Genomic DNA, 144,179 nt, shown 5'->3' on the forward strand with positions numbered 1-144,179 from the left:
GGGCTGTTGTTTGCTGTTAAATTGTTTGTTTGTGTTGGTAGCTCGTTGATTGGGCTATTGTTTACTTCTTGTTGGTCTAATGTTAATCTTGATGTCTTCCACAGATAGCCACCCCAGTCCTGCATATACAGGTAAAACCATGACTACAGTATAATCCCATATTCCCCAAATCTAGTGCATCCCAAAGATGTTGAATTTTCCAAATTTCCAAACTTTGAAATGGCTGGCTAGGAATTTTGAAGGTGGTCTAACACAACTGGTTGGAGAAAGCAAACATTATAATTTTTACTTTTTGGGTTGAGGGAAAGGTGTCATTATAATCAGTAGAGCCTACTCTATGGACATTAAAATACCTTCAATGTATTACACTAGAATTCTATGTTGGTCTTTGCTTTAAAACAGGAATTGGTCTTTTTTGTGTGAAGGGCCCTGTAACATTTGCTCATTATCTTCCTTCACTCATCTTTTTTCTAAGTTTATCTCCACCCTCTTGCTCTCTAAACAGCAGGCTGCTCTTAAGAAAAACTAAACTTATTCCCCCCCACCTATAAAGTCTCAACAGGCTGCACTGAAATTAGGCTAGAACCAAAACTGAGCCCAATTATTAGAATAAAAAATAGAGAATTCTGCCTAGTTTGCAGGTAACATTTCTAGGAGTTGCTATGAAGTTATTTTAAAAAGTCCACAAGTTTGACTCTTTTTTTCTCTTTAGCAATTGAACTCAAACTTGAATTTATCTAATCATAGGCCTATATCTATGTTAGCCTTCAAGTAAATCTCTGCAAATATGACGCATGTAAAGCTTGTTTCCATTATTTAGTATTTCTTGTAAGAAGTATTCTTCAAAAATGACTGATTAATATATTAATTTTGGTAAAATTTTAAATGCTACCAAAAACTTACAAAACCCTAAAAGTGACATAAATTATATTTAAATGTGAAATAACATTTCAAAAAGCAGAAAAAAAGCATAACAGAAATAAAATCTTTACAATGTTTTTTTTAATGCAGTTAAAGTTTATATTGTAGTTTTTGAGTAAAACTACTCAATTGTAGTTTTAATAAACTAAGTATTCCACAGATTAGCATGTACTAATAGAGCAAAGCCTTTATTAGTACTGAAAAAACAACCAGTTTTGAAATCAGGCATTCTCTCAGGGGACAGGTGCTCTGAATTCAGGACAAGGCTGCTGAGAAAGCCTCTCTGAGATTGCCATCTGTCTGACATTAAAAGGAGAAGGACCTCTGGCAAGGCTTAACAGCACACATCAACACTCTGAATTGTGCTGAGAAATTGACAAATGGCCAGGCTCATTTTGATCCTGACTTACCACATAAAAAAGCTAGTTTTAGTCCCATTAAAGTTAATACGATATATTAGTTACATTTTGCATATGTGGCCCTGGTCTCAATGGATTGAAATCTTAGCCTTAGTATTCAAATCTTAGTTTGAATACTATACACTACAGCAGGGGTGTCAAACTCAAGGCCTGGGGGCCAGATCCAACCCGCGGGGTGCTGAGATTTGGCCCACAGGACCACCCTGGAAAAAGCAAAGAACTGACCCGTGGTGCCTCTGCCAGCAAAAACAGAGCTCAGGAGGGCTTCAAGCTGTCCTCCCGAGGTCCGTTTTCGCTGGAGGAGAGTTACAGGAAGCCATCGCAGCCGAAAATGGAACTTGGGAACCCATTTTCACTGGCAGAGTGCTTGGGCCACCACAGGCACCCCTGACACAAGTGACATTGAGCTGGCCACGCCTCCCCCTCCCCCTGCCGTCAAACACAACACTGATGCAGCCTTCAATGAAATAGAGTTTGACACCCCTGCTCTACAGTTATGTTCTGATCTAACATTGGCTATGCACCCTTAGTCTTGGTTACTTTAATTTGCAGGATGTAATTGGAAAAGGTTGGAAGTACTTACTCTAATGCAGATAGGTTTGTTTTCTTAACATCGTGGGGAAGGTGGAATGTATAGACCAGTGATGGCAAATCTTTTTGGCACCGAGTGCTGAAAAGGTTGCATGGAAACGTCACACGCACACACCAGTGGTGAAATCTGAACTGGTTTACTACCAGTTCACTGGTTGCACATGCGTGCTGGGTGCGCATGTGCAGTGCACACTATGCACCAAATGCGCCAAAAGGAGGCATGGGGTAGGTAGAACAGCACGCGGGGGGTTGATCAGCTTTGGCGCGCGATCTTTTTTTTACCTTTTAAAAGCATTTTTTTTTACAACTATTCAGGCAGCTCAGCTGGGATAGTCAGAGCCTTTTTTAACCTTTTAAAAGCATTTTTTACAACCTATTCGGCTGAATAGGTTGTAGAAAAATGCTTTTAAAAGGTAAAAAAAGGCTCTGACGATCAGGCAACAAAGCTGGGATCATCAGAGCCTTTTTGTACCTTTTAAAAGCATTTTTTAAAAGAAGCGGCAAGTGGGCGACTGGACAATTGGGTGGGCATGGGGGCAGGGATTTTTGCTACTACTTCTCTGAACCACGCATCGCTACCGGATCAGAACCAGGAGCATTTCACACATGCTCCTGGTTCTTGCGCACATGTCAGGGTCACGCTCTGGAAAAGCCGAACTTCTGGGTTTTAGTATGCATGCGCACCCAACTATCAGCTGGCCGGCACACATGCACAGGCTGGTTTTCAGCACTGCCACACACACAAAGAAATCGCACTCTAGGAAAGCCGAACTTCTGGGTTCTAGCGCGCATGAGTGCCAATCAGCTGGCCAGTGTGCGTGCGAGCAAAAGATAGCTGATCAGCGCGTGTGCATGCGTGCCAGAAATTTGGAAGACAAACAGACAAGGCCGCACATATTGGGTCACATGGCTTCACGTGCCACTTTGGGTACATGTGCCATAGGTTCGCCATCACAGGTATAGACTATATCTGTGCATCACTAAACCACAAGATGATTTGTTTGGGCTTAACCTTATCATAATATGGAGCTTTCTTTCAGTTTTTCTATCATGGCTTCTCACCATCTGTATCATAGATTCAGATGCATAGAAGTCCATTATCAGAGGTTGGCCAGCTAATTCCTCCATAAGTTTTGATTTCAACTCCTTGCTAGCAAGATCAATAACAAGGCTTTTAGAAACTTTATTTCAACATTTGGAAAACATTGAATTGTCTATTCCAGTCTATCTATGTAGCACAGAGCAGCCCATGGGTAAGTAAATTGTCCAATCATAATATTTTACTTCTTTTTCTTTATGTGAAGTTAATAGCTAGACAATATTTGATTAGAGAATCTATAGTCCAATGGATATGTACTGCAACTTCTATCACCCTGAACTATAGATCTTGGATTCTTTGTGCTAGGAAAGGATTAAAAAACAGCATGTGATAGTTAAAGAAGTAATAATTATGGAACTGTTCACATTCATTTTAAGCAGTTTTAAGTCTCTACATACAACATGCTGAGTAGTTTTTTTTAACTGAGTATAGAAATGTCACAGCAAAACAGCTCATTTCAACGAATTGTTCATCGTTTTAGAAAATGGAACATATAAGGGGAAACTTCATTTCTAATGAAGAATTATATTCTCATTTCTAGTGAAGAATTATATTCTTTATTCACTGGAAATAGTTTTATGGATAAACTGTGGATGCAGAAATAACCTGCATGATCTTTTATTAAAATAAAAATATCAAATTATGTCTTTCTTTTAAACACATTGCAAGATTCTATTACTAAATAAGTTCCTTTCTGTGAAAATATCTCAAGTTTCATTCAAAATTTAAACTGCTTTCCATTGAAATACATACACTTTTCTTTCTCCAAAAAGGAATTGAACATTGATTTAGTAGACATGTTGAAGAAATGTAAATACATAAAATATGAAAGGTACACAAAACATTTTTTTCATAATAGCAAAACAATGCTATTACATGGTTAGTCAAAAATCCAAAATGGTTATTAAACTGTGCTCAGTAAATATGATTCTCACCTGTAGTTTATATTTTATTTAAATATTACTATGTAATTTATTTTTTATTTAAGCACACACACCAGAGTTGTCAAACTCAATTTCATTGAGGGCCGCATCAGGGCTGTTGTTGACCTCAGGAGGCTGAGTGGGCTTGGCCAACGGGGTAGGTGTGGCCAACTGGGTGAGTATGACCAATTGCGTCGGCATGGCCAGCTTGACACCACTCCCCAAACTGCTGGCATGTTTCCTCTTCGCTCTGGGTAGACCGGGCTGAAGTGAGGCTGGCCCCGTTTCCTCTTTGCATTGGATAGACCGGGCCAAAGCAACACAGGCCTGATGTTTCCTCTTTACATTAGGTAGACTGGGCCAAAGCAATGCAAGCCGGCTCCTTACATTTTCCAGGACAGCCCCAAGGGATGGATCCAACCCCATTGCAGGCTGGATGCAGCCCACAGGCCTCGTCTTTGACATCCCTGACATACACAAACATGTACATACACACTAAATATTAAAATACAAACTTCTCAGGGTCTTCTTCCCCTCAATGCTTGCCATATTTCATGTTCTACTTTAAACAAAACCTTTTCATCAACATCCAAATAATCTTTCATAGACTTGGCAATTTCATCTGTAAGGATATGATCAAGAACTCTTCTTAGATACTTATAAATTTGCTTTGAAAAGTGTATTGTTTTCCCAGTGTTTTTAATCATTTTCGGTATATTATAGGTTGATTTGTTCTGTTTTAGGTTATTCTGTTTTATTGTGTCCGATCGTTTTACTTTTCACATCGTTGTATATATTTCTTGTAATAATTGATAATAAGTAGCCCTGTTAGAACTCAAAAGTTCTATATTATATTATAATTATTATAATATTATAATTATAATTAATATTATAATATTAATATTATATTAATATTATAATATTATAATTCTGAAAATAAATAAGCAACCATATACATCTTTTGAAATGCTTGATGATATATCGCAATGGATAAATATCTGAAATTTTAGTTGTCTCCACCAGTTTCATTCTCTGGATATTGGCTATTTATGTAGATAGTAATATAAATCAAGTGCGCCAACCTGGCATTTTTATAAGACTGGGTTTATGAGATTTGTAGTCCCAATATAACAAAAAATGCCATATTAGAGATATCTATTTTAAAGTGTGCCTCTTCCCCCAGATTAATGTTATTTTCTTCTCTTTGTTTCTGAAAAGTGGATTGTGTATGCATGTGATTCTAACAAGTATCTAATCATGAATTAAAGTGTCATTTGAAATTCTTAATTTTTTCAGACTTGACTTTGCAATGAACATGTATTCCCATTTTAAAAGTTTATTTTAGCAACTAATAATTATCATCTTTGGCATAGATAAATGCATGAAAACAAAATACCAACAGAAAGCACAAGGCAGTGTAAAAAATAAGTGAGGTGTTTTTCTGTGGGGGTGATTTCACAAAGAAATAGAAACAGGATATTAACAATCAGAGTTAACATTTAAAAGAAAAAACTCCCTGAAGGGAGAAGGTCCTTTTCTCATGACTTCTCTGTTTATTGATTCAGAGAAAGGAGATTGAATCCACACTGAGTTTGTTTATTAATTAGAACAGTGTTCAGAAATTTACAGTTTAAGCATTTAACGCTAGAGAAACAAATCTATTGTTCAGGTTTCTTGTTTAGTCTACCTTGAATGCCTTAGAAGTTCCCTAACAAAGTTGGAAAACAGATGGAAACATGCAACATTCTGTTTTTCCCAATCTTATTTATTCAAGTTTATGCTGTTTTATTTCTTTGTTTATTTATTCATGTAATTTATATGCTGCACACCTCACCTAGAGGTGACTCCAGGTGCTTAACAATCATTAAAAACCAATAAAAAGCATTACAATTAACACCATTAATTTAAAATGGATAAAAATGTGAAGAAGAGATCAAGATACATACAAGGAGAGAGGTAGGGTCCTCTCTAGCCTGCTAACTACTTTCAGAATAACATCCCCCACAGAACATTTGGCAAGGCCAAGCTTCAGGATTTTTCAAAAGACCAAAAAGGTGGGTGTGTTTTCCACCTCAGAGGGGCACGATGTTCCAAACAGCACGTATATGTTATGTACACAAATAATCTAACTTCTTTGTTTTAATTAGCTCTAAAATATATTTTCAGCACACACTTTAAAAACTACGGTTTTGAATAATCAATTGCCTATTCTAATTGTAGCGTGTCACTGCAAACCTATTTAACACAATAACAGAGTTGGAAGGGACTTTGGAGATCTTCTAGTCCTGCCCCCTGCTCAAAGAGGATACCATATATCATTATGAACAAATGGCTGTGTACAATCTCTTCTTAAAAACCTCCAGTGATGAAGTATCCATAACCTCTGGAGGCAAACCGTTCCCACTGGTTCATTGTTCTGTCAAAAAATCTCTCCTTAGTTCTAGGTTGGTTCTCTCCAACCTAGAGTTTGTCTTTCAAATGTAGGTCATTGTTTTGAAGATAGCAAAGGTCACATTTTGGACATAGAGAACCGCTGGTTTGAAAGGGGTCAAAGAGGTAATCTACATTAAGATTGAACAGCCCTCCCTCATCAAACATCTATTTCTTATTTACAACACAGTCCTTTCAGCAGTTTCAAGATGGTTCCTTACTCATTTGCACTATTAAGGTGATCCTGAGAGCACAGATAAATCTCCAAAGAGCCTCAACAACTTTCAGAAAGAGTGCTAACAACCAGATGACTACAAGAAATATAAATCCTTCCATTCTCCACCATTCCTTCAGAGTTTCTTAGATGAGAAGCAAAATGTCTTAAAGCAAAAACAAGAAGTTCAGTTGCCTTTTGAAAATGCATGTTTGGGACAAGCATGATCTGGATGACCTAAAGAATCTCCTTAGACAGTTACCATTTTTCATTTCTCTCACAATACTTTTAAGTGCTTGTTTATTTATAATAACTTAATTCTACTATTATTTTAACTCACTTAAACTTTAGTTATGTTATTAGCTAGAGAGTACAATCCTGTATAACATGCTGTCCAGTGTGTGATTCCTGATTGGGTGGAGATCATTTTTGTGACTAAATGTGCAATATATATCTGCATTCACTCTACTTGGCAGGGAATGTTGAGTACTATGAAGGGGGAACCAAGAAAGGGTGCATGAAAATGCAGTATTCTGACGTTTTAAGATTGAGACAGAAACAGATAGAAACTGTTTCTATCTGGAGAATACAATATGGAGATTGAAAACTAAGTTATAAATACTCAGATTAAAGGAATGCATATGTATAGCCTTAAGAAAAACATGTTCTGAAAGCATGTCTCTTAGAATAATACCATGATCTTTCATGATATTTCCAACATGAAAGACACAGATGGTTTTAAGGTACAATTGCAAATTCATACTGAACATTTTCTACACATCTTGTAGACAATAAGGATAGTTCCACAGTGGAATACTTAAGGAGTTGGTATATTCCCAATTGCTGGATGTGTTTAGGCAGAGGTTGGACAACAATCTGTTGGGAAAGTTTTTAATTCCAGCATTGAGTAGTGAGTGGGTTTCAGAGTCCTAAATAGCTGTTTACAATTCTAAGTATAGGATTAGGAGGTAACTCCTGTAATTCAGTGAGAAATACTTTTGATCAAAATATGTTAAGGATGCAGTTGAATAGGGCAGGTTTAATTAATTACAAAAAAGCAATGGCTACCAATCCTGTTCACAGCAAAAGTCCTGGGTGTTGAAACCGCCTACATGAGTCAAGAAGCCACACTTGAGGGCCTTGGTAGTACAGTGGTCTAAAGCACCCTGTTATTAAGAACAGCTGCCTGCAATTACTGCAGTTCGAATCTCGCCAAGGCTCAAGGTTGACTCAGCCTTCCATCCTTTCTAAGGTAAGTGAAATGAGGATCCAGTTTGTGGGGGCAATAAGCTGACTTTGTATAAATATACAAAAGGATGAAGGCTATTGCTTAGCACATTGTAAGCTGCCCTGAGTCTCCGGAGAAGGGCGGCATATAAATCAAATTAAATTAAAAAATTAAATTAAAATTGAATAACAAAATAACAGAGTTGAAAAGGATCTTTGAGATCTTCTAGTCCAATCCCCTGCTCAAGCAGGAACCTATACCATTTCAGACAGATGGTTGTCCAATCTCTTCTTAAAAAGGTTCCAGTGTTGGAGCATCCACAACTTCTGGAGGCAAGTCGTCCCATTGATTATTTGCTTTAACTGTTAGGAAATTTCTCCTTAGTTCTAGGTTGATTCTCTCTTTGATTAGTTTCCACCCATTGGTTCTTATTCTGCCTTCAAGTGCTTTGGAGAATAGATTGACTCACTTTTCTTTGTGCAACACTTGGAAGAGTCGCAATGAATTGAAATTTTACATTATCAGTAATATTCTTTAATTAGATATTGTGTTTTTTAACTGAAGGTAAAACTGGTTGCTAAGCAAAAGAGGCAATTTTATTATGTGAAATAAAAACGCTTTAGTTTCACTTACACTGCTATATTAATTAGAAAGAAGTCAGTTATTTACTAAGTACAGTACTAGAATTTGAAACTGCGTATCTATTCATTTATTTCAGTTCTATCTGTGGATTTAGGATTTATTTATTTTTTTTGCCTGACTTGTTCCTACAGCTGATTGAAGCAACCCCACTGCCTCATTGCTCTTAGTGTCCATTTCAGAGGAGAGAGCAGATGTGTTTGAGGTGCACACCATCGATCACTGAAACTAATGGGAAGAATAATTGGTTTCAGTTGGCTTTACACCAGACCCTTGGCTCTCCAGTACAGCATTGTGCTCTCTCATCTAAAACTTACTTCCAAAAGAAACATATTTCAATTTATGTATTAGTCTTTTATTAAAGGAGACAGGTGGATGAGTAACAACTGCCAACCTGCTCCCCACAGAAAATAAAGTTTTAATGAATAGTTCTGTTACAGGGCATAGCAAGAGGATAAATTGTTCTAAGACATGTTAAGAATCAAGAAGACTAAGTCAAAATTAGACATTTGGGGTTGGGGGGAGAATTAATCCTGGAAAAAATCAGAATATTACTCACCACCTTGTTACCTTCATTGTATTGTGATTACACCATCAAATAACTCAGCATGCTACAGAAATGGTTCTCAAGAGGGTATCCTCAAATTACTTTTGCCATATTTTTGGACAAATGGCCTTAATTGGAAACTGTATGTGCTGCAGCCCAATACACTCATAGGACAGTTTAGGGAAAGTTATAATATTAAATTAATTCTCAAATTCTGTTATAATTTTAAATGATCGCAGAAATTATCCTAATTGATAGGAATCCTTTAGCCATTAAAAATTAATTCTCAAATCCTTTAATAATTTGAAATGGTCACATAAAATAATTCTGGGGATTTAGGGTTCCTTGGCCATTATATATATATATTTAAAAATCCTCAACCATTAATCTGTCTGGAGATAGATATAATTTATCTAAAGTAGATTGACGTTGTTGTGGGCCAGTGTCCCATTTAGATTAAGTTTTGGACACTTACAGTAAATCATTGCCTATTCCTATTGTATCTAACACACTGAGTATGACCTGTAATAAAACACCTATTTTACTACTGGTGTCAGAAGAGGAACATATTATTGTTCTCCCGTCCAATACTCTTTACCAACTTGGAAAAGGTGTATCCCAGGTCAAGTTTTTCAACTGAAAACAAAGTCAGGTGGAACAGGAGCCTGGATGGTTTATAAGGAAGGCTATATTGGTGCCCATAAGTATCAGGTTGCATACTTCTGATCTGAGTGCCATATTTCTGAATTCTAGTTTATGACTTATATGCTATTTCACTATCCACATGGTGCTTAGAAAACAACCTGCACCTGAACATCGCAAGACAAAGGAGATGGTGCTGGACTTCCAGAAGAAGAGAGAGAAACCTGCCCCATTTTACATCGAGGGGGGCTGTGTGGAGATAGTCCCCTCCTTCCAATTCCTGGGAGTTCATCTTAGTGAAGATCTCACCTGGAGAAACAACAAAATCCAGGTGGCCAGGAAGGCCAAACGGAGACTCCTTAGGGAGAAGACCTTAGGGTCTTGCAGAAGAACAAGGTGGAAAAAACAACTGATGACCTCCTTTTACCAGTCCACAATAGAAAGCGTCCTCACTTATTGCATCACGATATGGTATGCTGGCTTGACAACCGCAGAGAGAAAGACATTAAAGACGGTGATGAGCACAGCACAAAACATTATGGGCTCTCCCCTGACATCTCTAGATGAAATCGCTAGGACTCGCTTAGAAAAGTGAGGAAAATCCTCAGGGTCAACTCACACCCTGGTCAGAACTTCTTTACTCTGCTACCATCAGGTAGGAGATATAGAAGCATAGCCAGTCGTATGAACAGGCTGAAGAACAGCTTTTATCCATGGGCTGTCAAGACTCCTGAATGCAACATAACATCATAAGCATGTAGTATGATAGACTTGCAGGGCCGGTACAACATGTCCATTTTGGTGCAATATATGTATTATAATGCAATGTTATGCATATATATAGAGAGAGGATTGTGTGTTGTTAGTATGATTTATTGGGTTAGGGATTTTCTTTCTCCCATTGTGAGTTATTGATATGTTGGGGGGGGGGGTGCACAAAGGGAGGCTCAGCCAATCTCATTGTGCATGTGTTGTGCATTGACAATAAAGGTTGAATTGAGATTGAATTCAATTCTTTCAGAGATTATATGCTATTAACATCTTTTCAAGCTATTTTTACAAACAACTCAATATTCACTGAAATCCCAACAGTATATGCAAGTAGTTCTTGACTTACAACCAGAACTGAGCCCAAAATTTCTGTTGCTAAGTGAAACATTTGTTAAGTGATTTTTGCCCCATTTTGTGATCTTTCTTGCCACAGTTGTTAAGCGATTTATTGTAGTTGTTAAGTTAGTAACATAGAGGGGTGAAATCCAAAAATTTTCCCTACCGGTTCTGTGGGGCTGGCTTGGTGGGTGTGGCAGAGAAAGGATATTGCAAAAATCTCCATTCCCACCCCATTCTAGGGGAAGAATACTGGAAAATCTCCATTCCCACCCCACTCTGGGGCCAGCCAGAGGTGGTATTTGCCGGATCTCTTAACTACTCAAAATTTCCGCTACAGGTTCTCCAGAACCGGCTAGAACCTGCTAGATTTCACCCCTGGTAACACGGTTGTACTTATTTATCTTAATAGATACCTAACAGTACCATAACCACCATACATTTTCAAGTTATCCTGTTTTTCAAGCAGACAAAACTACAAAGAATTCATTTACCTCCTATTGAAAGTATTTGTTTTTCTTACTGGAAGTTACCTGGTCCAATAGTTCTAAGCAATCACGGATAAGCACTAGCATCCTAATTTTCATTTTTGCTTTGTTAAGGTTTTCCTTTCATATGATCTTGTTTTTGTTCAATACACTAAAATTTCCATTATACTATGCAGTTGTGGATCAATAAATCCTGGTATAAAGAAATGGAAAGAAGCATATAAGATTTTATAGCAAGTTATAGAACTTTAATTTAGAACAAACTGGTCTTGCCAAGAGTTGTCTCCAAGAGATGTTTACTGAAAAGCAGTATCTATTTCCTGTTCTTAGAGCCTCTTCTCCAGAGATTCCTGTACTTGGACACAAACTTTTGAAAATAACATTTTTATTCCTCTATTGGTGTTGCAATTTTAGAAACTAGTACTGACATTATGGTTGTCCCAAAAATTGTTGTGAAAGCAGCTGAATAGACCTATACCTTTCTCTCACCTAAGCCCCTTTGACAGTGCTGACAGTAGTATACTACTTCTGGCTCCTGGTTGGCAGCTATTATTTTCATTTCCCAAAGTGGTGCCTGCATGACCCATGGAACATCACTCTCCAAATGAATGACACACTATAATGCCATAATGCTATTCCTGGAGTACTGGAATACTCTCTATTCAATTTCTACCACCTTTAAAAGCACAGGATACCTCTGACAAACATAAATCCCAAAAGTGCTACCACTAAACATTCCAATGTTCCAAATAAATGATGTTATATTTATTTAGTGATCATTAATGGCATTCAGGCAGGTGCATGGAATTCCCTAGAGATTACAGCAATGGTGAAATCCAATTTTTTTTATTACCAGTTCTGTGGGCGTGGCTTGGTGGGCGTGGTATGGTGTGGTATGGCTTGGTAGGCGTGGTGTGGCTTGGTGGGCATGTGGTGGGCATGGCAAGAGAAGGATACTGCAAAATCCTCATTCCCTTCTCACTCTGGGGTCAGCCAGAGGTGGTATTTGCCAGTTCTCCGATTCTGCTACCGGCTCTTCAGAACCTGTCAGAACCTGCTGGATTTCACCCCTCGATTACAGGTAGTTATTGAATTACAACCACAATTTATACCAGAATTTTGATAACTAAGCAAGAAGGTTATTAAATACATCACACTCAAGTTTACCCTTTTTTTCTCATAGTTGTTAAACAAATCACTACAGTTAAGTGAATCATATGGTTGTTAAGCAAGTTTGGCTTCCCCCATTGACTTTGCTGGCTGGAAGCCAGCTGGGAAGGTCACAAATAGCAATCACACGCCTTCAGGATGCTGTAACCATCATAAATACATGCTGTTGCCAAGCACTCAGATTTTGATCATGGGGATGCTGTAACTGTCATAAGCGTGAGGAACAATTGTAGGTCACTTTTTCAAGTGCTGTTGTAACTTCAAATGGTCAGGAAACCAATAGTTGTAAATCGATAACTATTTGTATGAGAAAAAAAGTCAGTTGCTACAATAGAAAAAGCACATGTAGAATAGAAATTATGCTCCCATCAGTTTTCTCCTTATTCCCCAGGTGATAAATACCTGGGTTATTTGTGAGCCTCATCTTAAAGACAGCTGTTTAGGAGCACACTTAATTTTTAATCCATACATTTTTAAATATAGAATTAATGACTAAGTTTTCATAAAGTGACTCACCTTCTAACCATAGTGATTCAGTGACAGACAGTCAGCCCTGTCCTGAGTTATGACTTGAGCCACTGCCTCTACTGCTAAGAAAGAGCTCTGGCAGCTTCCAATGCAAGGCTGGCAATTTGACAAACAGTTTGAGAAACTGCATCACAGAAGGTGATATGTCTACCATGGAGGATGCAATCTTTATCAATCTGGATAAGGGAGGCTGATGGAGTGTCAATCACCTGCCAGGGAGGCAATAGGTGGGGCATATTCATTATAATTTGCTGTATAATAATAACATAATACAACAGAGAGAGACATGTACACATACTATTGAGAAGCAACAGATACATTAATTTGAAAAATTGTAACAAAATTAGTCTATGTGTGAATTTTCAGACTGTAAAAATTACTTTCCAAAATTATTTTATGTATTGTTAGCAAACTATGATTATGTGACAGAATTCCCAACCAAATCCAAGAAGATAATTCTATAATGAATAATTCTGAGTAAATATTTTCTGAAATATTTTAGAACTATTAAGTAAAACAATTTTATCACTTGAGCCAATGGTTAAATAAATCATGGGCTAAGAAATGGATAGAGGCAACAAACATTGCTTCTGACAATATTAAATAACTTTAAATTGACTGGCCATTCCAACCTACTTTGGGGGGAAAATATATTTTGCTCAATATTTTCTAATTCTCCAACTGTTAAAAGAAAAACAAACAACCCAGATTATTCTTTTTTGAGAAACAGCAGTTCATCTGAGTGTTGGGTTTTTTCCCTATATTCATGCTAGATTAATCAAATCACTTACTAAACTGAAACTCAATGTAGTATCCCAAGCAAGCTTGCTCATCATTTAATAGTCTTAACCCATTTCAGATATGCACTTAAATGAAATATCACCATAATGTAATGTAACCACTTCCTACAGATGTTCATATATAAAAACTAAATAAAAAAACTCTCCTAGATGGCAGCAGAAATGGAGAAAATTGAAGCTCAAATTTGGTAGCCCCACAGCAGATGTGTGCATCACTGCCCACATTAATTAGATCTTATAGAGATTATCATCTAAAGCATTCAGAGGGATTCAGACACTTTATACCTGATAAACAGAACATGGCCCTTAGACAAGATTCCTAAGAGATGCCCATACAAAGCTTCTCCAAGCTTAAAGAGGGTGAGAAAGCCTGGAAGCTAGGCTGGCTTTAAGAGAACAATATATAATTAATTTACAGTGTTAGAACACAGAACAAGCTTTTCAGTAATTGGCTTCAGTCAATAGTTTTGCCACAGCAACTGAATCTGGTGCAAGATGGAACCAAATGCTCGAAAGCTTTAGCAATATTTATTTCAAGAATCCTAATGAGGAGATGAAAGGTCAGTTTCCATCCTGTGCATATTTACATGGAAGTAAACCCAACTGAACTTTTAATATGTAAACATATATAGGATTACATACCGTAGCCTACCTTACAAAGCAGCAATTCGTTTTTTATTCTATTCATCTATTGACTTCAGAGGCAAATAAGCTGCTGATGTTCTGATCTGATTGCCTTGTTTGCTGAGAAGAAAAACAAGTGATTATTTTCATAGTCTTGACCAAAAACTTCTTTTGATCCCACTTGTGGCAAAAAGGCAGGTTAGAAATCTGTTTGATAACTAAAACAAATGAACAGTTTCTTTCTAAGAAAGTAAAACAGTTGTTCCTTATTTCAGAAATATTGAATTGTCTCTTTTGAAAATGCTGGATGAAATAGTAGTAAATTACTGTTAGATTTCCCCAGCAGTAATTGAATACCCTATTGTCACAGGATGACAAACTAAAAAGAAAAAAAAAGATTATCAGTTAAAAGCTGTTCTACATGTAGTCCTTGACTTATGACAATTGGGATCAGAATTTCCATTGCTAAGCAAGGTGGTTGTTAAATTAGTGGTGTCTGATCTTATGACTTTTGCCATGGTTGTTAAGTGAATCACATGATTAAGCAAATCTAGCTTCCACCATTGACTTTGCTCATCAGAAGCTGATTGGAAAAGTAACAAATGAAGATCATATGACCCTGGGATGCTGCAATCATTGTAAATATATGACATTGGCTAAGTGCCTGAATTTTGATCATGTGACTATGGGGGCGAGGTCACATGATCAAAATTTTGACTCCTGGCAACTGGCACTTAAAACAGTTGTAAGTGTGAGAATTTAGGCCATTGTAACTTTGAACAGTCATTAAATGAATGATTGTAAATCAAGGACTACCTATAAATTACTAACATTTCACCCATTGATTCAGACAGGTTTCTCAATTTTATTGTTGCATTCAGACCTTGGAGATAAAACATTTATATTTTAAAAATACACAGAGATAATAATACACATGGACTCTTTTTAAAAAGCATTTTTAAAAGCATTTTAAAAGTGAGCATTTTCAAGCCAATTTCCTGAATTAGACATCTAGTAATTTCTATCCTTGGAACTTTTCCTAGGCAACTCAATTTAATAGTCATAAACAAGGAGTCAATAACCGTAATGAGAAGAGTTTTTATTTAACTGAGCTCTCACAATATGCCATACCACAGTTAACCATGGTCTTTTGAATAAACCATATGGTTTATAGTTGGTCAAAACTCATGATTTCTAAACCTTAGTAGCTAGGGTACCACAATACAGTAACCCAAAGTCAAATAACCCAAAGGATATGGCATAATGTACACATTTAGCCATTCTTTTCATTGTTCTCACTACTTGAAAAGAATGATTATTTTACTGTATTGGTTTTTTATTTATTTTTATTTTATTTTATTTTATTTTTATACCGCCCTTCTCCTGCGGGACTCAGGGTGGTGTACAGCCGAGATAAAACATAGCATATAAAATTTAAAAACAGTTTAAAAAACAATTAAATAATTTCGGCCCAAAATTTAAAGCAACCCAATTAAAACCAAATTCAATTAAAACTGAGAGGATGGGATCAAGCCAGCCCGGCTAGATGGAATAAGTGTGTTTTCAGGGCCCGACGAAAAGTCCGGAGGTCTGATATCGTGCGAATCTCAGGGGTGGGTCATTCCAGAGGGCAGGTGCTGCCACAGAGAAGGCTCTCCCCCTGGGGGTCACCAGCCAGCACTGTCTGGCCGATGGCGCCCTGAGGAGGCCCTCTCTGTGCGAGCGAACCGGTCGGTGGGAGGCTATTGGCGGCAGAAGGCGGTCTCGCAGATACCCCGGCCCTAAGCCATGGAGCGCTTTAAAGGTGGTCACCAACACCTTGAAGCTCACCCGGAAGACCACAGGAAGCCAGTGTAGCTCGCGCAGGAGAGGTGTCATATGTGAGCGCCCCGTCGCTCCCATAATCCCCCACGCGACCGCATTCTGGACTAACTGCAGCCTCTGGGTGCACCCCAAGGGGAACCCCATGTAGAGAGCATTGCAGTAATCCAGGCGGGAAGTGACGAGTGCTTGAGTGACCGTACGTAGGGAGTCCCGATCCAGAAAGGGGCGCAACTGGCGTATCAGGCGAACCTGATAAAAAGCCCCCCTGGCCACGGCCATCATATGCTCTTCTAAAGACAGCCGTGCATCCAGGAGGACACCTAAGTTGCGAGCCCTCTCCATGGGGGCCAGTGATTCACACCAATAGCCAGCGATGGCTATATCGGGACGCCGGAAGCCACAGCCACTCGGAGCCTGTTTCTCCCCATCCAGCCCTGCACGGCCTCCAGGCACTGGGACATCACTTCAAGGGCATCGTTGGGGTGGCCTGGGGTGGAGATGTACAGCTGTACAAATGAACAGTTAAAGATATACCACCCATGTTTATATAGGATGATAGTGGGAATGGGAATGAGATGGTTCAGTGGAATCTATATAAGCAAGGGTTTGCACTTAATCACAGGCTTTAGAGCTAGACTGCTATATAGTTCAAAACTGATGGTTCAAAAAAAATTGAAAGTTCTGTTCTGTTCTGTACTATTCTGTTCCAGTCCATTCCATTCCATTTCGGCATGAAAGTGGATTGCTATCTTCTAAGAAGTACTTCCTAGAAGTACATTTGAGGCTCTGAAAATCCAAAATACTTTTGCAGTGTAAAACAGAAGAGACAAATTGACTAGAACAGATGAATGACATCTTCAGTGACATGTGGTTACAATAAAACTATAAACATGAAAAAGAATCCTGTTTGCTAAAATAATTAGAGAAATCTTGTTAAAGAGTTACAGAACGGAGTGAGCCAGCTGTATAGAGACTGTTACTAAGAGAAAAATCTCCAAATGAACACAAAATGAACAAGAACAAAATATTCAGGGAAAGCATAAAGTGTACAAGAGTAAACTTTAAAAAGCACATATACTACCGAAGGCAACAAAATACACCATATGGAAGAAAACAGCCATTCTCAAGAAATTAGTGCTTAATAACAAGGAAATAGCAATCAGAGCAAACAAAAAAACAAACAAAAACATTGGTTATGCATCAGGAAACCTATTTGGAAAATAATTTGTCTCAGGCGTATTAAGGTATTTGTTATAATATACAGTTTTAATCCATGAGAAGGCTTACTTTGAGGTATGGGACATCAGATGCTCTTTTGCACTGTGGAAAAATAAAACCAAGAAGGCTGGAAGGGAAACATTATTTTCATTCCTAAACTATGATACATTAAAGACTCATTATTTTCTTCTGGCATGATTTTTTTGTAGGCAAAACCCTATTTCAGAGCTGAACAATCTGCATTCCCACGGCTCCAGAATTCCAACATAAATTCTACAGACACAGAAGCAACACTGATAGTGTTCTTGGCAGAAGTAAATGCTGAACCAGGGTGCAATGAGGGTAAAGAGGATGGCTGGAGCAATCCTGGACTCAAAACCATTCTACTTTTCCTATAACCTTCCGGATGGTCTTTCTCATTTAAATCAGCCTGGAACTCAGATTGTTTATTACCGAGTTCACACATGGCACTACGTTGTATCTGATTTGTTTGCTTTAGACTGGTCATCATCAGCTGTGGTTTAACATAATGAACCAGATCATTTCCTCTCTCATTCAATTAAAATAGAAGGGAAAGAAGAAGAAAAAAACTCTGCTGGGGCCCTGGATCTTTATAGTTGCTCTACTATTTCCCTAGTTGCAATCCTCCATGGACTCCCATAGTTTACTTTTCACTGAACTAAATGGGGATACCTTAGTAGGTATGTATGGATCACATTGTATATATAAAATTTAAAATGTTCTTCAAGTTATTTTTGGCACTTGTATTTTTAGAATAGAGAAAGATGGTAGGAATCTGGGAGCAGGACACACACAGCACGAAGTATTTGATACCAATTCTACTTTCTCGTTCCCAGTATCATCCCTGCTGCAAAGTCACCAGATCTTCAGTAGCCTTTGTCTCCAGCTGGTGTTGTCAAATGACACGTTGTTTTGTAGCAAGACAAAGATCCATGATCTTATTATGGATGAGACAGTCAACCTGGCAAGTGTTATTGAGACTCATCCATATATGCACACCTGGATTCTGTTCATCAGCTAAAATTTCAGGACAAGAGAACGTGTTGGCAGTTGTCATCTGGGAAGCCTTAGCAGGTTCCTGAAAACCAGATGTGAGACAATATGGTTAAAGTTGGGCTCTAAGGAGTAGTTGATCTATGTATAAGCTGACCAATTCCATCATATAGCTGGTAGTGAAGTCTCCAAAACTGATTTTGGAAGTCATCTAGTCAACCCCCCCTCCTTGCAGGAGACCCTACATCATTTCTGACAAATGGCACTCCAATCTTTTTTTGAAAGTCTTAAGTGATGAAGCTCCCACAACTTCCGAAGGCAAGCTGTTCCATTGGTTGATTGTTCTCAGTGTCAGAAAGTTCCTCCTCATTTCTAGGTTGAATCTCCCAGATAGTTCTGGGAGAGTTAAAATTGCCTTTATATGGTGTAAAGCGTTGTGGGGCTCAGAAGATCACAACCATCATGTCAAGTGTCAGACCTACTAGTTAGACCAGATCAGGAGAACAACTCTGTATCTCCATCAAAGTAATATTCTTTACTCTCAACATCAGGAATGGATCTGACCCAGATTATTGAAGATCCAATACATATGGCATCAGATCTGTTTTAGATCTGATGATCTTTTTAATCTCAGGGAGGTTGAAATATGAACTAAAGGCAGAGGACATTACCATTATTTGTTAGTCACACTGGTTGCTTTTTGGCTTGTTAACACTATCTTTGTATCCCCCCACCCCAACAGTTAGGTCCTATTTGATCAATCTGCTGTAGCACCTAATGAATTTCAGAGAGAGTTTGAGGTTTTTCTTGGGGTCTGGTAAACATTTGACAGCAATCCCTGCCTGGAATGAGTGCATAATCAGATTCCCCCTATGCAGCCTCTTTTGTTCATTGATCCCATGCAGGATTCTGATTTTTCATGGCACTTCAGAAGATGAAACAACAAAAATACACCATTGGAGAAATACAAACAGCCAATTCAACCAAGCACAGGTAAGAGTCCATGTTAAAGATTGTATTGTGGCAACAGGAACAGCTAAACATAGCTGCTCATCCACTCTTATCACATACACAAATAGCCAGCAGCCCTGTTTAAAGTGATCCATTCCCAAACTGGGGAGGGATAGGTCACAAGAATACAGGGCTGCTATGAATAATACTATAGGAATCTTGATTTAATTTATTGTTAAAGTTTTTAATAGCTTTGACATTTTTATTATTAATTGTAGACTGCTCAGAATCACATTTAGTGAAATGAGCAGCCACGTATCTTTGTTAAATAAAAAATAAAATAAATCTGATGAATCAACTTATTTAGATCACCTTTAAATTAGAGCAGATACATGTTGAATCAGCTGGATAAATGTTTGATCCTCTAACTCCTGAGAAAATGGACAGGCTCCTTATATAAGTCAGTTACTTGCTCATTAGATTCATGTATCTATAGGTGAACTGTGGAAAATCCATCTGGTGGATTTTCACTCCACTCAAGGTAAATTCATCTTTGAGCGGAGATAGGTCTGCCTGTCTGGAAGGAGGTGGTAGTACAGCCTCTGCTTGTGAAATCATTGCTGAACCCAACAATTCTGGGCAATGTTTATCTAGTTTTCAACCTTCTCCTTCAGAATATATTTACTGACAGCTCCAGCAGACCTCAGAAGAAGCAAATCATCTGGGTACCTTTAGTACTGTTTCATGTGAGGTTGCAGTATACAAAGAATCCTGTTTATACTTATGTATATTTCTGTCCTTTGCAGAATCAGGATATGGCTCATGAAATTGTCCTGGTTCTTCTTGCTTTCAGTATCATTGATTATGATATCCTTCTGGACTGTCTGCAGGATTTGGGAGGGGTTCTCTTCACGTTCAGCTTTAGCCAATGTTGGCAAATGAGAAGCCCATACCAAAAACCCCAGTTTGAAGAGTGTCTCACAAAGCTGCTGCCAAAGTCTGGTCCCTGTGCTTGGACACTGTTTGTATCTAAATGTAGAGGATCAGGCTTAAACTCAGTCCTGATCAGATCAAGTCACTATGCAGTCATGGTTCTCTATCTCTGGTTTTTATGGGATGGCACTTATCCATGCAGTATTTTGTAGTTTTGCCAGTGGGGGTGGAGTCCTTCTTGATTACAGCTTCTGTCTGAAGAACAAGCAACTTTAACCAAGAAGGCCTTTGCACAGATTTATTTAATGCACCAATTGCTCTCATTTCAGGACTATCTCTCTAAGTTACTCATACCTTAGTTGCCTTGAGTGAGGATAATTGCAATGTGCTCTGTATGGTGTCAAGCCTGAAGAACACTCAGAATGCAGTGACACAAACTGAAATGGCCACACTTTAGTATACCCATGTAACCCATCTGCTATATGAGATGTACCGATTACCAGAAATTTAAGGTGCTGATTATCATCTATGAAACAATTTGTGGCAAAAGGGCTGAAGGATTGCCTCTTTCCATTATCTCTGCCTACCCCCAGAAGATCAAACAGAGTTGGCATACCTCATGCCCTACCCATTAAGCTAGATCATTGTCCCTGCTTGAAAGGATACAATCCCAATGTCTAAGGACAATCTATCAAGCACCCTTCTGCATCTCTAACATGGTGATGTGTCATGAAGCCAGTTTACCTAAAACTGGCATATATTATTGAATACATTTTTTTCCTACTGGGCAAAATTACTATTCTTTCCAGCCAGTCTGGCTTCTCTAATTCTGGTGGAAAACTAATTCTTTTTGAAGTCAGTTATTTTACAAGAAGTTACAAATCGTCAGCTTTTTGAGGGCTGCAGTCTCTTGGATGGGCTATGAATACTCATTAGTTGCTATCAACTAGCATGCCTTGCCTAGAAACATTTTCTTGAGTACCACATAAGAACACAGTGTCCTACTGGATCGGATCCTGGCCCATCAATTCCACTAGTCTATATTTGCAGTGGCCAACTAATGGCACAAGAAGTCCATTAGTTTCCAAGGAAATGCTCTTCAGAGGCAGTCATACTGTTGTCAAGACTAACAGCTATTGATCCCCATGACTTCCATGAATTGATTCAAACCTTGTTTGAAGAAGCTCTTAGCTCTTCTCTCCCATTTCAGTCAGCAAGGTATATCAACCAAAATGTAAAAGGGCGTTAGGTCTGGATAGACTTAACACCTCCCAACACCTGTTACTGAGGGGAGATATCAATTCCCTCTGTGTGTGTGTGTGTTGTGTATGTGTGCGCATCATGTGACCCGACTTTTTGGACATTTTTTTGTAGAAATAGTTAAATTAATCAATTTTCTCTATGAGCTATTTGTTTTGTGCCAGAAACTGGAAACTGGCAAAAAAGTCAGAAATCATGGTCATGTGACCGCAAGACACCACAAATGGCCATAAAAGATCCAGTTGCTAAGTGCCCAAAATGCAATCACATGACTGCAGGGGTGTATGCAGCTGTTATAAAATGGATATTTTATAATTTAAAATATTTTATTAACAATTAAAATACTTGTACATTTTGTACCCTTGTACTGAGCTGTGGTGGGCAGTGGTTAGAATGCAGTACTGCAGGCTACTTCTGCTGACTGCCGGCTGACTGCAGTTTGGCAGTTTGATTCTGACTGGCTCAAGTCTGACTCAGCCTTCCATCCTGGGTAAAATGAGGACCCAGATTGTTGGGGGCAATTGTTGCTGACTCTGTAAATGGCTTAGAGAGGGCTGTAAAGCACTGTGAAGTGGCCTATGGTGTCTATGGAGAGTCTCAGTCATCCAGGTCATGGTTGTCCCAAAGGTGCTTTTTCAAGAGGCAACTGGACTTTCTGGTTTTTCTTTGAAGACATTTTGCTTTTTGTCCAAGAAGCTTCTTGGATGAGAAGCAAAAAGTCATCAAAGAAAACAGAAAGTCCAGTTGCCTTTTGAAAAAAGCATGTTTAGGATAAGTCTAAGTGCTAATGCTACATTTTGTTTTTAACTTTGCTTTATGCCATCCAGAATCACTTGTCTATAAGATGAATTGCTATATAAATATGACAAGTAAATGTAATTAATTTTTTAAAAAATCTGTAAGTAGAGATAATGTCCTTGCAGTGGAGGGGCTGCTCATAATATGTTGACATTTAGCAAGAGATGCTCTCTCCATTTCTAGCTAAAATTTGGTTGTTCTAACTCCTATCTTAAGTTCTGTTATCAGATCAATCTGACCATATTTCAGAGAATGTTGCTAAATATTACTCTAAAAAGATGCTGTAAAATAAAACCTATCAACTTTTATAAATCTATTATATAAAAGATTTATATAATAGATTTATAAATCTATTATATAGATATAGATATAGATATAGATATAGATATAGATATAGATATGTTTGTGTACCAATTTTATATTTCACTGATAAAGAAATAAAGGTCTATTTCAAGCTATTTAGGTCTCATCAGCTAGCCATACCCTTACTTGGATTCGAACTTGGGCTGCCTGCATGTAACATACAACATACTGTCACATACAACAGTAAAACTTATTTACTTCCTCTTTTACCACTTTTGGGTGTTGAGTAAAACTGCTATAACTAAAGTCTAGGATAGTACTTAAAATTATGTTATATATTAAACTATTTAAAGTTTCAGAATGACATTTGTGAATGTTGTTCATTTACCACACAATGTAACCCACACAAATAAAATTCATGAGCTAAGAAAATGTTTCTCTATTTAAGTCTTTTAAAATGAAGGGGAGGAAACAAACAATATTTCAAGCAATTTTTTCTTCATTCATTTTTTCATTATTTTCATTAAAATGTTAATTTGACATACATTTACAGACATATCTATTTACTAAAATACAAGAAAGATTCCATACTCCTCTGATGCCTATAAAGTTAAATTTCAATTTTGCACTGAATGAAAGTAGGCTGAACAAGGAAAACTAAGGCCACTGTTGTTGCCAAAGGAGAGTTATATTTAACATACAAAATAATATTTTAATAGTTCTTTTTTCACTTAGTTCTATTAACGAATTATCTGGGTGGTGCATGATCAGGATAGGACCAAATGATTATTATATTAATTCCCTGCTATTGTAGGGATACAATAGCTACATAAGTTTCTTAATTAGCTTCAAAATTCCACATCATCTACTACTCCTGAGCCACTTACTAAGTAGAAGAAGTAATCTAAAATTGGCCAAGCCCTATTTATTGGTAAGTATGTTTCATGAAAGTATATGTTTCTTTTTTGTTTGTATTACTCTTTTAAATTACCATGTACACATTCTCTTAGCACAACTCATCTGACAGGATAGCTGTTATGGGGATAATAGGAGGAAGAAGTAGTAAGTATGTTTATTATCTTGAGTTACTTATAAAAAGAATAAAGGTGGGATATAAATAAATAAGTGTAAAACACTAATGCTATTCATGCTTTATCTATCTTTAGGGACCTATTTAAATTAAACTATATATTAAAACATTAAACAATTCCAAGAGTATAAGTGTAGGTATGCCTAAGGCATTAATTTTACATTTGGACCAATGTAATTTACATTTTATTTCACATGTATTGCTTTTCACAAAGAATATTCCTACACATATTTTTGTGTTCATTGCACTTGTGTATATTAAAGCCCAGAGCCTGCTCCTTTCTTAGGTTGTAAAGCACATTTTAGAAAATGCATTCGAATTTAATCCAGCTAATGCACAAGATGAGCATCAGATTTCATTTACATCGGCTCTATTAACTTCTAAAAACATGGGATAGACAGATTGACCTCTAGCTTTTTCTAAGATAACATGTGAAGAGACAAGGTGTCTTATAAAGATCTATAATGACTTTTCCAACTTCAAAATTTCCTTGAAAAGAGGCAGAGCTTATTTTCAGTAGAAAGAGAAGCAGAAGAGAAGACAATAGTCCTTGCTGTTTTCAAGAAATAACAATAACATGAAGCTGTGGCATATGCCATTTCCAAAGTTAAGTATTCACAGGCACTTCCAAGTTGCAATTGTATCATCCCCAAATTTACTAAAAGCAATTTGAAAATCATTCATAATCATCTTCACTTCTCCCAACTTTGAAATACAAAGAACAGGAAATACAGAATATCATGAAATCATTGTCTAAGCTGCCATTGGTCCTAGAATTAAAAAAAAGAAAGAACCACCTTAACTCCTTCAACATGAAAAAAGAAAATAAATTACTTGCACTTTCATGTCCTCACTTAATGTTATGTGCATTTTTCTGATCAGATGCAAAAAAGAAAGTTTCCTGAATCATAAGAAACTGTGAGGCTCTTAACTCACTTTAGGGAGTCTATAGCTCAGGAGGTGGAAGTCATAGAGAAGCAAAAATTATTCCAAACAGGGAAGTCACGAGTTTCAGACTAGTTTTTCTGCACTCTATTGCAGCTGAGCCAAAAATAAATCAATTCAGTTGCCAAATAGAAGAGATGACAGTGTAAGATCATACAGACAGAACTGATTCAGGAGCAGTACAGTGATTCAGAGTACACGGGGGATCGTGTAGCACCTGCTGACAACTACTTAAACCAGTAGGACCTTTGCTTGAGATTACATGGTTACCCTCTGCAGCTATTGCTCTCTAGAAAAGACTCATATGATTTAAGGAGATATTGACAGGTGCGTCATGGGTTGCCTATGCATGCTCAAAGTACTGCACAGCCCACAAAATAACCCTTTGGCAACACTTACAGCATCTATCGTATAATATAGTAGGAATATTTTGCAGTCTTGTCTAATCCAAAAATTGTGGATTTTTACTTGTGTTGCCATAATTTGTAGTATTTATGTCATCTCTACATGCTATATTTATATTATTAACAGATTATTTTTAAGATGTGGTTTCAAATATTATACATATATTAGCCTTACCATTTTAACAAATCTACATAGCAGTATTCTGTAATCTCACGCAATACCATTTTATGTGTATTCTTACAATGGCAAAAATATTTTACCTGTAGTGTACCACAGATGGGATTAATTTAGTTTGCGTTATAAACAAGTGTATTTGTTATCTAGTATTCTCAAACTCCCAAATGGTACTTGTAATTTTTTAAAAGTCTTAATCAAAAGGCTAATCTAGCCTTTTATTCAACTGAACAAAACGCTTCATGTATAGAATTTTTTTATCTTTTGTTCAATCATGTTTGATTCTCAAAGGCAAAGTTTGGACAAAGCTTTTCAGAAGTGGTTTGCCACTGTCTTCTTCCTAGGCCCGTGATGGCTAACCTATGGCACGCAGAGCCCTCTCTGCTGGCATGCATGCCATTGCCCCATGTCAGATCTCTGTGGCATTTCTTTTGTGAGCTTCTGTTTCCCTGCAAACAACAAAACAGAAGCTCACTAAAGAAAAAGATCTTATCTCTTGCTGTGCTACTAGTGTTGCTCCACCTCCTGCCGGCCAGCTGGTCTTTGGGTCTCTGCTGCACATGGACACATGTCCACGCATGCACATGTGCATGTCTGAGTATGCACACATCTGCACATGTCCACACATCTGCATGTCCGTGCATGTACATGCATGTGTGTGCGCTCACCTTTCAGTTTGGGCGTGCACGTGTCTAAAAGGACACCATCAGTGTCCTGGGCTATAAAAAAGTGACCAGCCCAAAATCATTCAGTTGACTTTGTGCCCAAGGCAGGACCAGAACTCACAATCCCTGGTTTGTAGCCTGATACTTTAACCACTATACCAAACTGACTTTCAACCAGGATATAGTGTACTTTAAAAGCAGCAAACATTATTCAAGGGCTTTGAATTTATTTATTTATTTCATGTATTTTCTATTATTTTTCAACTGTGAAGTGTAACCTTTAGATAGTGTCCACTGTAGAAGTTTTCCAACAGATTGCTACTACTATTTTGTCAGGAGCCATGACTGTTGACTGGGAATTATAGAAAATCACACACTTAACACATCTGATGGCAAAAAATGTTGAGAAAGATGGTTCTATAACTTATATTAAAATCCTCTATTCATTCACCTGGGAATAAGTTTAGTAAACTTGTGTTCAGAGTATACTATATAAGCATATGGCTGCATTTGACTTATGGTAGAATATTTTGTAGAATTTTTTCAAATTTGAAGTCAAATTTAACCTATACTCCTATACTTTTTTTTAAAAAAAAAATACAGAATTAATATTTCACTGTATTTAAAATGTCTAAGGTTAGTTACAGTATCTGTATAAGAGGAGGAAGTGATAACAGCATGATCTACATGTCTTATACATCTCTCAACAATTACACCAGTCAGCAGTTTATCCATTTAGGTAAACGACATAACATCCATTCCAAAATAATATATTTTTAAAAACTATCTAAAGAAAACTAAATACATATATATTATAAGTGAGGTTCTGAAGTAAATAAAATATTTTATATATCAAGTTTTTCTGTGTGTGTGTGTGTGTCTAACATACCTGTAGTTTTCATTTAGTGACTTCACACTTATGATGGTGATGAAAAAGTAACTTTGCAATGAATCCTCACATGGGCTGTACAATCTCTGCAGGTCTATAAAGCCAAGGAAAGCTGAAGATAGTAAGAACAGTCATAGGTTCACTTAGTGACTACTTTACTTAATGACCAAGTTGCTAGTTACATATGAGATTGCCAAACCCAATTTGGTTTGTCAATATGTAATAAACATTAGATAAATAGATAAAGAATATGTATACTATGTGAAGCAAATGTATGATGAAATTGCAGTCAGATTGCATTTTAAGAGGAATTTGGTAAATTTGTACTGTATTTCCAATATGTAAAACAAAATTCAACTATCTTTTTAAAATCTGAAATTCAGATGTAACTCCTCACAAATAAACAATTATGCTTATCAGAAAGTTTACATAAAAATGCTTATGTCAATCAAGTTTTAAAAATATATTACATTGGGAGAAAGCATATAAATATTTTATTATAACTTTTTTCCCTATGGAACATGTATGAGAATAGTTATGTGAAAATGGTAACAGTTATTTATATCGTCTATAGCTTCTTTGAAATGAAATTCCCTCAAGATTTGAATGGCTCCCAATCTAGAGTACTAATGTTTGAACAGCCTGGGGTCCTTTTGCCCAGGCCTAAATAAATCCTCTTTAGATTGTATGTGTTGTTTTCTTTATTCTTACCCTGATTTCTCATCTGTACTTTATTTTATTTTCTTGTTTTATTTATTTATTTATTTTATTTTATTTTATTTTATTTTATTTTATTTTATTTCTATACTGCCCTTCTCCCGCAGGACTCAGGGCGGTGCACAGCCAAAATAAAACATTGTATACAAAATTTAAAAAACAATTTAAAAACAATTAAATAATTTTGGCCCAAATAATTTAAAACATCCCAAATTAAAACCGAATCAATTAAAACTGAGAGGACGGGATCAAGCCAGCCCAGCTAGATGGAATAAGTGTGTTTTTAGGGCCCGATGAAAAGTCCGGAGGTCTGATATCGTGCGTATGTGAGGGGGTAGGTCGTTCCAGAGGGCTGGTGCCGCCACAGAGAAGGCTCTCCCCCTGGGAGTCGCCAGCCGGCACTGTCTGGCCGATAGCACCCTGAGGAGGCCCTCTCTGTGCGAGCGAACCGGTCGGTGGGAGGCTATTGGCGGCAGAAGGCGGTCTCGCAAATACCCCGGCCCTAAGCCATGGAGCGCTTTAAAGGTGATCACCAACACCTTGAAGCGCACCCGGAAGACCACAGGAAGCCAGTGCAGCTTGCGCAGGAGAGGTGTCACATGGGAGCGCCATCGCTCCCAAAATCCCCCGCGCGGCCACATTCTGGACCAACTGCAGCCTCCGGGTGCACCCCAAGGGGAGCCCCATGTAGAGAGCATTGCAGTAGTCCAGGCGGGAAGTGACGAGTGCTTGAGTGACCATGCGTAGGGAGTCCCGATCCAGAAAGGGACACAACTGGCGTATCAGGCGAACCTGATAGAAAGCCCCCCCTGACCATGGCCGTCATATGCTCTTCTAAAGACAGCCGTGCATCTAGGAGGATGCCTAAGTTGCGAGCCCTCTCCGTGGGGGCCAATGATTCGCCCCCAATAGCCAGCGATGGCACCAGCTGGCTATATCGGGACGCCGGAAGCCACAGCCACTCGGTCTTGGAAGGGTTGAGTCGGAGTCTGTTTCTCCCCATCCAGGCCCGCACGGCCTCCAGGCACTGGGACATCACTTCAAGGGCATCGTTGGGGTGGCCTGGGGTGGAGATATACAGCTGAGTGTCATCAACGTACTGATAGAACTCCACCCCAAAGCCACGGATGATCTCGCCCAGCAGCTTCACATAAATGTTGAACAGAAGGGGCGAGAGGACCGACCCTTGTGGCACCCCACAAGCAAGGTGCCTCGGGGTTGACCGCTGCCCCGTCAACACAGATTGCAACCGGTCAGAGAGGTAGGAGGAGAACCACCGCAGAACGGTGCCCCCACCCCCAGCCCCTTCAACCGGTGCAACATGATACCATGGTCAATGGTATCAAAAGCCGCTGAGAGATCTAACAGGACCAGGATAGAGGAGCAACCCCTATCCCGAGCCCTCCAGAGATCATCCACCAACGCAACCAATGCCGTTTCCGTGCTGTGCCCAGGCCGGAAGCCGGACTGGAGCGGGTCCAGATAGACAGCTTCATCCAGGTACCGGGGAAACTGCCACGCCACCACACTCTCAACAACCTTCGCAACGAAGCGAAGGTTGGAGACTGGACGATAGTTAGCCAAAACAGCCGGATCCAGAGAGGGATTCTTGAGGAGGGGCCTCACCACCGCTTCTTTCAAAGCAGCCGGCAAGACACCCTCACCCACAGAGGCGTTAACAATCCTCTGGAGCCAACCTCGTGTAACCTCCCGGGAAGCCAGCACCAACCAGGAGGGACACGGGTCCAATAAACATGTGGTTGCGTTCAGCCATCCCAGGATCCTGTCCACGTCCTCGGGAGCCAAACTCCTCCCAGATAACATTCTCAAGACCTGCCTCAGTCATCCCGTCTGGACTTACCCAGTCAGAGACCAGGCCTTCCCGAAGCGAAGGCCTGGCGATCTGAGCGATCTTGTCATGCAGATACTGCACAAAGTCCTCAGCTCGACCCTGCAAGGGATCATCCCGCGCTTCCAGATGGAGGAGGGAGTGGGTCACCCTAAACAGGGCGGCTGGGCGATTATCTGATGATGCGATAACGGCGGCAAAATAGCTAGATTTCGCCGCTTTTATCGCCACTAGGTAGATCTTAATATGAGACCTCACCAGTGTTCGGTCGGATTCAGAGCGGCTGGTCCTCCAACTACTCTCCAGGCATCTTTTCCGGTGCTTCATCTCCCTCAGCTCCTCGGAGAACCAAGGAGCTAGGTGAGTTCAGTGCCGGGTCAGAGGCCGCAAAGGCACGACGCAGTCCAAAGCCCCGGCGGCCGCACTGTCCCAGGCGGCCACTAGGTCTTCAGCCGAGTCATGAGCCAGAGTCTCAGGAAATGGCCCAAGCTCCATCTGGAACCTATCAGGATCCATCAGGCACCTGGGGCGGAACCACGTAATCGGTCCCGCCTCCCTGCAGCGGGGTGCAGCGGTTAGAAAGTCTAGTCGAAGGAGCGAGTGGTCAGACCATGACAAGGGTTCGATGACTATATCCCCTGTATTAAGGCCACTCGACCACTGACCAGAGACAAAAACTAAATCCAGAGTGTGTCCACCCGTGTGAGTAGGGTCATGAATTAACTGAGTAAGGTCCATGGCCGTCATGGAAGCCATGAACTCTCGAGCCACCTCAGATGTTTCGCCGACGGATGGCAGGTTGAAATCCCCCATGACTAGAAGTCTGGGGGTACCAACCGCCACCTCAGCTATGACATTGAGCAGCTCGAGCAGGGCCGTTGCCACGCGGCAGAGAGCCAGGTACGTGATCAACAAGCCCAACTGTACTCCACGGCCCCACTTCACAAAAAGGAACTCACATCCGGCTATCTGTGGCACAGTGGTCTCCCTAGGATCAAGACCTTCCTTTATAATAACCGCTACGCCCCCCCCCCGCTTTTGTATTTTATATTATAAACTAAGAAAAAGGATAAAAAAGAAAAAACAGGCAGAATCCTGAGCTCCACTGTCTATAGTAACCACTTATATCATCTATTACTTATGCATTAGTCTCTACCACCTTCCTAAGATGTGCATCCCTTTATTATGTCAGGATCTCTCTCAATATTCTTTGGAGAGAGTTCCACCAGCACATGCTGTCTAATATATTCTGCAGTATGCCATGATTATTGGTTTTGAGTCCTATGTTTGATTACACAATACGCTAAAGTATGCTTACTGAGATTGGCTACAACCATTGACTTTTGCAAATCTGATTGTGCTCTACCTCCTCCTCCTACTTCAGAGAATTAGGGAAGGACTAAGCTGTTTTTAAATGTTATCTTGCTGTTCAGGATTCAAAATGCTTTAGTAATGGTTCCTGCATATTTCCATGAAGGTCATCTTTCCCATTCTCTACAATCATTGCATTAGGGTTAGGGTTGCAATTAGATGGATGGTCGTTTAAATTATTTTAATGAATAAAATGTCTTTGTGACCCAAACTCTGCTTCTTACATCTGACCCAAAAACAAGAGTTCAGAGCTCATATCATCAAATGACATTTGTTTTGAAAAACAATTGCGTTGTTTCGACATAATCAAGGTTAATTGTCTATGAGTCTGGAAAATAATGAATAATCAGATTTACTAAAGACACAGAAATATGTAAAATGATAAGCACTAGGGGAAAGAACACTCTTTTAAAAAAATTGAAGGACATGGACTTAAATGTACATGAGCTTTTATATTCAGCTACCAACAATATTCTAATTAATTGTAAAACTCTTGTAGGGTGATAATTAGTACTGACTATGTAAATTATTCTATGGTTTAATTTATTTTTAAGTACAGTACAACCTCTGGCCACAAATGCTTCTGACCACAACCAAATTGGGTTCCGACCAAAAATTCACCATTTTTTTTTCATTGCCAATTTCCCTTTCCACGCCATTTTTTTTGTAAGCATCAAATTTCCAAAATTAGGTTCAAGGCACGACCAAATCAGGTTGCAACCAAAGTTATGGTCATGACCAGAGGTTCTACTGTACATGAAAAATAAATTGTTGTCACTAATCTGTAGAGGGGCTGGAGCTAACTATTAGACAAAATGAAGATGTAAAGTATTACAGATCTGGAAGAAGAATGGCACTCTAATACACAGCTTTTTGATCAGAAGAACTCTATTATCATTCTTGTAAATAGATGAAATTCAATACCCTTGTACATTCTAATTTTATACCAGTTTATTCCAAATTACTTCAGTAGAATTTAAATTTTTAAAGTGTGTTTAAGATCTCAAATGCCTTTCTGGGTATTCCAAAATTCCAGGTAATCTAGCAACCATAATTTTCAATACCATTCAAGCATGAAAACAGTGGCTGTCTCTGTTGGTAAAGATATACTTACATTGTGTTTGGGAAATCTCTAATAATAGATGCCCTAGACAGAAGTATGCCAGCTTTTTTTTTTTTAATTCCAAGATTTTGGTAATCTCTGAAAATGTTCTCCATTTTCTTTTCTTGGACCCAAAGACTCTCACTGTAAAAAAAGATTACTTTTCACTACTAAGAACTTAATAGTTTTCTTTAACATTAAGATTATTATCATATTCAATATTATGTTGGCATTATATTGGTCACTGCAAATAAAGAAAAAGGAGAAATAACTTCATACAAGTTCAAATTAGTTGTCCTTTTGTGTGTGTGTGTGTTTGTGTTTGTTTGTGTGCATGTGTGTTTGCATCTTAACATTCATCTTGAAAAATAGCTTAAAAAGCAAACCATTCCACTTTCACCTAGAATATCTGACATACTACTTCCTGTATCAATCGAGCCATAGTTTGGGATCCATTCCAGAGAATTTTTGTGAATAGAAAAGAAACCAAGAAACTGGTTGACAGGGAAAGATCTTTTCAGTATATTTTCCTGATTGCAAACTTTTCTCATTCAAGAGATTAAAGCTGACCATTTCTTTCTTTAGTTTTAGATAATTTAGAAGGCTTTTAAAAAATTTATTCTATTTATAGTGAATTTTACCTGGTTTAATTCTGTCATGTCTTTAACTGCGATCAAATTGTAATTTTAAATTACTATTGTTATTAAAATGTATTGTAGATGCCCGTTCCCATAGACTCTGGGCACTTTATAACAATAATACAATACAATAATAATAAAAGTAGTTAAAATTATTTTAAATTTAGATACATTTAATATTTGTATATTTGCATAAAACTTATACCACTTTTAATTTATAGGAACTCATTTCTGGGATGGAGGTTGATTGACAAACAAGTTGATTATAAATACATGTAATAATGTTTTACAATATTCATAATAGTTGCAGAATTTGTTCAACTGCAACTAGTCCTAGTTATTACCACAATAGAGCCCAAAATTTCTGTTGCTATGTGAGACAGTTGTTAAGTGAAGTTTGCCCTATTTTATTACCTTTCCTGCCACAACTGTTAAGTAAATCACTGCAGTTGTTAAGTTAGTAACATGGTTGTTAAATGAATCTGGTTCCTCCATTGACTTTGTCAGGTCATAAAGGGGGATCACATGACCCTGGGATACTGCAACCATCATAAATATGAACCAGTTGTCAAGCATCTGAATTCTGATCACATGACCATGGGGATGCTGTAACGGTCATGTGAATAACAGTCATAAGTTACTTTTTTCAGTGCTCCTGTAACTTTAAACCATCACTAAATGAATGGTTGTTATGACTACTTGTATTATCCATATTAATTAGAATTAAAACCCATTAATTCAGAAAGGTTTTCTTCTAAGTTTCTATGTGTTATCAGAAAATAAATGAAGAAATTGACCAATCCTTTAAAATTATGATCGTATATACCAGGGCATTGACTGAATTTGCACACAGGTGAGAATGACAGTTGTTATTATATTTACTGATTCTTGGTGTTTTCACTGATATTTTATTATTACTGATAATTACTTTAGAATTGTTATATGCTGTGGAATGTTTGTTCACCCAAATGTACAGCAAGTGGAATATAGTGCTTGTTGCCCCATCTAATCTTCCATATTTATTCAAGAGTGATAAATCAAATTATCAATTTGTTCCCAATTCCATTGGCCTTTCAAAAGACATGCCATAGCCATTTCATTGCAAGAAAAATTAGAAGTCTTATTTATTTTATTTATTTATTGGTTCGATTTATATGCCGCCCTTCTCCGGAGACTCAGGGCGGCTTACAATGCGTTAAGCAATAGCCTTCATACTTTTGTATATTTATACAAAGTCAGCTTATTGCCCCCACAAACTGGGTCCTCAAAGTCTTTCTTTGTCTGTATTTGTCATGGCATTATCTTTTAGGGACTTGAATCCAGGTGGTGTCTGGGAAGTGTATTCTATTTACCTGCAGGCAATGCTGTTTTCCCTTTCCTTTATCATTTCAAACACCAGAATCCACTCTGTTGTTAACATAACAAAAGAAACAGATAAAAGTTGCACATGTGTTTTTTTGCTTTCTTCAAGGTCTTCTTTTGGAAGGGGACTTAGTACCCCACTCCGTACCTTTTTTTACTAATATATAGTACTTAGTATACTATACTAATATAGGGGAGCCGTAGTGATGTTTTTGAGGGACGGTAGAAGTAATGCACCCCATCCATGGCTGGAAGTTGTGGCGTAGGGTAGTTCGTGCCGTTATAATCGTGCCGGTTCGCAAGAGCGCTTTTAGAATGTGTTCCTTTTTATGGTTGCCTTCCTTTTAACTTTTTCCTCGCGCACTAGAGCTCCGTTTTATTTATTTATTTATTTTTAAAAAACGAAAATAAAGTGAGAAAAGAAGGAAAACTTCGCTAACGGAGTTCGGGTGGCCGTCTGCCGCCTCCCCCCACGTCCGTCCGTCCGTCCTTCTCGGCGGCAACTCCATACGGGCCATTCCCGCGCGGAGCCTGGCTTGGTGCGCCTGAGGAGATTCTCCGCTCCTCGCCCCTCCCCTTGGGTATCCCTCCTGTGAAAGGAAACTCCTCTGTGTCCCTTCGATCCCACCCCGCTCCCTTAGGGGTGTCCCGCCCCCGTCCCCCCCCCCCCGCAATAAACAGTACCTGCCTACTGGCGAGCTGAGAGAAACTTTTCCCTCCTGCCGGTTCAAACGCGCTGCCGTAAAGCGTCTCCCCTGGCAACAAGGTTCCGGCGGCCGAGCACTAGGTGTAGGAAGGTGATGTAAAAAAGTAAAAAAAAAAAAAAAAAAGCACCACGCGCGCACACACACACATACAGACACACTCTCACCAAACCTCCCAGTGTCGTAAACCAGGTCCGGGCGGGGGCTGAAAGGGGGGGGGAAGAGCAGGGGGAGGGGGGAGGAGGTGACTGGAGCATTTAGACACAAGCGAGAGGATCATGGCGGATGGCCCCAGGTGTAAGCGCAGGAAACAGGCGAACCCGAGGCGCAATAACGGTCAGTCAGCTTCGCCGGGCAGCGGCCCGAGCTTGGCTGGGGCCACTCAAGGCGCCGGGCTGGATCGGGCTGAGCTGGGGTGGAAGGGAGAAGAAGGGGGAAGGAGGCGAGAAGTAGAAAGTAATTGCCCGGGAGCTCGTCCCTTGGAGCCCGGTCCCTCTGCACCGTTAGATCCGCTACCTGCTGCCTGCCCGACCGCTTGCCTCTCTCGCCCGTTCTGCGCTCCCTCCCTGCTTGGCTGCTGCTTCTCCTCCTAGCGGTGCCTCCTCGTTCAGCCGGCTTCTGCTGCCCGGATGCCTCTCTCCTGCCCGGGGACCGTTACTCGCCGTCCGCAGCCACCTTGTCTCCCCCCTTCCTCTGCTTCGCCAGCGGCCGCCGATTCCCCTCGCCCCGTTTTCCCTCTCCGGTGGGAGAACTGAAGGGGTGGCTGGGTAGCTTCGATCTCCCACGAGGAGCTGCCGAGGCCGCTGCTTCTCCTCTCGGCCACCTCCGCAGCCCCAAACTTGCAAACTTATTACCTGGGCTGAGGCGGGTCCCGGCGGTTCTCGAAAGGGGGAGGCCGCATCGCCCCGCTCCCCAAACTTTTCTGGGCGAGGGCTGCTGAAGGAAAAGGGGGGCTCGCGCCCGTCTCTTCCTCTCATCCCAGGGAAATCGGGGGGGAGACGCAGTGCTTTGTGGAGTGGTGGGGGAGGGAACCCCCGCTTTAGCGCTGCTCTTGCTCTCCCTCCCTCCCTCCCTCCCCCACCCCCTCTTCCCTTCACATTTGGGGTGCTTGGGAGGGGAAGGGGAGGATCGGTGGGGTTTGAGCACTTTTTAGCGGAAGGTGGGAAGGAGTGCGCGCTAACTAAGCAAAAACTCTTCGGGCAGCGAAACGTCGAGGCAGGAGGACTGTAATGGGGACTCGGGTGTCCCGGAGGGTGGCGTGTTTTGGCCCCGACGGAGGAGGAGGAGGAGATGGAAGCACTGTTGCTTGCTGCAGTGTGTATCGATTTGATTTTATTTTTCTTTGCAAGGGAAACGCGCCACATGCGCACCCCTGACATCGCCTTGAAAGGGACCCCCCCCCTTCCTTCGCTCTCACTTTCCTCCCCTCCCTCTTCTGCTTTCCCCCCCCCCCCACTCTTTCGCCTCCGCCTCTTTTAGTGCCTGCAGTGCATGTTGATTTATCTCCGTAGCCATTGAACATATTGTTTCTCCTCTTACACCCCGCCAACCTCCAAGATCTTGGCAGAACTATTAGAAGTGGGCTCCCCCTCCCCCTTCCCCCTCCTTCCTTTTCTCCTTTTTGCCTAATATCTTCTCTCCTTTATCAACGCGATGGGAAAGAAAAGCTCTCTTCGCTGTGGGTTAGGGAGGGAGCGTGAATCAGCCAAGTTTCTCTTTCTCTCGCCCTCTTCTTGGATTTCGAGGTACCTGTTTGTATAATAATCATAATAATGGGTGGTAACGATCTGGCCGATGCGCCCCCCTCCCTTTCTCCTTCCCCCGCTTCTTCGCAATGAACTGTTAACAGCCTATATAAGGAATGGGGCTTACTTCTCCCATTTGTCTCTTTTTGTTTCTTTTCTTTTCTTTTTTCTTTTTTAAGAAACGACTTGAAAAAGGGGGAAATAAACACACCGAAGTTCCGTGTTGTTGGATTCACTCCGTTATTTCTTCCAGAAAATAACGGGAAACCTGGTGATTTCATAGGATGTCAAACGGGAGGTTTTGTAACCTTTCTTGGCAGTTTTTTTTTTTTTTTTTTTTTGTGTTCGTCTGGCATTTCCTGTATACGGTTATGGATAGGAAGGTTTTTAGCGGTTGGTCCAAGATCATGACGTTTTGCATGGGGTTTTGATATCCCGGGGAAGGAATTATCGTTCCCTGGGCGGGAGGGCGCCATTGGTTATGAATCTTTACGTGCGAAATGCACATATAAACATCGGCCTTCTAACCGACTAGCAAGTTGACCTGGTGTTGATTCTGAAGTAGTAGTTTCTTGCTCTGTTGTGGGTGGGTTTATTTATAGCACAAGTGTGTGTATGTGTGCGTGTAGTTATTTTCCTGTTTTAGACCTGTGTATATTTCATGTTGAGTCTATATTATAGGTAAGTTTGGAAAGAGCCGCTCTGTTGTTACCGTACCTTATTTAAAATGTTAATGATAGAGAAAAGGGGGCTTTTCTTGCTGACGACATGCGTGTGACATGCAAGTCTGAACCACCCAGTCTCTGGGCAGGATCTGTAAACATGTTTACCTGAGCAGGAGAGAAAATGCATTTTCTATTAAAAATACTCTTCTTGGAATACTATATTTGTAAAGCTTATCAACAGATGCCTTGAGAAGTGCCTGAATATTTTGCTTTTGAGACCAGCTGAGAAAAAACGATTCTGAGGGCTGCAGCAAATGGCAACTTGTGCAGGTAGAAAAAAAATGGTGTGTGAGGTTTCTCTTGCATGCATGTCAGCCCTCTTCTGTCTGCTGCTTTCATTCTCAAGGGAGGGATTTATTTACCATGCTTGTTGTCAGTGTTTTTCCTTTGTGCTTAATACTAGAAAACCAGATTTGAGATTGTTTAGCACAAATGATTTGTCTGCAGCATGCATGATTTGTAGAAAACAAAAGGTGTGTAGGATATGTGCTATTCCAGGTATTTTAAATGTGATTTTTGATTGAAAATATCTCACCTGGTGTTCAGGAGCAAAACCTTTGTTGCTTCTAATTATATTTTAAAATAAATAACTTCTATACATTAATCATCACTGGAAAAGACGAGATAATAGATGCTGGATACTAGAGATTTCTCAGCAGTAGAATCCTGTTTGACTTGCAAATGTTTACTGATCAAAATTACTGGGAGAGTTAACCCTTAATCCTTTCTTGCAAATAGACAGTTGAAATTATTTCCATTCTTTATGTCTTCTATAAAGATGCCATTAATGGGTATTTTGTCTATTGCTAATCTTGTGTTTTAATTCTCTTTCATTAGTCTTAAGGCATACAGACTTACCAAAGTACATTTATTAGCTGCATCACAGATTAAAAACGATAATTGTTTAATGGACTAGAATATTATTTTAAAGATGATGTTCATCTTTGCCTCTATTGATGGTAAATTGATACCTCAACTTTTTTTTTACTCCTTCCTTGACAGTTAAAAGAGTATACCCTTTTGTGCATTAACTTAAGTATATATTCACTATCTTCCATTTTAATTTCTAAATATAATTGCTGTGATATTCTCTTCTTTATTGGTATGTAGAGCATGTTAATAAAAATACTTTAATATCACCAGAGGCCAATAAAAAGTGTCTGATATTTTTTATCAAAGTAAATTCATTCCATATTCTTAATAAAAATATAACTCCATATAGTTATAATCAAACCATAACTATATGCAACATAGAAAGTTCTTAACCAAACTTGTTTTGAAAGTCATAAATTTAATTCAGATGGAAGAAATTCTGTAGAAGTTTCATGAAAATTTAACAATACAAATTTGCTTGCTTGAATTTCTCCCACATTGTAGTTTGATGTGTTGTTTAGTAGAATATGTACTTGTAGTTGTATATTTTATAGAATATATATAAGAATGGAAAAAATCTTTAGATATTGCTGACTAACTGAAAGTTGCTTCATGTAATTTTTTCTAACAACATAGTGTATGCATAACTAAAGAAAAAGACCTGAAATTGCTGAACCAAATTTGTTATCTACATATTTCTTTAAAATTCCAAATACTCATGAATAGTAGTCTTAAATATGAACACTGGAAATGTGACCACTTGAATTAGAAAATGTGCATAATCTGAGAAGTATTTTTCATATTAAAGTTTATGTGTACTCAGACAAAATAAAAATAGCATCAAAGTATGACTTTTTAATTCATTTTATAAGAAAGTCACTTTTTATAAAATGTTGTTAAACTTTATCTCCTGTTGAGTCCTTGATCTTTCTAATAGGGATGAACTGGAATAACTTTATTCATTTAGTACAATTTCAAATACCATAATCTATGTTGTTATTATGGTAATTAAAGTTCCAAATATAGCTATATTGCTCTTGTCCCCAAGGGAGCTGTCTAATGTCTACAGAGGTTTTAGTCAGACTGTCTTGGCCTTGGTAATGGAGCAAGGCATGTCCTCCTTTTAGACTTATCTCACTTTTCTCAGCCAAATTTAGTACTAGAACTGATGCAGTGTTTAAATTTGTACTACTTCTAATGGAAAGTTCTTTCTATGGATAGTCAGCTTGATAGCATTTATTTATTTTATTATATTTTTATCCTGCCTTTATTACTTTCTAAGTAACCCAAGTGATGAACATATATGTCTGCATATATGTTTATTAATAATAGAAATCTAAATAATAACTTTAGCCATAATATCAGGCCTGAGATCACAATATAGTTTATATAAACCATCTGGAGTATTTGAGTACTTCATTTGCATATACTAGGCCTACATAGAAGAGAAGTCATAGAAGAGGAAGTCTTGGGGCTTCAACAAGACTTTAGGAGACTTCCTAGGCCAAAGAAGAAAGAACTATATATTTCTTTGCATGTAGGTTAGTATTATTTTTTACTCTAGCTGACCTCCCTCAAATGACTACTTGCCTATCTCAACTGCATTTTGATATGCTGCCATATTATGTTGTATGAAATTTACATAACAGTACAGAAGAATTCTGTACCATATATTCTGTATCTAATCTCAAGCAAATCACAATTCACTCTAATTCCTCTTATCTGAATTTGGCCCAAGGGGAATTTTAGTTTGACTCAGTTTATAAGGAAATAATATTAACAAATACGTTAATAATAATCCGGTATAACTGAATATACAAAAATGAGTGCTTTAATTTGAGCAACTATGACATTAACACCTCACAGCTAAGTAGTCAAATGGAAGAATGTCATGAGCCTAAAAACAAATGACAAGGAGTCAAGAACTTCTTTCCAAAACACATCCTACTGAAAATCTTTGCCTTTTATCTTCATCTATCTCTCTATTAATTGCTACAAGGCTCCAAGGAAGAATCTTAAGATTTTGACTACGTTTATTATGAGAAAGTGTTTTAAAGACTGAGGCTGAAGTCACAGGAACCAGCTGTTCTCAGGTTGTTAAAGGCTTTTATATAAGTATGTTGCAACAGCCTGACTTCAAGGCCACCAAGTACTGTATCAATTATAGTTAATTTGAAAGTATGGGAGGAAAACCTCATGAGTTTAAATCCTTGCAAAATATATAGAAGTTTCTGATATCATTGCATTACAATGGAGTGCCAGTCTGTAGTTTTATTCTTGTCGGCAATAGTGATTCTAATCTAACCAGGATGTGTCTGAATCTTTTGCCAGGACAAGCTGAGATGTTGAGCTAAGGATGAACTGTTAGGAGATTGGTCTTTTATTGTCAAGCCCATTTGTACAATGTGACAGGCAACCTTGACAGCATAGGGTATTAGGCAAATGGGGAAAATATCAAAATGATATTTGGTACGATTGACTGTATTACCTAAATAATGTTTGCTGGTTAAATTCTTTAACTATTATTAATATACATTATTTAATATGTTACAGTTTGCTTATATGTAAAATTTTGGAGGCATTCAGTTGTTCTGTGGATATAGTCTAATATGCATATACAATAATACCGCATATAGGGAGATCATTAGAATTTGGGATTGACTCTCTGTGGTTATGTTCACCCCTCACATTACATCATTGTATATGGAAACACATTATGATTTATAAGTCATGGTTTATGGCTTAGTGCTGCAAATTCTGGCAACAATATCTTGTTAGAGAAACCAAAGCTTAGCACATTATTTGGAATCAGGCAGATTTATGGAAATGGACTGTTATTTGAGAGCTTTGAACAGCTGGGTTGCTAAACCACACTAATAATTATAATTGTCCTTCAAAACTTAAATTGATAACTTTTAATGGGATAGTAATTTCTTAGGTAGTAATTTTCTAGGCAGATAAATGATGACACTCTTAGGAATTCCTGTCATTTTAATTTTAATTTTTTAATTTTTTAAAAAATTTAAAAAATCAGTACATGTAGTCTTTGACTTACAACATTTCATTTAGTGACCTTTTGAAGTTACAACAGCACTGGAAAAAGTGACAAGCCCATTTTTCACACTTACAACTATTGCAGCAACACCCTGGTCATGTGATCAAAATTCAGACACTTGGCAATTGGCATGTATTTATGTGGGGTCATGTGATCAGCTTTTGCAACCTTCTGATAAGAAAAGTAATGGGGAAACCAGATTCATTTAACAATTGTGTTACTAAACAACTGCAGTGATTCACTTAACAATTGTGGCAAGAATGGTCGTAAAATTAGGCAAAACTCATTTAACAACTGTCTTGTTTAGTAACAGAAATTTTGGGCTCAGTTGTAGTTGTAAATTGAGGACTACCTTTATTATTATCTTTGTAGAAAAGGAGCATGCAAACTTTTTCATGGTACCCCGCAAATGGACAAGCCCGGGGGGGAAATTAAATTATATTATAATCATATTTTGACCATACATGAACCTCATTCTATCATAAATATTTATAATTTCATAGTGGCTTTTAGACAAGATTAGGAAAGTGGAGGTTATAGTTCCCTTGTGTAGAATGTGGAAAAACAGATTGTAGAGTTACATATACACATCATAACACAAATGTTGATTTTCCATAATTTTAGATTTCTGTATTAATTTGATAAACAAGTGGATAATTGGCAGTTTCTAATACTGCTTGGCATATAGATTTGTCATATTTCCTGCTCCAGTTTTCATTTCATTAGAAAACATATGGTTAGTAATAAGACATTCTAAATGCACAGCTTGTCTGTAGTTGCATTGTACTGAATTCAGTGACATCCTTCAAGTTAGTATTTTAATGTTTCACTGAAAATCTCTATACTATTTTAAAATTTCTTAGGTGTATCATGAAGGAAATACAATTAATAGTCTCAAAGTAGTCAATTATCCACTCCTAATTCTTTCATTGGTGCACTCTGAATATTTAGGTGCCAATCTGAAATAATTAGTTCTGGGAATTCAGTCAAAAGAAATTTAAATTGCCCCCATCATTCCAACTACATTCCAATAGCAGTATCCATAGAATACTCTAGATAAATTGCTTGAGTTATTTTCAAACATTTAAAACAGTGCAAAGTTTACCGTTAGCAAAACAAACCCAAGATTATATTGTTGTAGTTACACAGGCTGATGTTTCCCTTCACTAGATAAAACAGGTAGAAAGTTATTAAACATAAATGAACACCTGTGCAATATATTAGCACATAGGAAATCTATATATGATACATAGTACTGACCATGAAGTGTGTGAACTATGACCCTAATATTTTATTGATAGTTTTAGGGCTTATATAACTCCATTCAGTATTTAGTAGCCCACCATACATATTATATTCTTCCTGGAAGTTTTTTATTCCACATCTCTAGTCTTTCCAGAAGGAAGGGCCATGTTCCATCCAAGCTTTGTGCAGGTGCATATAGATACAGATAATGAACCCAATATCCACATAAAAGATAGGGTTCCCAAAAGATAAAATATTACACAATGGTAGTAATTTTACCTTAATTCAAAAATACACCTAAAATACCACCAAATGATTTGCATCTTCACATTCCAGCATGCTTGCACTGTAAAAGAAATCCATCTAATACAGTTTTTTCCTTTCCAATGTTCCTTATATTTGGGCACATTCTTCTTACCAATCAATAGTTTTTTTGGCTCTTGTTTTTGGTGGAACTGATTGGCTAGTCAGATTGGAAGGAGGCAAGTAGATTCACGGCAGAAATGTTTTGCTGTAGCTAGTTTATTATTGTTGCTGTTTCAAAAATATATCTGACCTAGCTTGAATATTTTTTCTTCCATGCAGTAAATAGAACAAGATCAAAAGGGAAAACCTTGGTTAAAACTCTTCTAGATATGAGCTTTCAAGAAAAAGAAATAGATACTAATTTTATAGTTACATTCATAAACACCCATCTGCAGATGTGTTAACAGAGGATGAAGTTCAGGAATTGAATGCAGCAGTAACAATGTCATACCAGTTTTGGAATTGAACAGATCAATATTCTATGTTAAAAATGCAAAGACATTCTTACTGAAAATAAACTATAATCGATCAGGTTGACTATTGCATCAAGTTTGCAATTAAGTGAAAAAAGATCAAAAAGAAAATTGTCTCAAATTATATGGTTTGGTGATATTCACACATCAGATAGAACAGTTTCAAGATTTGCCAGAGTGGATTTTGGAAGAACATCTTTAGAATCTAGTGTACATTATGAGCATTGCTTCAGCTTAATGAATACTCTAAAAATTACAAATTTATTTATCACTAGATCATTTGGACCTGGTGATGTGGCTTAAGACTTTTCAACTTAATGAAGGATTACTAGGTCTGGATAGAGTTTATTCTGCATGAGCAGATGCTAAATATCATAGGGAAAAGCTATAATATTTTTCTTTTTCACACAGGACCACGAAATAGGCTCTATAAAAGTTTAGCGTATAAGTATGTATTTTGTTAGCTTGACATTGTAAAATTATTTCCAGTTCAAATAACATTTTAAAAATCTATAAAGTGTATATAATAATTGCATTATACTTGTTACTATACACTTACCTCACAGCATGCAGATTAAAACTCTGTTTCCAAAATATTTCACAAAATATATTTGGTGAGCACGCAGACCATCAAAACTTAGAGGAAACATTGGAAGAAGTATGGTTGTGTATGATTGTTTAAAAAGAGTAATTCTTATTAGCTCTATATAATATTTGTTCCTTTTTTTTGCTTACTCTCCTACATATTATATAAGTAAAATTGCATGTATTCTTTGAATATTTTTCATGCATTTCAATCCAGTGTTATGACTCTTACCCTTTGGTCCTTTTACTTACGACCATTGTAGCATCCACAGGGCAGTGTGATCAACATTCAAGTACTTGGCAACTGGCATGCATTTACAATAGTTGCAGCATTTTAGGCTCATATGATCGCCATTTGCTATCTTCACAGCCAGCTTTTGACAAGCAAAGTCAATGGGGAAGTCGGATTCACTTAATGACTATGTGATTCATTCAACAATTGCAGTTATTCACTTAACAACTGTGGCAAAAAAGTTATAAAATCAGGCACAACTCACTTAACTGCTTTCCTTAGAATCAGGCATTCTGGTTCCAGTTGTGATTGTAAGCGAAGGACCACCTGTAGCCAGCTCTCTAGTACAGGGGTCACCAAACTTTCAGACCTCAGGGCCCACTAAATTCATAATTTTAAATCCCGCAGACCACTAATATGAATCCAGCGCACTGCTTGCTGAAGTGCCTGGACTCCCAGTGACGGGATGGGGTCCTTCAGGGCAGTTTCCTAAATGACATCAGACTGGAAACCATCCAGACCTTTGGGGAGCGGGGGGACACACCATTCCAGAGGACAGGTGCCACAACAGAAGATCTGCTTCTTGGATCCTGTTGGATGAAAATGCTTGCTCAATGGAATGAACACCAGTCAGCACAACTCCACTATCAGATTGAAAGGGAAATTATCTATTTATTATTTTATTAATTATACACATGAAATTTGTTGTCATAATAAAAATGTAAAATGGTAGAATATTACTCAGATGTAGAGATTCTTGTTCACAAAGGTACTGTTTGAATAGATCAATAAAAGCAAAGTTTGATTTTGATGTAAGTTTTATTGTCTTTAACAAAAGGGTATTACACCTTTAACGTGATAAAAGAAAGTGGAAAATATTTCCAAGCAATAGAAACTGTGATGACCACAGCTATAACTTGCCCTGAAATGGTTCACTCTGCATTGAACTGGAGAGTGGAGTGATATATGAAAGCTGTTACCTGATTGATCTCGAGGGTCTGAAGAGCTTGCAATTGGCTCCCTGAAGTTTTTTGTCTATCCACTGACCTTTTAACCAAAAGAAATTTTACCTTAATATTAACTTAAAATTAAGATTTTGCATATATTTATATAATTATGGGCCTAACCCCAAGGGACAATTACTATTGTTTCCCTTACATCTTCATTCTTCTTCCCACAAATGACTTATATTCTCCATGAATTTGGAAAAGTAGACTGACTTGAGATACATTATGATGCCCATTATTTTCTTTGAAAAAATGCTAGTAGAAAAAACTAATTGGCAGGACTTTCCCAGTATCTCTTACATAATAATAAACATCCTTTATCCTTTCACTACTCAAAATGCTATTTAGATCCTAAATCCACTTATCTAAATTATGACAGCTACTTTAAGGAAAAGAAACCGATTCACATTGTAAATAGTGGCACTTGTAAGTTAATTAATCAGTGAAAAACAACAACAAAAATGAATGTGGAATTTACAATGTTTACCAGTAGTGACTTAATTTTAATTATTTCTTTTTTAAAAGCAACTAGATACCGACTTGCAAAAAGCTGCTACTTGTTGGGCTCTTGCTTAGCTGAAGATGGTAACTAAGGAAGAATGCAACTGCTTGCCAGGATTTGGGATTATATAAACTATCACCATGCTTTTCTGATTTCAAATTGTCAATACTGTGGTATAAAAATTTTTAGGGTATTCTCTTTTGCTCATATTAGGGAGAAATTTTTTGTCAAGGTAATTCATTTGTTCAACTACCGTGTTTCCCCGAAAATAAGCCCTCCCCAGATAATAAGCCCTCCCTGAAAATATTTAAACGCATGCACAGCCGGTCCCCGCCATTTCCTTAGGGTTAGGGAGACAGAGCTGGAAATCAGGTAAGACGGCAAGAAGATCCCCGTCTTAGTCCACGCGCCCCAAAATAATAAGACCTCCCCGAAAATAAGGCCAAGCGCTTATTTCGGGGTTCAAAAAAAAAATATAAGACGGTCTTATTTTTGGGAAAACATGGTAATTTTTTTTTTAGGTAGCAGTGTCTTTTACATTTGCTTTTTAATGTAGGCATCTTTTTCTTCATTTAATAAAATCCCTGATGTTTAACAAGGCTACAGTTAGCCTCAGCATGTCAGTAAGCTTAAGTATATGTGATTACTTGTAGGATGAGTATGCAATACAATAATAGGTATATAGCTGTGGATATATCGGAACTATCTATAACTATTAGTAGTTACACTATTTGAGATATGGCTTAGCTGCTATGGTACTCCAAAAGCTTATTTCTGTCATCAATAATTTTAAGATTTGAGAGAGTGGTCTACTTTCTAGCACTAGGCTAGAAAGTAGGACACTATACGTTCTGATGCCGCCTTAGACATGAAAACCAGCTGGGTGACTTGAGCCAATAACTCCTCCCAGGGTGGTTGTGAGGAAAATAAGAGGAAGGAGAAGTAGCTACATTCATCATCATGAATTATTTATAAAAATAGTAAAGATGGATTTTTTAAAAAATCTTTATAAAAGATCTATATCTTATTAAGGCAAAAAGATAAGTTGTTTAAATATCCATGTTACATCTACTTTGAGGAGTTTGTGAAATCTATTGAATGAGGAGATATGCTCAATATTAGAAATAGTTAAGAAAATATCTGAGGTTGTACTTACTTTAATACAGGTGTACCATTTTTTTTTCCAGCTGAAAGATGCGCATGGATTTTATATGGGACTAGGACAAAAAAGGAACCTGGCCAAAATAAAAACTTAACACTGAGCTTATATCCAAAGCTTTTGCAAATTTCATATTGCTTTTTGGTTTCTGGTTCTGTATTCCTGCTTAAGAGGTGTGCTAAACTACCGGTATTTATGAGTTAATGGGATAATTAGGAATATATTACGAAAAGCTGTAGCCCTAGAAAAATCACTATGTGTTAGAATCTTTTGCTGCTCCTTAAATAGAACAAATTAACAAGAAAGATTTGAGCTGGTTACCTTACTTTTCTCCATTTGAACTATGGAAAATAATAGAAAAGCTTTGAGAAGTAGTCTTTACATGATGGAATTATATTGGTTTATTTGAACATTAAGTTATAACTGCATTTGCACATTGACAAATCCATTAAAATTAAATATAAAAACCACATTTAGGACTAAGATCAGTAAAGTAAGTTAGTTTATCATAACACCTAACTAAACTGTGGCTTTCACTTGCTCTCAAATGTGATGATTGCTACTAATATTAAACATTTTAAAGAAAACTGGACAAACGTATGTGGCTATCAGTGGCTACTAATCTTGATTAGCTCTTGAATTGCAAGTAGCACACATTAAGTACCAGACCCCTGTTATGCTGCCTCATTATGGCTGGGAAGAGGGAGGAGCAAAGAAAACAGGGAATGCTCTTGGCAAAAGTATATAGTCTCAACATAACCACCCAAGGTGTTGATAATCTCAAATGCTCAACTAAAGCAAGCAGGCGCTATATTGGGTAGAGCAATAGAGGAAGATGAACATTTTAGTGACTATGGCAAAGACACCATTTTATACTGTGCAGGAAAAGGCGATAAGCCCCTCCTGCATTTTTACCAAGAAAATCACATGAATAGATAGTATAAAATGATACAAGATATAATGCTAGATGATGGGTCCCTCAGGTTATACGGCACTCAACATGCTATTAAGGAAGAGCTCAGTATCTTTGCAGTACTAATGGTATTTATAACTTGGCTGAATTAAAGCCTTTAGGATGTCCTTTCCTGTTGCTATGCAGAAAAAGAAAATACAAAACTGCAAAGACATAATTATAATGGGAACTTGGAATGTAAGAAGTTGAGTTAAGTGAAAAATGAAATGACATTGACATCTTAGGCATCAGTAAATTGAAATAGACTGGAACTGGAGATTTGTCCAGAGCCATAAGAACATATTGTTTAATATTCAGGACAAGAAAAACAAAGAATGAAGGGTGATGCTTTCATACCAAGGAGTATATTTGGTATAGACCAGTGATGGCTAACCTTTTTGCCATTGTGTGCCAAAAGCGGGGGGAGTGACGGGGTCGTGCCTGCAAGTGACCACACCCATAATTATATGCCCCCCTGCTCTCTCCCCGCTTTTGGCACTCAATGGCCCGGTGGGCCTGGTCGGCCTGTTTTTTGCTCTCCCCAGGCTCCAGAGCCTCTCTAGGAGCCTGGAGAGGGTGAAAATGGCCTCCCGCCCCCAGAGGCCCTCCAGAGGCCATAAATGACCCGTTGGCCAATTTCTGGTGGGACCCAGAAGGCCCAAAAAGCAGTTGGCTGGCGCGTGCATGTGCGCCTGAGCTGAGCTCGCATGCCCACCAATATGGCTCTGCGTGCCACCTATGGCATAGGTGCCATAGGTTCGCCATCACGGGTATAGACTATCCTTTAATATGACAATTACCCAAGTTTATGCTCCAGCAGTGGATGCAGAAAAAGAGAACAGTAATGGGTTTTATAGTCAGGTTTAACCTGAAACCAACAATACATGTAAGTAAGGTAGACTGCTTGTGATTGGAGACTAGAATACCAAAGCCAGAAATATTAAGGAAAACAGTTGGACTGTTTGGCCTAGGAATCTGGTAGGAAGAAAGAAAATCGTTTTTTGCCAATTCAATTATTTTTCACACTTTGTGCATATAACTGCCATTTCAAGGAAAGCATCAGGAATCACATTTGACTCCTGAACCACATTTATAAGGAATCAGAGGTATTATTGAAGTTGCTCAGGGTGAATCTAAAAAAGGCAGCCAAAAATCGAAACAACCAAAAAAAGCCAACTGAATCTCAGAACAAACAGTGGAAATTGCCAAGAAGAGAAAAGAAGCCAAAGCCAAGAAAGATCTTGGAAGCAATATCGAGATTTCAGAGAACTGTTAGAAGAAGCAGTATTACAACATCTGTAAAGGGCCTGTAGATAGAAAGAAACTGAAGATAGAAAAAAAAAGAAAATGCCTTTCAAAGCATTTCTGAATTCAGAGTGAGGTTCCAACCTCAAATTAATATGCTAAAGGATGTCAATGGACAGATAGTAATTGATTGAAAAAAGATCAAACAGAAATATAAGGAATATCCATGTCAACATCCAAGAGCCTTAAAAAATATTTACTAAGTACAAGAACTTCCAGTATTAGAAGTTAAATCAACACTCCAGTCCAAGCCTGACATTAGAATAATTTATGATACATCTACACAAATATTGTAAGCAACAGAGGAATCTATAAATATATTAATTTATAAATTATGTGATCAAATGTGCAGTATGACCTAGTAGCCAACAGATCAGAAGAAATGAGTTTGCATAACAATATCAAAAGAAAAAAGACTTAACTGAGTAAGCAAGCTATTGTACAATAGCCTTAATTTTGTATATTATTATGCCAGTAAATAACGTTTAGAATTATCCCATGCAGGTTAGAACCATACATGGAAAAGGAGATGGCTTTGGAAAAAGCTGGGGAACAACTCGGAATATCAAAAGAAAATCATCTGATTCAATGGGTGTAGATAAGTGTCTATATGACAAACTGTAGAATGTGCTTATGAAAATGGAAATCCCAGAATATTTCATTGTCCTCATTCAAAACCTATACACAGCTCTAGAAGTATAATTCACATGCAATTGTGTGAAATAAATAATAAAAAGACTGGAGCCCGGACTGCAAAGAAATGAATCAAGTCTGTATATTCTTATTTATTCAATTTATATCAGAATATATACTGAAGAAAGTTAGATTGGAAAGAGATAAAATTGGAGGAAAAAACATTAAACCTGAGCTATGCTGATAACACTACTATGACAGTCGAAAATGATTTGGAAACTGGTAGTGAAAATCAAAGAGTACAGTGAAAAAGTGGGGCTAAGACTAAATATAAAGATTAAATTAATAATGATAAATACAGCAACAAATCTAAGATTAACAGAGCTTCTGCCTTTTAGGATCAACTGTCAACATTAACGAAATCAACAGTCAAGAAATATGTTGCAGAGTAGCATTTGTTAGAGTAGCAAATAAATTATTAGAAAAGATATTGAGATGCAAGGATGTGTCTATTCCTACCAAGATCAAAATTGTGCAGGCAGTTGTTTTCTTTGTAACATCCTGCAGAAACAAACAAACAAACAAAAAGGGACTTTGAAGAAGCAACATAGAAAGAGTATTTATGCTTTTGAATTTTGGTGTTGAAGAAAATGTCTGAGAATACTATGGATAGCCCAGAAAACAAACAAATCCTAGAACAAGCAGTCCAGAATTTTTATTCAAGGTACAAATGTTCAGGTTTTAATTATATTTAATATATTATAATTATATTTAATTATAATTTGGACACATTATGGAAAGGCCTAATTCTCTTTTAATAGTCGAACTGGGAAAGATGGAAGAAAGAGAAAAGGAGAACAACAGCAAGGTACATCATTTACATTTGCGTTTGCAATGGGTGCAGTGTTACAAGCACTTTATCAATCTGGACAAAAATTTGATGGCATATAATCATCATCCATCAAGGAAAAATAGTGAAGGAAGAGATCTATCACCTTCCTAAGTTTGTAAAGTTCTTGTATCTCTCTGTTGTCCACTGTGAATAGAATACTAAACTAAATGGACCGTTGGTCTAATCCAATGTAACCATATTATTGTAATTATTATTTATATTAATTTAATAACCACGGTAGTGCCATATAACATTTTAAATCAAACAAATAAAATTTATTTTGATTCATTGTGATATCTAAGCCCAAAATGTCTTGTCTGTGGCTATTAAACATGAAATTAATTGCATAGTTTGCTCTTAGGAATATAGTATATTGATAATAGTCAGAAAAGTAACACCATTCTAATTAAAAGAAAAACACTTTTTAATCTTGCAGAAGTAGGGAGGGTTTTTTTAAACATTTCTGCTACTTGCTATATTTCAGATCTGATATGCACACTTATATAGCTGATGTGATCATGGATAGATAAGTTTCCTTATTAAAAAAGAGGGAGGAAATCACATATATGCAAGAGATTTCCTATTACAAAATACTGAAATCTACCTATTTACTTATCTATCTATCTACCTGTTTGTCTTTCTTTCTGTCTAGCTTATTCTCATTTGCAGGAGAAACTGATGACTTTGGTGTAAGTTTCTTATGAACTACTATTGCCACATAATATATAAATCAGGGTAAATAAAATGTTAGTTTATTAATCCATATTGAAATAAGAGAGCGCAAATGTAATAATGGATTCAATGCATCCATGCCATGGAGGATACATTATCAATGACCTCTGGGTCACAAAATCTTAAATTTTAATATAGCTTGCTTGGTTGTGACTTACATGACCTTAGTTATTATATAAATCAGGTAAGTCAATTATAGCATAATATGTTGTATGAATACAGCTACTATGCAATTAGGTACATTATAATTTACAATAGAGGCGCACACAAAATGGAAAAAGTTTTTTATTTCAAATTCAAAAACAAACCAATGCCTCTCAAAAGTTCTGTTGAGCCATTTCAGCCTGGCTGAGGTTTGGCAGAAAGAAAACCTGAAATAATTTACCAATTAAATGTTGCAGTAGAAATAAATACCTAAACAATTCAGATATTTTGGTCATGGGAAATAGGATTCAGAATAAGTTCTTACATTACATGTGTATGAACAAACACCAGATGGCAGTAAAGAGATAGAGAAAATTTAAATTTTTTATTGCCATCCAATGAACATGTGTATTTTTGCAGCCAGATTTTTCATAGCTTCCCTAGAATTTGAGACCATTATAAGAGTAAGCACCAATCCTGAGTTGAAGCCAATAGTCCCTCAGAGCAATTGCTTCTTCTGTTGTTCACTTTGTAGTCATTTTATCTTCAGCTAGGTGCAGAACGGTTTCCTCTGTGTCAGACAACATCCCAATTGCAAGAATTTCCAATCATAGCAGCTAAAACAGAATGGAACACCTGAAACACTTGTACCCAGATAATCACAGATCAAAAAATAAATCAGGCCACATTTCAGTCCATGTCTGGAACAGACCATCCAAAACACACATATTTCTGTTTGGCTATGGACCATTTGAAATCTTTTGTTCCATGCAAATGAATGTGCATTCATCAAACATTTTGGACATTCTTAACTTCTACTATTAGAATGCTGAAGAAAATATGCAGGGGAATGCTATTGCACCTTTGTTCTCAGCTTGATATAAGCATTTGGGTGGCAGTGCAGGCAATACAATGATGGGCTAAATTTTCTTCTAATGTATATAAGTTCTTATTTGCCTTAATGAGTAGTTACTTAAAATGGTGTGAGATTATTTGTGTAGTAGAAAACGTAAGTGGTTCTCACACATTGCTTTCATCCAATGAAACATAAGCATTAGTATACATACTCTATATATAAAGAATCCAATATACATTCCTTGTTTTGTAACTGACACAGAGCTCAAAACTATTAATCCACTGGGATATGAACTGAAATAAAGACTTGCTCATAGACATTCTTCTCTGTAATCTCTACCTATCACAGTGAACTTAAACTTAAATATCTTGCTTATGCACTTATCTTCTAAGATTACTATTATTTCTTTTTAGTATGCTTTTGGGCCACAATACATCCTTGATATAAATATTATATAAAAGAGGCAAAGAAACAATTATTGAACAGTACCAATCTATCTCTCTATCACAACACTATTAAGCCAATAGGCTGAAATCTGCTATAGTTAAATAACCAATAAAATATATTAGATGCAGTAGTGAAATCCAATTTTTTTTACTACTGGTTCTGTGGGCATGGCTTGGTGGGCATGATGTGGCTTGGTGGGCATGGCAGGGGAAGGATACTGTAAAGTCTCCATTCTCACCCCACTCTGGGGCCAGCCACAGTTGGTATTTGCCAGTTCTCTGAACTACTCAAAATTTCCGCTACCAGTTCTCTGAACTGTTCAAAATTTCTGCTATTGGTTCTCCAGAACCTGCCAGAATCTGCTGGATTTCACCCCTGATTTGATGTCAAAGACATAACATTTCTCTCTTATACAAGTCTATCTTGACTACCCTAGTCCAGTACTATATGGCCGACTTGATATAATTGAGTATGATGTATGTGGTAGATGGGGAGTTCTCCATCGTGGTGGAAATAGCATCCAGGAATGGGTTGACCATCTGTTACCCGATTGGACTGAGTCTGTCAGAGCTGTGAGGAGACACCTCTGTTGCTAATGCTCCCCAGCTTTTGACTCAGTCCCTCAGCTAGGACAGACATGTCAAAAATTCCTCCGTTCCTTGAGATACCCATCCATTCTTGGATGCCTTGGGTAGAAAGGGGTTTTTTCTGGACATTTACGTAAGTTGTCGTCTGGTTGATTCCCTATTCGACGGTAGAGTCATTGGACCTCCCTCAGTAGTAAGAGCTTCGGCTCGAGCCACTGAGGGCCTCTTCCAGCTTTCAAGGAGACCATAGGAGGTTTCGCACTCCTTAATTATAGACAGCACAATGGCCTTTAAGAGGCGTTAGGAGCTCCCACACTCCTTCATTGGTGGAAAGGCACTGCAGCTGTCACAGGAGCTTTACACTCTGTATATTTGACAACGGGTAGCATGACTAAGCCTGGCTCCACACCGTGACCCCAAGGGCTCAGCCTCGATTGGGAGTTGTAGTGCTACATTTTAAAAAGCACAGGCAGGCCAGGCTTGATAGGACCTTCACACTCCAGAGCAATTCAAACAATTGCAGGCAGCATAAGAGAGCCTCAGCTCCATGCCGCTAGACCCGGGGACTCAAAGGACACACTTGAGCCCAGGCAGCTTGACCCTGAGAGGAGTTTCACGTTCCCAAATATTCAATGATTGCGGGACCTGCAAAGGGGTCTCAGCTCCATGCCGCTAATCCCAAGGGCTCAAAAACAAAAGGAGCTTTTGTGCTCCAATTTAAACAGTCCAGGCAGCCTGACCCTGAGATGAGCTTCCCGCTCCCAAATATTCAGTGATTGTGGGACGTGCAAAGGGGTCTCGGCTCCATGCCGCTAGTCCCCAGAGCTCAAAAAATGAAAGGAGCTTTCATGCTCCAATTTAAACAGTCCAGTTGCCCGGCATGAGTACTGCCTGAGGGCAGGAAGCCATCCAAGGCCTTAGGGAAGGGCGCCAAAGGGCGCAAAAAGTTTGAAAGCAATGGCGGATGGAACGAAGGCTGGTGAGGCAACAGTGCTACCAATAACCTCTACAGCCACAGCGACAAATAGTTCAACAGGAGTGATAATAAAACACAGCTCCAAGGCTGCAGAGAAGGCTGGAGTGGCTCGCACTCCGAAGCAGCCCAGAAGGATGAGCACAGGAAGCAAAAGGCCCTTGAAAAACTGTGCGCTAGAACTGACAGTAAAAAGAGCCAACTGTCAGAAACGCAAGGCGAGCCAAGCCGTTCCAATACGCTGTACTCATTGGGCCTGTTCTCCAGGGGGAGCTGGAGAGCAGTTTTCTCCTCAAAGCTCCTTTTTGCCTGTCAGCAATTCAGATGATGACGGCCTATGACCTGACCAGCCTGCCTTTATTGGACTATTCCAAGCTAGTCTCTAAGTCGCTCCTCCTTAAGGCAAGAAATTCAGCCCAACTTGGGGCTCATGCTACAAAGCCAGAATTAGAGGGCCTGGCTAATCTAACCGACCCACTCTTCTTTGAGCTGACTACAGAGGCGGAGGTCATCCCCTTGCCGACCTTGCTATTTATTGATATGGTCCAGGGGCAGTGGGCCTCTCCTGGGGCAGGCCCAAATCCATCATCATCTGATAGGAGATTTTATAATGTGGGCCCAGATCTGGCACAGGCGCTCCAACTGCCAACAGTGGATGCCCCGGTGGCGGCCTTGCAAACCTCTTCCAGCATACCTGGTGAACTTGAAGAGAACCTAAAGCCAGAAGATAGAAGGACAGAACAGACACTGCAAAAGATCCCTCAGGCAGCTGCATGCACAGTGCGTGCATCAACGACCACCTCTTTTTTCAACAAGGCCTCCTTGCTCTTGCTCTGCCAGATGCAAGAAAGGATCCCAGCACAGAAGTGAAAACACACCAGGACATTAAAATCCTCATGGAGGTTTTTTCATCAGGTTCGCCTGATCCGCCAGTTGCGTCCCTTTCTAGATTGGGACTCCTTACGCACGGTCACTCACGCCCTCGTCACCTCCCCTCTGGACTATTGTAACGCTCTCTACATGGGGCTCCCCTTGAGGAGCACTCGGAGGCTCCAACTGGCGCAGAGTGCGGCCACGTGGGTGGTGATGGGAGCGACGTGGCGCCCCCATGTAACACCTCTCCTGCACGAGCTGCACTGGCTCCCAGTGGTCTTCTGAGTGCGCTTCAAGGTTTTGGTTATCACCTTTAGAGCGCTCCATGGCTTAGGACCTAGCTATTTATGGGACCGCCTGCTACCACCAATAGCCTCCCACCGACCAGTACGCTCCCATAGAGAGGGACTCCTCTGGGTGCCGTCAGCCAAACAATGTCGACTGGCAGCCCCCAGGGGGAGAGCCTTCTCTGTGGGGGCACCTACTATCTGGAACAAGCTCCCCCCCCCGGAGATATGGAGGATCCCGGATCTGCGTGCCTTCCGTCGCGCGCTCAAGACTTTCTTGTTTCATCAGGCTGGCCTGACCTAAGTCTTTCCCCTTTTTAAATGGAAATCTTAAATTTGGTTTTAAAGTATTGGGGTTTTAAATTTGTTCAGCCAAATTATTTAATTTGTTATATTCTATTTTAAATTTTGTATTTACATTGTTTTATTTTATGGCTGTTCACTGCCCTGAGTCCTTCAGGAGTAGGGCGGTATACAAATTCAATAAAAATATAAAAAAATATAAATATAAATGGCAAAAGACCAATTCTCAGACGCCATGCTGAACGTGGCTTTGCCTCAAAAACCATTGCTTCTTCTATAGCGGCTGGCCACTTACTCTGGCTGTACCAATGGCAACCGGACACCCACCATATGTGTCAGCTTGCCTCAGCCCCCTTCAAAGGGGAGAAACTGTTTGGAGAGGTTCTGTACCCTATATTGGTGGAGTCCAGAGATAAAAGGTAGGTCTTGCCATCCTTATATAGACGAGGCGATCTTTGCCTCTCACCGTACTTTCGCCATCCCTCCTTTTGGGCTATGGACACAAGTGCGGGATTCCCCCGTTCCCAAGGGAACTACATCCTGAGGCAGAGACAACATCAAGATAGATCAGCTAGGGGCAGACAATTTCAATCAAAGCAGCCCTTTTGTGGCGGAGGTGGTCGGTCCTTTCGTCGCCCCAAGTAACTGCAACCCTCCATCGGGGGTCGCCTGGCCCTTTTGGCTGATTGGTAGGAGATTACAGGGAGTCAGGAAGACGGTGAGGTCAGGCCTCTCCCTTGAATTCTTTTCCACCACCACTCCAAGGTTCTTTATCCACTGCCCAGTCTCTATGGACTTTTCAAAGAAGACCTGATGAAATCTGCAATATAGCGCCTGCTGGACATTCAGGTGATCCAGCAGGTCCCAGAGAGCCAGCAAGAGCATTCAATTCTTTTTGTGATTCCCAAGACCTCGGGGGTGGAGAGCTATTCTGGACCTCAAGAGACTGAACCACTATCTTGTATACCGGCAGTTCAGGATGCAGTCACTATAATCTATCCTGGGAGCGTTTGGGAGGGCCACTTGTTCACATCAATTGATTTGACTGAGACCTATCTACATGTACCCATTTTGCCATTACACCGGCAATACCTCTGATTTCAGTATGCAGGCCGCCATTACCAATATACAGCCCTGCCATTCAGCCTTTCGTCAGTGCCAAGGGCGTTCATGAAACTACTGGCTACGTTGGTGGCTCATTTTAGGGCCCTGCCTGTGCATGTCCAGTGTTACCTGGACGATATTCTGATCCAGTCTTCTGGCCTACAGGTCACTATCCAGGTAATGCAACACCACGGGTTCTCCATAAATATAGAAAAGAGCCAATTGTTGCCTACAAACCACCTGCTCTATCTGGGAGCAATCATGGATACTGTGGCATGCAGGTTTACCTTTCACAGGAGCGACAGACCAATCTCAAAGACTTGGCAGGTTGGGTCAAGAGAGAGCAAATGGTACCTTTGGTCCTGCTCTCACAGCTCCTGGACAAGATGGTGTCCACTATTTCCATCATCCCATGGGCACGCCTGCATGCCAGAAAGCTGCAATGGTTTCTTTTACCTTTCCAGAGGTCAGGCAAGAGCAGCTCACCGGTCCCTAATCTGGTGGATGTCCCCGTCCATCACCAAGGGCTGCCAGTTCAAGGAGCAAGAACGCCTCACTGTCACAACAGATGCCACCCTCTTCAGTTGGGGGACTCACCTCCAATCACAATGGCTCAAGGGCAGTGGACCCAGATGGACTGGACCCAAAATATAACTACCTGGAACTCAGGACAGTCCACCTGGCCCTCCGTCACTTCCAGCAGTCGGTCTCGGGCAGACACATACTGGTGTTAACTGAATGTGGCCGCAAAGGCACACATCAATTGCCAAGGGGGTACCCGCTCCAGGTCCCTTATGTAGGAGGCCAGCCGTCAAACATGCAGGCATACTGACTCAGCAGAGCCTCAATCGACCATGCGGAGTGGCGCCTGCACCCATCCCTATTTTGGGAACTGACGGATCATTTCGGCCTCCTGGTGGCGGATCTGTTTGCCACCCCAGACAGTTCTCAGCTACCATGTTTTATGCCAGGTTTCCGCACCAAGGGTGGAAAGGGTCAATGCTCTCCACAGTCCATGGCCCCTGGGACTACCGTACGTCTTCTCTCCTCTTCCCCTTATTCCAAGGGTGATCAGGAAGGTCCTGGCAGAGAAGGCGGAGGTCCTATTCCTGGCTCCCCACTGGCCCAGAAGACCATGGTTTGCCGACCTGATAAATCTATCAGTAGCTTGGCCTTGGAGGATCCCTCAGAACAAGATTTTATTTTTTTATTTTATTTCAAATTTATATACCGCACCTTCTCCCAAGGGACTCAGGACTCAGCCAAGGAGCCTTGGTCCATCTGGAACCACAGTGGCTCCAACTGACCATCTGGCACTTGAGTAGAGGGTTCTGAGGGGGGACAATTTTTCCTCCAGAGTCATCAAGACAATACAAGCCTCTAGGAGACCTTCCACTAAACACATACACAACGCTACTTGGAAAGCCTTTTGTATCTGATGTGCCAGGGCAGGTATTCCTCCCATGGAGGTGACAGTAGCCCAGATCCTGGAGTTCCTCCAGGATGGACTAGATAAAGGGCTATCGCCCAATACCATCCAGAGGCAGGTGGCGGCCCTGTCCTCGGTATTGATGTGCGAAACACTGGAGTCTATCGCACAGCATCCCATGGTCTGCAGGTTCATCAGGGGCGCAACTAACTTGTGTCCTCTAGTGGTGCACAGGTACCCTACATGGGACCTGTCCAAGGTCTTAAACTCCCTCACCTGGGCCCCATATGAGCCATTAAGATTGGCCAGCCTGCGTTTCCTTACATGTAAGGTAGCATTCCTTGTGGCCATTACATTGGCCATGAGGGTGTCTGAACTGGTGGCTCTGTCAGTGAGGAAGGACCTGTGTGTTTTCCACCCAGATAGAGTGATTTTGCGGTTGGAGCCCTCCTTCGTTCCCAAGGTGAACACCTGGTTCCACAGGGCACAGGAACTTCTTAGACGGACTTCTGATCTATGGAAAGCAGTCCCTGTTTGTTTCGTTCCAGCGGTCAAGTTGGGTAACAGGGTCACCCTTTTGACTGTGGGACGATGGCTTAGATCAAGGGAGAAGTGAGATTATAGCTGTACAAGTTAAAACTTTTTCATGATTTGCATATTGATAGTAAAATATTGCTTAAATAACTAACATTTAAATAGCAAAAATATTGATCTTTCTGTATTACATGTGTTTGTTTTCCATAGTATATTCCTCCTGGTTGCGGACAGTTTTTGAAAGCAGAATTTGTTTGGGAAATACATGAATTATAAATAGGGAAATTTATATTTATTGGCTTGATATAGACTGATATTATAGTAGATGTGACTGGGCAATACTAATCTAGGTATACTTCGAATAATACTCTGTTCTTTGCATTTCTTGTTCCTTGCATTTTGCTGATAACTTGAATATGACTACCCCTTAATCTCTTTTGTGAAAATCCTCTAATCTTTGCAAATATACAAATTACACTTTTTCCTGGCAATTCACAGAGAGTTAATGTACAGTTCTCTTCCAGTCATCTGCAGAAAGATGAGAGGGCCCTACAACATGGACTTATTGAAGTCCTCCATCTCTTTCCTCTCCCTGTTGTATGTGAAGCAAAATGGGAAAGAAATGTGTCTCTCTTCCCCCTGTGTCTTCAGCCTGAATGGGATACCATGGATTTTTGTTTTTCCTGAAGAGATTGCAAAGAAAATGACAGATCATCTCTGAAACATTGACAAAGATGGTTTTCCCACTATAAGTCAGTATAACATACGGTAATGTAATCTGTGGCCCAGCCTATTTGAAATGTCTTTCCAGATTTAGTTTGATTCAGAGTTTCAAATCTAATAAATTAGAAAGGTAAAAGAGGAAATGCAACAAAAAAGTGTTAGACATGTTTTAAAAGAGCAACCTAAGCAGGGTGGGTGAAGAGAAAGAAAATAAATCAGTTGAGCATAGCATATCTCTATTTTTTGTGTGCATCTTTTTTCCAATTTAGATTTCTCCTGTTGTTGTTTTCTTCATGTGTGTGCCGGTGCAATCACTTACTTTTGAATGGATATTTTTTCATGATAATCTTTTATGTGCCCATGGAATTCTTCAAACAATGTCAAACAAGACCAAAAATGTTTGGGAGCTTCTGAGACAAATAATTATATGCGATTTTTAGATTATTTTTTTCCCCGTTTTTATGTGAGATAGCTAGGCAATTTTTTATCCTGCCCTGGAGATTAAGAACAACTGAAGAATGAGAAGTCTTAATATCAATGATAATTAGAAGCAAAGCGGTGGGTATTTTTATTATCACTTGATTATGTTATATTAATAATTGGGAATAAGTTTGCATTTATTCTTAGAAAAAGTTTCTATTTTTCATACCAAGAAAGGTGAATAATTTGTCCCATTCATTTCAGATCTTTTCTGATAGAGATATTTCTTAAATTCAGTCATGTACCTGGCATGTGCATTGGATTTTTTTTAATGTCACTTTTATTTAATATCACATACATACTAATCCCATTAATCCTTAAAAGTGCAGTACATAGGTGTTGCTTATTTGGGGATAAATAGAATGCATGGCGAATAGGATGGAAGTAAAAGAGGAAGCTGTCCAAGATAATGAAGAAATTCAGTTGCATTCCAAAGCAAACTTGGGGGAGCTGTATCTCCCAGATGGAATGTGGTTCTTCAGAATTTGTGTATTGGAAGATGGTCCCTCAGCAAAACTTCTCTCAGATTTTATAACCTAATCTAAGAACTACATTTAAATTTATTTGTCTTTTAAAATGTAATATCTACTTGGAACTGTTTGAAAGCATAACAGCTGCAACATACCTTAGAAAAAGGGCTGCAAATACCTCTGGGAAAAACAGATTCTCTCCTCCCCTCCCTCCCTCCCTCCCCTCCAATTAGACTTCCACATGCAATTCTTAATTGTTTGTTTCACTCCACTCTAATATATCAGATGTCAGTTGTATGTGGGTGTAGAGTTTAATCGTTTACATTAAACTAATTATTCAGCAAAACTGGATATACAAATCATTAGAAATGTTATCATATATGTTGCTAGTTCTATAAATTCACCAGTTTTTTAGTTTTGTTCCTAAATTCCAGAAAAAGTCTTTACCTGGATTAAAAAATAATTCAAATATAAATTTAAAATAATCAATTTCTAATTACCAGGTCAGGATTGAGTTCAACTTTGTTTAAGTAAGTAAAATTCCAGCTGATATTATTGTTCACACTATGAATGCATTAGATCATACCCTCCTTTGCATATGTAAGTAGAATAAACTGCTATTCAGTTATCGAAGGATATAAAATAGAAAGATTTCATATTAGTCCACAAGGGGGCCCCAGGAAACAGCAAGATCCTTGGTAAGTCTGTATGTAAGAGAAAGTGGCTTTTTAATATAATAACCAAAAAGTAACTTTTTTTATAGTATTAGCAATTTTGATATTTTTTTGGAAATTTAGAATGGAAGGACATTTATATTTACAAAATGTAATGAAAAAAGATTAATATTTGGAATATGTAGGGAAATTCCCTGAGATATTTGATGCGGAATAAACATTTATTCTGAATTTATTAACTTTCTTACAGGTATTTTAAAGAAATTAGCCCTATTTCCTGTCCAAATATATTTCTGTTTAAATCCTGATTCAGACTGATGCCATTTTGTAGTAATAAAAGTACAGGTATTATTTTAAAACATACTGTGCAGACTAAAAAGAACAATTATCCCAATAGCACAGATTTAAATGTGCATGTAGTCCTTATTTAGCAACTGCCTCATACACAACCATTCACAACAGTGGTGGGTTGCTACCGGTTCACCCCGGATCGGGCGAACCGGTAGCAGCGGTGGTGGGATGCTCCGCCCACCACAGAAGCATTGTGCGAGCGCGCCCATGAGTGAACCGGTAGCAACGGGTTTTGAAACTGCCCAATTCACAATTATGACAGTGATGAAAAGTAATTTTGCCGCTAATCCTCACATTTATGGCCTTCAAAGTCTGTAAAGGAAATGAAGCTGAAGAAAGATCATAAGTATAGTCATAATTTCAGTTAACAAAGACTACGTTTAATGACCAAGTTGCCAGTCCCAATTGTGATTGCTGAACAAGGATTACCTGTATATGAAAGTGCTTTTCAGCAGTTGGACTACACCTGTTCCTAAGCCAATCTGCCTCTCCTTAGGATTCAAATCCAAACATAAGTGGAATTTCTTTGAAGGACCTTGCAAACTCTTCAGTTTACTCCACTTCTATAAAATAAATTATATGAGATTTATAAAGAATAAAGAAATCTTTATACAAAAATTGCTACGTGTATATAACATAAGTAGGGGTGGCCTCCATGTGATGGCAATGTGATATAAAATGACTGGGGCTAATGCAGGGGTGGGCTCCTGGGGGTTCAGCAGGGTTCGGGCGATCCTCTAGCTAAGGATCGCCAGGTTTCAGCAAACCCCCAAATGCCACCCCTGGCTGGCAACCTCCACCCCCCTCCCGGGAATTTCCACGTAGTCCGTTCATCATTCCAGGTAAGTGCAGGAGCTGTGCGAAAGGTCTGGGAGGGCAAAAAATGGGCCAACCGGAGGTTCCAGAAGTCTGGAAATGGGCCTATTTCCGGCCTCCAGAGGGTCTCTGGACCCCAGGGGAACTTGTTTTCCATTGCGCTGCTCCTCCAATCCATGGACGGGTAGCTTCTCCTTAGTTGCTGGGCAGAACTGAGTGCTGATCTCCTTCCTACAAACTGGCCACGCCCACGCTGCCCAATCAGCTCCAGTCTTTCTCACTCAGTTGCTGTGAGAACTAGCATTTCTGAGTGCTCTGTAGTTTAAATTCTATATTCCCTTAATTTCCTTGTTTGTTATTTTTGTCTCCTTCCCCTTTTTTCCGTTTATTTTAATGGAGCTGCAAAGTGACTATCTGAAGCTGCTTGGGCGCGCGCAAGCTTGGGGCTCCAAGCCGCAGGCCCTGCCTGCTTGATCAGGCTAGCAGCCTTCCGGATCCAACCCGGCTGGGCGGATCTATGTGGAAATTGCTGACCGCAACCGCCGGGATCATTAACATCGAGCCGGTAGGACTGGCGTCGCCTCAGCTCCGCGATGTGTTTGCGGCTTTGCTTTTTCTTGGCCGGTGTGGGAGGCGAACAGCTGTGAGGCACTACGCGCGCCCATTAATTTAAATTGCCTTCCCGCCGGAGTTGTTCATCAGACCGACGGCCGCCATTTTCGGGCTGTGAACACGCGGTGGCAGCCATTTTGTGAGTCATTGACAGCCTTTTGATAAGGGGCCTCTTTAGTTGACCCAGGAATCGGCCTTAACGGACTTTCTTCTGTGAATCAATTGGGCTATTTACCATAGAGGGCTTGAGCTCAGCGGCTTCTGAGCCTTTAGATCCACATCTCTGGGGGCATATTCAAAGGGGGATAATCACAGGTATCCTTATCTTCAGCGCTCCGTGTTGAGGCCTTACAGCCCTAAAGCTAAGAGCTCAGCGTCTTCTGGGCCTATTGACTTTGCCACCTAACGGGCGCAGATCCAATTAAAGAGCACTGTTACCTGACCATCAGTTGGGAGTGCTCCTGTTTGATTTCTTATGCCTTCCCTGACAATACGAGATGGCGGATGTTCCACTGTCTTCGGACTCTGAGTTGGACTGCTCCCCTCCACAGCCTCAACAGCAGGCCCGAACCAAAAAGGCCAAGGCCAGACCGCATAGGGCTTATGCATCTCAACCTGTGTCTAATAAAGCAGAGCTACGCAGACACCAAGCATTAGAAAAGCAATTTGAAAGGGCCCAACAGCAGTTGTCAATACAAGGACAGCCCTCCACTGCAGATGATGGGACAGGTCTTTCTAGAGCCTCCCAATCGAGGTCCTCTTCTAGCGGAGGGGCTTTGCACACCTCTTCCAATCTTCGCCGTTCCAAGGGCGTTTCGATGTCGTTACCAGATGTGTCAAGCCAACCTGTTCCTGACCTTCCTTCGAACCAAAGACGCTTACCAGAAGCAACTTTTACACCAATGGCTGCAGGCCTTAGGCCCGAAATGTAGGACAATCCAGTTAACTTTCAGGCAGTCTTATCGGATGTGCTGGCTAAGATCCTGGCAGCCGGTCTACAACAAGGGGCAGCAGGAGCCCATCCTCCCACCATTGATCCGCCGGTTCCAGTTCGGGCTGACCCCAGACCTGCTCCACTTGTCACCCGCCAGGCTGACGACGGTTCTTTTGATGAATTCGAATTGGGTAAGATTTGTCCTGAAGACGTTGAATTTTCGGAAGACGAAGGTCTTCCACCTGATAAACCTGTTTTCACAAGTCTCTTCCGTCCTTCTGTCTTTAAATCATTACTCCATAAAGCCAAGGTAACCACCAAGTTTGGCCTCTCGGAGGTTCAGTCGGACAGTACGCCTCAATCATCGGCGCCACATGATGCCCTCTTTCACGTATCTAAGCTGGACCAGGATATAATTCCTTGCCCTCCTTTATTCTCCAATGTCATCAACTCTGCCTTTGGACAACCAGGCTCCTTGTCTTCTCCTAGTGGCCTCGACAAGCGGCTTTATGCCTCTGCGAAAGAACTGGAAGATGCACTGGCCATACCTTCAGTTGACCCTCCGGTGGCTAGTTTGTCCACGTCTTCGTTGCTGACCTCAGACAGATGTAGATGGTCTCAAAGCGGAGGACCGCAAGATGGAGTTTGGGTTTCGGAAAGCGCACCAGGCTGCGGCTTGGGCAATTAAGGCGGCCACTGCAACCTCATTTTTCAACCGCGCCACACTAATCTGGCTTAGACAACTCCAGGAGAGATTACCGCCTGATGACACACGACTACATCAGGACATTAATAAGTTAGTGGCCGCAACAGAATATTCGGCCGATGCATCTCTCACAGCGGCCAAGTTTGCCTCCAGATCCATGGCTGCATCTGTAACGAATCGCCGTCTGTTTTGGCTCCGTAACTGGAGGGCGGATGCCAGAGCCAAGTGGAAGTTAGCGTCGGCTCCCTTCTCAGCTCCATCTCTCTTTGGTGCCGCACTCGAGCCAATATTGATAGAGGACAAGGACAAACGCAAAGTTCTCCCATCTTCCTTTCGTCGACCAGAGAGGAGATACATCCCTTACTCACAGCGTCAGCCCTTTCAGGCCTATTCAGGGTCAGGCAGACCCTACTTTCATCGTTCATATACCCAAGCATCGGACAGGACCACAGACAGACAGTCTTTCCGGGACAGGTCAAGGGGCCAATCCCAGTTGAAAAGTCCCTTCCGAGGAACCAGTTACCGGCCAGCTCGCAGAGGCAAGTGACGCCCCCGAGTCAGGTCCTATTGGGGGTCGACTCCAGCACTTCCACCACCAGTGGGACCTCTCCACATCAGATGCTTGGATCCGTTACACGATTCAGCAAGGCCTTTGCCTCGAATTCCACTCCTCACCTCCCAACAGATTTCGCAGCTGTCCTGTTCCACAGTGTCCTCTGAAAAGACGGCTCATGGACGCAGAAATATCGCATCTCCTTTCAATCAAGGCGATAGAACCGGTGCCCCAGGGACAGGAATGCACTGGATTTTACGCTACCTTATTTCTGGTGCCCAAGTCATCGGGGGGCCACAGGGGCATCCTGAACCTGAAAAGTCTCAACCGATACATTCGGTATCGCAGGTTCAAGATGCAATCCCTTCGGTCGATTCTGGCAGCTGTCAGACACAACGACTTTCTGCAATCTGTAGACCTGCACGAAGCCTATCTACATGTCCCAATACATCCTATCCATTGCCGATATCTACGGTTCGAATACAACAGCAACCACTATCAATATTGTGCGATGCCCTTCGGTTTGTCATCGGCACCCAGGACCTTTACAAAACTGGTAGCAGTAGTAGCAGCGGCTATCAGGGCTCACACAATCCATTTACTGTGCTATCTGGATGATATCGTCATGTCGACTTTGCTGGCCCAGGCGATGAGGGACATGGAGTTGGTGCTCCAGATATTCCAGGCCCACAGTTTTTCCATCAACCATCAAAAGAGTCACTTGTGTCCAACGACCCGTCTCCAACATTTGGGGGCGGTGATCGATTCACAACTGGGCCACGTATTCTTGTCCCCGGCTCGCATTCAGGACCTCAGGGCAATGGTGAGGCAGGTGCAGGATCTGAGGAAGGTGCCACTTCTCCTGCTATCTCAACTGTTGGGGAAGATGGTATCCTGCATCTCTATCGTACCGTGGGCTCGCAGACATGCCCGTCCTCTACAATGGCTACTGCTCCCCTTCCAGAAACAAGGGCGCAGTACATCCAAGTACCCGATTGTCTTGCCTCCTCAGGTTCGCCTGTCCCTTCGGTGGTGGAGATCATCGGCTCTTCAGAAAGGGTGTCTGTTTCTCGAGCCCGACCGCCTGGTTCTGACTTCCGACGCAAGCCTACGTGGTTGGGGTGCGCATCTACAGGGCGCGGTGGTTCAAGGTCAGTGGTCTCAGGCAGAGCGGGCGAACAGCATCAATTGGCTGGAATTGAGGGCTGTTCGTCTAGCTTTACGCCACTTCCGTCACACCTTGGAGGGGCAACGTGTTGGTCCGGACAGACAACGTCACCACCAAGGCCCACATAAATCAGGAGGGGGGCACACGTTCCAAGACCCTGATGATGGAGTCCGAGAGACTGTTAGCCTGGGCGGAACGCCACACGGCGTCTCTGGTGGCAGACCACATATCGGGACAGTCCAACGTAATGGCAGATTGGCTCAGCCGGGAGCACATCGACCCGGCGGAGTGGAGCCTGAACCGCGGCGTCTTCGAGCAGCTGGTTCACAGTTTTGGCCAGCCTCAGGTGGACCTATTCGCCACTCCCCAGAACACCCAACTGCCCCGCTTCTACTCACGCTATCCAAGCGCAAGTTCGGACGGCTGCGACGCTCTACGTTGCCTGTGGCCCCCGGCCTTCTCTATGCCTTCCCTCCATTTCCATTGATCCCTCGATTGATTCGGAAACTGATCCGGGAGGGTGCAGAGCTACTGCTGATAGCTCCGCTGTGGCCTCGGAGACCCTGGTACGCAGATCTGCTGGAGCTGTCCATTGTTCCACCTTGGACGTTACCTCTCTGGATAGACTTGCTCAGCCAGGGGGTCGTCGTCCACCCAGATCCGCAGTGGCTCTGATTAACCGCCTGGTGTTTGAGCGGCTCCAGCTACAGAAGGACAGATTGTCCGATGAAGTCATCTCTGTGATTCAATCAGCAAGGCATCCTTCGACGACACGAATTTACGAGGCCTCGTGGCGTGCTTTTATGTCTTGGTACTTATCACACCATGTGGACCCGACCTCTCCTGATATCCCAGACGTGTTGGACTTCTTGCATGAGGGCCTGGCTAAAGGTCTCGCCCCAGCGACTTTGAGGCGCCAGGTGGCAGCGCTGTCCACCGTCATCACCTGTGAACGTCACTGCACACTTTCACTCAATCCGAGGATTCAAACGTTCTTGCACGGTGCTACTAACATTTCGCCACCGGTGGTACATAAGTATCCTTCCTGAGATCTACCTTTGGTTCTCAAGGCTCTAACTTCTACACCATTCAAGCCTTTGGCCTCCGTCTCTCTGAAATTTCTGACCTTTAAAGTCGCATTTCTCCTGGCGATTACATTTGCTAGGCGGGTGTCAGAACTCACCGCACTGTCCATACGCAAGGAGCTCTGTACTTTCACAGTGACAGAGTCGTCATGAGATTAGACCCAACGTTCTTACCAAAGGTTAATTCACTATTTCACAGAACCCAGGAGGTGGTACTTCCGGATTTTTGCCCGAACCCTCATCACCCATTAGAGACTCTTTGGCATACCTTGGACGTTCGTCGGGCATTTCGTTGATACATCAGACGTACGTAATCCTTCCAACAAACCGAAGCCTTATTTGTTTCTTTCCATCCTTCATCGATGGGGTGGAAAGTGTCAGCAGCCACGTTAGCACGATGGATCAAGGCCTGCATATCGACCGCCTATGACATTCAGGACCGACCTCGCCCACCGCATATTTATGCTCATTCTACCAGAAGTGCGGCCACCACGGCGGCTTGGTCTACGCAGGCTTCAGTTCTAGACATTTGCTGGGCGGCTTCATGGGCTTCCGCCTCTTCGTTTATACGACATTATAAGATTGATTCATATGCTTCTGCTGATGCGTCCTTTGGACAGAGGGTTCTGCAGCAGGTGGCCACGGCCCAGGACTCTGAGAGCAGGCAGCCCCCGCCCTGAGCATTGAACTTGGATACATCCCGTCCATGGATTGGAGGAGCAGCGCAATGGAAAACGGACGTTGGCTCACCTGAACGTCCATTTTCGGGGCGCTGCGACTCCAATCCATACCCTCCCTTGGGCTTTCTGCTGTTGTTTGGACTTTGTTGCATCTGTTTTTTCGTTGTTTCCTTGTTCGGAGTTCCTGCGCCTTCGTGAGGAAAGACTGGAGCTGATTGGGCAGCGTGGGCGTGGCCAGTTTGTAGGAAGGAAATCAGCACTCAGTTCTGCCCAGCAACTAAGGAGAAGCTACCCATCCATGGATTGGAGTCGCAGCGCCCTGAAAATGGACGTTCAGGTGAGCCAACGTCCGTTTTCGCCATCCCGGAGGCTTGAAGAAAGCCTCCAGAGCCTGGGAAGGGCGAAAAACAGGCCTCCTGGAAGTCCAGAAATGGGCCTGTTTCCGGCGTCTGGACCCCGGGGGAAGCAGTTTTCGCCCTCCCGGAGGCTCAAAGAAAGCCTCCAGAGCCTGGGGAAGGCAAAAAACACACACACACCCAACCGTGGTGCAGGCGGCCGACAAGGCCACGTCCACCATGGTCACACCCACCCAGCAATAGGGCAGCGAACCTGTTGCTAAAGGATCTGAAGCCCACCCCTGGGCTAATGCATATAAAATGGCAAACGTAGAATTGAAACAGTAAAGGAAATTATGTTAAATGGAAAATGCAATGGAAAATAAAACACGTGTGGCAAAGTTAGGACCAAAAGATAATTAGGCTTATACCTGTGTATGGCCAAAAGATTCTCAGATCAGTTCACTGGTTTTAAATAAGTTATAATCACACAAAACATCTATCTTAAATTATAGCTTCTATTTATGTACACTTAGAAGAGCATCTTAAATTAATGGTGCTATAAATCTTGATCTTTCCTGTGCAACTTTTGTGCAAGTGGCTGAAAGTGCTTGAATGGTACGGTAATTTGGAGTTTTAAAGTGGACTTCTTTTATTTATCTGTATCCTATTTTTATTATTTTTACTAATAATTCAAGCAATGAACATATCCATCACACCTTAATCTATTTTCCCCACAGCAACAGCCCCATGACAGGTTAAGTTAAAACTGGTCCAAGTCATCTGGCTTTCATGGCTAAGGGGGAACTTGAACTCACAATCTGCCCTTTTCTAGCCTGGTATCTTGTCTCCGTAGTATAAAAAAGTAGATTGGGGGGGGGGGGTGTTGCCTTTTTCCTTTGTAAATTGTGAATAGAATTTCTGCATTGCTTGAGAATTTAATTGTACTTCAACTGCTTTCTGGCTGTTGAAGATCATTTTAAAAATAACTGGTTTGTGAATATTTGGATAACTTCTCACTGATTAACTGTACAATTATAAATATTATATGGGATGTATAAACGATATATATATTAATTATTTTTTTAACAAAACACATTTTTAAAGATATTCATAATATATACTAAAATGTATATAATACCAAACTGCATTTCAGGCTAATATGTAAATAAGAATAGAGATTTTATATTTCTCCAAATGAGTTCTCACTTCAAAAACTGTATCCCCAATTTACTTTTCCACACTTAATTGTGGTCTAAAAAGTATTCTATCTACTCTCTTTTGCTCAGATTCCCATTTTCCAGAGATGACCAAATAAGTGGCAATATTTTTTGGTTTTTAAAAATACATCCCCGAGGGTTTCTAATTAAATAATGTCTCTCTTGGAAGCAATAAATGTGAATCTGAGCTATCTTGTGTTTGAATTATTTATCCAGGCAAAAATCCCAGAATCTTCCAAGATTTCTTTAAATTTCTTTTAATCTTGGGCCAAATTGATATATATATTTTAATTGTTTTTTAATATTTGTATTCCATGTTTTTTAATTCTGGCTGTACACCGCCCTGAGTCCTCAGGGAGAAGGCGGTATATAAATTTAAAAATAAATAAATAAATAAATATGTAAGTAAGGTAAAGTTTCCCCTCGCATATATGTGCTAGTCATTTCCGACTCTAGGGGCGGTGCTCATCTCTGTTTCAAAGCCGAAGAGCCAACACTGTCCGAAGACGTCTCGTGGTCATGTGGCCGGCATGACTAAACACCAAAGGCGCATGGAAAGTTGTTTCCTTCCCACCAAAGGTGGTCCCTATTTTTCTACTTGCATTTTTTACATACTTTCAAACTGCTAGGTTGGCAGAAGCTGGGATAAGTAATGGGAGCTCACCCCGTTAAGTGGCACTAGGGATTCAAACTGCTGAACTGCCGACCTTTCGATTGACAAGCTCAGCGTATTAGCCACTGAACCACCGCGTAAGTTACAAAAGCCCAATTAAATGTTAGATTTATTTTTTTTATTTTATAAATAAAATAAAAGTATATTAATTGAAGATTTGGTAAAGCAGCTTGATCTGAATCTCACAGATTACTTTTTACAAGCACATGCATTTAATACAGCATGTCTCAAACTATACGTCTAATACAGTACAGGACATGACTATTCAGTCTAGAATTGTATATTTCTTTAAATGTTCTGGAATACAGAAACCAGCTTAATATTAAATCAATATTAGACATATTGGTATTGCCAAGGTTGAAGATTTCAGATATGGATCTCTTTTTGAATAGAGTAGAACAGAACAGAACAGAACAGAACAGCAGAGTTGGAAGGAACCTTGGAGGTCTCTTAGTCCAACCTGCTGCTCAGGCAGGAAACCCTACACCACTTCAGACATATGGTTATCCAATCTCTTCTTAAAAACTTCCAGTGTTGGAGGATTCACAATTTCTGGAGGCAAGTTGTTCCACTGATTTAATTGTTTTAACTGTCAGGAAATTTCTCCTTAGTTCTAAGTTGCTTCTCTCCTTGATTAATTTCCATCCATTGCTTTTTGTCCTGCCTTCAGGTGCTTTCGAGAATAGCTCGACTCCCTCTTCTTTGTGGCAGCCCTGAGATATTGGAACACTGCTATCTTTCTACATTTCTATGTAGAAGAATCCAAATGGTATAATTTAACTAGTTAACATAATAGTCATATAAATCTGAAAGTTACAGTTTGTATTTAAAGTACTTCTTGCATATGTATCTTGGTACTATTTCCTTTCACCATACGCAAATCATATTTTGTCTTATTAACCTGCACTGTATACTTCTGACATCCAGAAATCTCAATGTTAGGGATGGACAACCTCAAAATTCCTTTGACTATAATTGGTGGTTTCTGCCATTTTGAGGCAGGAAGTCTGTGGAAAGTGTGGTATGAGGCTTAACACAGCTTAACCAAAAGCAAAGATTTCAAAGCAACTCTGTTAAAAGCATGTATCTGTGAGGGCAAAATTTACCCTCTATTTATATCTTTGTCTTGTCTTCTATGGCTTAGCTTACTATGTTAAATATGGCATACAGAGACCAAAAAATATCCACAAGATAAGAAAGTAAAAAGTGAAATTCAAACCTCTAAAATCATTTATATTTAAACATCCTGTAGAAAAACATGTCTGAATGTTTCAGCTAGCCTTTATATTTTTATACACTTTGTAGGATGAACTATGAACATGAGTAGTAATGACAATTTGGAGTACATACTAAACCTTCATGATAGTACATAATTGTTAATATCTGAATGGCAGTTAGATGAAAGTAACTCAGCTATTCTACTCAGTTCAATTGATATTCTCTCTTCTGCTACATTCAAGAATGTATTCATTCTAATTGGCTATTATTAAAATTATTTTGGCTTTTTCAAAGATCTTGAAAAAAATTGCTTAAATGTTATTCAGTGGCATCTAAATTTCATAGCAAAGCTATATCATTTGGAAAACAAGAATAATATATTTTGTTCAAATATTCAGTTCTGTTTCATTCTGTAACAAAGAATGTTGGTGTTTGTCTGATTTTATAATCTGAAAATAGTTTTCTTGCATGTCTGCCCCATTGTTGGATGAAAAGATCCAGAGCAATGAAGACCCATTGCCCCAATGCCCTAGGGGTACATACACTCCTGTAAAGATCAGGTAATATTTGCCATAGGATAGACCCCGCTCCAGATAAGGAAGGATAGTCCTAAACTGTAAGATGGGATAGACATCACTGTAAATATAAGTGTATTTTGGTTTCTATTGATTAAACTCTTTCAAGATTTTAAAAACCCTTAAAGATAATATGAATTGGCTAAATAATTTGTGTACAGGTAGTCCTTGAATTACAACCTCAATTGAGCCCAACATTTCTGTTGCTAAGTGAGACATTTGTTAAGTGAATTTTGCCCCACATTACGACTTTTCTTGCCTGTTAAGCAATGGTGAAATGTAAAGTTTGTTACTGTTTCTGTGGGCATGGCTTGGTCAGGGGGTAATGTGACTGGGTGGACATGGCCAACCTTTTTTTTTTTTTCTTTTAAAAACATTTTTTTCTACAACCTCTTGGGTTGTAAAAAAATGCTTTAAAAAGGCTCTGACAATCCCAGCTGAGTTGCCTGATCATCAGAGCCTTTTAAAAGCATTTTTTCATCTTCGGCTGAAGAGGTTGTAGAAAAAATGCTTTTAAAATGTTCTGACGATCCCAGCTAAGCTGCACGATTATCAGAGGCTTTTTTTTTTTTTACTTTTAAAAGCGCCGAAAAAGACGCCTGGAGAGCAGTTGGAGGGCCAGTCTTTCTGAATCCGACCAAACACTGGTAAGATCTCATATAAAGAATTACCTAGTGGCGATAAAAGCAGCAAAGTGTAATTATTTTGCTGCTCTTATTGCGTCATTAGAGAACCGCCCGACCGCCCTGTTTAGGGTGACCCGCTCCTTGCTCCACCAGGGAGTGCGGGAGGACCCCTTGGAGGGTAGAGCCGAGGATTTTGTATAGTATCTGCATGACAAAATCACTCAAATTCGGGAAGGTCTGGACTCCGACTGGGTAGTTTCAGGGGGGATGACTGAGGCAGGTCTTGAGAATGTTATCTGGGATGAGTTTGATCCTGTGACTCCTGACGACGTGGACAGGATTCTGGGTAGACTGAATGCGACTATATGTTTGTTGGACCCGTGTCCCTCCTGGTTAGTGCTGGCTTCTCGGGAGGTGACGCAAGGCCGGCTCCAGGGGATTATAAATGCTTCATTGAGTGAGGGTGACTTCCCCGCTGCCTTGAAAGAGGCGGTGGTGAGGCCTCTCCTCAAGAAGCCTTCCCTGGACCCGGCAGTGTTGTCTAATTATTGTCCAGTCTCCAACCTTCGCTTTGTGGCAAAGGTTGTTGAGAGTGTGGTTGCGCAACAGCTCCCCCAGCACCTGGATGAAACAGCGTATCTGGATCCGTTCCAGTCGGGCTTCAGGCCTGGGTACAGCACGGAAACGGCATTGGTCGCGTTGGTTGATGATCTCTGGAGGGCTTGGGACAGAGGTTGCTCCTCTGTCCTGGTCCTATTAGATCTCTCAACGGCTTTTGATACCATCGACCATGGTATCATGCTGCACCAGTTGGAAGAGTTAGGGGTGGGGGGCACTGTGTTGCAGTGGTTCTCCTCCTTTCTCTCCGACCGGTTGCAGTCTGTATTGGCAGGGAGGCAGAGGTCAACCCCGAGGCGCCTCATATGTGGGGTGCCACAAGGGTTGGTCCTCTTGCCCCTTCTGTTCAGCATTTATGTAAAGCCGCTGGGCGAGGTGGTGAAGTACCATCAGTACGCTGATGATACTCAGCTGTACATCTCCACCCCGGACCACCCCAACGATGCCCTTGAAGTGATGTCATGGTGCCTGGAGACCGTGCGGATCTGGATGGGGAGAAACAGGCTCAGGCTCAACCCATCCAAGACCGAGTGGCTGTGGTTTCCGACATCCTGATATAGTCAGTTGGTGCCATCACTGACTATTGGGGGGCAAATCGCTGGCACCCACGGAGAGGGCTCGCAACTTGGGCGTCCTCCTGGATTCACGGCTGTCTTTAGAAGAGCATGTGACAGCCGTGACCGGGAGGATTTTTCATCAGGTTCACCTGATTCGCCAGTTGCGTCCCTTTCTGGATCGGGACTCCTTACGCACGGTCACTCATGTCCTCGTCACTTCCCTCCTGGACTACTGCAACGCTCTCTACATGGGGCTCCCCTTGAGGAGCATCCGGAGGCTCCAACTGGTGCAGAGTGCAGCCGCACAGGTGGTTATGGGAGCAACATGGCGAGCTGCACTGGCTCCCGGTGGTCTTCCGTGTGCGCTTCAAGGTCTTGGTTACCACCTTTAGAGCGCTCCATAGCTTAGGACCTGGTTATTTACGGGACCGCCTGCTGCCACCAGTAGCCTCCCATTGGCCGGTATGCTCTCATAGATAGGAGCTCCTCCGGGTGCCATCGGCCAAACAATGTAGACTGGCAGCCCCAAGTTGGAGAGCCTTCTCTGTGGGGGCACCTACTATCTGGAATGAGCTCCCCCCGGAGATACAGAGGATCGCAGATCTACGCACCTTCCACTGCACTCTCAAGACCTTTTTATTCCATCAGGCTGGCCTGGCCTAATTTTTCCCTTTTTAAAACGCAAATTTTAATTCATTCTTAATTTATTGGGGTGTTTTAAATCTGTCTGCGGCCAAATTGTTTAATTCAGTTTAATTCAGTTTTAAATTTTGTATTTATGTGTTTTTATCTTGTGGCTATTCACCGCCCTGAGTCCTTCAGGAGTAGGGCGGTATGTAAATCAAATAAACAAAAACAAACAAACAAATAAACAAAACAAAAAGCATTTTTTCGGCTGAAGAAAAAATGCTTTTAAAAGTAAAAAAAAAAAAGCTCAGCTGGGCATAGGGGGTGGGCAGGGATTTTTGCTATCGGTTCTGTGAACCACCCACTGTCATCGCTACTGGATCGGGCGATCCTGTCCGAACTGGGAGCATTTCACCTCTGCTGTTAAGTGAATACCTGCGTCTGTTAAATTAGTAACATGTTTATTAAGGGAATCTGGCTTTCCCCATTGACTTTGCTTGTAAGAAGGTTGGAAAAGAGATCATGTGACTGACCCTGGGATGCTGCAACCGTCATAAATTTGAAGCAGTTGCCAAGCATCTAGGAATTTTGATCATGTGACCATGGGGATGCTGCAATGGTTGTAAGTGTGAAAAATGGTCGTAAGTCACTTTTTCACAGCCTTTCTAACTCTGAATGGTCATTAAATGAATTGTTGTAAGTTGAGGACTACCTGTAATGTGAAACTTCCAGCAGGATACTCATGAGCATTATTGTGCCTGCAGAATTTGGGTCTTTTTATTTTATTTATTAAATTTGTTTGCCACTCATGTCATCATGAGGTGACTTTGGGAGGCTTACAATGTTAAGTTGATAGTTCTTTTGGGGACCTCTGTTCTACCCGATTCTGAGCTTTGAATGATATAATAAATTATATGTGGTATGCTGCACAATAAAAAACTCAGGCTGTAGTCTTCTACTTTTCCAAATAATGTCTCTGAGTCTTCTGGCTCTTCCTTATCACTGTGTTAATGTGTTTTCCTCAGGTCTGTTAGGCACTATACCAGCATATTTTTGTACTTCCTTTAGTGCTGAGTCCTATTCTGCCTCAGCGATGAGGCCAGTAGTTGCTGCTTTCCTCACATATTTAATGCGAGACAACTTAAGGAAAGTGATTGGTGCATTTCCCTGGCATAAGCTGCTCATGGGAGAAACATCCATCATTCAGCCTAAGAGTGTCGGCGGGTTATGACAGATTTCTAAACCATCTATCAGATGGTACGTCTTTATGGCAGATTCTGCTTAGTAAAATACTCAGGTCTCTACTGTAGGTAAAACCTGCCTGGAGTCATGAACAGGTTTTCTTGTAACTTATTAGTGCCTTTCTGCTAAAGGGAGTTTTTTTAAAATCAAATTATGTCTTATCAAATTATGAGAATATTTATGACATTTCTAAAATTATGTCTGTGTTTAATTGGGCCCGCTAATATCAGCTACTGCCTCTCAGAATTAAGTTAATTATTTTCGTTACTTACTGATTTTTAGATGGGTTAACATTAACAACTTAGTCATTTCATAACATTCATTGTTAAAATAAAGCTAGAATAGAATAACAGAGTTGGAAGGGACCTAGGAGGTCTACTAATCTAACCCCCTGCTTAGGCAGGAAACCTTACACTATCTTCAGACAAATGATACAAATAAAAGATACTGAATATACTTGCAAATAAATGGAGAATTTTAGATTCCCAATATACACCTCAAATTACATTTGGTTATGCTCTTTATTTATGGACGGGCTTATTCATGAATATATATGTCGTTTTGTGAGAGAGATGGGCGGTTTTATAAATTTGATATAAATAAATATGCACATATTTATGTTATATATGTAGTTCCCTTGAGCAAATCACCATCTTTGTTTCTAGTCTGTAAACTGTAGCTATCACTAACAAAGGCAAAGAAATTAGGGAACGTTTATTTTTAAATACCAATACATACTTTTTCTTTATCAAGAAAATAAGTGTAATAAGAGGTAATGCTAAATATCATTGGCACTTAAAGATAATTATCTACATCTTCTACTTTTTCCAGTGCCACTACAAAACAGTCTGAAGGTTTTGTTCCTGTGTAAGTTCATGTTTTGTCTGCACCGCAAATAGCCCAAAATATATGAAAATACAAAATGAAATGTGAAAAAACCCTCAGATATCAATCACCAAATAGACATAGCAATGGTGAAATGTAAAATTTGTTACTACCGGTTCTGTGGGCGTGGCTTGGGGGTAATGTGACTGGGTGGGCGTGGCCAGTTTTTTTTTTTTTTTTAACTTTTAAAAGCATTTTTTTGGCCAAAGAGGTTATAGAAAAAATTCTTTTAAAAGTTAAAAAAAAAAACCTCTGATGATTGCGCGGCTCAGTGGGCATGGGGGGGGAGGGATTTATGCTACCGGTTCTCCAAACCACCCGCCGCCATCACTACCGGATCAGGCGATCTGGTCCAAACCTGGAGCATTTCACGCCTGAGACATAGTATAAATTAAGTGACTTTAAAAAACTTAATAAGTTGGTATTTCACATTGGCTCTGGTTCCCTAGAGTTTTGTCTAATTCCATTGAAGCCTTTTTATACTTTAGAGTACAGCTATAATCTGGTTTAAATGCAGTTCTGTAATTGGTCCAAAGTTATTCAGAGATTTTCCAATGCCGAGAATGGAATTGGACCTGGATCTTTCTGGTTCTGGCTCAGAACTTAAATCTCTACACCATGCTGGATCTCTATATAGTTTAGTTTAGTTTAGTTTAGTTTAGTTTAGTTTAGTTTAGTTTAGTTTAGTTTAGTTTAGTTTAGTTTAGTTTAGTTTAGTTTAGTTTAGTTTAGTTTAGTTTAGTTTAGTTTAGTTTAGTTTAGTTTAGTTTAGTTTAGTTTAGTTTAGTTTAGTTTAGTTTAGTTTAGTTTAGTTTAGTTTAGTTTAGTTTAGTTTAGTTTAGTTTAGTTTAGTTTAGTTTAGTTTAGTTTAGTTTAGTTTAGTTTAGTTTAGTTTAGTTTAGTTTAGTTTAGTTTAGTTTAGTTATTTGTATACTGCCCTACTCCCGAAGGACTCAGGGCGGTGAACAGCCAAACAATAAAATACATAGATACAAAAAATTTAAAAAACCAGATAAAATCAAATTAAATCATTTTGGCCCAGACAGATTAAAACACCCCGATAATTTAAAAACAGATTAAAATTTACATATTTAAAAAAGGAAAGAGATTAGGCCAAGCCCGCCTGATGGAATAAAAAGGTCTTCACAGCGCGGCGGAAGGTGCGCAGATCCGGGATCCTCTGTATCTCCGGGGGGAGCTCATTCCAGACGGTAGGTGCCCCCACAGAGAAGGCTCTCCCCCTAGGGGCCGCCAGTCGACACTGTTTGGCTGACGGCACCCGGAGGAGTCCCTCTCTCTGAGAGCGTACTGGCCGGTGGGAGGCTATTGGTGGTAGTAGGCGGTCCCGTAGATAACCAGGTCCTAAGCCATGGAGTGCTTTAAAGGTGGTAACCAAAACCTTGAAGCGCACCCAGAAGACCACCGGGAGCCAGTGCAGCTCGCGCAGGAGAGGTGTTACATGGGAGCGCCATGTCGCTCCCATTACCACCCGCGCGGCCGTACTCTGCGCCAGTTGGAGCATCCGGGTGCTCCTCAAGGAGAGCCCCATGTAGAGAGCATTGCAATAGTCCAGGCGGGAGGTGACGAGGGCATGAGTGACCGTGCGTAACGAGTCCCGATCCAGAAAGGGACGCAACTGGCGAATCAGGCGAACCTGATGAAAAATCCTCCCGGTCACGGCCGTCAAGTGCTCTTCTAAAGACAGCCGTGAATCCAGGAGGATGCCTAAGTTGCGAGCCCTCTCCGTGGGGGCCAATGATTTGCCCCCAATAGTCAGTGATGGCGTCAACTGACTATATCAGGACATCAGAAACCACAGCCACTCGGTCTTGGATGGGTTGAGCCTGAGCCTGTTCCTCCCCATCCAGATCCGTACGGCCTCCAGGCACCCGGACATCACTTCAAGGGCATCGTTGGGGTGATCCAGGGTGGAGATGTACAGCTGGGTGTCATCAGCATACTGATGGTACTCCACCCCAAAACCACGGATGAGCTACACAGAAAAATAAGTTTCTTCGTCCTTGCTTCTCCATTCATTTCTCCTATCTATTCTGTACTAAGTCTTTATTTAGCCTTGTACTGTAGCTTGAATATTGTTCGTAGTATCGATTTATGGAACACAAATTATTATCTCCTGAAAATAGTGTTTGGTTTGTTTTAATAATTTTATCATTATGTATAAATAGTTTTAAACTATTTATAACATTTAATTTAATTAATTTGATTTAATTTAATTTCTGCATATTTTACCATAGGGTAACTCTGGGCAGCTTACAATCAGGGTGGATTTTCCATATAAAAATATGGAAAACATATTACCATCCAAAGGTTATTCCATCATGAAATAAAAATTAGTTTTTTAATTATGTAGAATAAGGCTGTATATGTTTAATTTTTTTGGTAAATAAATTCCATTAATCCATTCACAATGTCATGCTCTTCCAGAGGTTTTTGTAAGATTATTGGGCAGTTTCTCTGCCTACAAGCTATTATCACAGATGCTTGGTTTACTTTTGCAGTTCTCAAAACTGAATTTGATTCAGCAGAGATCACATGCCTCTTCTTCACAGCAAAAATGTTATAACATGAACAGAGTTGAGAAAAAGACCTTAATCCTATTGTTCTACAAATCTATGAATACAGAATCAACCCCTTCAGTGCTAAGTTTCAAGAAGTTCAGTGAATAGAATAGAAACAATATTTTTCTGATTGTTTGGAGTGGAATAGATCTGCACAAGAAGAAAGTGAAACTAAGTGTGAGGGGGAAGAGGCAAGCAGACAAGCAGTAGAAAATGAAAGTGAAACTTTCTGAGCACAATACTGCACAGCCACAGACAGACAAGTCTTTGGATCTTTTTGTGTGTATTACCTGAGGTTTATCACATTCTTTCCTTGGAGGAAAAAACCTATAATGGCAGAAGGACGTAAAAGAGGCCCAGTTTGGCAATATTTTAATGAAATTCCTTTACCTATCGGTAAACTGCAAACACTGCAACAAAGAAATGCAAGGCCTGGTGGCCCGAATGAGGCAAAATCATGAGAAGGGCTGTGATGAAGATGACCAAAGAAACACATTTGAACAGGCAGGATCTTCAGGTTGGTAAACATTTTTATTGAATCATATTTCTAAAGACTGCCTTGAACTGTCATGTTTGAGCAAAATTATATTTCTTCTTATTATTACTGCATGTTACTGTCATTTGGTACAGGAAATATTCCTTTTGGGGCAGTGCTGTGTATAATAAGCAGAAATTGTATAATCAATAAAATAACAGCATTGACTTTTTTGTTTAGGGGAATTCATGGATTCTGGAAACTATCCACCTTCAAGATCACCATCCTCCTGTTCTACAGTTTCAGAGTTATCCATCCAGGATACTGCTTCATTAGCATCATCATCATCATCAGACACCCACAGCCACATATCACTATCACCTAAAAGAAAGAAAAAACCCTTCCCTCCTGGAACCACCATAAATAAGTTTGTGATAAAAACTAGCAGATTAGAAAAAGAGTTAATTGATGAAAAAATTGCCCAGTTTGTTTATGCAATGAACTCTTCTTTCCGTCTGACTGAGAACCCACATTTCATTAATATGGTTCAGTCACTGAGACCAGGATACAATCCACCCAGCAGAGCAGATGTTGCAGGGAAACTGCTGGATAAAGTGTATGACAGAGAAATGGAGCAATGTGCAACAGCTCTGGAGGGTAGAATTGTTAACCTAAGTATTGATGGGTGGAGTAATGTCCACAATGATCCTAATGTATGTGCTTATATAACAACAGAAGAAGGGAAAATCTTCCTTGCACAGACAATTGATATGTCAGGAAATGCACACACAGCAGAATAGTTACAAGAAGTGGCAGTAAAAGCTATAATAACATGTGAACAAAAATTCAAATGTCTAGTACGCAGTTTAGTCACAGACAATGCTGCAAATGTATCCAAGATGAGAAGAAATTTAGAAGAGCAGAAAGGGAATACAAAGCTAATAACATGGTTGCAGTGCTCATTTGCTGCACCTCTTAGCCAAAAACTTAAGTTTCCAGAAATAAAGACTAATGTTGTTGAAATTGCTAAATACTTCCGTAACAATCATTTTGCTGCAATAACTCTGAAAAGGATGGGTGGAACCAAGCTAACGCTCCCACAAGATGTTAGATGGAACTCTGTGGTGGACTGTTTTGAGCAGTATATTAAGAACTGGCCTATACTGATGACAGTTTGTGAAGAAAATCGAGATAAAATAGATGGCACTGTCACGGCCAAAATCCTTAACATTGGGTTTAAGAGAAATGTTGAACATATGCTGAGCATCCTGAAACCCATCTCTGAAGCTTTAAACAAAATACAGAAAAATAGCTGTTTTATTGCTGATGCTGTTGAAATTTGGAAGGAACTGAATGAACACTTAAAAACAAAACTACACATGGACAGAATTAAATTACAAGCATTAAAAAAACGAATGGGACAAGTACTGTCTCCAGCTCATTTTTTGGCAAATATTGTCAATATCCAGTATCAGGGTCAAAACTTAAGTGCTGAGGAAGAAGAGTTAGCTATGACATGGGTATCCAGCAATCATCCATCTGTAATGCCAACTATAATAAACTTCAAAGCTAAGGGGAAACCATTCAAGAAATATATGTTTGCTGAAGATATTTTAAAGAAAGTCACACCAGTGAACTGGTGGAAGTCACTTAAGCACTTGGATTTAGAGACTGTTCAAGTAATGATTTCTCTTTTAACAGCAGTAGCTTCTTCTGCAGGCGTTGAAAGAATATTCTCTTCCTTAAAGAGTTTCTTAAAATATATATATATATTGTTTAGCCAAATTAGTTAACAAACATGGATGTTTGTTTAAGCAAATAACATATGCTGTAATGTTATTATTTCAGTAAATAAATCTATTTAAATTGTTATTATTAAGGTAATGATTATTTTTCTCCTTCCTAAGTATAACAGAAAAGTTGTCCAAATATGAATGATTAACCTATTAAATGGGGAATAAAAAAACTAATATGAAAAGTTGTTATTCTAAAAATCTTCATCTACTTGCATATTAAAGTTATACCAGCAAGAATTAGTCTTTATGTAGAAAACTATGATTTAAATCAAGCCTTACTCACTAGTGATTTAAATTGTGATTTAAATCATGATTTAAATCAAATCCACCCTTACAATCATAAAAATATGTTTATACATATACAATTAAAACATAAATTAAAATCAAACATTAAACCTAAGGACACATGGGGGGTGGAGTGGGGTGTATGTGAGGTGGGATCTGTTATTATTCAATCAACCACCTCTACTGTGCTATTCCCCCAGTGGATTCCCAAGCCAACTGTGCACTGACGCCTTGAATTGCATCCGGAAGCAGATCAGCTGCAACCAATGCAGCTTGCGGAGCAGTGGTGTTATAGGGGCCATTCTTGGGGGCCCTAAAACCGCTCCCACTGCACCAGCTGTAGCTTCCAAATGCTCTTCAAGGGTAGCCCAGTTTAGAGCACATTCCAATAGTCCAACTATGGGATGACCAGGCACTGAACGACAGCTCAGGGAATCCTGATCCAAGAAAGGCTGCAAGTGACCCACAACACAAAGTTGTGCAAATGCTTTCCTAACCGCAATGCCATCTGCTGCTCAAGCAGGAGTCACGAGTCCAGGAGAATCCCCAAGTTGCTTCATTCATTCTGAATGAAGTTTGATTAACTATCATTATATTGGGGTGGCTAATTTACTTTCTAGATTTAATTTCATGCTGATGTTTTTATTTCAATATTTATACAGAAGAGAATTATTGGAAAAATATTCTTAGCCTTTACATACTTTATAAGCAATATTTTGTAAATAAGTATTAGGGTTCCAGTATAAAATAGGTTTACAATGTGTATTTTAATGTCCTTACCAACACCCTAGTTTCAAACTTCATATATTCCTCGGAAATGTTATTAAAAACAGATAAAGATAAAATAGGTACAAATTGTCTCAGCACAAAGTACAAGTAGCCCTCGACATAAAATAGTTAATTTAGTGACCGTTCAAAATTACAATAGTACTGAAAAATGTAACTTATGACCATTTTTCACACTTACAACCATTGCATCATACTCATGGTCACGTGATCAGAATTCAGCCGCTTGGCAACTGACTCATATTTATGACAGTTGCCATGTCTTGAGATCATATTAATCCCCCTTGCGATCTCCTGAGAAGCAAAGTCAATGGGGAAGCCAGATTGACTTAACAACTGTGGCAAGAAAGATTGTAAAATGGAGCAAAACTCACTTTAACAAATGTCCCAAAGCTGACCTGGATGACTGAGAATCTCTGTAGACATTCACTTAACAGATGTTTCGTTTAGCAACAAAAAGTTTGGAGTCAATTGTGATTGTAAACTGAGGACTACCTGTAATTATATTTTAATCTTCATCAATATGGTTATGTTCTTAGAAAATTTTAGCGTTTCCTTCGTACCACCTGTTGATGCAATGATATCTTTGGCTTTCATATGTAGCCACTGCTGTATCTATATTAGCAAGTGAGAATGTGGCTATTCACAATGATCACGTGGACATATAGAGTAAACACCTGCTCAGCTTGTATTAGCCAGTTTCTGTTTGTAGAATTTGTCATAGTTCCTTCCAATACTGTAAATGAGGCTATGGTAATTTAGTAGGTGTGCATAAAGAAAATGGCTTCTAATAATATTTTTAAGGTTTCATAAACCCTTAAGAATTAATATAGGAATATCTACACTGCCCTCCACTGTTCACTCCTGCCAGTTCAGATCTGCATATAACATACATTTCTGATTCAGTCACTTTATACATTAGATTAATGGGAAATACAATCTACTGTATATAATCTGTATAATCTACTTGAATATAACTTCAAGATGTATCTCCTAAATACCATTTTTATTTAGAAATGTTTGTAAATAATCTTTCTACCCTAGATTTTTATTTACTCAAAGTTTACCAATGTCTTTCCGGAGAATTATTTCTTAAATATAATTAAGAATTGGGTGACTATTGTTAAAAACCCTTCATCCAAATTCCATTTTTTAAAATTACATATAATATATAAAATTATTTTATACAACAATTTATCCTGTTAAAAGCTATTCTGCTAATTGGGAAGATGGAATGTGAGGAACCAAAAAGGATTGGACATGTCCCTGAAAAAACATGAATCTTTAAAATCCTTACAATTATGTTCATAATACAATAAAAGTTGTGAATCTTCTGGATTTAGAAAATGTCTTTGGCGATTTTTATGCTTTAGTAATAGAAGGAACAAAGTAACAAAATGTTTTAATTTTTGGAGATTATTTATTTTAATCATTTTCTGTGCAATATATCCTGCTTTTATTATTTTTATAAATAACTCAAAGTGATGAATATCCACAATAGAGTTTAAATCCGCACTTAGCTTCTGTTGAGCATTTCAAGCATCTTTAAACCAAAGTCAGAAAAACTGAAGTTTTACCATTTGTTTTAATCTGAGTGGCATTTGTTGTTTCTATACTGTATAAATTATTAATTTATTTGAAGTCTTTATCAATTAATTCTTTTCAAATCTATTCAGTAATTTTTCTATAAGCTTCAGTAGTGCAATTATGGATGTTGATTTGTGTTCATTTCTTAGAGCTTCAGCATAGATAGAGATCAACCTGCCTAATGTTCTACTAAATTTAGTCACGAGTATCCAGGGGGAGGGATGGGTAAAAGAACCAATAACAAAATGAGTATTGTAGTCCCATGATGCAAACTCTTCCCTTTGAATCACTTGAAATCCATGAGACCTACTGTCAGGATTAATCTTTTAATTACATTAAAAGGATCAAAGCTGCAGATTTTAAGAGTGACATTTTAGCAATTCTGTTTTACTTGTGTTTTAATCTGAATTATTTACTATTTTTTTCCTTTAAAATATTCAGTTTCCTGCATTTTTAAACTTGATTTTTTTAATATTAATATTTACTATTGTTTTATTTCAGAATGACCTTATTTAAAAATGTATGAGGCTATTTATAATTGACTCTGTGGCAGTGATTAAAGAGGTGTGAATAATAGGTTAGAAAATGTTGACAGCTCCTTGTTTGCTAGTCTGCCGTTAGCACATTTATGATGCTCAATCCTACTTCATTTATTGTAAGACAATATCTGCATTTGACATCTGCTTACTAATGTTATGTATTCTTGGGAGGCGACTGAGTTTTAAGTTAGTTAATTACTCATAAATCATTCTACATGAGTATTTCACAATCATACTTCATTTATGAGTTGACGGGTAGTATTTGTTGATTTATTCAATTTCTATAGCAGCCCATCTCAAACTCGTGACCCTGAGCACCCATATATCAGTTCTAATTATGTATTTATCAGAAATATTTTGAGTAAATTTTATTAATTAAAATGTGCTCAAGTATGAAACCAATATTTTGATATCAGAATTTATATCGAAGCACTCAAAATCATGATAAAAATCCAAATCCATTTTCTAAACAATACATTATTTTTAAGCGATGTTATTGCATATCTAGCTTATAGGAAGTAAAGTTTTGAATACATAATAGAAGTAAGAGATAGTAAGAGGCAGCCTCTGAAATTTAGGGAAACTATCATAATTGACTGCATATTTTCCTTTATTTTGGCATATACTCCAACGAATTTAATTGGGCTTACTTTTCAATAAATGAACATAAAATTGCACTGCATAATAAATGGAATAAGAAATATTCTGATTTTTTTTTTTTTTTACAAAGAGAGCAGACTCATTGGGTATATGTTCCAGTTGGATGAATTTTGAAACAACTTAAGGATTCACCATGTTTTTAGAACTCTCACACATGCTTTTCGCTTATATCTCCTGATCACTATAAACTTAACAATTGTCACAAAATGAAGATAGATGTGTCTATGCTAAGATACAGATTACAAAATCAATATCACAGTTAAGTGGTATTTTTTTTTCCCCTGATTGTGCAATATCATCTTATAAACTGGAGATTGCTATCGTTGATGTTTTTCCTATGTAAAGAACTTTCTCTGTATAGCAAAATATACAAAGGATACTTTGGAGGAAATAGATTTTTTCTCTTTAGCATGATATTTTATTTAGACAGAAATGTTTTAAAATGCAAAAGTGCCATTTTTGAGTGGTAAGAATAGACCCATGACTAAAATACTCCAAAAGATCCATTTACATCTGATCTCTATAGAAAGGTATAATTTTAAACAATGTTGCTCTTACCTTAGATACTCTGGATTATATTTCTGCACCCTCTCTTTTTCACAGACACATTGAAAGAGATAAATATGTCTCTCTTCTGTGCTTTTTAGCTATTTGGGAAGCATTGATTTCTACTTAATATTTTTCCTAAGTAAAGGAAGATAGCCAGTGAAGTTTCTGACCCCAGCCCTTTCGCAGTCTATGATTGTATCTATCTATTTCCTAAAATAGGAAATGTCTGGCCCATCTTTATTGAATATTAAATAGGTAACATTTAATTTATGGTCATTGTTCAGCCATATGTAGAATTGCAAAATACCGTATATCAGATATTAAAAGTAAATGTTGATTTTTAGACCATGTATCACAAGTAAACAGAGAAACACCACAGCTATTCTAACCTATTTTTATTCTAAGGCAGGGCAATATTTCCCTGCAGCAAAAAAAAACTTTTTTTGAAGAAAAAGCAATGGCAAAGTTACTATATAACGGGTCCTTATTCTTTGCCTCAGCAGAGGGAGAGTGCTACCCAAATTTTTGGGATCAGTTTTGCAAAAACTGATTTTTGCATACTTTTGCATACTAAACATACTTTCATTGCAATTCCAAAATCAGAATTGGGAGTCTTGGATCTGATTGCTATTCTTAGCTATTTCCCTATTCTATCCAGTCGAATAATTTGGAGTATAGGTATTTAATGTACATTTTGCTGACTATGTTCAGGAGACTGGGCAGCAATGTAGGGTCTTTTTTATAGATTGGCACAATAATTGCCATTGCCCAGTCTTTCAAAATATGAACATCTCTAAAGTTAACAACTAAAGGAGCCGTAATAACAGGAAGTTTGGCTGGAAGATAAAGTTTGCCCTTTACAGAGAATTCTTGATGATGTATCAGGCTTTCTTTTCTATATTATCTTTCCTTTCCTGTCAACAAGAAATCTGTCATAAAGCAGATTAACTATTTTTGACTGGCTCATAGAAACCCAGTTCCTGTACTATTTAGACTAGAATTCTATAGCTTGTGCTCCTCCACAATACAAATAACCAGGTTAAACAAACTTATTAAAACAATCCACGTTAAAAGGTATAGTTGTATTACTCTATTTGACACATGTTACTCAAATAATGATTTGAGAATACTTCTCCCAAATAACTTGTCTTGAGACAATTTATGTAGATAACAATAGGAAGATCATGTTCTGACTGAAATCTTAAAATGGATTGTCTGGTAAATATGACCTTGGTAACTTTGCAGTTCAGTTACATTTCAAGAAGTTGGTGAAAAATGTGATACCTAGATTGCTGACATATAAAATTACAGAGAAAATATTATTCTTGTACTGAAGGATCTGTACTAGTTGCACAAATTAAAATGCTGGTATTAATGTACCCATCTAAAAGATTGCCTTTCCTGTTACAAATCTATTCCATTAAGATGCATTGGAGAGGTCTTGAAAAAGCATCTCCATTGTCAGTTCCATATTTCTGGTTCAATTAAAAAGCCCTTTTTTGTTGCACTCTATCGATCTAATTTGTTAATAATTGCGTTTGCTCGCCACTTCGTCAACATTTGGAAAACCTAAAAAGATACATACTTTTCACCATACAGTTTACTGTTCGATTTTTTTTAATAGCATTGATCAGTTTTTAAATTTTAATATTCTGTTTTTAAGTTTTTTAACTGCCTTGGAATGCTCACTATCATGGAAAGGTGTGGTGACAAACCTGAAGTAAATATTACCCCTGCCCTGACTGATCAGATCACATTTATCCATGTCCATGAAGACTGGACAGATTGCTAAGAGGTGGCAGACTCCAAACAATTAACATACTGGAGCTGGAAAAGTAGAAATGCTTGTTTTGGAGAGAGAAAGAGATCTCATAGTTCAGTAATTTAAGCCTGGATCAAAGTTAAGGGGAAAAGACGGATTCAACCCTACCTGACAAGGACAAGGTTTGAACCGAGCTGTTTCAACAACTGCTTGAGAAATATAAAATGAGCTTTGCTCAAGTCTATAAAATGTAGCAATAAGCAATAAGACTTTACATGACTGCATCACTTGGCAACTACAATCCCAGCACTTCCCATTGCTACCGTTAACTAACAATCATAGATTTTTAAGCAAGTACCCCACCCCAATCCAAGCCATTCTGGGCTTGGTGCCTTCTAGCCCAGAAAGGCTTGAATTGGGGAGGCAAACACCTCAGATGAATCTGTTTGCCACACCCCAGGAATCCATAACTGCCCCAGCCCAGTCTTGCCAGCCTGAGACCCCTGTCACCCTATACTCTCGGCCTCCAGGTAACCTTCATTGTCTTAGTAGTCCTGCTGATGATGAGGCATGCTGAGTCTGGGGCATGCGAAACCAAAAAACAAAAGCAGTGCCTCAGCCAGAGTGTAATAAAAATCCCCTTTGCAAAAGGCTTCTGTTTGAGGTGGACTTTGCCCTGCAGGAAGGCTGTGGACCAGAAGGGCATAGGTAGATGGGAGGAATTGAAGCGCACCTGCGGTAGTAAGCGATGGTGGGTTGCCAATGAATTTTAATCGTGTGACATGTGACTGCAACAACTGTAAGTTCAGGCATGCTTAATGGACTGGGGAGGGGGGTGTACACCGAACAACCATTTTATTTATCACTTTTCTATATTGCCTGTCTCACGTGACTGTGTGTGGTTTATAACAAACTTACTGGCTGGTTGCCATAAGTTGAGGACTAATGTACATATGACTCAGAGGAAAGTTGTTATGTGAAAGAACATATGTGTCATTGGCTACAATGCAAGGTTCAAATTAGAAGGATGGAAGAAATACTTCCCCAGTTAGATTAAAAATATCTGACCTGAAGCAGTTTAGTTGGCTAAAAATTATGTTGCCACTTGGAAAATTGAGAAGCACAGGAGGAAGCTTCTGAGTTTGTCAATCACTTAGAGGTTTGGGGTAGAACTAAAAACAAAAGTCAAAATTTAAAAATCTAAGCTTTCTACAGGGCAGTGCCAGAAAAAGAGCAAGTAAAATCCCCAAAAACAAAGAATGGCAAGAACAAGGGGAGTAAAGATTGCCTGTTATAGCCTGCCATCCAAGAGATCTAACTCCACTAATTCAATTCTACAGAAAAATTCCCTCTTAAAAATTATAATAGTAGAGGTCAAAAAGCAGAAGAATTTTTGTACTCTGGCAATAAGACTTTATTTAATTCAAAGGCCATCATTAATATTTTTCAAGAAACTAAAGAAGTCCTCTGGTTAAAGTCTGGACTCAGGCCTGAAAGTAAAAGCAAAAAAAATCACTGATGGTATTTTTGAAGAATTGCCCTACAAAATAATTATTGGTATTGACTTGCCAGTTTATGGGGAACTGATTCATAAAAACTCTGTGCTGCAAAACAAGAAGAAGGAATAACTACAATGGCCGCAAGAACTGAAGATAGCTTCAGAAACTGGATCAAGAGAAATAGGAAAAGAAGAAAAGCAAAAAAAGATTCTGATATTTTGCCCTTCACCCAGGCCTAATGCCAGGAACAACGCCAAGGAAAGAATCTGCTATTAACAAAGTAAGCAAGAGCCAAAAGGCTAAACTTTAGACACAAAAGTGGGATATTGATATTAAAAGTTTTCAAGAAAAAGGAAAATTGCAAAAGAGCAGTAACTGAAAAAGAGGATGATCAAATAGAAAAAAGGGCAGGGATCTTAAACAGACTTTGTAGTGATCGCCATTCTGAAGTTGTTCTACTCTACAGCTTTACTGACATATGTCCATAAAAATCTATACTCAGATCACACAGGGCAAGAAAAAAAAATTAATGACCTTCAGAGACAGATTCATTTAGTATATTTTTGATTCTTACTCTATTTTCTAGAATTGCTATGGATACTTTTACCAAATAAGTCAAAGAACATCAGTATGTACTTTTGATTTCTCATTATACTACTAGTAATAACTACTAATTACACAAAAGCAATTTGCTGCACACAATCATAGCAAAAGTTATGCCAGTTGGTTTCTTTTATGTTGCTCAGTAGAGTAGGAATCTCTAATGAGATTCTCACAGATCAAGCCTCCAGTTTTTAATCTGCTTTCTGAAGAATTTGTACACAAATTTGGGAATATTTGTCCTTTATAGAGATATTGGCTGAGATACTATCTTTGGTTTAAATCAAATTCATGTATATTTAATCAGAATAATAAGGAACTATAAATAAATAAATGGAAAAAGCTCACTTTAAGACTGAAGCTAAAACCAAACCAAACTGAATTAATGCTGTAGATTTTATCTTTGTATTTTAAAGTTTTATGATGATATTCACCTTTCTGTTCAACTGTAATTTCATATACACACTCACACAGAAATACCTTTTGGGATAGAAGCCAGGAGCTCTGCACAACAATCAGTGGTCCAATGTAACCAACATGTGGAAAATCTCAGCCATGGAAAGTAATGTGCTGTTGAAAAAAGAATAATTAGATAACCCTTATTTCTCCAGATGAGATTGTATATTTTCTTCAATATTACAAGCTGAAAACCCTGTAGTACTGATTTACACAATACTACTGAAATACCAAACTACACAATTACCTTACACGTGAGGTACAATATCTTTCAACCAGGTATATATTTTTGATAACATAATGGAATGTTACCCACCTAGTACATGGACAGATACAGGAGTTCATAAAACTGTTGAATAAAAAAAAATGCTACCCCTTATTAGGAAAATTGATTGTAGGTCTGTACAAGATTTCTAATTCACATTACACCTATCTCTGGATATAGACTGAGCTTTATAGATATGTTAAGGCAGAAGCTTCTAATAGTGTCTAGTTTTTTTAAAAGATGTATGGTTCTGAAGAATAGTTTTTCCTCATCTGCTGAGAACAACTCTGTTGTTGCAGTGGTCCATCAATTCAGCTTTGACTCCTGGTGACCATAGGAACAAGTTCATATATTATTATTATTTTGGGGGGGGGGGGTAATATTGCTTCCAATATTTTCTTGAAAGTGATTTCCAATATCTTCTGCCCAAGACTGAGAATGATTGATCCAAGTTCACATAGCTGGCTTTCATGTCTAAGGCAGTTCTAAAACTCCCAGCTGTTAACTTTGGACTAATTCTTATAGATATAGATATAGATATAGATATAGATATAGATATAGATATAGATATAGATATATATGCCACCACACCATTTTAATCATCTGGAAATGGGTTTTTGCAATTCTGATTTTTTTTTTTTTTTACAATTGCAAATTCAAAAACATTCTGGCAATATATAAGGCATTAAAGTATTTTAATAAATACAACGTAGTAGTATAATAAACAGCAGGAAGTCTGAGGAATTAAAGACACTAGAACTGTTTTTACTTGGGTCAGAGTAGAGTTCCCTCTACTCTATTGGAATATTACATTTGAGTTTCTAAGGACCAGTTAATTGTTTTATTTCTATTTGCTTGCTTTTTTTTTTTTTTTGCATTTTTATTTAATTGTTTTTTTTACATCACTCAGAGTTGTGGGTTGTTCGAATTAAGAGTTGTGAGGTTGTTCAAATTAAGAGACCATAGAAATGCTTTAAATAAATAAAATTATGTGTGTTCTTTGCTTTACAGGGACTAGACACGACACGGTGTAGCAAATCTGTACACCATGCTTTATTGCAACACACACACCTTCCTCCCAACAAAAGGCTATCACTTTAGCTTAACTTTGCCTTTCTAGATTTTGCAAGTTGCTGTGACTACAGGACTATGTCTTTAATACTAAGCCTGTTAATACTCCATTCAAAGAAAAGTCTCAAAGTTTTAAAGTAGCATACAACCTTTGCTTCCCCCCCCCCCAACATTCTTGCACTAGATGGGATGAGGTGCTGTTTCAGTTTGGTTGCTCCTTTTTCAGTTGCTCCTGAGCTCCAGCCAAAGCTCCAAACAGGACTGCTACCAGGATATGCTGGTCACCATAGATTGTTCCCCTGCCAGTTGAATGAAAGTCCTCTTACCTGCTTGTAATCTTTGCCAGATGTTGCTTCCACTTCCTCATCTGTAAGCTGTTTGCTTTCACCTTTCTTACTACACATACCCACTTTTCCCCTTTGACTTAGCTTTTGCTTTGTAAGGTTAAAGATTGGGTGGGATAAGGCTTCCTCTGGATTTCTGCAGGTGCTTGCAAACACAAGGGTGTGGCTTAATTAGCCAGCAGCTGAAACACCAGCTGGAATACATGTGAGTGCAGTTGATGGATGGAATGGATGAATGCTTAAAGAAGGGGGGAGGAAGCTTGTTTGCCTCAGTGCAACTACTTTTGAAAAAAGCAGACAGCAATCCCAACTTCATTACCTTAAACCAGGCAAATAAAAATGTTTTGACCCAGTATTGAAAAGATTGCTATGAAGTTGCCTGTCCAAATTCCTTAAAGAATACAGTGTATTCTACCTGAGGTCCACCACAGAAAAGGCCTTTTGCTTTATGCATACATAATGCACTTCTATTGCTGGCTGACTCAAAGCATCATTAAAAGATCTTAATCCCAGGTTATTCAGCATCAAAAGAGGTTACTGGACTCCCAGGACTTCCCAGGGGATTTATTTCAAGGATTACTACATTAAATAGAATATAGGATAAGTACATACATGTAACTCTGATGTTGCTAATTGCAATTTCTAACATGGCTAATGGTGACTGATCCTGACAGTTTAATAACTGTATGGTTGCTGAATAGTCAGTAGTTGTCCATTGTTGCATGTTAAGTTTCACTTAGCTAACCTACAGCCTGAATTTTGCATTTCTCTACCTCCAGTATCTTACAAGTGGCCATCATGCAGTCCAACCATATCAAAGGAATGGGCGACTATAATAAAGCTTGCCACTATATCAAGGGTGTCAAACTCAATTTCAGTGAGGGCCGCATCAGGGTTATGTTGGCCTTAAGTGGCTGGGGTGGGCATAGCCAGGGTGGGTGTGGCCAGCATGATATCACTCATGTCGGGGGGCACCTATGGTGGCCCAAGGGCTCTGCCAGCAAAAACAGGCTCCCGAGTTCTGTTTTCGTCTGGGGGGGCCTCCCACAATCCTCTGCCAGCAAAAATGGAGCTCAGGGGGGCTACGTGCAGCCCTCGCGAGCTCCATTTTTTACTGAGATGGCCTCCTGCAACCCTCTGCTAGCAAAAACAGAGTTTTTGCTAGCAGAGAGAGTTCATGGGGGCTGCACACGGCCTCGCAAGCTCTATTTTTGCTGGCAGAGGCACCACAGGCCAGTCCATCGCTGTTTCCAGGGTGGCCCCATGGGCCAGATCTAAGCAGGCCCTGAGTTTGACACCCCTGCACTATATGATAGCAATTAACAAAATAGTCAAAACTGATAAGAGATAATAGTAGGTGTACTATAGCTTGAGATCAAAGATATTGTGCTCCAAAATAGTTTTTAAGAGCAGTTTCCAAGAACTAATAAGAACACTGACTCATAGTTTTTCTGTCTTCTCAAAATTCAGCTTCTATAGTATGAATTGGACTTCATCCAACTCATTTCCACATACAGACATTCAACATTTGTATAGCCAATAGTAAAGACAAATAGAGCTGGACATATTAGATCTATCTCATCCTGGGCACCCTTTTTTTGAACTTTTACCATCTGGCAGACAGTACAGAATAATAAAAACAAGGACAAAAAGACTGAAAAACAGCTTCAATCCCAGGGCAATAACTATATTGAATTCTACTGTATAGTACAATACTAATGAAATATCAGGTTTTCAATTCAATTGTATAGAATCTGACGGATGTGTGTTTGTGTTTTATTTTTATAGTTATAATGTACACTGAAGATGGCATTTAATTTCGTTGTACGAGGTGCAATGACAATAAAGTAAACTTAACTTGACAGTTACATCATTGCTAGCACAGTGAGAATCTTGCTGGTACTTTTTTTTTTTTTTTTGAGGGAGGCATGATGGCTCAGTGGTTAAAGACTGAGCTTGTCAGCTGGAAAGCTGAGAGACCGTGTTTGAGACCTGAGTACTGTGGAGTGGGGTGAGTTCCCATTCTTTGCCCCAGCTCTTCATCACCTAGAAATTCAAAAGAATGCAAATGCAAGTAGATAAATAGGTAGCACTTTGGTGGGAAGGTAAGAGTGTTCCGTGCACCTTTGGCACATAGCCATGCTAGCCACATGACCACGGAAAATATCTTCACACAATGCTGGATCCCTTGGCTAAGGTTGAACACTGCACCCTAGCGTTGGATATGACTGGACAGGAAAACCTTTACCTTTTACTTTATTTTTTTAAATAAAGTTGTTGTGATATCAGGTTTTATATATCATATTCATTTCTGGGAATATGTGTGCGGGGGAGGGGGGGCTGCTGAGAAGGGGAATAGAGAGAGAGCTGAATGATAAAGGGAAAGATGCCAGGTGGTGACCTTTATCATTAACACTGAAGTAGTTAGGGATTGATACATGTGTTCATAGAGATGTATAAGATTACATGCTGTGATAATAAAATTTGGCTACTGTTTAATCAATAAGAAATGATGTTAAATCTTGTAATAATTCTAGTTCAGTTTCCAACGAAATTAGAATTTCTGATTCTTTTTCTAAAGAGGAATATTTTGAAATCAATTACAGAATATCCAGGGGAATCGAAATATCACTCATTATGTTTTGGTATTTCCAATTTAGAATTGATATCTATGTTTGCTGTTATGTAGACATTGATCAGTTTGTCCAATGTAAAATACAGTGGTACCTCGGTACTTGTTAATTGGTTACAAGAGGCACAATGAGTACCAAAAATGATGAGTATCAAACCATTTTTTCCCATAAGGAATAATGTAATCAGCCAACATGACAAGTTCTAGTTTGTGTATTGAGTACCAAACAAACAATGAATACTGGGATAAAAGTTTTGCACCAAAATGCATTGAGTACCAAGTTGGACGAGTTTCAAAGAGGTTGAGTACCAAGATCTCACTTGTATGGTGGAACATTGCTGAGAGATTGTAGCATATAACATTATGGAATGAATAGGTGAAAATTTTGATAGAAGAGAATATTTATAGCTGAGGATTAAACTGTGGAGTTCTTGGTGCTCTCTGAGTTTAGTAGTTTTCTTGCAGACATTTCATTACCAAATTAAGTAATATCATCAGTGCTACAAAGTGGAAGTTTCCTTGATTAGTGATGCAGTCAAATCCCAGACTTTGAGTGGAGGAGCAGGTGTATTTCTATTACTGAATTGTTTTTAATCTGGGATGCCTTTGTTTATGTTTAACTGCATTGTAAACCACCCAGAATGTACTGAGTAGACAGTCATAAAAAAAGTAAAATAAACAAAATCTAATCCTGTATTGATGTTGCCAGAGTAAACTCACAAACAGAGTTGAGTGTATTTTATTTTTTCTAGGAATATTATTTCTTGGAGTTCAAGTAGCATGTATTATGATTACAAGACTATAATTTTTTTATAATTATTATAATTTACAGATTATTATATATATTATATCTATATCTATATATAATATCATATTATATATATTATATATTATATAATTATAATATACAGATTATAAGAATTTTCCCAAATTCTCTCCAAGAAGATAGCTGGTATCGAGTTATGTTTGAATGAATGGTCTCATCTCTAGACAAAATTACAAAGTTATTTATTTATTTACTAGACTTGTACAGTTAAAACTACTGTACATTACACCTGTAGGAAGATTATACTATATTTACTTGCCTCAATAAGAGTTACAGTATGTTTCAATATTTTTAAAAATGAGGGCTGAATTTGATGTAGTAGTTATACCTTACTATCAGTATTTTTATTAGCAATGAATCATTCCTGAACTGTAGATGCATTGATATTTTCTCCTTATATCTCCACAGTTACCAGTTACAATAATGTTGTAGAAACGAATTCAGATTCGGATGATGAAGACAAATTGCACATTGTTGAAGAAGAAAGTGTAGTAGATGGAACAGATTGTGATAATAGTGTGCCAGACGATGATTTGCCAAAAGATAATGAAGTATTACCAGAACATAATGAAAAAGAAGGAGGTACAAACTGGGAAGATGAAGGTAAATATCAAGAAATGTATCTCTTCATTAACTTAGAAATAAAGCATTAACCTCTTTTAGAAACAGCATAGCGCAGGCATTTATACCCTAGGAAGGTATCATAGTCGTTTAATCGTTCAAACTCTTATAGTTCATAAATAGATTGCACAAGCTTTGTTTATGGATCTTTTATCATTCAGCTTAATGATATTTGTTTCTCAACACACATTCACAAATATTACAATATCAGTAATCAGTAGTGAGAATATGGAACTCACTGAACATGTAAGTGTACCTCCCTTTCCACCACTGCTTCAGTGGCAAGAAAGATGGCAAAATGCAGACCCTATGAAGTTTTTTCACTGTCCTTATTCATTGCATTGTCCTTATTCATAGAACTTCAGTAACTTATCTTCTATCTGCTACCCAGCTTTCAAAATATAGGAGTTCCGTAAGAAGGTTTAAAATTTTACATTTGGGAAGAATTGGCCTTGAAGGTTATTATCATTAAGTATTTTTTTAAATCAAATTTTTAGGTACCATAGACTTTCTACTCCCAGTGAATGCATATAGTACTGTATTTACCAAGTAGCCACCCATTGCAAAGATAATGATATCTTTGAGATAATAGTTGCTTAATCACAGTAGGAACTACATTGGAATAATAAGAAAATTGTGGCCCTCAGCTTGATCCTAGTAATAGCTATACAAAAGTAAGCAGTACTTTTTCTATCTGTTTATTAGCTCAGGGAAGCCTTTATATTGGGGGAAAAGACTTATTTTGCAGAAAGGAAATTAGTAACAAATGGAAATTAGCAACAAGCACCAAAGAAAGGGTGCCTAATATGTTATCTACGTTTCTCAGAGAGAACCCCCCTCGTTTTGTCTCAGTATATATCTTTTCCTCTGCTTCTCCTGTTTTACTTATTGCTTTCTTAATAATAATAATAATAATAATAATTTTATTTCTATACCGCCCTTCTCCCGAAGGACTCAGGGCGGTGTACAGCCTATTTAAAAACACAAAAAACACGACAACAATTTAAAATTTAAAATCATTAAATAATTAGGCTCCAATTAAAATCCCAGAAATTTAAAATACCCCAATTTAAAACGTTATGTTAGTAACCCTGCCTGGCGGAACAACAGGGTCTTCAGAGCGCAGCGAAACACCCGGAGGTCGGAAATCTTTCGTATTTCGGGGGGCAGTTCATTCCACAGGGCTGGAGCTCCCACAGAGAAGGCCCTCCCCCTGGGTGTCGCCAGCCGACATAACTTGGCTGATGGCACCCGGAGGAGACCCTCTCTGTGGGAGCGGACTGGTCGGTGGGAGGCTATTGGTGGCAGAAGACGGTCTCGAAGGTACCCGGGTCCTATGCCATTCTTATTAGATTTTTTTTGAGGGGGGTGTAGTTAGAACAAATATAAGAATGAGCTTACTGCAAGAGAATTGGACTCTTCATAAAATTGCTGAATAAAGCAAATGTTCACAGAATAAAACTCTTCATACTAAAGTACCCTTCTTCCCATTACTAATTTCAGATACGGTTTTAAATAACTATAGCTCAGTAACATGTCAGATGTGTTATATATAACTGAAGCAAATGCTTCTTTATGTGTAATAAACAAGCTCTTCCTGTAAAAAAGTCAGATGTTACCTTTTTAAAATTTGATTTTCTGTAAATAATATTTCAGTACTGGTATTTGTTTCTGCTGCTTATATGCCATTTATAAGCAGTAGTTAGTAGAAGCATGTGTATGTGTAGTAGATAGTTTGTTTTCCAAATAAGAAACTTGCTTTGACAATAAAGAATAATTGAATAGTCTTTATCAGGTTCAAATATTTACTTCAGCTTAGCTTTTATATGTATATTTAAAATAAAGATTATTATAGAAAAGCTTTGAATTTTTTGGATGGAACCTTTCAAGTCAAGCAGCAGCAATTCCAAGGTCTAGACCTCCCTACAATCCTAGGGATATTTTTAGACGCTTTTCTTTTTAGAGTTAAGGATCCAAAAGGCCCCTGTCAAATGGAACATGTGAATCGTTTTTTAGTGTAGGATCTCATTTTCAATCATCTCTTTTTTAATTGGCTATCATATATATATATATATATATATATATATATATATATATATATATATATATATATATATATATATATATATATATATATATATATATATATATATATATATATATATATATATATATATATATACATACATACATACATACATACATACAGAAAAATGATACATATATCATCCATCTCCTCCTACCTATGACTGTATGACTGTAATTTTGTTGCTTGTATTCTTACAATTTATATTGATTGTTTCCTAGTATGATTTGATTGCTTATTTGTACCCTATGACTATCATTAAGTGTTGTACCTTATGATTCTTGACGAATGTATCTTTTCTTTTTATGTACACTGAGCATATGCACCAAAGACAAATTCATTGTTTGTCCAATCACACTTGGCCAAAAAAGAATTCTAATATATATATATATGTGTATCATTTTTCTAAAATGTGGTTGTAGAAATTCAATTAAAAGCAACAATATCATATTACAGTATTATGAATATTTATTCATACATGACTCAGATGATTTCAAGTAAATAAGTTAAGTAAATGATTGGTCTTCATTTGTATCCTATTATATTGCAGGTAAAAAAGAAGCAAAGGAAGTCCTGGGGCCTGAAGCTCAAATAGATGAATCTGGATGTCCAGGTATTGTCATCAGATTCCTTAATTTTGTTTTTAGTTTTTAGAATATTCTTCAGGTTAGTAGAACTATGCATTTTTGAAAAAGCAAATTACTTATTTTCCATGCCTGTATCTTCTCCTCCTAATCTTTTTTTTTCTGTCTGGCACCTTTCTACATGCACTGCACTTAATGCTTTAAACTATGGATATACAGTTACTGAAAATGACCAGATTAGGCTCCCAATAGTGCAATTTAAAAGTGTTGCTGATAAATTATGCACAACAGCTACTTCCCTTGACTGCAGTGCCTCTGCAATTTCTTGGCTGTTATTCTTTGAAGAACAATGGATAAAGAATTTATTTGGGTTCTGTTTTAAGATTATTAAAAAGAAATTATTTTACCATCGTGCAAATTTGTACACGTTTTACAAAGGATATGCTGTGTAAATGAACGTACATTTTGCATTACGATACCATAATGCCTTTCATAATTTCTCTAGATGTAATGGCAGATACTAAGACTAATTTTAAATTTGCAATAGCCATTTCTGAAAATAAGGAGGCAAATGCAACAAAACTATTTTGGCAACTTTCAAACTTTCTTCTTTTAAAATATATGGCAATAAAACAGAAAATACAAATAGCATTTAAAAGTTATACAGCAACAAAATATATTCAAGTCAATTTAGATTACATCTAATATACAAAGATGACATCTTGGGGAAATCAAAGAAACTCTCAGGTGGCAAATTTAAAAGTTTGATCCTAGTTTGTGCTACTATAAGCAAGGGATACCTGTATCCAGGATAGAGGCAAGAAAAAGACAGTACATTGTTCCTGTAGAAATCCCCTTTGATACTGGTGATGCCTCACTTGTACATATACCATGTTTCCCTGTAAATAAGACCCTGTCTTATATTTTTTTGAACCCTGAAATAAATGCTTGGCCTTATTGCCATGCGCTCAAAAGCCCGATATCAGGGGATGTCTTATTTTGGGGGAAACAGGGTATATGTACAGGGTATATATACGTGTGTGTGTGTGTGTGTGTGTGTGTGTGTGTGTGTGTGTGTGTGTGTGTGTGTGTACAAGTGAGGCATCACCTTTATTTCAAAGAATTACTCAAAGTTCCAAATGGACCTTATAAGCTTTTTTTAGAAAAAAAGATGATGTGCAACTCTACTTTTCTTGGCTTTGTTTTGTTTGTTTTTCGAAGTTTGTCCAACAGTCTGGAAAAAGAAGGAACGTGACAAGGAGCAAGTTATAGGAGAAGAGAGATAGAGGAGATGGAAATTAGTATCTAGTTAGAGATCATGGTGGGGCAAGAGAATTTCCTTCCTTTTGAAAGGTCGATTTTCCATATTCTAGAAATTCCTTTCCCACTTGACTGATACCTTCAAGAACAAAAATCCTCTCTATCAAATCAACTCATGAACCACTTTATTAGAACCTTTTGCAATTTTCACTGTGTCCAAATAAATGATTTTTAAAAATAATTCTACCCTCTGGAAATGCAATTTAAAGGGGAAACCCTGTTTAATTCAAATATAAATGTTTCAAAAATGGAAATATACTGAAACTTCCATTTCAAAATGAAATTGCGAATGCTATAATATATGTCTAATATACAGATCTTGCTGAATGTTGTTTAAATTTTGAAGACAAATACTACACTTTGGAACAGCCTAAAATAATTTCTCACCAATTTCCATTTTTTAATCATATCCTCAGCCATGTACTACATCCAGGTGCTACTTTGACTTTAAAAAAAAACAACTTAAATCACATTGCTGGAAAATGTGATAAAACTTAGACATAGCCAATTAAATTTGGTGGATGATAATAATGTTATCAAATAAAGCCCTATTCAGAGTGAGGCAAACTGGTCATTGAAGCATACTTTTATGAAAATATAATACTTTTTTTACATAATTGATAAAGCAATTATTTTCCTTCCCAGTTTGGCATCAGTTTTACTTAGTTTTCAACATTAACTAAGATATTTCTTCAATCTTCCCTCCTTTTTCTTTTCTTTTTTTCTTTTTTCTTTTTATGCTACTGAGTCATTTTGTGTTTTTCTATTCTTTTTGACATGTTCTTGTTTATAAAGCTAAAATAAGAATTTAAACTCAGACTTTTCCCTCTTTTCATCTGGAATTTCACCTAACTACTGTCTGAGCTATTAAATACTATGGAATAATTCCAAAATATAAGATATTTAGGGTAAAAGGATCATATTTATCCAAAAATAAAAGGATTTTTTTAATGGGGAACTTCATCCAGAGCTCTACATATATTATTGCATCTGTAGTTCTTAAAACATTTCAAATGTCAAAGGAAAGTTTAAAATGGTGTAAGTAGAGAATATGATGGGGATAGTATAGAAGTGATATGTACATCCAACTATAACATGTTAAAATAAACCTTGGTAAAATACTGAAATTTTAACACTGGTTACCAGAATCAACCTCTGTATTTTCATCTCAGTGTTTACACATATCAAAGTTGGAAAAAGCTATCATATTTACTATCGGGTATCCACAATGGAGGTAAAAAATCAAGATGTCAGCCACAACCGTGCAAGTGAAGCCCCTTCCCTTTTTAACATGTGTTGGGTATAATTAAAAAGGGACAGCACTTTGACTGCATTATTGCAGCCACTATCTTGACTTTTTTAACACACACACACAGCCACCCTTGTTTAATGTTAAATACTCTTGTTGTTTCTTTACCTTAATTTTTATTGATCATCTTGAGCAGTGGTGGGTTGCTACCGGTTTGCACCGGATCGGGTGAACCAGTAGCGGTGGGAGGCTCCGCTCATCTTCCCGGAAGCTTCTGCGCATGTGCAGAAGTGCCCTGTGAGCGCGCACAAGCGAACCAGTAGCGACGGGATTTGGAACCCGCCCCTGATCTTGAGCACTCAGTTTATAAAGACATAATACAAATAATTACAGGAAATTATCAATCCTCGTTTCTAGTAAAAGATGAATGTGATTCTGATGCAGAAAATGAACAAAATCATGACCCGAATGTTGAAGAATTTTTGCAACAAGAAGATACAGCAGTTATTTACCCTGAAGCACCTGAGGAAGAACAACACCAAGGTACACCTGAGGCTAGTGGTCAGGATGAAAATGGTAAGCCCTGATTGGCTTTATGTAATTTTTTCAAATTGTGTAATTAGAAGCAAGGCTGTAATTTCTAAAATGATGGAAATTAGAAGCAAGAACTGAATAAGTTGCATCTAAAGCAGTGTTTTTCAAACTTAGCCATTTTAAAATGTCTGGACCTCAACCTCCCAAAATTCCCACACAAGCCAGCATGCCACACATTTTAAAGTTGCCAAATTGAAAAAAGAACTGATTTAAAGCTATATAACCCATCTGTGAGAGCATTGCATCTCTATAATATCTAACAAGCAATCCTTTGAGGTCATGTTTTCAATTCCAGCAAGAATCAACACCGTACAGAAAAGAAGTTTCTGTAAAATAATACATAAATAAGTGAAAATAAATTAACATACACAGACTTGAATCAAATTCCCCTCTATATGCACACACACACAGAGAGTCATGGAATCAATCATAAATCAATCCATTACCCTCCACTTAGAGACAAGCAACCTACTCTCTAACAATTTGGTTTCATGAAAAGTTTGTCCTGTAATCTGCAACTCCTACACTGCAAAAACATATGGACTACACAACTCAATCAGGGCAAAGCAATAGACGCAATTTACATTGCCTTCTGTGAAGCCTTTGATTCAGTGGTACACGACAAACTACTTCTAAAACTAAAATCTTATGACATTTCTGGACCCTTGAATAATTGGATAGCTGCGTTCCTGTCAAACAGGCAACAAGTGGTCAAAATAGGGAGCACCTGATCAAATACTGCACTTGTTAACAGCAGTGTTACCCAAGGCAGCATTTTAGGATCAACACTCTTTATACTTTACATAAATGACTTTTGCAATCATATTATAAGCAACTGCATTCTCTTCGCTGATGATGTAAAACTATTCAACACGACCGACAATGCTACTACATTTCAAAAATACCTTGACTATGTATCAGAATGGTCAAACAATTGGCAACTTCAAATCTCAACCAACAAATGCTCTGTCTTACACATTGGCAAAAAAAATCAGAACACAAAATACAAGCTGGGTGGATACGACCTCGTAGACGACCCTCACTCTGTCAAGGATCTTGGAGTACTCATCTGTAATGATCTAAGTGCCAGAGTCCACTGTAACAACATTGCCAAAAAGACATTAACAGTTGTTAACCTAATCTTCCATAGCTTCTTTTCTGGTAATATTGTACTGCTAACTAGAGCATACAAAACATTTGCTAGAGCAATTCTCGAATATAGCTCATCTGCCTGGAATCCACACTGCCTATCGGACATTAATACAATTGAGTGAGTCCAGAGGTATTTCACACGAAGAGTCCTCCACTCCTCTGCTCTCAACAAGATACCCTATGCTACCAGGCTTGAAATTTTGGGCATAGACAACTTAGAACTACGCTGCTTTCAGTCTGACCTAAGCGTAGTACATAAAATTATCTGGATCAGTGTCCTACCTGTCAATGACCACTTCAGATTCAACCACAACAATACACAAGCACACAATAGATACAAACTTAAGGTAAACCGTTCCAAACTCGATTGCAAATACGACTTCAGCAAGAGAGTGGTCAATGCCTGGAATGCACTACCTGACTCTGTGGTTTCTTTCCCAAACCCCAAAAACTTTAACCTTAGACTGTCTACTGTTGACCTCACCCCATTCCTAAGAGGTCTGTAAGGGGCATGCATAAGTGCACCAACGTGCCTACCGTCCCTGTCCTACTGTCCCCATTTATTCGTATCCATTTCATGTATTCATAATCATGTTTATACTTATATCTGTTATCTAATACATGCTTGACAAAATAAATAAATAAAAATAAAACACACATGTTTCAAATATATATATATACTGTTTCTATTACAGTGCTCATTCCAGAAAAGCAAAAAAAAAAAAGGCAGCTAGCTTTGGGGAAAAAACATACTTTACTCATGCCTAAAATATTGAAGTCATAGAATCCCCAGAGGACTCAAACTTTTCCTTAAACAAAAAACACTGGTGAAAGAATTGATGAGGAATTCAGTTAGTGAAAATTGGATAGAGTAAAATCAGATGGAAATGATCTGGTAAGTATCTGGAAAAGAAAAAGATCTTTTCTGAAAAGCAAGAATCAAGTTTGACCGAAGAAGAAATGGGGGGGAAAACCCACCATGTTTACTAGAACACTCTATTTCTGCCCATTCCATTCCCATTTTCTTCTTGTTTAATATCCAACTTTGGGCTAAATCAAGTATAATGTAGAAAATTAATAATCATAACTTTTCAGATGTTTTTGTCTCTTTAAGTCGCTTCAGTGCTTAGCTCTTTGCTTGCACCAACTGCTTAACTGATTTGCTCCAATGAAACTGCTTTACACTCCACTGAATAATAAATTGCAGATTTGATAGATATTTTAATTTGAGAAATTAGCTTTGAAAACACTGTCTATCAATGCCAATATTTTGGTGAAAATTAGGCCCCTATTTCCCTTGGTTACTTTAAGAAGAGAGATTATTAGGCATTTCAATGTCACATCTTTTGGCTCTTAAAAGATTATAGGCATAGCCCTTGTCAAATGCTGCATCTACTATATTTTGGATATTGTTAAAATTAATGATTTGTTGCAGTAGTACATTTCACTAAAAATTCAGCACTTGTATGGATGTCATAATGAAATAGTAATTAATTGTCATGAGATATTATGAAAGTAACATTACATAAAGAAACATTATATAAGAGCAACACAGATAGTTTAATGATGGTAATTGAGACTGCAATGTTGCTAAGTGATATGATCATAAAACATATAATGACTACAATACTTAGTAACAATCAATTCCAGCACTCCTCATCGCCATCATTAGAGCAAGAATTGTTGTTGTTAAGTACCAGGCCGTTTGCAAGCAAGCTAAGAGGTAGGTGTCTATTGCCAAACACGGGAGGATGCATGGGGGACCCTCAAGGCACTTCACAAGTACATCAGGGCAAGGATAGGGAAGAATGCAAGCAACTTATCAGATCACTTGCAATCTTCCCTGCCAGTTCCCATTGACTGACGATCATGCGAGTGGGGCGCTGCGACCATCATAAGCGTTAGTTAGTTTCCAAACATCTGGATCACAATCTTATGACTACATGAGCTGAACTTCAGAGACCAGACATAGATGGCACTCATTCAGCATTGTAACTTCAAACAGTCGCTGAAAAAGTCGCCATTAAATAAGAACTACCTGTGGTAAATTACTTGAAACCTACTTGTAGAGCAGTGGTGGTGTAGGGGTTAGAATGCAGTATGTAGGCTATCTCTGCCAGCTGCCTGCAGATTGGCACTTCGGATCTTACCGACTCAAAGTTGACTCAGCCTTCCATCCTTCCGAGATGAGTTAAATGAGGACCCAGATTGTTGGGGGCAATATGCTGTAAAGCACTGTGAAGTAGTATATAAGTCTAAGTGCTATTGCTATAGTTTATGTAGATAAAACTTTTCAAAATAATTTTTTTCTTAATGTATTTCTTAACCTAGTATCTTTTCCCACTATTGAGTTAAATACTATTCATCCATTCAGCAGAAAATTATATAGGCATGACATTTGTGTTCCCCACAACTGAAATCTCTCCTGTTCCATAGCTTTGATTCTAAATCACTGTAGAATGTCCTAACAGGAAAAGTATGTGATTTGGTTCTTTAGTTTTGTTGCCCTGGCATTTAAACGCCTTATTAGCCATTCAGAAAAACATCTGCCTATCCAAGCATTGGAGCAGGAACCAGAGTGAGTTCATCACCAGGATCTATCAGGCAGGAGTTTTGCCCCAAGTGTATCTTGCTAAGTAACATGTTAAGTCAATTTTGATCATTGGTAATAATACCAATAGCACTTAAACTTATATACTGATTCATAGTGCTTTTACAGCACACTCTAAGTGGTTTACAGAATCAACATATTGCTCCCAACAATCTGGGTCCTCATTTTACCGACCTTAGAAGGACAGAAAGCTAAGTCAACCTTGAGCCAGTGAGACTCAAACTGCTGGCAGTGAGCAGAATTAGCCTGCAATACTGCATTCTAACCACTGTGCCACCACAATTGTTCAATAAGGTATCCCTATGGTTTTTTTCACAACAGCTTGGGTGACAGTAGTTCAAATCAATCTGTTCAGCTGTTAGAGAAAAAATACAGAGTAGACAATGGTATAAGAAGTTGATCAGGAACAGGTAGTTATTCAGCTGTCATCACTCCTGCAGACATAGACTATCTCTAATTTTGCTATTTGATCTGCAAAAGATTATTTTATGCTTTTAAACTGAGTTAAATGACAGGAAACTTGAATATATCTGTGCAGCATAGATAGATACGTTTTACCACCACTTGGTCCTGACTAGAGGTGAACTGATGAAAATGAAAAGCCAATTCTGAAATAGAGTGACTGTAATAATGATCAACAAAATAATACTTTGTTATTCTCATTCAGGCACACCCGATGCATTTTCGCAGCTACTCACATGCCCTTACTGTGATAGAGGGTATAAACGCTTTACCTCTCTGAAAGAACACATAAAATATCGCCATGAAAAAAATGAAGATAACTTTAGTTGCTCCTTATGCAGTTACACATTTGCATACAGAACACAACTTGAACGCCATATGACATCACATAAATCAGGAAGAGATCAAGTGAGTAATGAATTCCATGATCATTCTGTTCCATATTAGTAATTGCTTTAGATGGATTTCATTTTGTTTGAATTTGAATCTGACTTTGTGCACAAATGTTTTTTCTTGCACTATTTTATGTTTCATGCACAGGTTTTTCAGTCAGTGTTATGCTAACATTTTCAGCTTCCAAGCTTTGTATTCCCCTTGCTTTCTATGAATCTGTATTCTGTGATTGATCATTTTCATCCAAGATTTGCTTTATGCAAAAAAAAAAAAAAAGTCACTATGATGTGAGTTATCCCAGCTTAATCAATTTGTATTAGAGATCTGGAAACATTCCAGTATTTCTTGCGGTCAAAACTGTTTGAACAGTTTTCACCAAAACCTCTTTCTGTCCTCATTCCCCCGTGTTCTTTTATCTATCCTCTACTTACTTCTAGTTATGACTGCTACAATGGAACTAAAATGACCATTAAGATCTTGTCCAATCTTCTTATCCAAAAGGAAAAAGACCTCCTAACAGTAGAAACAAATAATGGGCATATTATGTTGTACTGAGACTAGTAAAGGATTCTCAGCGCTAGAATAATTGTTAACTTGGGAATGTTCTTAATATGTGCAATATTACAAAGAATGCTAAATTTTGTAGTGCTGGGGTACCTTCTACTTCTTTGTCTGCTATAATAATACTGTAAATCCAGCTGTAGAAAATATGGAGAAAATGCTGTCACTGTTCATATAATAGGACATGAAACAAGGAAGAAAGCATGTTTGAATAATGTAGTGTTTCAGAATAAGATTCTAAAAATGTATGAGCACATTTGTCAAAGCAATTAGATTTTAAAATTTGACATTATATTACATTATGTTCCAAAAGTTCCTTTTTTCCATTGAATCAGTGGCTTGCTTTATTTGAATAATTCTCTTCGTGCAAGTTTTCAGGGAATATATCTCTAGCATAAAACCAGGTATTTTGGCACTTCCCATAACTTTAAATATTACATTTTGTATTTACTTATTGATGAAATATTTTGGAACAATTATTTCATGTTCCATTTTAAGTATTGATGAATTTTATTTTTCAGTTAGAAGTTTACATTCTGTAAAGCCAAAATGATAAATTTACTTCATACACTGAAAACTGCAAGATGAAGAATAATTAGATTATACTGGCCTGTAATATTTCTTGCAATTATGAGCATAGAAGTTCAGATGTCTTGTTACAGAAGTCCAATGATCTGCATGTATTTCATAATTGTTCCGAACTATTAGCTTTTAGAAGAGAAATGTCCCCTAAAGAGGCTTTGCCTCTTAAAATATGACTATTTTAATAAACATGTTGAACAGATATCAGTGTGCCTAAATTTATATAATCTGGATAACATTGAATATTATTGCTATAATGATACGTTAACAGAGCATGTCTAAAATGCAATATGTGCACAAGGCATAGCTTCCTCCATACTGGTGTGGGATAGGTAAGGAAAGGGCAAGAAAATAGCAAAGTGGCTGATGATTTAGTGACTTGTCTCTACTTCATTGACACTTTCAATTGGCTTGCTGGCTGTATAGATTAGTTCAGAGTTCAAGGGGAATTATGGTCTATAAATGGACCAGATCTAAGACATTGGTATGCCCGTCTTTATCAAGGCACCTATGATAGTCATTGTTAATTTGGAATCCTTGACTTGCTCTCAGCCATAGAGATCATATGATAAAAATTAAGTGTGCTATAGTGTGTTATAACCAATTGGTTATTGATAACCAATCTCAATAAAAATAATTTCAGGGTTCCTGGTCCATCTAGAGCACAGGTGTAAAACTCACAGCGTCACGTTGCCATCATGTGATGTATTGTGACATTTTTCCCCTTTGTGGAACTGGGCTGGGCATGGTCTGCACGTGACACATCCAGCCCACAGGCCGCCAGTTTGACACCCCTGATCTAGAGTAGCTGAAACTTACTGAGGGTACAGAATAAAGCCACTGCGTGACTCGGATCTGGTCCAAGGCAATAGCCCAGGCAGATCTCCTGAGGCTTCACTATACCATATGCAGTCATCAAAACTCTCATTGGGAGCCTTTTGGACCACAGGGTGCCTATAGCCACTAACCAGTATCTGTCTGGCCAAATAGTTAGGCTCTAACTTTGCTCACCTTCCCACCATCCAATTATAGTCCAAGATAAAGTCACTTCCAAAAACCACATTTGTATGTATTTATCTCTAACCTTGTTTCTCCTTCATTACTGTCCCCCTCACTACACTTTTATACTTACACTGCCCCATTTAATCCAATGAATCCTACACCCTACTCTTCCTATACTACTTCCTACAGTCTGCAAAACTTTCTTCCACATTCCTCCATCTATCTGCCTTTCCTGCTCTAACCACATACTTTCTTCATTTTTTCCTAAATTCCAAGCTTCAGTGTTCTTATTCATTCTACCACAGCCTCCTCTTGAATACCTGAACCCTGCCTTGCCTTCCAAATTTCAGCCTCGCCCTCAAAATGACAGCAATCACTGATCCAACATACCTTCTTCATTTCTTTCCCAATTTACCACCAATCTTCAAAGCCTCTGTGTTCCTGGTTCCATTTCACTGCTTCTTCTTCTACTTTACTATATCCTTGCCACTAGCCTCTGGCCCCATTTGTCCAGATTTGTATACAAATCCTAGCCAGGACTGGTAGAAGCAAATGCCCAGCTTCACATGTAGAGTTATTCAAAATATGATCCATAGCTTGAAATCATCAGATGGATTGACAAGTTTCATTCAAGAGAATAACTAATAAGTTAACTTGTCATATCAATTTTAACTTCTACAAAATATTAACTAGATTAACTAAATTTATCTGCAAAATAAGAGTAATTACTGTAACCCACACATATTTATACATATTATTCTCCTTTATGAACACAATCTGTTTCTGAATACTGACATGAACTGAACAGCATTTATTTATGTAGTACTCCATTACTTTCTTTTGTTCTGCAAATAGATTTTTTTTAATATATCCTGCAGTTGGAATGTAATTAATTGCCATACACTGGAAAATAAAACTGCATCCAATGCATAGACAGAATTTCATGCAGTCCTTCATTCTAAATACAACCAGACCATAAAATGCCTATCCGATCCCTGGGGATCTTTGAATTTGGAGAAATGCTAAGTTTATTGATTCAAATAATGATGAACTATTGAGCTGGAAAGCCACTTGATGCATGGTTGTTGTTATTTTCTTCAGACACTAAGAATCAAGATGGTTTATGAAATAATTCTTAGAATACAATGAATTTAGTCCAATATATAATTAAAGAAATGTCTTGAAGCATAAGATAATTACATTTTCACATGATAATAAAAAGTATGTTTAATATCAATATTTATATTGATATGAATCAGTCAGTACACATATGAATATGGAGGACATAATAAATTCAGTCTAAAACTGAATATTAATGGTAGAATTATTTTCAGCGTTACCTGTCAACATCTGCTGAGAAATCATTTTAGATATTCTATGGAAGAAAAATTAGGAAGGCTCTTGCTCAATAGCTGTAATCAATCAACTGTTACTAATTTTTGAAGAGATGTTTATTAATCTATACACCCTAGTACACTTTCTAATACTGTACATCATGTTGATCTGTACCCCAGAATGTCTAGAACAGGGTAAGAGTTATGTAGAACTTAAGTCAGACAATCCAGAAATGTCAAACCATGAAAGATTTAGTAATATTATTACCAATATACATATCTAGTGAATTGAGGGAGTAAGTTAAGATTTTTAAAACTACCATATTTTTCGCTCCATAAGACACACTTCCCCCCCCCCCAAAAAAAAAGTCCTTTGTGATTCTTTGGTGAATAGCAGCCAGGCTGCAGCGGCGGAGTCCTTTTACAATGCTGAACCCCACTTCTTTCTTTGTCATTGCCTGCCTCTTCTGTCTCTTTTCTGCAGTGCAGGAGTCAATAGGCAGAGCTGGCACATGAGAGGACACCTATCTGTGGTCCTCTCAGCCTCCGCATCCTGCCCTCACTACACTGCTGCTCCAAATTTTTTTGCTTGTTTTCCTCCTCTAACCTAGGTGTGTCTTATGGCCCAGTGCAACTTATGGAGCAAAAAATACAATAATTTGCACTATAGAATCTGTTTTATTTCAAGAACTGCAATCTAGGTAGAGTTGTTCTCACATGCATTGTGTTTTTTGAGAAATCCTGGTTTAATGGAGCAGCTTCTGAATGGAGGACTAAGATCATCCTCTTGAGAAAGTAGTTCTTTCTTTTTCCTTTTTTTAAAAAAAATGGTTCAGTGTTGCTGTGATGTACCACAGATTTCAATTCTTAATGAGATAGAAGTCCAGATTCTGGATCTGGCTAAGGCATTGCCATTTAATCTCCTGGTAAATCAGTGGCAGAGAGGACTTTTCTCAAGTGAAGTAGCTGATGGCAACCTCTCTAGTCAACTTGCCCCACAAGCTGTGGGAAGGGAGGGGCAGCATGTTTTAGGAGGAGGGTTTAGCAACTCCTGGGAGAACTAGCAAGACACCAAACCACTAGATTCCCTCTCTGCAGGTTTGTTTCTGATTTCTACTGCCTACAAGTCTTTTTCGGCATTCATGACATAAGGGAAAGTTTAGCCTCATTTATGTAATCTACTTTATGTAATAGGTTTTTGTTTAACTTTTTCTATGTGATTCTCCCATTTCCTGCAGAAGACAGGAAGGTCACAAAAACCTATATTATATACATTCCAAAAAAAGTTCTTTTTAAAAATTACAGTAATTATAGTAACTATAAAATTATAAGTCCTTTTAATGTTGTTTGAGAATACTGATTATTACATTTTGAATTGTGCTAACTTTTGAAATAAGTTTTATGTGCATTTATTTGGAGAATAATTTGTGACTGAGTATATTTGTGACTGGACCATCTTCTCTAGAACAGGCGGATGATGTGGATGCATAAAGGAATTCAAGGCCAAGAGTAAGAATAAGAAGCATATAAATAGAAAAATCAATTCCAATAATTAAAAATAATGTTTCTATAATATTTATAATGTTTCTTTATTCAGATTCTTTATAAATAACAGAATGCCTTACGGAATTTCCTAGCCATGTAAAATGGAAAAACCATCTCTGCCTGAAATTCAGATAGAGGATAAACTGATTTTTGTGGCTTGTTTATCTAATATGGCTCGCCGGCTTTCCTTGTTGTCCTTTGTTCACAAGCAATATCCTCAATCATCTAATGATTTTTTAACTCTGTTAAAATTCACTGTATTTTATTATACATAAGAGATTTCTCACACATGCAAACTTCATTATTCTTGTTTAGTCTTCTAATAATTTTCATATTTTGTCTTACAGAGACATGTGACACAATCTAGTGGTAATCGAAAATTCAAGTGCACTGAATGTGGAAAAGCTTTCAAATATAAACATCACTTAAAGGAACACTTAAGAATCCACAGTGGTAAATATCCTGGTATTTTGTTTGTCACTGTACATATTTTTAACTTTTGTGCCATAGCATAAATTTTGTCAGTTTTGAATATGATTTTTCAGTGAATAGTTAAAATAGAATAAAATTGTATAAATAAAATTAAATAGGCAGTTAGTTCAAATAATATTGAAGTAGTTTAATCTTATCACTTGATGGGTTAAGCTCTTATTGCTTTTACATTTAACAATTGAATTGAATCAAAATATATTGTCTATGCATGGGCCTGTTTATATTTCCATTCTAATCTGCTTCATGAAGAGTTATATTAATTCACAGAAATTTCATATACACCAGTTTGTTTACTTTCTTGTCCAAATGATTAGAATTACTCCATGTATAAGCATTTATATGATGTAAAATGCTTTGACATAATTTTCCTTCCAATGAGTTCTTTGCCTCCAGCACAGAATGAGCACTATGCCTTCTTTGTATCATTCATTTGTCTTAGATATTACCATTTAAAATGTTTTGACACATGTACTGTATACCATACTATATTAGTGGTTCAGTTGAACTACTGATGTGCAAAAGGCTAGTGAATAAATTGTTGTTTTTGAAAGCATTTTATGCAAAGTACATATTGTATAAACGCAAGAAACAGGGATCCTTTTCAGAAAAATTGGGAATATTTTTATTATCAGTAGAAGGCAAACTGTGAATGTGTAAATACTATTCATTTTAGAGGGTAGGAGTTGTGTTGTGTCCACTACAAAGTTTGAATAACATATCAATCAACCTATGTTAATTCTATATTTGGAAATCTGAAGGTGTTGCTATATAGGTATCGGAGATTAGAGGCTTCTTTCCTCATCTGGAATGCATCTTTTATTCGTAGAACTATTTTAAGTATTGATTTTGTAAATCCATCCTATAACTCTAAGTAACATTTCTACATTATTATGTTTCTTTTTTATATATGTATGTATCCAGGAGAGAAGCCATATGAATGCCCAAACTGCAAGAAACGTTTTTCCCATTCTGGTTCCTACAGCTCCCATATAAGCAGTAAGAAATGTATTGGAATGGTGCCTGTGAATGGCCGAGCACGATCAGGGATCAAGACATCTCAGTGCTCTTCTCCTTCTCTTTCTGCATCCCCGGGTAGCCCAGCAAGACCACAAGTACGACAAAAGATAGAAAATAAGCCCTTACAAGAACAGCTCCCTGTAAACCAAATTAAAACTGAACCTGTGGATTATGAATTCAAACCTATAGTGGTTGCATCAGGAATCAACTGTTCAGCCCCTTTGCAAAATGGGGTATTTAGTGGTGGTAGCCAATTGCAGGCAACCAGTTCTACTCAGGGCGTGGTGCAAGCTGTTGTTTTGCCAACTGTTGGTCTGGTATCTCCAATAAGCATCAACTTAAGTGACATTCAAAATGTACTTAAAGTTGCAGTTGATGGTAATGTGATAAGGCAAGTATTGGAGAATAGTCATACCAATCTTACATCCAAAGAACAAGAAACAATCAACACTGCACCCTTACAACAAGCTGGACATTCCGTTATTTCAGCTATCAGTCTTCCTTTGGTTGATCAAGATGGGACAACCAAAATTATTATTAATTACAGTTTGGAGCAACCTAGCCCTCTTCAGGTTATACCACAGAATCTAAAAAAAGAAAACTCTGCCCCAAATAACAACTGCAAAACAGAGAAACTACCAGAAGATCTCAGAGTGAAGTCTGAAAAAGAAAAAAGTTTTGAAAGAGAAACCAATGATAGCACTTGCCTTTTTCATGATGACTGTCCAGAGAAACCTAATGCACTTCAAGAATCAAAGCACTATGATAACAAAAATTCCACTCAGCCACCTCAGCTCAGTGGCGCAGAAGTTGAAAAACCTGAATCCTCTGCTTTATCAGAAGCACGGGAGGTTAACCCACCTCCTGGTAACCCTCCTTTAAAAAACCTTTTATCCCTCCTTAAAGCCTATCATGCGTTAAATGCACAACCAAGCTTAGATGAGCTCTCCAAAATTGCTGATTCAGTCAGTTTGCCATTGAATGTTGTAAAAAAGTGGTTTAAAAAAATGCAAGCTGGCCGGATTACTCTACCAATATCTGGCCAGTCTTCCCCTGAACCTGACGATTATGATGACCATGTTGGACCTACAGCTGAAAATGAACACCAGGACAACCTGTTTAAAATTCTAATTCCTCCTAAAACCAATAAACCACAGACTATATCAACAGGATCAGCTCATAATGGCTCGCAGCATAACACACCATCCCCGTCACCCCTTAACCTCTCTTCATCTAGAAATGCACAGGGTTTCTTGTACCTTAACGAGAGTGCCCAGGAAGAGCCACAAATAGAACCTCTTGACCTTTCATTACCAAAGCAACATGGAGAATCATTGGAACGATCCACTAGTGTTTACCAGAACAGTGCATATTCTGTTCAGGAAGAACCTCTGAATTTAACTTGTGCAAAAAAAGAACCACAAAAAGACAGCAGTATTACAGACTCTGAACCAGTTGTAAATGTAATCCCACCAAGTGCCAATCCCATTAATATTACTATCCCTACAGTTACTGCCCAGCTACCTACACTTGTTGCCATTGCTGACCAGAACAGCGTTCCATGCTTAAGAGCTCTTGCTGCCAATAAGCAAACCATTCTTATCCCACAGGTAGCTTATACTTATTCAACCACAGTTAACCCTACAGTTCAAGAAACACCAAAACAGATGCAGGCCAGCGGAAATCAGGTACCTAAATTTATACTCATTTATATCTGAATATTTTATCTTATTAGCAATGTTATCAAAAAAATACCAGACATCATATGGAAAATGTAAACTTAGTTTTGCTAATATTATATGCTACTTTGAGTAATCATATGTGGCTGATAGAGTTCAAAACATTTTTTTTTACTTCTTGTGTAAGTACTTTATGCTGAATACTGTATAAACAAGGATCTTTCATATCACTTCCTGGATGTTTAATTGTATCACATAGCCTACAACCAAGAGTTAACAGCTCAAATCAAAACTTTGTGAGTGATGCTGCCATTGTTTAGGTTTTCTCTATAAACCTGGCTAAACTGTGATGTTTAATAGTGTAATACACATGTCTAGCATTCATTTTTACATTATAATATATTTCTATATATTTTGAAGATGCATGCTATTGTTTTTGAATCTATGAAAGCGATGGACAAGTTAATACTATGTCAAATATTTTTGAAGATGGATATTTATTAAAAGTATTGCTTATTGTTCCTATTGGAACAAATGATTGAAAATAGTTGCAGTATATTACCATCTTTTGGAAACTGCAATAATCCTTTAGTTGCTTTTTCTGTCTACCTAGAATACTGTTCTTCATCTCCCACTTTGTTGTTCTCTGCTTCAGTTGTTATATGCATCATATATTTCCCTTTAATAGTTTTCAGCACACCTCATTACTGAACATTAAAAGTATTCCTGAAGTTTTCACAGTAGGTATAGCATTCTGATTTTATCCACAACGTTGTCTTCTTGTCTTACCAATTAGATAAAAAATGTCAGTAAGGCTGAATTAAATCAAATGTAGGGAGCAGCAAATGTAATTGTGTTAAATGCGATGTGGCAAGATGATTGGTAAGATGCAGGGGTGAAATCCTCTGAAGTCTGCTACAGGTTCTGTGAGTCTGCTACCGAGTGCGCGCTTCACGCGCATGTGCACCTGAGGCGCGCCCGTGCAGCACTTAAAAAGGAACTTTTTGAAGCCTTCCAAGTCTGCAAAGGTAAGTAGAACAGGGGAGGGGGGGAATCCGCTGTGCCACATGATTTAATTTAGCTAGAAAGCAGGAAATCCAATGATTCTAGCTAATATAAATCTTACGTCGCAGCTGATCGTCACCCAGTTGATCGTCAGAAATACCCGTTCGCCCGAACAGTAGCATTTTTTACTACCAGTTCACCAGAACCGGTCCAAATTGGTAGCATTTCACCCCTGGTAAAATGTGCCCTAGACATCCCAATATGGAGTAAGTTGGTGAAGTCTCCATTAATATGCCTTCCCTGTCCCTCCCCCCGCCTCCTTTTAGACTGACTTATGGGAACCGTTAAGCTGCTGCTTACATGAAATCTCTATAACCTAGTGAGAAATCCGTGGCCTTTCAAATGCTGAGAACTAAATTGACTTGCTACCTCAGGTCAATGGAAATTTGGGTCCACCTGTTTCTCCTAATCTGTTCTGCTGTATAAAAACAAAGCAGATATAGTCTGTACAGAAGCCACCCTGGAACACTCTTGTTTTGCTAAAAGGCAAAAAGAGATATAATGGTTTGATGTGGAGTGATGTTATTAGTAATCTTACAAACTCATGGCCTTTTCTGTATACATGGAGCTGTTGTCTTTTGTTCTTCATGTATACATATGAAACATTCCTAATGACTTTATATTTCACGTTCTACTGATTGGGAAATTCTTAATGTCAGAGCAAAATTACTCAGATTTTCCACCCATCCAGACCTAGTGCAAGTATAATTATGTAATTGATACAAATCTAAATGTAAACAGAGAACTGGTTGTGGGGAAGAAATCTTATTTTGTTTTTTCCCACTTTACAGGGCTAATCCTGTAAGGAAGGCAGAAAGGAAACATTCGGGTGTTGTTTCTAGCCTAATTTTTATTGCTCTGCTTACAGAAACTGCCTCTCTGGTTAACCCTTATTACATTGTAACAGCTAAGCGCCATCGACATAAGTGACGTTGAGTTGGCCACGCCCACACGGTCACATGACCACCGAGCCACGCCTACCCAGCTGGTCATTAGGGCAGAGAACCAGTTGTTAAATTATTTGAATCCTGCCACTGATGGTAGCTAAGCAAACCATGTGATGGAAGGCTACAAAGATATTTGGTTTAGATAAACCATATCTAAACCATCTCATTTAGATAAAGTTCTATTGTGCAGCAGCACTAGCATTACTCTTACTCTGGTATGCATTGTCGGACACAAATTTGAACATAATTACACATATTACACATATGGGGGGAATTATTATCATTTATCACCATGGTATTTGTGAATAGTTGTTTAAAAGGGAATTACTAAATGAGGGCTACCTGTCATTCTAGTGATCTTTATAGCATAAATATTATGACTGTTTACAAGATACTAATAAAACTGTCTTCAACATTTTTCACTCTACATATTTTTTTTTCTTACAAAACCTTTATTTTACACTAGCATTCCCTAGATTAACCAACAGTCTGTCTAGTATTGAACATAAATATCTCTTAGTCTAAGAGGCATATATTCATGGCCTTCCAGCTACTAACAGAACAGTATTTATGGTTATGTCATAGTTGAGATTAAATGAATTACCAAAGTGCAGTAAATGTTAATTCTGTATTAATTAACATTTTTATTGTATAGCCTATTACCAAAATTATATTTCAACAGATTAAGAATTCTGTCCCTTGATTTTTTTAGGATGAAAGACAAGACACTAGCTCAGAAGGAATATCAAATGTAGATGATCAAAACGATTCTGATTCTACACCACCGAAGAAAAAGATGAGAAAATCAGAAAATGGAATGTATGCATGTGATTTATGTGACAAAATATTCCAGAAGAGTAGCTCACTTTTAAGGCATAAGTATGAACATACAGGTATGTGAACACAAAATGAAATTACCACAATTTTTAATTCCGGGACTTTACCAAATACACATTGGTACTGATCATAGAGTCAGAGGATTCCAAGGACATTTTCCTTGCTAGTCTGAAACATTTTTGAAAAATGGAACAAGTTGTAACTAATTCATTAATTTAAATTCTACTTTAGAGATAGAATATTGCAAATACTTTCTCCTATAAGGAGGCTAAAACTGAGGAAGTAACTCTTGAGCTGTTGTAGATAATTGAGATGTGATTGGGATATCCACATTTGTAGCTCATACGTCTGACCTATTCACATCTAGAGCAAGGAAAGGATTAGGAAAATGAGCTAAATATGTCAGAAGAAACCAAAAAAAAGTGAAAAAATAAGTTATCACTAACATAAACTTCCTTTTGTAAAAGACAGCTCATGGCACAACTCTATGTTTGAATCCTGCACAGAAATAAAAGATGTAGTGTAATTTCCAGTTTCATATTAGATATTAACATAGCTTTTATCATTAGTTCCCAATAATTAGTTTATTTATGTATTTATTTAATTACATTTTTATGCCACCCATTTCCCCTATCAGGTAACTCTGTGCAGCTTAGAGATAAATAAAAAGACAAATTGAAAAATAATTAAAATATTAAAACTATGCACATTAAAATTTTAAAACTATATGAAAACCAGACTGAGAAGGGCAACATGAGGATGAAGTTTATGCCAATATTAATTATAAAAGGTTATTTGTCAGCTATTCATATTTTTAAAAGACATGGAATCCTTAACTAATCTGTAGACTTGTCTGAAAACAGTCAATAACTTGCTAACAGTTGTTTAATTTTATGAACTAGTATTTTCCATCATTATTATTATCTCCATCTCCCTACTAAGATGCCATAAAATGCCATTAATTTTCCACTTTAAAAACCCATACTTTTTTCCTTAGGAATTATATATCTGTTTATATAACATATGCACCATCACAGATCCTTATTTAGAACTTTTGGAAAACTTAAGAGTCTGCAAATCTCAGTGTGATATCTATGATATTATGATAGAATTACAAATCACCAACTCCTACTTACATTATATAAGAACAAATCCAACAATTCTCACTCTCTCCTGATGTTTGCGAAGAGAAATCAGGAAGGGGCCTCTTGTAATGGTTGTTGAGAACGGTACCCTACTTTTAACTTCTCATGAACTAATTTTTTGTTTGAGATTCCCTTAAAAAAATTCAGCAGTAGGTGCAATGAGTAAGTCCACATTCAAGCAAAATATACTCCAGGGAAATGATTTCATTTTTATTTTTCAGGTAAAAGACCTCATGAGTGCGGAATCTGCAAAAAGGCATTTAAACATAAGCATCATTTAATTGAACATATGCGACTGCACTCTGGAGAGAAGCCCTATCAATGTGACAAATGTGGCAAACGCTTTTCTCACTCGGGGTCTTACTCTCAGCACATGAATCATCGCTACTCCTATTGTAAAAGGGAAGCTGAGGAACGTGACAGCACAGAACTAGAAGGAGTCACACAGGAGCACCTGGGGAATGAGAATGCAGGGGCAGGCGCTTCTCCCTCACAGCTTGACTTTGATGAGAGAGAAAGCATCACAAGAGAGGAGGAAGACAGTGAAAAAGAGGAAGAAGATGAAGATAAAGAGATGAAGGAAAAAGAAAAAGAATGTGGAAAATTACAAGAGGAGGAAGAAGAAGAAGAGGAAGAAGAAGAAGAGGAGGAGGAGGAAGAGGAAGAAATAACTGAAGAAAGCATGAAGGACGAAGAAGCCGTAGATGAAGGAAACAGTATTAAGCCAGAAGTTATATTAAAAGAGGAGCTAATGTCAGAGGCAGCAACAAGTAAAGTTTAACTGATGAGATTTTGTACACAGAAAAAAAATCTCAATTAGTAATGAAAGTTGTTCTATACTCTACATGCTTTTTATGGAAGCACAGTAGTCTGTGCACTGTGATTCCTGTTCACTACTGTGTAACAAAAATTTAAAAAACAGAAAATATAAAAAAATATATATATCCAGGTGTGCCTGAATCTCAAATCTCGTAATTTTTCACAGTTTTCAAATTTAGAAACAAGTTTGTGACCCGAAACAGATTGGAAGAAGACGATGACTCTGGAAGCAAATAGGTTAACATGTTACAGGAAACATTCGGTATGTGTTGGACATCAATTTGTTACCATCAGTATTCTTTTTTGTTTAATATTTTGATTGTACAATTGGGAGATATTTTATGTTCCTTTTTTTTTCTATCAGTGAAATAATTCTGCTAATTCCGCTTCAGTATTTTATTATATGTTTAAAATGTGAGAATTTCTGCACTACAGACTTCCCTTAAGCAGAAAGATATGACACAGTTCCAAACAGTGTTTGACTACCTTTGTAAATTCAGCTTAGAAGGTAGCAGTTTATAACATTTAGATGTTGTTAGTAGAACATGTTCTCATTTAAAGTGTATTGTTAGCCTTAAGGGAGCAGCTGATAGAAGGACTGAAGTTTACTCATGTGGTTGAAAATATAGTTTGAAGAGAAAGATTGTGGTGGGTTTCTGATTGCAGGGACTAACAGTGTTAATACTGGTGAGGACAGCCAAGTTGTCAAAATCAGTGTTTGTAATTGTGTCTGGAGTGTGTAGTAAAAAATATGAAGGATATGACATGAAGCTTTGAATCTCTTTTGGCCTTATGCAAGACCCTGTGTGCTGTAAGTGCCATTTCTCAGTATTTTTAAAGGCTTTGACCAGCCTTTCTCCAATGTGTGGCCTACAATAACTAGCATTTGTTGATTTGTATTAAATTTCAGTAAACTAAATCATGGGACAAAAAACCCCAGCCATCAGAGAAGTAAAAGCACTGGTACATTTCATAAAGTAATTCTTCACTCTTAGTTGTTGCTTTTTCATTACTTATCTGGAGAATTTCTCTACAATAATTATGAAGGGAAATTTCTAATCTATTATATTGGCTCACTTTATTTCAGACAAATACATGATATATTATTGGGCTCATATGTTTCCAAATGTTAGTTATTCTGGACCCCATTTATTGACAATGTTAGCTGATTAACCTATCAGTATTATTTTCTTTCTTTTAGTTTTAGATCTGTGCAACATTTTGTACTGTATCTTTTCAAATCTGGCAGTATTAATACCCTTCTTACTGACATATGTACCTTTTAGGTTTAGAAAACTTTTATATTTATGTGTCTTATTTTTATATTTCTTTATTTATTACACAGTAGTGTATAATACAGTAGTTTGTATTAATACAATAATATATTTTAGTATGAAAATTTGGAAAGTTGATAAGATTTAAAGTAGAGAGGCAATTGGTTCTCTTGCATTGAGATTGATTTAACAGTGTTACGTTAACATTTATACTTGCCTTGGACTGTAGAAGAGGAGAATTAAAATGGGAATGTATCAATTTACAATTGCAATCAATTCATTTCATCTTTTCCCAGTTTTTACTATAAAGCTCTTAAATTTTGAAATTCACTGTATGACTAAATAGCATGATGCTCTGCAGTTTTATTAACCTTACCATAAAACACTCATTTCTTTAAGGAAACCGAACTAGAGTAATCTTCTAAACAGTGTGGGAACAACGTTTAACATTTCTGTGCCAATTTGTTCCTGTATTCATATATGTGAGTTACAAATCTGAAGCTTCATTTTTTTAAGTTCCTTGTTATATCATGGTCATTTTCTAGTTTTTTACCAGACTCCCCATCTCACAATAAAAAGCATCAATAAGCCTGATTTACTGTCATTATTGTGGTAATGAAATTTATCCTTTGATAATTTCTATGGGATATCACTGAGGTTTTATCCAAACAATAATCACTAAATTCCTTTCCCCTTTACTGCTCTCAAACTACTCTCCTGCCTGACTTAGGGGCTACCATGGGTATGGAGAAGATGTCCTAAGAAAAAAGCATCAGGTTTTCTTCCTAATGAGAACATTTTCATTGAATTCCACAAAAGTAATCAAGTGCATAATCAGCCAAACTAGTTTATACCAGAGGAAATATAGTGTGTGTGCATATTGCTATAAATTAAAAGGAATATGGTGGTATCTTATCTTATTTAAAAGTAGTATTAAAAGACATAAGTTTTTTTGAGCTACCGCTTATTCCTTTTAAAACATTTTATTAGTTAGAGAATTTGCTACTAGTCATCCTGATTTTTGCCACCCTAGAATAACAAAACTGTCCTAATAGAGCATGCAGCTATGGATTGCTCATATTTTGAAATAGTAAAAAGCAATTCCGTAGATGCTGCAGAGATGGAACTTATGTTACAGGGAATTCTGCAGCCTCCAAAAATGTATATTATGGGATCCCTGATGCGCTCTGAATTTGGATGATTTCTTGCAGATGTTTCATTACCCAACTAGCTAACCTTTTCAATACTAGAAGGGAATGGGGTTTGGTCCATGTTTATATACAAAATGGCTTGTCCTATCAGTATTGGTGGAGTTTTCTTGGTAATTTCTTGATTAGACTGTTGTTTACAGTCTAATTGTTTGTCTGGGTATCTTTGACATATGTAAAAAAGCAAATTTCACTCCCTTCTAGCACTGATGATATTACCTAGTTGGATAATGAAACATCTGCAAAAAAAATAGTGATACATAATTTTAGGCAGTACTGTTCCTGCCAGAAACATCACCATTCCAGAATTGTTCAGAGTTCAAAACAGTACTACTCCAAATATGAAATAATTGTTTCAAGCATAGTTAAAACAATCAGTGAGGCTGAAGCCAATGCTTTGAACTTAGCTTGAAGTGGGGTGCTATGCAGTGATGGGCTGCAAACGGTTTAACAACTGGTTCTGTGAGTGCGCATATGTGGGCCTAACATGCTTGCACGCAGCATTCAAAATACAGCAATTTGAAGCTCAGCTACTTACCTTCTAAGGCAGCCCCAGTAAGTAGAACAGCAGAGGTGCGCAAATCAGCTGCGCCACACGAATCAGCTAAGCCAGAAAGAAGGGAATATAGGACAGGATAGGGCAGGGGTAGGTGGGCGGGGCTAGCTTATCATCAGAACTTCCGGTTCACCCGAACTCGTCTGAATCAGCAGCAGCCCACCAGTGGTGTTATGTGTAAAAAGCCTTTCAAGTTCATAACAGTTTGCACACAGTTGCTGAAATCATAGCAGTCAAGAATCTATGCATCAATAATAATGGAAATACAACAAAATATGGCTAAAATTTCAGTGTCCTGAAGGATTCAATTAACTAAGCTGAAATAGAAGGGGACCTAATTATAGAAAATGTATATGCTGTACAGATGGAGTATCTGGATTTTATGGGGCTATGTAGAGTAACAATTACAGGTCCCTGAAATCCAGGAAGGTACCCCATAGTTGCCCAACCTAGTGTCAGTACTACATGCCAGATCTATCCACCCACACATATTATGGATGGAAACAGTCTTACTGAGAGCAGACATGCCATATATCAAGAGCAGCCTGAGTCCATGATGTTCCAGAATTGGGCCAATAGGGCTTAAGAGAGCTACACTAACATTTGATTCCCTTTTCCTGGAATGGCAAACTAAGCCCCATTGTACTGAAGGTCTCAATAAAAATCCTCACTAGTCCACCCCCATAATCTCATCCTAGACATCTTTCCTCCACCATCTCATTGGACCTCACCATTCATCCTTTTCACCAGCACCAACTGTTGTATGTATATCACTTCAGTGGGTACTTCCAAAGCATTCTTTTATAACTGCTTATGCATAATACTCAGCCACAACGGGCAATTGGGACTGGAGTTTCTATCATTATGCAATGCAGCCATAAGGCAGAATCACAATCTGGTTACAGTTGTTAACTGAATCCCACAATAATTAGGTGAGTCAGCTTCCTACAATCAAATCCATAGGGAAACCAGTAGGAATTTGCAAGTTCCAGGTAGTTTGCAAGGTCTGCCAAGCAGGTAAGCAGCTATTGCTGGGTGTGGGGAGCAAGAGGGTATTTGCTAGGGTCAGGAGGATACAAGGGGATGTGTGGGGATATGAGGAAGGTCCAACAAGAGGATAGCATGATGGGTTGGTGGAAAATGTGCTGATGGGGAGCAAAGTTACTCCAATGATATGCAAATTTCCCTGCCAGCTTCCCCACTGATTTTCTGGAGAAGCCTTCAAGGAAGTTTGCAAACAGTGATTACGTGATCATGGGGCACTGCAATGAGTCATGACTAAGAGCCAGTTGCCAAGTCCTTAGATCATTATCATGCGACCATAGAACAGCCAGAAATGGTCATAACCATCATTTATTCAAAACCGTCATTACTTCAAATGATTGAACAAATGATCATAAGTCAAAGACTACATATAGTCACTCCTTGTCATCTGTACTTCCAGAACATAAAACATATAATCATTCTTCACTCCCAAGCACCAGTATAAAACTCTTCAGACTGACAAATCCATCAGACTTCTAGTTTCTCACACCGCTGCACTGCCAATGTACCAAGACAAATCCAAGAGAAAGAAAACATTCCTTCGTTCGCCCTGTCCAGTTCAAACACAGCTTATTATTCACCATGCCTACAGTCTCAGTGCCCAGTCCTGATTGCTTGGTTGTTCCAAACTCTGGTTTCTGGTGTACTGGTCTCGATAGCAGCCTCTCCAGTTCACCCAAATCCCTCACTTTCATTTTACTTCAATTGATTTTTGCCACCACTTTGCAAGATTCCATTTCCATATCATTTCCTCTGCTTCCACCCCCCTTTCCTGGGGACCACCACTATTGGCTTGAATGTTAGTTATTCTATCATCATCTCTTCACTAATAGTCACCTGTGCTATAATGGTGGCTTCCTCATTGTTTCATTGTCCTACTATGACAGACTAGCAGCTCTTCCCCATCTTTTACAGTATATTATTTTCAGGAGCACAGCAGAATCTAGTTGAATTCACCTTCCTCCTCCTCCTGTGAAAATAACAAACACTATTCCAAAAACTCCAATTTACTTTTCCTAACATCTTTCTTAATCTGTCCAAATTTTCTACAATTGTTCTAAATCAACCAAAGCAATTCAAACTCAGCAAATCTAAGAAGAATATTTAGGCTCCATCTGTTTTAGAAAAATGCTATTGGGACTTAAATACTCCTTGTTAGTGTTTTCTCTTTTTTTCCTAAAAATTTCTCTTGGTTGCTTTTCTTTTAAAGGATGAAAAAAAGAACAATCATTAAACTTCTCTAATTAAATTGTCATATTCCATTCTCATTCACTAACTCTAATTCTGGATTTACTGATGCTTTGGTGCTATGCCTAAGATCAAACTACTTGTATTTGAATAATTTTCCTACATTTAGTCTTATAGAAGCACTGGGAACTGCAACTGTCATAAACACATGCCAATTGCCAAGCATCTGAATTTTGATGTATGATGTGATCATGAAGATGCCTCAACGATCATAAGTGTGAAAAATTGTCATGTTACTTTTTTTCAGTGCTGTTGTAATTCAAATGATCATTAATGAACTGTTGTAAATCGAGGACTATCTGTAATGCTTTTAATTGTATCAGGCAACATAGTTATTAGGAAAATAAGATTTTAAAACAAAATAAGATGCTTTATAAAGAAGAAATGTGTGGAATTTTGAAGGAGATGGCGTTACTTTTTCAAAACACAAAAGATATCATGGAGAAAGGGTTTAAGGAGATTACGGAAAAAATGGAAAAGTAAAGTAAGTAAAGTAAAGACCAAGATGCCCAGGAAAGGGAGGAGTCAACAGAAGAAATGAAGGAAGAAGAAGACAACAATGAAAATAACAATGACCGATTAATTAAATCAGGGGGGAAATATGTTAAGAGAGTTGGAAGATACTTTTGAAAGGGAGATAGGGGCCCGGGTAGAAATTTTGGAAACTAGTGTAAGAGGGTAGAGGTGGGAGAAATACCTAGATTGAATAGTCAAGAAGCAGATGCAGACGACAGGAATTTGAGAGACAAGTCAAAAAAGGCATAGCAATTAAAGTATTGAAGCAGGCAAGAGACGATGGATAGATGATTTCTCTTTTTTGTCATTCTGATTTGCTCTTCCTTTTCGCTCTCATTCTTTTTTTTTTAGGTAGGTGACATGACTAGGATAGAAAGAAAACGTCTTTTAATAAAGGGTGACATGATTAAAAGTTAAGAATAAGTGATAGAAATAAGAGAAGGGGGAATATTAATGTAGACACCTTTATATAATAAAATAAAAGTAATAACAAGAGAAAACATGGAATAATTGAATAATGACAGATTGCAACTTAATATAAACATGTATCATTAGTAGAAATATATAAGTTGATTGAATGTAACAACCATGATTAATTCTACTAGTTTTATTTGTATTAGAATGTATGACACTCAGGTGCCACACTGTTCACGCATTGATATGTTTGTAAAAAATAAAAAAATTGTAAAAAAAAGGGAAAATAAGATTTACAATAAAAGAATGTTGAAATAAGATAAGATCTAATTATATGGTATTTATTCAAACAGGAAAATATTAACAAGGTTTGATAGAGTTACAGATTAATGTTTCTACGGTGTAGAAACTTTTCAATATTGGGTTGAATAATACCAAGTAAAATAAAAAATACTATTTTTTCTCATTACATTAATTTGGTCATAGTAACTTTCTTGTTAGGTAGATATGTTGATAATTAAATTTAAAAACATACCATCCTAAGTGAGGTTACATTTATGCAAAGGTTTATTCCAGTCTTGGAGTTTGCAGTGATTTGTTCCTGATACGAAGAATATTAATAACTAAAAGTTTAATCACAGTGGCCATTCTTCGTATATTTTCATTTACAAGCCTACAGACATCCAATCTGAAAGTTCAAAGGGGGAAAAAAAGAAGGAAAACTAATGACAGAATGTTTAGGAGATGAAAGTCAGTCTCCATACAGCCATTTTTTATTGTTTCAAAATACTCCCTGTCTTAAATTTTAGACAAAGTTCCAAAAAAACAGAATTGCAGAGAACAACAAAAAAAAGATGATTGCATTTTCTTATTAAAAATTAGTTACACAGAGGAAATAGTTAAGCTGTCATCATTTATTTGAGAGTGATAGCTTTGATGTCCCAAAGGTACTTTTTGAAAAGGCAACTGTACTTTCTTTGTTTTTCCTTTAAGACATTTCATGTCTCATCCAAGAAGTTTCTTCAGTTCTGAAGAAAAGCAAAATGTCTTCAAGGAAAAACAAAGTCTAGTTGCCTTTTGAAAGAAACACCTTTGGGATAACCATGATTGACATCATTGCATGCTAAATGCATGAATGACAGCATTGCATGCTGGGTGGACATGACCTCGTAGACGATCTTCATTCTGTCAAGGACCTTGGAATACTCATCTCAAATGATCTAAGTGTCAGAGCTCACTGCAACAACATTGCCAAAAAGGCATTAAGAGTTGTTAACCTAATCTTGCGAAGCTTCTTCTCCGGTAATATTGTATTGCAAACTAGGGCATACAAAACATTTGCTAGACCAATTCTCAAATACAGCTCATCTGCCTGGAACCCACACTGTATATCAGACATTAACACAATTGAGTGGGTCCAGAGATATTTCACGAGAAGAGTACTCCACTCCTCTGCTCACAATAGAATACCTTATGCCACCAAGTTTGAAATCTTGGGCTTAGACAACTTAGAACTACGTCGCCTTCAGTCTAACCTAAGCATAGTATACAAATTATCTGCTACAACGTCCTGCCTGTCAATGACTACTTCAGCTTCAACCACAATAATACACGAGTACACAATAGATACAAACCTAAGGTAAACTGCTCCAAACTTGATTGCAGAAAATACGACTTCAGGAACAGAGTGGTCAATGCCTGGAATGCACTACCTGACTCTGTGGTTATTTGCCCAAACCCCCATAACTTTAACCTTAGACTGTCTACTGTTGACCTCACCCCATTCCTAAGAGGTCTGTAAAAGGCATGCATAAGTGCACCAAAGTGCCTATTATCCAGGGGTGGGTTCTAAAAATTTTTACTACCAGTTCTGTGGGTGTGGCTTATTTTGTGGGCGTGGCTTGATGGTCATGTGACAATTATTTAGGATTTAGCAGAGGTACTGGTCTACCAGGCTTTTAACTGCTTGCAGAGCTGTACCGATCTACCCATTTATTTTTGCAGGCACTGGTCTACCCATTTATTTTTGCAGGCACCAGTCTACTCATGTATTTTTTCAGGCACTGGTCTACCCATTTATTTTTGCAGGCACCGGTCTACCCATTTATTTTTGCAGGCACCGGTCTACTCATGTATTTTTTCAGGCACTGGTCTACCTAATTATTTTTGCAGGCACCAGTCTACCCATTTATTTTTGCAGGCACCGGTCTTCTCATTTGTTTTCTTTTAACACTGATCAGCTGTAGGGCAGCCCTTTGAAGCCCCACGGCAAGAGTTTAAACAATTTTTTCCCTCTAGCCATCAGCTGGGACTCAGGAGGCAGCAATAGATTGGGGGTGGGGCCAAATAAAAGGTAAGAATAACGCAGGGGTGGGGGGGCGGGGGGCAGAACCGGTTCGGTGATGTCATATCATCACTGCTACTGGCTCGGTGGAACTGGGCCAAACCAGGAGGAACCCACCACTGCTATCATCCCTGTCCTACTGTCCCCATTTATTCGTATCTTTATCCTGTATTCATAATCATGTTTATACTTATATCTGTTATTTCATACATATTTGACAAATAAATAAATAAATAAAATTATTGATAGACCGATAACTTTGATGTTTTCCCACCCATACCAAAAAGTAATATGCAATAACTATTTCTCTTTATCAAATTAGAAAACACACAGTCCAGATTTCCAACTACTTGGCAAAATAAAAATATATTTATGTTTTACTATCGATACACATTTCCAAACACATTGGATGCAGCTCCTGTGAGATAGGAAGGAAAAGTTGTAGGTGTAGTTGTAGTTGTAGGAAAAGTTTAAATATACAGATACAACTTAGAAGCGTTTGTTTAGTGAACATTCAAACAGTTTGAAAAAAATGACTTACAACTGGTCTTTGAACTTATGCTGTCATAGCATCCCCATGGTCACCTGAACAAAATTCAGATCCTTCTGAATTAATTTCTTCCAATCAAATAATTTGGTTGATGTATCATCCTACAACTATGCGGCCCATCCAAACTAGACCTTAATGTCAAATATTTTAGCATTTGAGATTAAAAAGAGCAGTGAACTCAATAGTTATAAGTTTTCCTTGCCTTCAGATAAAAATATACTTTTCTTCTTCTCCCCAATATCACAGGCTAAAAGAGAATAGCAATCCAAAAGTTTGGATTGATTGATTGATTCATGCATGCATGCATGCATTAATTCATTCATGCAATAGAATAGAATAATAACAGTTGAAAGGAACCTTGGAGGTCATCTAGTCCAATCCCCTGCTCAGGCAGGAAATCCTATACATCATTTCAGACAAATGGTTGTCCAATCTCTTCTTAAAAACCTCCAGTGTTGGAGCACCTACAACTTCTGGAGGCAAGTTGTTCTACTGATTAATTGTTCTAACTGTCAGGAAATTTCTTCTTAGTTCTAGGTTGCTTCTCTCCTTGATTAGTTTCCATCCATTGCTTCTTGTCCTGTCCTCAAGTGCTTTGGAGAATAGCTTGACTTCCTCTTCTTTGTGGCAACCCCTGAGATATCAGAACACTGCTGTCATGTCACCCCTAGATCTTTTCATCATTTTTTCCTGTTTTAACATTCTGTTTTAGAGAGTGTTTTGCCATGCCATAAAATGCAGTGTTTATTGAAACACACCATAATGTGATTTAATAAGCTAATTTGTCTATCACATTTGTTATTACAATCACACGTAAAATGCAAAATCTTACGACTGAATTCTCTCTCATATGAGTAATCCAATCCCGCTTAAAAACAAAAAAAAAGACCACCGAGGTTGTTGCTTTCTCAGTTGTAATTTGCCAGCCGTCCACATTGCATTAAACAGGTACAAGTTGGTTTTGCCTCCTTTCAAATACGTTTTTTCCCCATTTGGTAGGTACAGAATGCTCAGAATTCTGGATACATTGCAAGTTAGAGAAAGGCATTGCATAACAGTACGATATCAATGCTACACTATCTGCATACAGAAAAGGGGACTTTCCAGCCTGGAAAGAAATAATACATTGACATTAAAGGGCTCCCAAATCCCTTTGATAGAGCATGCTCCCACATCTCATAACAGCAACTAATGCTTTTATTTGCTCATTGTTGTGAATTCTATTCATGTTCCACAAAACAAGCTTTCACTCATCAAAAATAGGAGACGTAATGGTCAAGCACTTCCAAAGTTTCTCATATAGAAACTCCTACAATTATAAGGAAGGATATTTATCCAATTTTACCGAGGATGGAGTTTTATGAAACCCATGGTGTTTTCTCATTGTCAATAGTTGCATCACATTAGAAGCATTACTCTTGTCACCATAAAACAAGTCTATAAATCAAGGTTATGCTTGTATGCTTCACTATACCTTTATATAGAAAATTAATTTTAATTAGTTGTACAGTCCAATGCTAGCATATGCATGGCAATATTTCATCTGCACAGAAGAAATATGGAGCTTGGCTTAAAATGTTAGTAAGCCAATGGAACACACTCTTCCTAGGTTATGATAAAGAGGAAGATTCCACAGGCCCTGTCCTTTCAAGGCTGCAAATGCAGTGATAAAAAATGCAATTTGCAATAACTAGATAGGATGTAAGCTGGGTTAATTGTAGAGTGTAACCAGTGAGACATAAATAATTGCTTCTAACTGCATTGTTATTTATTTGGGATTATTTCTATAGCATCCTCCTGATGATTCTTAAATTTAAAATTTTAGCATAGCATCTTTGCCCAAGGACTTTGATATCATTACAATGTATTAAAAGAAAAGGCTGCTCCTCCAGGCAATGATATCCATCCCAGATGTGACATACCTATAAACAGAGCATTAATTGCATCTTTTAAATTCTGCCAAGTAATTGCATCATTCCCCGAGGCTCAATACATAGAAATTACAACTGAATGCATGAAACTTGAAAAATACTGAAATACTGAATGAAACAAATACATTCCAGAGTGAAAGGCACAAGCCACAAAGTTTTAATAGCAAAGTCTTCATCATGTTAAATCAGACTTTATTGGGCGGTTTTAAAAGATGCAGGCTCAACAATCCAGCTGCCAACCCTGATTTTTTCCTAAACAACCCCCCACCCAAGAGGTTTTTTTTTAAATCCTTATTGAATTGCAAGGGAATTAGCTGCAGTTATATTTTATAGCACATTATAAATAGAAATGTATATGATCTATAGAATTTTTGCAGCTTGTTCATGAAAACTAAAGTAGATTGTATTTATTAGCTGCATTTAATGATTTCCACTGCGAGCTCTGTGACTTTTGAATGTATCCATTTGTTACTTAATTCAATAAGGCAGCAGAAAGAGATAGTTTGTGGTGATATCAGCACCAGTGCCTAAAAAGTTGTTCAGATGAAGAAAAGAAGAACTATTTATTTCTCTTTTCCGTAAACTTTCAACAGAAGCATCACATCTACTGAGGGAGTCAGAATCAGCCAGATGGCAGAGTGTAGCAATGCACACTCTATCCCTTTTGAACATCATATCAACACTTCATTTCCAAAGGGATGGAACTTAAATTGGAACACTGCATCTACGATCTGGCTGACTTTGATCTTTCTTGAAAACCGATATAAGGAGACCCAGCTGCTGAGATGTTTTCAGTAACAGAACAATAACAGAATAACAGAAGAGACCTTGTAGGTTATCTAGTCCAAAACCTCCCACCCCACACTGCCCAAGTAGGAGATCCTTCACCGTTTCTCACAGATGGCAGTCCAGTCTCTTCTTGAAAGCTTCCAGTGATGAAGCTCCCACAACTTCTGAAAGCAACTTCTGTTCCATTGGTTGATTGTTCTGTTAGAAAATTTTTCCTTATTTCTAGGTTGAATCTCTCATTGATCAGTTTCCATCCATTATTCCTTGTCTGGCTTTCAGGTGCTTTGGAAAATAGGTTGACAGCCCCTCAAATATTGGCACGCTGATATTATGTCTTCCCTGGTCCTTCTCTTCACTAAACTAGCCATGCCCAGTTCCTCTAACCATTCTTCATATGTTTTGGCCTCCAGTCCCCTAATCATCTTTGTTGCTCTTCTCTGCACTCTTTCTAGAGTCTCAACATCTTTTTTATAGTGTGGTGACCAAAACTGGATGCAGTATTCTAGGTGTGATCTTACTAGAGCTTTATAGAATAGTATTAGTACCTCATGTGATCTTGATTGAATTCCTCTGTTAATGCAATTTAGGATTGGCTTTTTTGGCTATCGCTGCACATTATTGGTTACGTTTAATTGGTTGTCCACTAAGACTCCAAGATCCCTCTCACAGTTACTGCTATCAAACCTGGTTTCTCCCAATCTGTTTGTTTTCACTTGAATATAGGCATACTACTCTAAAACTACTCTAAAACTACTCTAGTGATACCTAGAGTAGTTTTAGATCAGTGTTTCCCAATCTTGGAAACTTTAAGGTTTGTGGACATCAACTTAAAATTCTTGAGCCAGCAATGCACGATGGGGAATTCTGAGAGCTGAAATCCACACTTCTTAAAAGTTCCCAAATTAGGGAAACACTGTTCTAGATAGACCATTCAGATACATGTCTGTCACTCCTATTGTTTATCCTGATGGAAGAACAAGTTTTATAATCTTGCCTTAATCTCTCTTGCAGTTTTCAAAGATCATATTATTGACTGAATCATAAATTAAACATACTACCTGGATTAATCCATCATGTTTTCAATGAGCTGTATAACTTGACTCAAAATTTTCTAACTTTGTATCAACTCAGGAATTACCTACATTTATCTGCTTCACACAAGTCACTCATCTTAAGTCAAAGAGTATGAGAAGTAATCTTTCATGACATGGTGAAAAAAATATGAATTCTTCAAAGAAATCTTTTCTTGGAGGAAGTACGCTCTGGATACTAAATGAGAGAAAACAGGTGGGAAATAGAACTAGTACTTCAGAAAAATATTTTTAAGATGCTATTTCTTTTAAGAGATGCCAGGCCTGGGATTTATGTGGGTGTGATTTATTGTTCAAGTCCCTATCATATTGTTTTCTGCATTTTTGTTCTATGTAATTGCTTTAGTTCAGGCTGCCTATTTTTTGTGGGCTTTAGTTGTTTTGCTCTTTTTATGAATTTTGTAAGCCACTCAAATTTACCATTCTTGGGGGGGGGAGGGGGGCAATAATTAATGAATTCAGGATTAGCTTGAGATATACTTATTGAATCTACTGAGATCAATGATACTTAATAAATACTCCAATGGATCTATTTTGAAATAGATTTAAATCAGGATCCAATCTGCTATTTTCATCTCAAACTTTCCTATATCAGTTTCTCTGACATTTGTTAGGTTTTCTTGAACACAATCTAAAAATCATAGTTCAACTCTATAACGGTTACTGTGGTGGATAATATTATAAAGTAACGAAAAGCAGGAAATCTTCATGAATGCAATGGGGTGATATCTGGGTAGAATTTATGGAGTTACAATCTTTTATTACATATATAATTTTGTCATTATGTTTTTAATTGTCTCTTGGCCTTTCATGAAGTTGTTCCAAGATGAATAATGAAGCCAGAGCCATCCTTAATTAAAAAATTAAGATGGCAATTGAAATCCTGTCCTTATTTTTCCCATACCTTTCACACATGCAACAGACATTACAGGAAGTTCTCAACTTATGACCACAATTGGTACAAGAATTGCTATTGGTAAGCAAGGCAGTTGTTAAGTGAGTTGCACCCAATGTTATGACCAAACAATTGCCAGTACAGTCATTAAGTGAACTAGATGGTCATTAAGCAAATTTGGTTTCATCCATTGATTTTATTTGTTGGAAAAGTTGCAAATGGCGTTCCCATGTAACACCTCTCCTGCGCGAACTGCACTGGCTCCCGGTGGTTTTCCGTGTGCGCTTCAAGGTCTTGGTTACCACCTTTAGAGCACTCCATGGCTTAGGACCCGGTTACTTATGGGACTGCCTGCTGCCACCAGTAGCCTCCCACCGGCCAGTACGCTCTCATAGAGAGGGGCTCCTCTGGGTGCCGTCGGCCAAACAATGTCGACTGGCGGCCCCCAGGGGAAGAGCCTTCTCTGTGGGGGCACCTACTATCTGGAATGAGCTCCCCCTGGAGATACGGAGGATCCCAGATCTACGCACCTTCCGCCGTGCTCTCAAGACCTTTTTATTCCATCAGGCTGGCCTGGCCTAACTGTTTCCCTTTTTTCCCTTTTTAAAACGTAAATTTTAATTCGTTTTTAATTTATTGAGGTGTTTTAAATTTGGTCTTCGGCCAAATTGTTTAATTCAATTTTATTCAGTTTTAAATTTTGTATTTATGTTTTTTATCCTGTGGCTGTTCACCGCCCTGAGTCCTTTGGGAGTAGGGCAGTATAGAAATCAAATAAAACTAAAACTAAACTAAACTAAACATGACTTGAGGATATTGCAATCATTAAAAATACATGCCTGTTGCACATGAATTTTGTTCATGTGACCGTGGGGATGCCAGGATGGTTATAAGTGCAAGAACTGGTTATAAGTCACTTTTTCCAATGCCATTGTAATTTTGAATGGTCATTAAATTAATAGTTGTAAGTCAAAAACTACTTGTACAAAGTTATTATCCCAATTTTTCAATACACACAGGCATGCACACAATGAACACTCCTGTGTGAAGCACATATTTATGTGCAGATCAGTATCCTCCTTAGATAAGTGCCTTTGTGAATGTGTGTATATATCTATTTTAAAATCAGCATATGAGTAAACTGACTCATGCCTCACCCTGCAATGCAGCTCAGTTTGCCTTTTTTCTGAATCAAACCCAAAGGCCTTTATCCCAGGGGTGTCAAACTTGCGGCATCACGTAGTCGTCATATAACATATCGCAACTTTCCCTCTTTGCTAAACTGGACATGGGCGTGGCTAGCACATGACGCATCCGGCACATGGGCTGCAAGTTTGACACCCTTGCTCTACCCTATCACTTGTCCAAATTATTTTCCTGTAGAGACCATGGAAGCCAAAATCAAATCTGTATTTGATAGATTACACCAGTGGTGAGTTCCTCCTGATTCAGCCTGGTTCCGCCGAGCCGGTAGCGGTGACGATATGACATCATCAAACCAGTTCTCCCCCCTCCGCCCCCCCACCCACCACCGTTATTCTTACCTTTTATTTGGCCCCACCCCCAATCTATTGCTGCCTCCTGAGTCCCAGCTGATGGCTAGAGGGAAAAAATTGTTTAAACTCTTGCCGTGGGGCTTCAAAGGGCCGCCCTACAGCTGATCAGTGTTAAAAGAAAACAAATGAGTAGACCGGTGCCTGCAAAAATAAATGGGTAGATCAGTGCCTGCAAAAATACATGAATAGACCGATGCCTGCAAAAATAAATGGGTAGACCAGTGCCTGCAAAAATACATGGGTAGATCAATGCCTGCAAAAATACATGGGTAGACCAATGCCTGCAAAAATAAATGGGTAGATCGATACAGCTCTGCAAGCAATTAAAAGCCTGGTAGACCAGTACCTCTGCTAAATCCTAAATAATTGTCACATGACCATCAAGCCACGCCTACAAAATAAGCCACGCCCACAGAACCGGTAGTAAAAAAATTTAGAACCCACCCCTGGATTACACTCACAAGAAAACACGACTGTAGGCTGATATTGCTATTTCAGGGCAGCTGATTGGCATTTCTATGTTTTGAGACATCCATCATAAGAAGTATTCTAATTTAACTTGAAGCCATCTAGCAAAATGTTTTAAACAGAGCACAATACATGTTCACTGTCCTGTTACATGCCTAGAATGGATGGGGCCAGAATCATCATGCCCTTCCATTTTTCATTCCTACTTAAGCAGTCTTCACGTCACAACCATAATGGAGCCTGTACATTATGGTCATAAGTCATAATGGTCATAAAACAGATAAGTTACATTACCAACCCAATTTTGTAACATTTTTTGCAGAGATTATTAAGTGAACATGGTAGTAATAAGTGGGAACCCATTGCATATTATGGGTGCAGTTCTGGCATAAACTGGAAGCGCAGTTTTTCAGCAAAACTGTTGTAAAACCTGATCATGTGACTGTGGGACACTGTAAAAGGATGTAAATGCAGCTGTGTTGCTGACGTGCAACACGTCACATGACATGCAGGAAGGGTCATAAGTCCCTTTTTTTCAGATAGATTGTAACTTTGAATGGTTGCTAAGCAACCAGTCATAAATCAAGGACTATCTCTACATGTTCATATATTCCCAGGGCATTTCTGTACATCACCATTATTGTTCTCCAAAGTTGTTCTCATTTCAACCTGTGCTTTATCACAACTCTTAGATAAACAAAAATATTTTCTCCTGCCCAGCCTTTTCATACAAAAAGGGGAGGCGAAGACACTAGTCACGTTATCCATGTTTTTTACTACAAGTTGTAAACATTTCTTTGGCTGTTTGCAAAGCACCTGCAGCAGTTGCAGATAGGGAAGTGACCTTGTTGCAAACAGCCCACTCCTACAGTTTCTATTTAAAGGCCACTGCAAGCTGTGAAACCAACAGGAAAGCATGTTGGCTGCCAGGTGCCTTCCACAATTGAACTAACCAGAAATGGAGCCCAAACATTTGCAGATCTTTGCATATCATTCTGGAAGCATCGTAGAATAAAAAGAATCAAAGAGATGTGCAATTTTTGTCTGGCTCCTGATTCTTTTTGGAAGGACCCCCGTAAATGGAAAGAGACATTTTCCAGAGACAGTTTTAAATGGAAGCTCCAATGGCAAAAGAAGAGAAAGAGAAAAGTTTGCAATCAAGAAAATCAAGAGGGTCAGCCATTCCAGACCCCTGAAACCTCTGAATTTCAAAGTGGGCCAAAAGAAAATATTGGTTTTGCTGCTGTTTGGAATATCTTGGGGCTGAGCTGGAAATTAATTGGCTAAACAATCCAACCGTGCTAATATTGTGAAAACACAGAAAATATGCTTTCACATGGGCACTGCAACATCGTGTGGGGTACTCTATCACAGATGGAGCCATACATACAAATCTGCTGTGAGATGAGCAACTATGCTCATTTAAATAATATGATTAAATAAATAAATATAATATCCATGTGATATACAGAAGCATATAGATTTCCCACAATTAGCCTTTCTGAAAACTGCTTGTTACAGTAGAGCAGGGGTGTCAAACTCAAGGCCCAGGGGCTGAATCCGGCCTGCGGGATGCTTAGATCTGGCCCACAGGGCTGCCTTGGAAACAGCAAAGGACCAGATCGTGGTGCCTCTGTCAGCCAAAATGGAGCTCCCTAGAGCTGCACGCAGCCCTCCCGAGCTCTGTTTTCACTGGCAGAGGGTTGCAGGAGGCTGTAGCAACCGAAAACAGAGCTCGGGAGCCTGTTTTCACTGGCAGAGCGCTCAGACCACCACAGGCGCCCCCGACATGAGTGACATCAAGCTGGCCACCCCCACCCTGGCCACATCCCCCCAGCCTCCCCGAGGTCAAACACAACCCTGATGCAGCCCTCAATGAAATCGAGTTTGACATCCTTGCAGTAGAGGTATGGAAGCAACAACTGAGAAGAAGATTACTGTTCAGGTAGTTTTCAACTGTCAAGCATTTGTTTGGTGACCATTCAAAGTACAGTACTGAAAAAAGTGCCCTTGCATTTATGACTGGTGAGGCATTGCTATGGCCACGTGATCAAAATTGCAGAATCTTGGGGTTATGTGATTGCATTTGTGACATTCCCAGCTGGTTTCCACAAGAAAACTCAATTAGCATGTCAGATTTGCTTAATGTCCACATGATTCACTAAATAACTGCAGTGAAAGGTTGCATAAATGGGTGTGACTTAGCGGTGAAATCCACTTACCTTCGTTACTGGTTTCAGAATGGAAGCGTGCATGCGCAGAGGGTCAAAAACAGAACGTAATGACATCCCGGACGGTGGGCAGAGCGTCCTGCCGGCAGCCCTACCAGTTCGCGTGAGCCGGATAGATCCAGCCGGATTTCACTGCTGGTGTGATTCACTTAATAAATAACACTGCTTAGCAATGGAAATTCTGTTTCCAATTGTGGTCATAAGTCAAGGAATACCTATATAGGTGGCAGCCATCTTTTGTCCTATTTCATGATTATGTGGGATTTGAGAGAGGATGTGTAAACCTTGTTTTCCTTCACTTCTCATCATTCATCTGTGTCCTTTCTTTATTTTTTCTGATAATTTGGTGTACTTCAGTTCTGCCCTTGTCTAGCAGCCATGAAAGCTAACTATCAAACTCAGGATGTCCAACTGAAGGTCCACGGGCTAGATTCAGCCCACGGGGCTACCCTGGAAATAGCAAAGGATCGGCCCGCGGTGCCTCTGCTAGCAAAAACAGAACTCAGGAAGGCTGCATGTAGCTGTCCTGAGCATTGTTTTAGCTGATAGAGGGTTGTAGGAGGCCGTCGCAGCCAAAAACCGAACTCGGGAGCCCGTTTTCACTGGCAGAGCACTTGGGCCACCATAAGCGCCCCTGACACAAGTGATGTTGAGTGGCCATGCCAGAGGTGGGTTTCAACAAGTCCTGACCAGTTCTGGATAACCAGTAGGGGAAAGTTTGAGCAGTTTGGAGAACCAGTAGTAAAAATTCTGACTGGCTCCGCCCCCATCTATTCTCTGCTTCCTGAGTCCCAGCTGATCGGGAGGAAATGGGGATTTTGCAGTAACCTTCCCCTGGAGTGGGGAGGGCATGGAGATTTTACAGTATCCTTCCCCTGCCACACCCACCAAGTCACATCCACAGAACCAGTAATAAAAATTTTGAATCCCACCACTGGGCCACGCCCGCCCATCCCTGAAGTCAAACACAACCTTGATGTGGCGCTCAATGAAATTGAGTTTCACACCCCTGTTATAGGCTAACATATCAAAGCTGGAAAAAGTACTTAAAGAAACCCTTCTACATACTGTAGCCATTAGGTTACAGAGAGCTTTCCTGCTGATCCTTGACATATCTGAAACAATTGGGCTCAGGAAAAGTTACAAATAAAACATGCAGATAAAATTAAGCCCAGGAAGATAGATGCTTGAGTGCCAGGATCAGCAATCAAATTACTATTGGCTCTATGTTGTCTTCCCACACACTGATAATTCATTACCTACAGCTAAATTGCAATCAAGGAAACGCAGTGCTCTTTCTTGTCTGGGGATGTGTGTGAAATCAAGTTATAAACTCTTCTTTTTCTCCAGAGAAAGCCCTTGTGGATTTTTTTTTATAAATAAAGGGTGAGTGCATCTTAACCAAGGAGCGCAAGCTTTTAGAAAACAAGGCTTAGTCCATTAGACACTATAGCAGCCCCTGAAAGCAATGGAAATTGAGTGCCTCTCTCTGGCAAGCAGGAAGGATGTACATTAAGGAAGAAGGATTTGTAGCTAGACACCATCCCTGTAGATAAAGGCAGAGACAACATAACCATTTTGCTTTTGTGAAATACAGTGCAGCTAATATCATCCTTCCATTCACAATACGAGCATCATCTGCCTCTTAAAACAAAATAACAATAAAAACAGAATTCCGAATAGTTCCAGTTGCAAAGAGAAAAAGAAATCCATCAAAGCAACAATGGCTTGACTTAAAGCATAGTGACTCTTTGAATGATGACATGTTGGCAATGAAATATAGAGGTAGCATAGGGCAGTGGAGGCTTACGCTCAAAACAACAAAAAAAATTGTTACTCATCCAATAAGAATCAATTGGTGAAACAACCGAAAAAAGCTTTTTTAAAGTATTCCTGACACAAAAAGAAAATGAAAAGATACAGTCTTCCAGATACTCCATGAAAATGAAACCTTACAAATTTTGCAGATTATATCAAGCTGGAAGGAGCAACTACTGCAGTACAAGTAGTCCTTGATTTACAACCATTCATTTACTGACCTTTCCAAGTTACAACGGCACTGACTTATGACTGTTTTTCACACGATCTTTGCAGCTTCCCTATGGTCATGTGATCAAAATTTGGAAGCTTGTCAACTGACTCATACTTATGATGGTTGCAGTGTTCCAGGGTCATGTGATCAGTTTTTGTGACCTTTTGACAAGCAAAGTCAATGGGGAAGCCAGATTCACTTAAGAACTATATTACTAACTTAGCAACTGCTGGGGTTCATTTAACAACTGTGGCAAGAAAGCTTGTAAAATGGGACAAAATTCACTCTAACAACTGCCTTGCTTAGCAACAGAAATGTTGGGCTCCAATTGTGGTTGTAAGGTGAAGACTATCTATAGATCCAAGAGAGAAGATTCGAAAAGTTCTCAAAAGACCCAAGCAGAGTGAAAGGAGTGGGATGGAATTTAACAGGGAAAAAAAATTACATTCTGCATCTGGATAGAAACAATGCAGACATAAGTATAGGCTGGAGAAGATTTGGCTTAGTAGCAGTGTACGTGAAAGGGATCTGGGTGTCCTTGCTAAAGTTAGACATCAGGTAATCAGAGTGATGCAGCTGCTAAAAGGGCAAATGCTATTTTGGGGCAGATTAACAAGAATATAGAGTTCAAGGGGAGTATTTCTGTTAATCTCTGTGTTGACACTTAATTTAGAATTGCAGGATGGATACCAAAGAAGGAGAACCAAGAGAGACGCCAGAACTTGAATAAAGCTTTAAAAAGTTTTATTAAGGAATTACTCATGAATACTTACAATGTCAGAAGATATAACCCTAATCATCTGGGTGAGTCTGAACACCAGGGAAGGTTCATGTTCCAGAACTCGACCCCGGAGGAAGCTGAGTAAGGCAGCAAATCTTACAGCCCTTTTACCCACTCCTTCACCCTTTAGAATCATTACCTTGGTTTTGAATAATTGGCAAGGAGAAATCAATATTTGTTTTTACACTCATGGAGAGGAAGATCTCTCTACAAGAGAGTGAGCAAGCACATAATGGAGAACACACACTGAAAGGAATCCCTTGGCCCCTGCTCCCAGCCCTCCCTTTGGGATGAAATTGATTAAGATCGTGCCAATTTCAGAGAGCAAGGCAAGCTGCGTCTGGGTGCTAATGAACTAAGCAAAGTTGCAGAAATGAGTTCACTTGCAGTTAAAACCTTTTGAAAAGGACAGCAAAGAAATGCAGGTTAGGAAGAGATAGTAAAGGCGAAGGTAAAGATTCCCCTGCACATGCGTGCTAGTAGTTTCCGGCTCTAGGGGGCGGTGCTCATTTCCATTTCAAAGCTGAAGAGCCAGCACTGTCCAAAGATGTTTCCATGGTCATGTGGCCAGCATGACTAAACGCCAAAGGTGCACAGAACATTGTTACCTTCCCACCAAAGGTGGTCCCTATTTTTCTACTTGCATTTTTTACATGCTTTCGAACTGCTAGGTTGGCAGAAGTTGGGACAAGAAACGGGAGCTCACCCTGTTAAGCGGCACTAGGGATTCGAACCGCTGAACTGCCGACCTTTCTGATTGACAAGCTCAGTTCCACTTAGCCACCGTGTCCCTTTTAGAAAGAGATACCTTGCCCAAACTATCTTTCCTCCTGCAAGAGAAGAAACTGTGGGATTGCAGGAAAGGGAGTAGACAATACAAGGTGGGGGCGAAACAAATTAGGCAATCAGGCAGAGGCAAAAAGTAACTATTTACCTTGCCCTGCTCAGCCCCCACTTAGAGTGTAAGTAGCCCTCGACTTACAACCATTCATTTAATGGTCATTCAAAATTACAACGGCACTGAAAAAAGTGATTTATGACCTGTTCTCATACTTATGACCGTTGCAACATCCCCACAATCAGGTGATCAGACTTCAGGTGCTTGTCAGCCAGCAGGCATTTACAATAGTTCCAGCATCCCGAAGTTCTGGGGTTGCCATTTACAAATTAGCTTCTGAAAAAGAAGTCAATGGGGGGGGGAGCCAGATTCGCTTAACGACCACATGATTCACTTAAAAACTTTTGTGATTTCCTCAGCAACTATGACAAAAAAATATTGTAAAATGGGGCAAACTCGCTTAACAACTGCCTTTCTCAGCAGCAGACATTTTGGGCTCAATTGTGGTTATAGATTGAGAAGTACCTGTAGAGAATTAATCTTAATCTCTCCCCTGGTATGGCCAACAAAGCAAGGAGAGCCTGTGGCTTAGAGATTAATACATCTACCTAATATGCAAGTAGCCTGGGTTCAAATCCCAGTAAGGATATGGCTAGCTTATGAGAGCTAAATAGCTTGAAATAGATCTAAACTAGCCTCCCTTTATTTCTTTGTTGGTAAAATATAAATTCAACACAAATATAGTTTGTTGCAAAAGTGACTGCCTGCAAAGGCTCCTGGATTGGGGCTGAAAGGCGAAAGTGGAAGCAGTTTGCTCTGTCCCATATTTGGGCACACCAGATTGCCGTGATAGACTGGTCTCACTGGAAAAAAACACTTACCTGTAGAGAACTACCTGCAGTACCTAATTCAAACCAGACAATCAGAAATTAGGCCAACTGAGGAAAGGGAACGAGTTTAGAAACCAACCCCTATGAGGAATGCTTAAAGGACCTGGGAATGTTTAATCTACAGAAAAGATGACAGGGGAGATATAACCATCTTCAAAGGTTCATCTATTACATTTTTGTATATAGAAACATTTAGGTGTATGGTACAGAATAACAAAGTTGGAAGGGATCTTGGAAGTCTCCTCAAGCAGGAGAACCTATACCATTCCAGACAAGTGGCTTTCTGGTTTCTTCTTAAAAGCCTTCTGTGATGCAACACCATAACTTCTGAAGGCAAGCTGTTCCACTGGTTAATTGTTCTCACTGTTAGGAAGTTTCTCCTTAGTTCTAGGTTGCTTCTCTCCTTTATTAGTTTCCATCAATTTCTAGAAACTAATAAGTTCAACCAGCTCAATAATGCTTTCCTATGGCATTTAAAAAGTTCATTCTCACTTCTCTGTGTTGAGAAGCTGCTTTAGATTCAACCTGGGCTGACAAAGAGCTGATCTGCACTTTCTGCTTGGCCCATCATCAATACAGACCACTCACTTTCTATGGATGTGGAACAGAATCAGAATTAATTACATTATTTGGCAAAGCATCATAAAGGCGACAGGACACGCTAAAGCCATACATATATCATCGGGGGTTGACAGAAAAACTGTATGCCAGAGTTAAATGACTAGATTTTTGCTTAGCTAGTTCTGGGCATTCAGCCAATCATTACGCTATGAACTGGATTGAAACTAATACTATCAGCTGTTGACTGGTTGGGTATTCTGTGCATAAAACACAAAATCTCGTTACATATTCTCAAAACCCAGCTACATAGCATTGGTTATTTCCTTGGTGGTAGCAATGCTTTAGGAAATGTCACCAAGACGTTTGACATGGTCCCTCTGCCTTGCAGTTGTCAGTCGTATATCAGCTTCACATAGCTTCCAATCTTTGTCTGTCTATTTGAAGGACTGCCTGCCAGTCACCTCAGTTGTCCACCAAGCTCAAAGAGGGTCATAGAGAGAGGTTTTTCAAATCACTCTGGATGAGTTTCCTACTGGATTTCACAGCACAACTGATCCTCGGAACTTTTTTTTTTACTTTTTTAAAGCATTTTTTACTACCAGTTTGGGCGAACAGATAGTGAAAAAATGCTTTAAAAAAGTTTTTTTTAAAAAAATTCCAACGATCAGCTGTGACAATCAGCTGTGCCACCTGATTGTTGGAACTTTTTTTTTTTTTACTTTTTAAAGCATTTTTTTTTTACTACCTATTGCCCGAACTGGTATATTTGTGTAAAGTGTGATAGTTTGTTTTTGAGCTCTCTGTGACTCTGTGAGGTTCCTGCTTGTTGCAGGGGTCATTTTGTGTGAAGTCCAGCTGCTTTTGCATTGTGTGTGAATCAGTTGTGTAGCTTTTGTTTTATTTTTGTGTAAAGTGTGATAGTTGGTTTTCCCAGTCTCATGACCAGCAAGCCACACCTACCCAGTAACATGACCACCAAGCCACACCCACCAAGCCATGCCCACAGAACCAGTAGGGAAAATTTTTGAATTTCACCACTGTATTACATGAATGTTCATGTCATACACTTAAGCATGTGCATTAGGATTTGGAGTCCACATTTCAAAATAATCCTCAAAACAGGACTTCTAAAAATTAAAACCCTTCTTTGGATATAATAAAGAAGTGAGTTCTTCAGACACAATTCATGACAGAATAGGGGTATTCTTTCAGGGCAATTTTTTGCAACTAAAAAACTGTGCAGTATACATTTTCACTGCCTTCCCCTAAATTTCCAAGCCATTTTCCATTTCCATTTCCGTTTTCCATTTCTAAACAGTACCAAAGACATAAAGATCAGTGTGTGTTTTCCTGATAGGGAAATTACTGCAGTCCAACGAAAGACACTAAAGCATTCATCATATGGTGAATATTGAATTTCAAACACCATATCTTTAGCAATTAGATGAACCCATTAATTTCTTCATAAATTAGAGATGCATACAGTCAGTAGATGTGAAATATTTTGTTGATTTCATTTTAATTTTTAGAAATTAGAAATATGTCATTTCAGTGCTCAGATTATCTTCCATTATTTATTTCCATTACTTGAATATTGCCACCTCTAGTTGGCACACAGACTACAAAAAGTTTTGTTCTAACAATTTCTCAAATGATCAGTATAAATTTACAATAGCACCTTGCAGATGGTAACAAAACTGATATATTTATCTCTAATAATGTGTCTGAATAGCTGTCGCTAGGCAGACCAGACAAGGAATCAATTCCACCTGAAGATTGAAATTTA

General features: G+C 38.6%; 2 protein-coding genes across 32 annotated transcripts; one reads left to right on the forward strand and one right to left on the reverse strand.

Moving 5' to 3' along the window:
• Positions 1–11,346: 11,346 nt before the first annotated feature.
• Positions 11,347–35,762, reverse strand: LOC132709668 (uncharacterized). 22 transcript variants are annotated; one of them, XR_015734094.1, is made up of 8 exons: positions 35,099–35,631; positions 34,563–34,661; positions 31,891–32,022; positions 26,840–26,933; positions 18,433–18,511; positions 14,399–14,490; positions 12,935–13,155; positions 11,347–12,715 (listed from the first exon to the last, which is right to left on the reverse strand). XR_015734094.1 is itself a non-coding variant. In XM_087892973.1 (5 exons), exons 1-4 carry the CDS (start codon positions 35,557–35,559, stop codon positions 14,444–14,446), a joined length of 348 nt encoding a protein of 115 aa, XP_087749099.1. In that variant the 5' UTR covers positions 35,560–35,631; the 3' UTR covers positions 11,475–13,155; positions 14,399–14,443. The 22 variants fall into 22 exon arrangements, 1 of the variants encoding a protein (XP_087749099.1); XR_015734091.1 differs by having other exon boundaries at positions 26,840–26,951; XR_015734092.1 differs by having other exon boundaries at positions 11,475–12,715; positions 14,389–14,490.
• ZEB1 (zinc finger E-box binding homeobox 1) lies at positions 34,809–121,044 on the forward strand. 10 transcript variants are annotated; one of them, XM_087892968.1, is made up of 9 exons: positions 34,809–34,918; positions 95,488–95,682; positions 98,337–98,399; positions 101,384–101,515; positions 105,964–106,166; positions 111,523–111,628; positions 112,589–114,372; positions 117,088–117,268; positions 118,579–121,044. In XM_087892968.1, the coding sequence occupies exons 1-9, from the start codon at positions 34,861–34,863 to the stop codon at positions 119,136–119,138; spliced, it is 3,282 nt and encodes a 1,093-aa protein (XP_087749094.1). In that variant the 5' UTR covers positions 34,809–34,860; the 3' UTR covers positions 119,139–121,044. The 10 variants fall into 10 exon arrangements, with proteins under 10 accessions (XP_087749094.1, XP_034258503.2, XP_087749092.1 ...); XM_034402612.3 differs by having other exon boundaries at positions 34,810–34,918; positions 101,357–101,515; XM_087892966.1 differs by lacking the exon at positions 34,809–34,918 and adding an exon at positions 35,767–35,896 and having other exon boundaries at positions 101,357–101,515.
• Positions 121,045–144,179: the final 23,135 nt, after the last annotated feature.

Source organism: Pantherophis guttatus, chromosome 4 (genome assembly GCF_059756535.1).
Source record: "Pantherophis guttatus breed Tessera chromosome 4, ASM5975653v1, whole genome shotgun sequence".
Lineage (NCBI taxonomy): Eukaryota > Metazoa > Chordata > Lepidosauria > Squamata > Colubridae > Pantherophis > Pantherophis guttatus.

Bases quoted from the DNA above. Each gene is read 5' to 3' on its own strand.
- LOC132709668 (XM_087892973.1), bottom strand. From the start codon at position 35,559: ATGAGAGGAAGAGACGGGCGCGAGCCCCCCTTTTCCTTCAGCAGCCCT. The intron at 34,662-35,436 runs GTAATAAGTTTG...TCCTACACCTAG, and splicing joins CGGGACCCGCCTCAGCCCAG to TGCTCGGCCGCCGGAACCTT. The intron at 14,491-18,432 runs GTGTGCATATAT...TTTTCTTCTCAG, and splicing joins AGCTGATGAACAGAATCCAG to CAAACAAGGCAATCAGATCA.
- ZEB1 (XM_087892966.1), top strand. From the start codon at position 35,812: ATGGGGACTCGGGTGTCCCGGAGGGTGGCGTGTTTTGGCCCCGACGGA. The intron at 98,400-101,356 runs GTATTGTCATCA...CCTCGTTTCTAG, and splicing joins AGATGAATCTGGATGTCCAG to TAAAAGATGAATGTGATTCT. The intron at 106,167-111,522 runs GTGAGTAATGAA...TTTGTCTTACAG, and splicing joins ATAAATCAGGAAGAGATCAA to AGACATGTGACACAATCTAG.